Source organism: Equus przewalskii, chromosome 23, assembly GCF_037783145.1.
Source record: "Equus przewalskii isolate Varuska chromosome 23, EquPr2, whole genome shotgun sequence".
NCBI lineage: Eukaryota > Metazoa > Chordata > Mammalia > Perissodactyla > Equidae > Equus > Equus przewalskii.
In genome coordinates, this window is record NC_091853.1 from 828118 (window position 1) to 940858 (window position 112741).

Below are 112741 nucleotides of genomic sequence, written 5' to 3' on the forward strand. Positions count from 1 at the left end.
CTCTCCTGCTGCGGGCCCTGGGTGAGTAGGGCCGGGGACCTCGGCCAGACCCCAGAGCTCTGCAGGCCCAGAGGTTACGGCTCTTGAGAACAAAAGACTCAACGAAAGGCTCTCCTGCTGTCTCCTGCTGGTCCCTCTCCCCAGGTAACTGTCTTATCTGTGCACTGGGGTCTCATCTCTACCCAGGAGAGGAAGTGGCCATGTCCTGGAGATCCCCCATCTCCAGGTGGATGTTGCTCACCCGACAAATTACATTCCTGCGGGCTTCTGTTTGATCGTTACTGCTGACTTTAGGAGAACGATTTCTCATGGCCCGAATCTCCTTCACCTGCCTTCCTGCTGGCGCCAGCTTTTGTCTGAACCTGATGTCCAGTGGGAGTCAAGCCTCTGGGCCCTTCTAGGGGGCTACGAAGGGGATGATGGGGGCTCATAGTTGGACTGGTGTGAGAAGACCACCAGCCCGGGGCCGCCAGAGACCCAGAAGTGAGAGCGGTCGCTCTCAGAGGTCCCCACCCTCTTCGGCCTCTCCCTTCTCACCAGGCCTTGGGGGGCTTCTAACAAAGTATCCTCGTTCTCCACCAGGGACCTCTGCTGCCCTCCAAGTCCCCACTATCCCCCTTGGGGGCCTGAGAGGCAGGTCCAGCTCACCCTCCGGCTGGAAAGAGGGGCCTGTCCACCGCGTTGGGACCTCGATGGAGGAACAGAGTGGCTTTCCCTCTGGTACTCTCTCTTTTCCTCCTGCCCTGTCCTCTGGCACTTCACGTCGCACACACACAGTCCCAGGCACACAGGCATGCACACGTACACACCTTTGTGCTCACACACACACACACGTGTGCACACATGCCCTCCTCTCTGGAGGTCCTGGAGAAGGGGCCAGGAGGAGGCACGTTAAAGAGCAGGGTGGGACTGCTGAGCAGGCATCCTCCAGGGCCCCGCTCTAACCCTCTCCTCCCCAGGAGGCAGTGATCTGGCGCAGCAGCAAGCTTGCCATCTGGTGTGGTGACCTGTGTTCTCTGTGCTGGAGACAGAGCAGGGGAGGAGGCGTGCTGGGCTGGCTGCAAGTGCAGTGTGTGTGCAAGAATAGCTGTAAGAGAGCCCAGGGAAGTGGAGAGAGAGGCCAAGGCGTGGGTGGATGAGAGCATCTGCCCGTCCTCATCAGCAGACACTCCCAGGGACGGCAGGTGTGCTCCGGGGAGGTCTGGGAGCCCAGGGAAGCTGCACTGCTTCCCTGTCGAGGAGAGAGCCCTTGAGCAGCCTTCCCAAGCCTGTCACCAGGAGATGTGGCTGCCTGCTCAGCACCCACGAGCCGTCAGTCCTTCCCTGGACATCACTAGGCAAGAAGTGGGATGACACCTCTATTCATGCCCTGACCTAACGGCAGGCGCCCCAGCGGGGACCACCGCCAGGGATCTGGTGTGTCCTTTTGTCCTTGGCTGGCCTGGCCCATAGGCTGACATCCCTCCCCTGCGGTCCAAGACTCAGGAGTGATATTCTGAGTGGATCCTTACTACAGACCCCCCAAATCACAGGTGAAGTCCTCTCGGAATGCCTTAGGGCAGGGTCGCGGTCCAGATCCGGCCCACTGCCTGTTTTTGTGTGACCCGTGGTCTAAGGATTGTTTTTACATTTTTAAATGATCGGGGGAAAAAAGCAAAAGAGAAATATTTTGTGACACATGAAAATTATATGAAATTCACATTTCAGTGTCTATAAATAAAGTTATATGGGAACACAGCCACACTCATTCGTTTACGTGTTGTCTGTGGCTGCTTTCCCGATACCACGGCGGAGTGGAGCAGTTGCAACAGAGAGCGTATGGCCCGCAAAGCGTAAAATATTTACTATCTGGCCCTTTAAAGCAAATGTTTGTGCCTGCCCCGGCCCCCAGCTTAGGCTATTTTAAAGGATAGAGGGTTACCACCTTTTTCTTGGCAACCTGCTTCTTACTTACCTTGACATGTTAAGTTGGCACAACAATATCTTGTGACAAGGGAAGGAAACTAATGTTGTTGGGCACCTACTGTATGCCAGGCACGCTTTCTCTGTTTATCACCAATCTTTACCGCAGTCCTGAGAGGAACGAGCACTAAGGGCTTCTTGTGGCGTGAAGGCACGGAGGCACAGAGAGCCTGGGGGGCTTGCCCAGAGCTCTGCCAGCGAGTCAGAAGAGCACCCTGGATTCAGTCTGTCAACGCCACAGCCCAGATCCTGCCAGGCCGTGTGATGCTAAGATGACCACCAGCAGCCGGTGAGGACCAACCACAGGGCTGCTGACTTGGGCAGCCCCAGGAGCAGACAGGGGAGTGGATACTCAAGCTCCCTCAGCCGCAGAGCCCGGCCTTCAGGTGGGGGAGTGTGGGCCACAGGCAGCAAGTCAGCAACAGGACAACAGTGACAGCTCCACACCAGCGCTGCCTCCCTCTTCCTGCCGCTGCCTCATCTCTCGATATCTGTTTTCATCACTTATTAGCTTTCCTTCGGGAAGATTCAATTTGCATTTAAATAGAAAACCTCCGGAATGGAAATGGCTCTGATATAACGTTAAGGTGCTAATTACAAATTCATTCCTCTCTAAATATTAAGGCACTCCAGTCCATCTCAGGGGCGATGGAAGGCGGCCGGAAGCCTTGCTATTTATGACTAGTGAATTTTGAGCAGTTTACTGCAAAGCCCTTACAAGTCCCCACCAGCAGAGGGCAGAGAGGAGGTGTTCTCAAGACCCACGTGGGAGGGTAGGGGTTATGTCTTGGGAGCCCAAAATCAATTAAAATAAATGTCCAACAGCAATAATCCTTGAAAGAGGCCGGAAGACGGCCAGTAGGATGGAAGCTGCTGGCAAGGAGCACAGGGGCACTCATGTTGCCAGTTCCCCGAGATCCTGTCTCAGGGCTGGGTCCTAGCCCGTCTCATTCGCTTCTCTCTCCTATCACCAAGACTGATGCCTGCAGGCAGTGAGGACTCCAGGAGTATTTGTTGAATGAATGAATAAATGAATAAGTCAACCAATCAATCAGTTATGGGAGAGAGCATTCATTCAACTCCTCTGTGACTCAGGCGTTGTACTAAAGATTTTCCTAAGTCTCCTTGTTAAATGATTTATTCCTCTGCATTTCCCCTACAGTTGTGCAGATAATACACTAATTCTCTTTTATCTTGAAGACTAGTACTTTGCATTTTACATACTGATTTGTAACTTCACATTCCTATGCTGTGGTAATGATTATGGTGAAATTGGGAGGTAAGTCAGGTTTTACTATTCCCATTTCACAGGCGAGGGAGCCAACTCAGAGCACCAAGAGGAGATCAGCCTCAGAGCACCAAGCTCAGATGGGAGCCAGGACCCGAACCCTGGTCTCGGGCCCCAGGCTGGTCTCCTTCAGGTGTCACACTCCCCCTCCTCTCGGTGCTGGGCTGTTACTCCAGGATTCACAGCGTCACACCCCAACTTGGCCCTTGTCCTCAAGACGCTGGGAGCCCAAAGTCCAGCCCAGCCTCTGGCCAGGCTCAGTGCCTGGGCTCCAGCCAATCTGCTCTGGAGCCGATCGATGCCCAGCGGGCCCCTCGTCCTGCCTCCATCCCATGGCATGGCACTGTCTGCTGCACATACTCCTCCCTGCTTGCTGAAATCCTGTTCATTCTTCAGCACTCAGCCTCAATGCCACCTCTCCAGGAGCTTCGCAGACCCCTGCAGGGAGAGCAAGCAGCCCCAGGCTTCCATGGAACTTTATCTGTAGCTGTGTTAGCACTTATGACCGCCTTGCATGAGAATAAGCACCGCTGATATTCAGAGCACAATGCCCAATTCTTTACATATTTTACATAACTTGAACCTCACGTGAACTTAACGGTAATAGCTAACAAGTGTATGGTGATCATCACGTGTCCTGAACTGATATATGGGGGGCGTGTCTTTTAGCCTATAACGTAGGCACTATTATTATCCCCATTTTGCAGATGAGGAGACCAAGACTTAGAGAGGCTAAGTGATTTACCCGAGGTCACACAGCCAGAACAGGGTGTGAAGGCCAGCTTGCCTGACTCCAGAGTCCGCATACCTGCCTGTGTGGACGCTCTATCTTTCTAAGCAGATGGGAGGCATTTTGAAGGCAGGAACCGTGTTGTGTGTCATTCTTGCAACCCCTTCGGAGCCAAGCACTGCAATTTGTACATAGTTGATATTCAGTAAGTTGAGCTGACTTCAGACCAAAAGCTAGAAGTTCTGGGGATTGGCTGTATGGTGGTCTGTCTGTGCCCCAGACAATGACCTTTGAAGTTAATTATCCGGCTTAGAACCAGCTGGGAAGGAACCTTTGCCTTCACACCCAAGAGGCCCAGCTGAGGATGAAAGGCACTTGGAGGCCCTCAGCCCTCCCATCCCACGCAGCCTGCCCGGGCTGTGCGGCTCCCCTCTCCACCACCACTGCCCGCCTCCCCAGCAGCCAGCACTGGGAATGCCGGACCATACTCTACGTAGATGGATTGAAACAGAACTCACCTGACCTGGAGAAGCCGCCATCAGGTGATTGTCTGCCGAAGACAAAGGAGGGAGGGGGCTGTGGGTGGGGGGCAAGGATTGGCTCAGAGGCTCCTCCTAGGAGCAGGCTGGGGCCAGTGTTCCCAGGGTCCCTGGGGTCCGGGGGGCTTCCTCCACGATGGATGAGTCCACTGCTGCTGCCTCGGCGGATGAACTGGGAGACAGCCGGGCCCTGTGCAGAGGGCCGCACCGGGAATGTGTCAAGCTCAGGGGTCCCTGAGCTCAGGGAGGCGTGACCCCCCCCAAGGGGACCTCCGCCGGCTTGCCAGAGCCCTGAGTCTCTGCCTGCCTCTCCCTCCACGCCCTCAGCTGTGAAGAGAGGGTGAGGGGGCGGACATGCTCGCACACAGACAATCACTACCATGGAAACTAACCAACAAAAAGAAGATTTAGAAAGCCGGGCTCCTCTGCCAGATGGGGAGGATGGGGGAGGAGACAACGGGGCCGTCCTCTGCCACACTGCCAGGGCGTTCATGCGAAGGGCAGATGTCCACTTAGGCCCTGACCCAAAAACTCCTGGTTTCCCCCCTCTGGGGTGGTGGGGCTGTGGGTGAAAGGCAGAGGGGTGGGTTGGCCTTCTTGTATTAGAGTCCCAAATAGCCACCCCGTACCTCTGCCTTTCCAGGCACAGATAGGGCACCAGTGTTCAGAGAGGGTGAGCAGCTCCCTTGGAAATGCTGAGCACTGCTGGCTGCCCCACCAGGTCAAGCTGGGCCTCTCAGGCAATTCAGATCACTCACGGAGCCATGGCGCACGTGGCTTTGCCTTTCCATGACTTTGAGTTCTGTGTGGGGATTGTCTCTCTGGAGTGAAAGGAAATCTAACTAGGGGAATTTTTATATTATCTGAAGAGATGTTGCTGCTGGGGGAGAGCACGAACCAAGCCGTGGAAATCCCGCTCCAAAGGTTCCACTGCCCGACGTTGGGCGAGTTTCTCCATCTGTGAAGTGGGACGAATGGGGTTGTGGTGAGGACTAGACGAGGGGATGTGTGTGCGGTGCTCACGCAGCGCCCGGCCCGGCCTGCTTGCTGTTGTTGTTGCTATTGTTATCAATCTTTCTGGTCCTCCGCTTCCTCACCTGTGAAACTGAGCCAATAGCACTAATCTTGCTCAGGGGGATGGAACGTGGGGATTAATTATGAGATTAGACTCGGTGGGGTGGTGGTTATAAGGGTATACGCCTTTGTCAAAACCCATCAAACTGTGGATTTTCCTGTACGTAAATTACACCCTGATTTTTGCATGAGTTTATATAACCAGTACGTCAGTCATGAGTGTCTAGAGCACAGGAAATACTCCCACCCTTCTTATGCCCTGGCCCTCTCCCCAGGAAGAGAGGAAGGAGAGAGTGAACGCTGGAAGTAAAAGAGGGGCCTGCGCAGGAAGGAGGCCTCTGTACATGGGCCGCGTCGATTTTGTAGGTAATGGGCCACCCGTGAAGGCTCAGATATTCTGGATGTTTCCTGAGGCTTGAACGTCAGTCTCTCGGCTGCAGAGGCAACACTTTGGTAACTAACTTGCCTTTATTAACCCAGCTCCTAATTTCATAACGTGGGACAAGAGAATGAACTGCACTCCTGTGTGCTTCACACATCTGTCCCAGGAGCGGCTCATAGCCATGGCGATCCCTTTGTCTCTCAGACTCCCCCGGGCTGCACTTTGGTCCCTGAGCAGGGTGGCATGGTGACCGTGGGCTGCAGGCTGTCACACTTAATGAAGCATTGGCCCAGGGAGACAGCTGTCCAACAGAACAGCCCACGACTGAACTATGTGCCACATTAGAAACGTCTGAGAGAGACCACTACAGCCCAGTTAAAGAGGAAGCGCGTGTGTGTGCAAAGGGACTGGAGGGGTGGGAAGTAGAGTATAATTAAGAATCACGTAAAACCGATCCCTGGAGACAGATTACAGACCACAGGCAAACGGCTTGCCAAAACGATGGCTGCCTAGGTGACACGGGGGATTGGAGCCATGTTGCCAAATGGCCCCAAACCAAAGGGAAGCTTGCTTGTCCCTGTTTGTCCTACAGGGTGATGCCTAGAAATAAATAAATTCCATAATCCATAATCTGAGGATAATTTTAAACTCAATTTGTGGCTATCCATTTTAAGCAGATATTTGGGGGCATGGCTCCTCTTCCTTTTCTGTTTTGTTCAGGGTTACAAGACCGCGTAAGGGACAAACGCAAAGAATATGGTAGGATGAAGAAGTTCCAAATGTGAAATCCTTTCAAGATTATTTCCCTTATCTTCCCAAAGATGTTCACATCCAGGGATGGGAAGAGAAGGGGATGAGTTGCGATCGTGACGACTAAGATAGCTATTCAGATGACAGTAGCCCTAAATTACAGTTCCAAGTGCGAAATCGCGGTGGTGAGAAGGTTGAATGTTCAGCCCAGAAGCTTTCCGATGATGGGAATGAGCACGGACTTTTGGCAGGGTCTGGTATTAGGTGATGAAATACAGGAAGCATGTTCCAGTTGAAATCAGCAGGCTGGGGTCCAGGTTAAAAAGTAAACGAAGAAGTCAGTCCGGAGTTGGCTGGGTTCTGGGCTGCAGAGAAGCCACAAGGCTGGGTTTGTCGGCAGGTGTCAGGATTGACCAGCCCAGAGTCAGTTTCCAAGGCTCGTCTCCACTCAGTCAGTCCACACACTCACCCCAAAAAACGAGGCCCAAGCTGAAGTATAAAAAGGTGCTGGATCTGAAATCCTGCCTAATTTAAGCTCTGCTCACAAAGGAGGCCAGAGAGCACAGGGAGAGATGGAAATCAAGTAAGTAAATGTCAGCCCTGCAGTTGGGTAGGAGCCATTAGCCAGGCAGAGCGTCCAATTAGAAGCCATTGAATTAGAGCAGTAAAGAGGGCTGACATCAGAGGCGCTGCGGGGAGGGACGGCCTAAGTGGGCAGGAAGGAGCACAGGGCGGCGGTCCCTGGAGGATTGCTGTAAGATGTGCAAATGGCAGGAGCAGATGCCTTCCAACTGACAGGCCCTGATCCAGACACCCTTCATAAAATGCCCACACGATTCCTTTGTCCTCCCCCAAATCCTGTCTCAGGGAGCCCAGCCATCTCACGGGCTATTTTGGAAAAGATTTCTCCCTTCTGCCTGAACCCAGAGACAAAACGGGCTGCTCTCAGCCGCTCTGGGATTAGCAGAACAGACAAAGGAGGGGAGCAAATCCCTTGGCAAACAGTGCCCGGGAGATTCCATTTTTCTGCTTTTCAGTACAAACCTACTCGAACAGATGCTGAAATACATCTGTCTGCCTGTGCACGCGAGAAGAGAGACCTCTGTTCACCTGGACGTTTTTATTTAACACTATAGTAATTATTGTATTTTGTAATCAGTGGTTGCCAATGCTGTCTTTTTTTCTTTTTAATAAACTCTCATTTCCTTGTCCAGAGAATGAAAAGATTAACATTTCAGCCCTTTCTCTTATATTGGAAGATTTCAGATTAAGTCTCTCAAAAGCCACATATGCCAGTGGTGCCATGTTCCACTGATTCCAGGGTTTGCGGAAGAAAATCCACTCTGAAAATGAAAGTGGAAGGCAGCTCTGATTCAGGACAATCGAGTTTCGTTTTTTCACTTCATAATCTCTAAGCAGCGCCTCCTGAGTGCCAAGCATGAGACGGTGCACTGGATGCGGTCTGTGTGTGCAAGAAGCTTCCAGGCTGCGGGGAACGGGGCACAGGACACGCAGCTCCAGAGTGCAAGGAAGCATGTGCTAAGTGACGCGCGATCGGTCTGCTCTTCACACTTTGGGAGTGGAGACGAGGAAGAAACCGTGACTGTCTGAGGATGCCAGAGAGGGCTTTGTGAGAGAGGGGGTCTTTGAGGCGGGGCTTCAGAGGGGTGTCAGATTTTGGCAAAGTAGAGTGGAGGGCATTTGAAGAGAGACAAGAGGGACCCATGTTTGCCTACTGGGGTGTCACTGAGACTGCCTGTAGGGTTGCCAGATAACATACAAGCTGTTCAGTTAAATTTGGATATTTAGGACATACTTATACTAAAAGATTGTCATTTATGTGAAATTCAGATTTAACTGAGCGTCCTGTCTTTTTATTTACTGAATCTGGTGACCCTATGAGAAGAGTGAATGGCCACTCCCCTATATCGAGTCCCTGGAGTATTCCAGGTGCCTAAGTGTGTTATTTGTAACCCACTGCAACTACCTCTGCAAAGCGAGTGTCGGCTGCCCATTTTACAGGTAAGGAAACTGAGGCTTATCAGGATTTAAGCAACTCGTGACTCTAGTCAAGCAGTTAACAAGTTGCAGTGATGGGATTTCACCCTAGGCCTGGTCAGCCCCGAAGATGCCTCCTGAGTGCTGGAAGGTCAGGTGCAGGGAAGCCCGGCAGAGCTAGAGACAGCCGCTGCTTGAAGGCCAGCCTAAGGAGCCAGACTCCTCAGAGGCAATGGGGAGTCCTTGAAGGTCTCTGAGCAAGGGAGTGAAATGACAGAGTCATGTCTGCAGTATGAATGTGGCAGCAGACTGTGGAATGGGTCTGGTCCAGGCAAGGAGCTCAAAGAAGACCATGCAGCCTTCCTTTCCCAAGGATTATGCAGCATCTGCTAGGTGCCACGGTGCTGGGCCCTGAGGGCACCATGGTGACAAGGCAGGCATCGTCTCTGTCTTAGTGAGGCGTATAGCTGAATAACTCACCAAGCAACTGATTTCAATAAAGGGTGATGAGTTTATTTGAGAGGAGCTTGGCCTACTTAGAAAATGACCGAAATAGCCCAGGGTGAGGAGATGAAGACCTAAATTAGGATCATGGAAAAGGGAATGTACGGTGCTTTTGTAAACCAAGATTTTAAAACCAGGACGTGACCGAGTGATTAAACTGTTGATTGTAAGGATAGCTGGAGCAGGAGAAACACTGACCATTAAAATCCAGCAGTAACTCCAAATTCCACTTCCTCAGGTGTCTCACGCCCGCCTGCCCCGTGGGGTAGGTGCGTTTGTGTCTGTTCGCACACAAAACAGTAAACACAGCAGCTGGGAGTGAAAGCTTCTAAGACCTAAATGTTGCAGCTGAAACTATGAAACTCTTAGAAGAAAACAGGCATAAGCCTTCGTGACATTGGGTTAAGCAAAGGTTTCTTTCTTTTTTTCAGCTTTTTTGAGATAAAATTGGCATATAACACGTGTAAGTTAAGGTGTACAAGTGACGATTTTGTACATGTATATATTGCAAAAAGATTATCACATAAGTTGAGATCTCCTTCACTTCACATAGTTACCTTTTTTTTGTGTGTGGTGATAACATTTAAGATCTATCTCTTAGCAACTTTCAAGAATGTAATACAGTATTGTTAACTACAGTCAGGCAATGGTTTCTTAGATATGACACCAAAAGCAGAAGGAACAAAAGAAAAAATCTTTGGTATCAGTACTTCATTTCTTTTTTTTTTTTGCCTAATAATATTCCATTATATGGGTATGGCATTTTTTTAGCCCTTCATCAGTCATAGACAGGGTTTCTTTTAAGGGTGATGAAAAGGATTTATAAGGTTGACCGTGATGCAAGATTACACAATTCTGTTCGGTAAAGTCATTGAACTATGCACTTTAAATGGTTGAATTGTATGGGATGTTAATTATATCTCAATAAAGCTGGTATTTTTAAAGAGCAAAGTCTTCAGCATCCTATATATCTGGGTTCCTATCCCACTTCTCCACTTGTTCTTGAATATATCAAGTTCCTGGGTTTCGATTCCTTCATCTGTAAAATCAGGATTATTCTAGTAATTATTTCACAGGGTGACTGAGAGGATTAAATGAAATAATGCATGTAAAATACTTAGCCCAGTTCCAGGCATATAATAAGCTTTTAATTGATGTTACCCCACTACGTTTGGATGAGTATCAACTCCTGTGTGTGACCACAGACCACGCTTAATTCTCGCACCTTAACTCCTGCAGAGAATCCTCTGAAGGCATGCTGGCACTGTGAGTACATTTAAGGAAGCCACAACTGTGCGCTTCCATACAGCACTGCGGAATCAGGAAACATCCCTCTCAGCTGTTGAAACACAATCCTCAGAATTAAAAAACAAAACCAGAAGACAACCACGGTTAAACTAATTTGGCTTGAAGTTTCCACAGCAAACTTAGCAGGGGGTATTCATATTAACCTCACATCCTCGGAGTGGAAGATATTTTTGGTAGGTATGTGATTGACTAAAAGAAAGTATAACCAGGACAGCAAGGAAAAGTACTACCACAATTTCTGTAGCCTCCACCTATGTTTATTTTTCCATCATTTAAATGTTAACTGTGAAAATTAAACACTTGTATTTACACGTACATTGTATGCCATGAAAGCATAATTGCCTACGAACATATGAAAAGACTTGTTAACTAGTTCGATTGGACAATAATGTAAAAAAGTATATAGCAAGAAAAAAGAAGTCTAGAAATCTACAGTAGCAACTTTAATGGTTTCAATTTCTTCTAATTCTCCTGTCCAGCTTAACCGGGCAAAGCCGCACAAGTACAGAGAAGGCCAACCCCGCACCTCGGCCTCGGGGAGGAAGCCCTGCTGTGTTACTCACTGCCACTCTTTTGAATACCTGCTACTCGCAAAGTGTTTTCCGTGTGTCATCTACCACACAGAACCCGCGCGGGGGAGGTATTTTAACTCCCATTTTATAGATGAGAAAACGGGAGCCCGGAGTCCGTCTCCCAAGGTCACGGAGGCAGCAGGTGGCAGCAGCAGACCCTGAGCCCCATGAGCCTGCTACCATGTAGAAGCTTCTGCTTCTGCCTCATCACTGGGGCCTTGCCAGCTCTTGGCCTGGCTCTCCAGTGAAGACAAATCAAAGCCACACGCTCTCCTCTTCTCTGAGCTCCATCATTTGAAATCTTTTAACCTTCTCTACCGTGGGCTTCACATAAGGCACTTCATTTCCAACCTTGGCTGCACTGATGCCCGAGTCCCTCCCTCAGAGATTCTGAGGTAACTGGTCTGGGGTGCAGCCTGGGGCCAGAGAGCATTTAAAAGGCCCGCAGGTGATCTAATGGGCGGCCAGGTTGAGGACCTGGGTTAGGGAAATCTGTATGGTAATGACTCTGAGCCTTCCGTCCAAACCTGCATCCTGAAGGACTCAGAGAAGGTGCCCATCTCCACTTAGCTTTGGCCAAATCAGACTTGCCCAGAAGCTGCTGGGCTGTTAAGATAAAGAAGAAAAACTCTCCCTTACTAGACTCTTGCCTCGTAGGCTCCTGTTAGATAGATGATAAGACCAAACCTGGGGTCCCAGCCAGCTGTCCAGGGCCCGGCAGTTGCTTAACCAGTCATTGTTGAGTGAACACAATGTCCACGGCTGCAGTTTGTGGAATTCGATCTCAGAGGGACCGGCTCTCCTGCCACCCCTGCCTGGTGGTCTGCACGGTGGAGACAGCTGACGAAGCATCCTGGCTTGCTCTCGTCTGCTTCTGTCCAAACCTCCGAGAGCAGGGACCAGTTGGTCCAAAACCAGGCTGGGAGATTCTGAGTCATTTTGGGGAACAGATGAGAAAGAATGGAGAACGGTGGGAGGTGACTAGGAGCCACAGGAGACACACGCTACGTGGCTTTGCCCTCGGGCTCTCTATTGTTTGCAAAATCCGTAGTGGTAAGACACTCTGCCCATCGCAGGGACTGTGCAGAAAAAAGCAGAATTTGAACATTCCGAATTTTAGTCCCCGTATTAACGTTAGTTGAAAGATAACATTGACCCTTGCCTTCCCCCGTTCAGTGTCCACGTACGTATTAGCACCATTTTAATCTCAAATCATTTACCCAGATCCTCAACCACCCAGAACAAAAACTTTGGGACTTGACTTACGTAGCAGAGGTTTAGGCCCTCATTTTGAGCCTCTTTGCCTAGATTTTGTTTTCAATCTTTTGAAAATTGTATTCTGACTAGCATTTATTGGATCCCTACCATCTGTGAGCACCGGACCAGGTATGAGAGACGGACCGAGATCAAGACACCACCCTTGTGGCTCCAGGGCTCACGGTCTAGTTGAAAGCTCCGTGTCTACGACCCGCCGTGTGACGAGTCAGACGGGCCGGGAAATTTACCACTACTACTAATAATAACAAGGATGATAATCAACAGCCCAGTCAATTCCATTGGGTCTGGTTAGAAGGTTTCTCCAACCCACAGCAGATTAGTCAGAAATTCCAACGCAGGGAAGAATTGCTTGAGATAGCTGACAGTCTGAAAGCAGAGGAAAAAACAAACAAAACCGACGACTCCGAAAGCACAGCAGTCTGGGAGCATGTAGTGACGGGCCAGCTGTCTCCCAGGCTCCACAGGCCCCTGGTGTTAACACGGTGCTGAGATATGGGCAATGGTACCAGCCAGGGCTTCCTGCAGGCGCGGCACGTGAGCTTCAGTAGAGATGATCCCATCTAGTCCTCACCACAGGCCCGAGACAGAGAGCACCTCCCGCCTGCAGGGGAAGGGGCTGCTGCAGGTAGGGCCCAGTGGCTGAAGGACCTTCAGCTGTTGGGTGCCCGTCAGAATTTGAACCCAGGTCTGCGTCTCTTTCCACTCCAACCCCAGTGTGATGCTTATCATTCCAAAGTCAAGACACATGGAGTTGGCAGGGAGGTGGTCACATTCAATGTCCTCATTTTCCTGAAGAGGAAACGGAAGGGGAAGTCATTCCGAAATATGGAAACTTGTATTTAAGAGTCTTTGCTTAAAAAGGCAAAGAAGGGTATAACATTTCAGGAAGATTTCTACCAAATACTGTGCCCACAACACTGTCACAGATCGGGTTCCCTAGAAGCAGAGCTGAGATAGGCCCGTGGGGCAGGTGGCCTGTTGCAGAAGTGCTCTTGAGAAAGCCCCGTCAGATTCTGAAGCAGGATGAGGAGGAGCTGTGCGGAGCAGGGGTCCCCTGGGAAGTCTAGCCCTGGCCTGATTCGCGGTGGATGGGCAGGTGAGCGGAGTCCTCCAGAACACAAGTGACAGTGCAGAGTTGTCCTCTCCCCACCTTGATGCTGAGGGACTGCCATTTTGTTTTTCCGTAAGAGTTAGTCTTTGGCTGTCTGCTGTCCAGGGTGGGCATTACTGACCCGGAGAAGTGGCCCCAAACAGCTGAGGGCACCTCTCAGGAAGAGAGGCACCTGTGAGCCTTTAGCAGCCAACCCACAGCAGGGGTGGCTACGCTGGCCCAGGGGAGGGGATCTGGCAGAGCACCACAGCGGCATCCACCCACACACTCTGGACAATTATAATCCTCTGTTTATGTCTCTGCGGCCCCCGCTAGGTGGTGAGCTTCCCTCTCATCATATCCCAGCTCCCAGCACAGGCCCTGGCACACAGTAGGCCCTCTATAAATGTCAGCAGAATGATACACAGTTAGAGGGAAATTGCCACCACTCTCAAACTGTGCTTATCTGGAAAGAAATGCCAGCTGAATGAGGTATCCCTGGGCAGAAGGCCACGCCGGACCACAGGAGCGGACAAGCAGAAAGACCCATTGAATGCAGGGCCACACCCTTCCCGTCACCAGCAGGGTTTGCTGAGAATGCAGATGTGTTCACCTAAGCAATGCTTCTGCTACCCTACTTTGAGAGAGCACGTCACATCAAAAAGAACCTTTCGATGGCTTCTCACAAGTAAGAGACATCTGTGCTGTCACTGAGAATTAATTGTAGAAAGCCTAGCCTAAGGAAATGCCCAAATTTCTCCTTTTTGCTATCAGATTTGGTCTAAGCAAGAAGCAGCCTGGCAGATGACTAGTGATGTGTTCTCTACACCTCTCCAAACGGCCTACTTTTTCAGGCAGCGTCCCACCATCAAATGAAGCTGCCAGCAAATGCAGAAAGCTGCTGATGCTGCCGTGCCAAGTTGCAGTACGGGGCTTATAGGGAAATACAGGACAGGCAGCCTCTAGAATCTGCAGGGCTGTTAACGCTCCCAGAAAATAAAGTCCCTTCGCCCTGGGATTTGTTTTCCATGCTTGTCAAAAATCAAGAGAGACGCACGGTACTGACTTCTGAATATGGTAATAAGCATGGACATCAGATACTGTGAGGAAGTCGATTGGTTTTAAAAGAGAAATGAAGAGATGAAAGGCATCATGTGTGATGAGTGAGTTAAGGACTGTTTCACTAGGTCTCCATTAAGAAAACCAAAAAAATAATACGAATTATTTCCACAAGTGGAATTCTTGGGGTGCAAGTGAGTTTGGGGCTAGAAAATCCACGTGGGTACCCAGCTGTCTGATGGGCTCTGCTAGAACCACCACAGTGCTGATGCCAGCGCACCTGCCTTTGCAGCTGGAGCGCAGCCTGCCTGTTCTGGCGCGTTCTGGTTCCCATGGGCGCTCAACGTGGGAAGTCCAGGGGCTTATCCAGGTACAGTTTGTCTTGCCCACATCCTGTTACTGAGGGGGAAGTGCGAGGAGGCAGGTGAGGAAGCACAAAGAAAAGGAAACCAGACGAGCCACACGAGCCCTCTACGCCAAGAAGAAAACCAGGGGCCTGCAAGTGGGATCTAAACTGTAGATGGATTTTGTTTGGCCCACAGTTTGCTTTGTTTTGTTTTTAATTAGTTGCCAATTTGAAGAATTCAGAGATTTCACCTAAATATCTAGAATTTTCACTTCCCTTGAAAAATCTACCCACATTCCTGCACTGCATGTCTCGGCTGGGCAGGGGAGCCACCCCGCTGGCACGAGGTGCGCTCTACGAGCCCCTGGGCTCGCTCTCCATTTACACAGTATGTCTGGCCCTGGGGCGTGTGAGTTTGAGACCCCTGATACTGTGAGCAAACGCTGTGGATAATTGCTTTGTTTCTTTTTGGTTTTTTAAAATTGTGGTAAAATATTCATAACATAAAATTGACCATTTCAACCATTTTTAAGTTCACGGTTCAGTGATACTAACCACACCCACACTGCTGTGCAACCATCGCCACCAACCATCTCTAGAACTTCTTTCCTCCTCCAAAACTGACGCCCTAAAACCGTTAAACAACAGCTCCCCTCCCCCTTCCCCAGCCCCTGGCGCTCACCATTCTGCTTTCTGCCTCTGTGGGGTTGACTGCTCTAGGGACCTCACATAAGTGGAATCCTACAGTGTCTGCCCTTTTGTGACTGGCTTGTTTCACTGAGCACAACGTCCTCAATGTCATCATCGCTTAGCCTCTGACTCAGATTTCTGGGGCTCATCTTACAGAGGGAGAAACTGGTGGCCCCGGGGAGCCCTGCGCTCCCACAAGTAGCTGGGGGCGGGGCTGGGATTGGAACGCGGACCCCCTGAGGCCCTGCTCAGGACTCCTTCCTCCACGTCGCTCTTCCTAGACGGGGTTTCAACTCCCCAGCGGTGTAAGGAAGACATGTTGCAGCAGCAGAGCAGCCCTTGTTCATCCGTGTTGTGAACTTGCCCCTCTTCTTTGCCCGTTGGAGGGACTGCCCAACGTTAGCTCTGTGAACCAGAAATAAGAGAGCTGCCCTCTAATCAGGCTGGTAAAGGACATTAATAACCCATTCTCCTCCTAAGGGCCAAAAGCACTAGTGGCAACCAAAAAAAAGGCAAACTCATCCTGTCCCCTCAGCATAGTTTTAGTTAATCCTTGAACCCCAAAGAGGATTTTAACAATGACTCATGACTCTCTAGGAACGGTAGTTGTCATTCAGCCTTTCATTGCCGGGAAGTGAGGAGGGACGTCCTCGTCCTCGTTCCGCCTGCAGTGTACCCAGAATAGCCACCTTCTGGCTCTCCAGGGACTGAGACGTAAGGCAGGGAGAGTGTAGGCTGCACCTACACACACAACACTCGCGGGAGCCAGCCCTTCCAGGGAATGTGGTCCTGTGACGAGGGAGAGCTCCTTTTGACAACGCTGACTAGCGAGTGGTGGCAACGCCTCCGCGTGCTTTTTCTGCTCTTTGCACACCTGCTTTGCCAGAAGGAACCGGAAGGAAGCGTGACCAGGCTGTGTACTGAGGTGGCAGGGAAGCCTCATAACAGGGCCCTTCCTTCTCCAGCAAGCATGTTGAGCGTGAACGTGGCTGAACACAAGCTAACTGGCTTCCCTTCCATTTTCTGCCGTCCAAGTTTCTACAGGAATCTTCCTCAAGATCAAATGCTAAGTTGGTTAGGCACTTTCTTATTTTTTTTTAAGATTGGCCCTGAGCTAACATCTGTTGCCAATCTTCTTTTTTTTTCCTTCTTCTCCCCAAAGCCCCCCAGTGCATAGTTGTGTATTCTAGTTGTAGGTCCTTCTGGTTGTGCTCTGTGGGACGCCACCTCAGCACGGCCTGACAAGCGGTGCCAGGTCCCCATCCAGGATCCGAACCGGTGAAACCCTCGGCTGCCGGAAGCGGAGCCCGCGAACTTAACCACTGGGCCACGGGCTGACCCTGGCACTTTCTTATTTACTCTTGAGATAATTTCTTGCTTCAGGAAAGAGTAAAGTTTTACTTTACTTCAAAGATCAGCTCCTTCATGTTACTCTAATCCACAAGACTTCTTGCCTGGGGAGTATGGGGGGGGTTTGGGGAGAGAAGGAAGGGGGAAAAACCAAAAAAAGACAACCTCCCAAACATCAGTAATCCTTTTTCTTGCGTGTAAGAATTATTAGCAACTACTATGGATATGAATAATGTGGTCTGGCACATCTTTATTTATGACTGTGGCAATGAAAATAACTTGGTACTTAACCAATTATTTTTAAGAGGTGGTAGCACAATGTTTCTTTGAATGTCGAGAAACAGAAATAGAACCTTTAAGAATTTCTTCCATCTGCCAGCCTGAATGTTGGCTGGGGAGAGATTTAAACAGCACACACGTGATAGAATAGGCCTCATTGCCCATATGTGGAACACAAGCCTGTGAAATCCAGCTCCCTGTGTGGCACACAGCTAGCTGAATTCTGTTCACCAGCCAGGGCTCCCCTGTTTGGCAACTGGAGGGGGAGCCCTTTTTGGAGTGGCAGGTCTCGCCCCCAGGTGAACAGCGATGCTTACAGGAAGGAGCACCACTCGTGCCCTGGGAATGACGGCCTGCAAAGAGGATAAACTGCGCAAGGAGGTAGCCTGGGAACGCCTTTCAACAGTGCTTTGCTCATTTTAGGAACTTCTCACAGTGATAAACAGGAGGCAAATCTGGGAGATTGGTTTTGTGGTTTCAAATGTCTACTTGGGTTAGAAATGGCTTGAAAAGTAAGTGGGCTTGTTCTGGATGGAGTGCAGGCTTCACTTGGAGAAGAGATGCAGTGATGATTAAGATCCAGCCCCCACCCCAAGGAGCTCCAAGATTTTCTGGGGAGGCAAACGAGTAGTTAGAATGGAATAATAAAACACCCTGGTGGCTGGGCGCCTGCTCTTGACGGGAGGAGGATAAATGTCTGTGCCGATTCCCTTCCTGTTACTGAGACCAGTGGGGAGGGAGCCCCACCTGGGAATTTGATTTGGCCCGAGGTCAAGAAAATCTCAGTGTCATGACTTCTGCGGGACGGCGTGTAGCTGACCGGCGGATGGGCGGGCTGATGACTGCTGCTGGGAAAGGCCCCCAAGTCGGCCCGTTGCTTATGTCCCGGGACCCCAGATCTGCTCTAGGAGCAGAAGAAACAGAAAAGAGTTAAGAAGAGTAGGCACATTGGGCTAGTCACCCACGCTGGGAGCAGGGAGACCACGGCACTGGACGCTGCCCTGGGGCGAGGAGATGCTTCTGTCCCTTGTGGGCTCAGGCAGCATTGTTCTGAGACCGGCTCTGTGTCCGAATCGCTGTGTCCCTGGGAGCCGAGGGTGGCGAGTCATTCTGAAGGATTACGTGCGGTGTCCTTGGGATGGGACGACGACCCAGGAGACAGGGAAGCCCTTGGTGAGGGAAGGAGTCCTTGGGTGGGGTTAGGTTCCCCTCGTTCCCACGACTCCGGGAGTGATTTGTTTAGCATCCCGTGTTAAGATTCTTTCCTCCTACATTTTAGTTTCCTTGTTATGTCTAAAATTTCAGAGACGCCTGGCACACACACAGCTTGTGTTATGGCGCTGTGCAGAGTTGAGGGACAAGAAGCAATGGCAGAAGTGGCCTGCCCACATCGGCCCTCTCCTGAGGTCAGCTTGGTGGCAGCAGTTTCAGACGGACAGAGGACAGCGATCCTGGGACGACAGTCAGCCCCGCTCTCTGTACGCACTTCCACAAAAGTACCAGGGGAAGGCGAGCCTTAAAGAGAGGGTCCCGAGGTACTTGGGTCACGTAGCTTGTAGAGCTCTCTCGCCAGGGGTTTAACGGTTCCCCTTCACCCGCAGCCCTGTTTGAACTGAGCAATTGCAGCAACTCCTCCTCCTGGCTCTGGGAGTCCACGAAGGTGCCCCACGTCTGCTCGCCGCCCAGTTCTCTCAGCCACCAGGGGGCATCTCCCAGCTCTCCTCTGCTCCCTTGCTGCCGCAGCATTGCTACTCCTGCTGTGCTTGTCCGGGTATGCCGCCTCCCACGAACGCTGCTGGGCTCACCTCTCCTGTGGCTGCCAGAGCCCCACACATGGAGAACTGACCCGCCTTCCCAGCGTCCGTCGAGGGGCTTGGCAAAAGGCTCCTTTGGTCTGACGCCTGTTTGGAAGCCCTCTCTGCCTGGCTCTCAGGGGACGCCATGGAAGCCGTGGAAACCGACGTGGAAGACGATCAGGGAGGCGGGATGGTGGGTTCTCCGCAGAGTTCCTCTTCTCAGATGTTAGCCCCAGGATTGAAGTTCACACTCCTTCATCTGTCCCCAAGACCCTCTGTGACGTGAATCGTGCCTTCCTCTCTCACCACCCCTTCACTCTCTCTGTGGCTCCCCAATCTTGCCGTGCTCTCTCTCACGTGCTAGCCTCTGTAAAGACTGAGCCCTCGGTCTGGAAGACATTTCCTTTAGCCTCCTCCTCCTTCTCTCTCTTCTTGCAACTGAGTCCTACTCGTCTTGCTGGATTCAGCTATGATACCACTTTCTCTGGGAAGCTAACAAGTCCACTCCCACCGACTGAGAAAGACGTCGTCCTCTGTGCTCCCAGGGCTCCCTGTCCTACCAGGAAAAAGATGTCACTGAACACTCGTGTCTGTTGACTTCTCGGCTCCCCTGCCAGACTGTATGTTCTCTGAGAGCAGGAACTGTGTCTTGTATTGATTTTATTTGTCAATCTATTGAGAGTACACAGGAGGTGCTAAATAAATTGCTGAATGAATGAATAGTGAAACATTTCCTGGGATCAAACTTGTATGCCTTGAGTCCCCAGAGGGGGAGGTAGTCCCCACTGCACACAGACTCCTGATGGATGGACCCCACCGGTCCTCTGGCCTGCCTCTCAGGGTCAGCCTGGCTTAGGCTTGACTTAAGTCTCCTCGTACAGAAACATCAGACGGGGACGGACCCACAGCAGTGTGCCTCAAACTTTAACACCCACAGGAATCCTGGGATCTGGTTAAAATGCAGTTTCCAGCTTGGTAGGTTAGGATAGGGCCTGACATGCTAACGCTGCTGGTCGGGGACTCACATCGTGAGTGGTAAGGCAGAACGGGATGTCTTGTGCTGTCTCAAAACTGATTCCGGGATTCTGATTTATAAGAACTAATTAGCAAAAATTGAAGGGACTGAGAAAGTCTTTCTAGGAGAGATTTATTTTTTTTTTTTTTATATAATGCTTGATCTATTAAGAACAGAAGAGTTCTTTTTTAAAATTATTTTTATTTTACTTTTTAAAGATTGGCACCTGAGCTAACAACTGTTGCCAATGTTTTTTTTTACTCTTTGTCCCCAAAGGCCCCTAGTACATAGTTGTATATTCTGGTTGTTAAGTCCCTCTGGCTGTGCTATGTGGGACGCCACCTCAGCATGGCCTGATGAGCAGTGCCGTGTCTGCGCCCAAGATCTGAACTGGCAAAAACCTGGACCACTGAAGTGGAGCACGCAAACTTAACCACTCAGCCACGGGGCCGGCCGCAGAAGTGTTCTTTTTGAAGAACATGTGACCATCATTGTAGGTAGTGTGGAGGATCAGAATTGGCCGCCCCAAAATGTGTCTGTTTGGCATGAGGATTATTTTGGACTGGTTACTTTTAAAAACTGCAGGCATGAGAGAAACTCTGAAAAGTAGAAGTTACCCTTTGTAAGAGACATTTACATTTGTAAAGGAAATCTCTATCTGTAAAGGTATCTCCCTCTCTGTACCAGGAAGAAACTCTTATCAATGCAGAAGGCAAGGGCTCAAGTCTGCATAATAGCCTTACTCTTGTCTACTGTGCTTTTCTGGTAATCTCCCATAACTGACTCCCCCCACCCCTAACATCCTTCTCTGTCTTTAGCTGAGGATGGTATTTAAGGTGAGAGCTTCCACCATTCTGGCGAGTTGCTCAGCTTTTCTGGGTCTCACCCGTGCGTACATGTTTGTTTGACTTTCTCCTGTTATTCTGGCTCATGTGAATTTAATGTGCAGCCCAGCCAGAAGGATCCAGAGTGTAGAGGATTTATCTTCCTCCCCTACAGCTGCTTCCTCCTGTTCTTGTACCCAATCCTCTTCTCTCTCATCTGTCTGATACAGAGGCTGCTAAAGCTCAAATGCTCACTCTCCCAGCCTCCCTTACTGTTCCGGATGAAATATGTAACACAGAGCTGGTGATGGGATGTGGTTAGCCCTTAAGTTCTGCCTTAAATGCTAAAGCAATAGCCTGAGCTGCAAAACTAATTTCAGCAGTTCAAAGATAGCAGGCCAATATCTCTGTGATTCTCGAAGCCTTTCTCTTATGCTTTTTACCTCGTGGTCACAGAATAGCTGCTGCTGCCCAATAAATTCAAGCAACTCAATACCACCGATTATCTAGTCAGTTTCAAATTTTCTTGATCATAACTCTTTTCCACAGTTGGTTTATTTAACTCAGAATCATATTACTTTTGGTTATTTTTAACAATATTATATGCCTTAAACTCCAAATTTCTTTTTATGAGACAAAAATAAATCCTTATTTGTTTAAACTGACCTCACTGGAGTTTTATATTCCTTGCAGCCAAATTGTAACACAGTATACAATTTTTAAAAATTAAAATTTACTTTCTCTCATTAGCAAATTAACACATCCTGCTTATAGAAATCTTTAAAAACATGGAAAAGTAGAAATAAGGAAAAGAAAATCAGAGTCCCATCACTCAAGTAACATTTTGACTTATTTTTGATATTAAAATTTTGACATATGTTCTTTCAGTGTTGTTTGTACAGTTGTGATAATACACTAGTAACGAATTTGTGTCCTTTTTTGTTTACCATTTAAAAAAATATTTTACCAACAATGAACTAGCAGAAAGTGAAATCAAGACTACAATCCCATTTACAATTGCAACAAAAAGAATAAAATACCTAGGAATAAATTTAACCAAGGAGGTGAAAGACCTATACACTGAAAACTATAAGACACGTTGGAAGAAACTGAAGAAGACACAAAGAAATGGAAAGATATTCCATGCTCATGGATTGGAAGGATAAACACAGTTAAAATGTCCATAGTACCTAAAACAATCTACAGATTCAATGCAATCCGAATCAGAAACCCAACATACTTCATGGGATGTTCAGACATTCTTTATGGAAATAAAACAAAGAATCCTAAAATTTATATGGAAAAACAAAAGACCCCAAACAGCCAAAGCAATTTTGAGGAAAAAGAACAAAGCTGGAGGTATCATACTCCCTGAATTCAAAATATACTACAAAGCTATGGTAATCAAAGCAGCATGGTACTGACAGAAAAACAGACCCACAGATCAATGGAACAGAATCAAGAGCACAGAAATAAACCCGCACGTCTATGGACAGCTAATTTTTGACAGAGGAACCAAGAACATACAATGGAGAAAGGAAAGTCTCTTCAATAAATGGTGTTGGGACAACCAGCCAGCCACATGCAAATGATTGAAAGTAGGCCATTATTTTACACTATACACAAAGATTAACTCAAATGGATTAAAGACTTGAATGTAAGACCTGAAACCATAAAACTCTTAGAAGAAAACATAGGCGGTATGCTCTTTTTTTTTTTCCTTTTTCTCCCCAAATCCCCCCAGTACATAGTTGTATATTTTAATTGTGGGTCCTCCTAGTTGTGGCATGTGGGACGCCGCCTCAGCATGGCTTGATGAGCAGCGCCACATCCGCACCCAGGATTCAAACGGGAGAAACCCTGGGCAGCCAAAGTGGAGCACGCGAACTTAATCACTCGGCCACGGGGCCAGCCTTGGCAGACGCTCCTTGACACTGGTCTTACAGCACCTTTTTGAATATCATGTCTCCTCAGGCAAGGCAAACAAAAGAAAAAATAAACAAATGGGACTACATCAGACTAAAAAGCTTCTGCAAGGCAAAGGAAACCAGGAACAAATGAAAGACAACCTAACAATTGGGAGCAGATATTTGCAAACCATATGTCTGATAAGGGGTTAATATCTAAAATATATAAAGAACTCATACAACTCAATGACAAAAAAATGAACGACCCAGTCAAAAAATGGACAGAGGATATGAACAGACATATTTTCAAAGAAGACATACAGATGGTCAATAGGCACATGAAAAGATGTTCAACATCACTAATTATTAGGGAAATGCAAATCAAAACTGATGTGGGCTTGGGGAGAAGATCCAAGATGGCGCCATGAGTAGTCCTCTTTGTCTCTCCCCCTTCGAGTCTACAATTATTTGGACACTCATCGCTTAACAAAGGATATCCAGATAGCATCTCAGGACATCTGAGAGACCCACACGACTATACATCGGAAGGTGGATGGACTTCCCTCCTGGAGGATGTGGAGATAGGTGAAAACTCTCTGACCCCGACCGAACAGCCCAGTACCTGCAAGCGGCTTTCTTCCAACGGACTCCCCCAGAAGATCAACACACACCTAGGGAAGGAGCGAGCACACAACAGAGGAGCAACGGTGGAAACAGGTGACCAGAACCCTACCTAAACCCCCCGCAATTACTCCTAAATGCAGAGGGAAACTCTAAAGTTACACACCTGAGCCCGCGGGGAGATCCCGCCTGGTGTCCACAGCGCCCGGAGGGTCCCAGAGAGAATCACAGAGGGTGTGGCGGCCCCCCGGCTGCCACTGCCTGCATGGTGGGGCAAGGGATTGCCGGAGATCTTGGAGAGGACTGGGGCTGGGTGAAGCTCCAGAGGCCGGCTCCGCGGCCCAGAGGGGAAGCTCCAGAGTTCCGCCCGGGCAGCAGACAAAACTCTCTGTCTGCCATTAGCGGAGGGGCAACGCCCAGCATTCACAACTCCGGGAAAGTCTCGGAGAGAATCCCAGAGGGCGAGGCGACCCCCAGCTGCCGTTGCCCGCCCTGTGGGGCAAGGGATTGCCGGAGATCTTGGAGAGGACTGGGGCTGGGTGGAGCTCCAGAGGCCGGCTCCGTGGCCCGGGGGGGAAGCTCCAGAGTTCTGCCCGGGCAGCAGACAAAACTCTCTGTCTGCCATTAGCGGAGGGGCAACGCCCAGCATCCACAACACTGGGAGGGTCCCGGAGAGGAGAATATCAGGCAGGGCAGCAGCTGACCAGCTACCACTGAAATCAGGATCTCCAGCTATCCCCCAGACAGGGCAAAGGGCTCCCCGAGTTCCTGGGGAACAGGACTGGGGCTGGGTGGAGTTCCAGTGACCCGGCTCCATAGCCTAGGGGGAAACCCTACAGGCTCACAGCAGCCTCAGTGAAAGCCTCTGCACAGCACTGGTAGAGAGCACCCATCCGGCAGCCACAAGGCTGGAAGACCCCGGGACAAAAGTAGCATAGCTAGGTGAGCTAACCACAGACTGTAGAAGATGCCAATAGCTCTGCTGCAACCCATAGTGGACAAGTGAGATTTTGTGGGTGCCGACAGTGACGGAGCAGCAAATATAAGTGATCCTACCCCTGGCCACTGGAAAAGCCCATAACACAGCTGCAGACCCCAAGGAGGGAGCGCGTCTAGGTGGGCTGCAACAGTAGGCACCAGCAGCCTGAAGCTCCCCCGTGACGGCCCCCACGGCAGAAGAGGGAATCCAAAGGACCACTGTGACTACGAGGAGGGGCCCAGGCCCAGTTAGCAACTGCAAATAGGGTTCCTAGTTGGTGCAGTATAAACAGCTGCTCCCCCACCACACCAGCAGAAACAAGTGGAAGGAGCAACTAAACTCTATCTCTATGCGGAGGCACAAATCAACAACATCAAGCAACATGAAAAAATACATTAAATCTCCAGAACAGAAGGAAAATAACAAATACACAGAAAACAATCCCAAAGAAAATGAAATATATAACCTAAATGACGATGACTTCAAAACAGCCATCATTAAAATACTCAATGAGTTAAGAGAGAATTCAGATAGACAAGTCAACGAGTTCAGGAGCTATGTCACAAAAGAGTTTGATACGATAAAGAAGAACCAAACAGAAATACTGGAAATGAAGAACACAATAGAGGAGATTAAGAAAAATCTAGATGCACTGAACAGTAGGGCCGATAATATGGAGGAAAGAATTAGCAGTTTGGAAGATGGGAATATAGAAATCCTGCAGGCAGAGGAGGAGAGAGAAGTAAGACTAAAAAGGAATGAAGAAACTCTCTGAGAATTATCAGACACAATTAGGAGATACAACGTAAGGATTATAGGTATACCAGAGGGAGAAGAGAAGGAGAAAGGGGCAGAAAGCCTATTCAAAGAAATAATGGCCGAGAACTTCCCAAATCTGGTGAGGGAGATGGATCTTCAGGTGACAGAAGCCAATAGATCTCCAAACTTTATCAATGCAAGAAGACCAACTCCACGGCATATAGTAGTGAAGCTAGCAAAAGTCAACGACAAGGAGAAAATATTAAGGACAGCCAGGCAAAAGAAACTAACCTACAAAGGAACACCCATCAGGCTATCAGCAGATTTCTCAGCAGAAACTTTACAGGCTAGAAGAGAGTGGAATGATATATTCAAAAATCTGAAGGACAAAAATCTACAGCCAAGAATTCTCTACCCAGCGAAAATATCCTTCAAATACGATGGAGAAATAAAAACTTTCCCAGATAAACAAAAATTAAGGGAGTTCATGGCCACAAAACCTCCTCTTCAGGAAATCCTCAGGAAAGCCCTCATTCCTGAAAAATCCAAAAAAGGAAAGGGGCTACAAAACCAAGAGCAGAGGAGATAAGTAGAAGGACAACAACAGAGAGTAGCAGCTCTACATCAGAACAGATTAAACCATGGGACGAGAAACAAAGGAAATTGAAGAAAACTGGAAAACAAGACATAAAATGGTAGTGGTAGGCCCCCACATCTCAATAATCACTCTAAATGTAAATGGATTGAACTCCCCAATCAAAAGACACAGAGTGGCAGGATGGATCAAAGAATAAGACCCAACAATATGCTGCCTCCAGGAAACACACCTCAGCCCCAAAGACAAACACAGACTCAGAATGAAGGGATGGAGAACAATACTCCAAGCTAATAATGAACAAAAGAAAGCAGGTGTCGCTATACTAATATCAGACAAGGTAGACTTCAAAGCAAAACAGATAAAGAAAGACAAAGAGGGACAGTATATAATGATAAAAGGGACTCTCCACCAAGAAGACATAACACTTATAAATAGATACGCACCCAACACAGGAGCACCAAAATTTGTAAAGCAACTCTTAATAGAACTAAAAGAAGACATCAACAACAATACAATAATAGTAGGGGACCTCAACACACCATTAACAACAATGGACAGAACATCCAGACAGAAAATCAACAAGGCAATTATAGAATTAAATGAAAAATTAGACCAGATGGACTTAATAGATATATATAGAACACTTCATCCAAAAACAGCAGGTTACACATTCTTCTCAAGTGCACATGGAACATTCTCAAGGATTGACCATATTTTGGGAAACAAAGCAAACATCAATAAATATAAGAGAGTTGAAATAATATCAAGCATCTTTTCTGATCATAATGCTAAGAAACTAGAAATCAACTACAAGAAAAAAGCAGAGAAAGGTGCAAAAATGTGGAGACTAAACAACACGCTTCTGGACAAACAATGGATTATTGAAGAAATTAAAGAAGAAATAAAATATTATCTGGAGACAAATGAAAATGAGAACACGACATACCAAATCATTTGGGATGCAGCAAAAGCAGTCCTAAGAGGGAAATTCATTGCAATACAGGCTCACCTCACTAAACAAGAAAAAGCTCACATAAGCAACCTCAAACGACACCTAACAGAATTAGAAAAAGAAGAACAAACAAAGCCCAGAGTCAGTAGAAGGAGGGAAATAATAAAAATAAGAGCAGAAATAAACGATATTGAAACAAAAAAGACAGTAGAAAGGATCAATGAAACAAAGAGTTGGTTCTTCGAAAAAATTAACAAAATCGACAAACCTTTAGCCAGACTCACCAAGAAAAGAAGAGAGAAATCTCAAATAAATAAAATTAGGAATGAGAGAGGAGAAATCACAACAGATACAGAAGAAATACAAAGGATCATAAGAGAATACTATGAAAAACTATATGCCAACAAATTGAACAACCTGGAAGAAATGGATAAATTCTTAGACTTTTACAACCTCCCCAAACTGAATCAGGAAGAAATGGAGAATCTGAATAGGCCAATCACAAGTAAGGAAATAGAAACGGTAATCAAAAACCTCCTCAAAAATAAGAGTCCAGGACCAGACGGCTTCTCTGGAGAATTCTACCAAAGATTCAAAGAAGACTTAATACCTATCCTTCTCAAACTATTCCAGAAAATTGAGGAAGATGGAGTACTCCCTAACACATTCTATGAAGCCAACATCACTCTGATCCCCAAACCTGACAAGGACAACACAAAGAAGGAGAACTACAGGCCGATATCACTGATGAACATAGATGCAAAAATCCTCAACAAAATTCTGGCAAACCGAATACAGCAATACATCAAAAAGATTATACACCATGATCAAGTGGGATTTATACCAGGGACACAGGGATGGTTCAACATCCGCAAGTCAATCAACGTGATACACTCCATCAACAAAATGAGAAACAAAAACCACATGATCATCTCAATAGATGCAGAGAAAGCATTCGACAAGATCCAACACCCATTTATGATAACAACCCTCAATAAAATGGGTATAGAAGGAAAGTACCTCAACATAATAAAGGCCATATATGACAAACCCACAGCCAACATCATACTCGATGGACAAAAACTGAAAGCCATCCCTCTGAGGACAGGAACAAGACAAGGGTGCCCACTTTCACCACTCTTATTCAACATAGTACTGGAGGTGTTGGCCAGAGCAATTTGGCAGGAAAAAGAAATAAAAGGAATCCAAATACGTAATGAAGAAGTAAAACTCTCGCTGTTTGCAGACGACAGGATCTTATATATAGAAAACCCCAAAGAATCCATAGGAAAACTATTAGAAATAATCAACAACTACAGCAAAGTAGCAGGGTATAAAATCAACATACATAAATCAGCAGCATTTCTATACACTAACAACGAACTAACAGAAAAAGAACTCAAGAACTCAATCCCATTCACAATCGCAACAAAAAAAATAAAATACCTTGGGATAAACTTAACCAAGGAAGTGAAGGATCTATACAATGAAAACTACAAGACTTTCTTGAAAGAAATTGAGGACGACATAAAGAGATGGAAAGACATTCCATGCACATGGATTGGAAGAATAAACATAGTTAAAATGTCCATACTACCTAAAGCAATCTACAGATTCAACGCTATCCCAATCAGAATTCCAAGAACATTCTTCACAGAAATTGAACAAAGAATCCTAAAATTCATATGGGGCAGCAAAAGACTGCGAATTGCTAAAGCAATCCTGAGCAAGAAGAACAAAGCCGGCGGAATCACAATCCCCGATTTCAAAACATACTACAAAGCTACAGTGATCAAAACAGCATGGTACTGGTACAAAAATAGGTCCACAGATCAATGGAACAGAATTGAAAGCCCAGAGATAAAACCACACATCTATGGACAGCTAATCTTCGACAAAGGAGCAGAGGGCATACAATGGAGAAAAGAAAGTCTTTTCAACAAATGGTGCTGGGAAAACTGGACAGCCACATGCAAGAGATTGAAAATTGACCATTCTTTTTCACCACACACCAAAATAAACTCAAAATGGATCAAAGACCTAAAGATTAGGCCTGAAACAATAAGTCTTCTAGAAGAGAATATAGGCAGTACACTCTTTGACATCAGTTTCAAAAGAATCTTTTCGGACACTATAACTCCTCAGTTGAGGGAAACAATAGAAAGAATAAACAAATGGGACTTCATCAGACTACAGAGCTTCTTCAAGGCAAGGGAAAACAGGATTGAAACAAAAAAACAGCTCACTAATTGGGAAAAAATATTCACAAGCCACTTATCCGACAAAGGGTTAATCTCCATAATATACAAAGAACTCACACGGCTTAACAACAAAAAACAAACAACCCGATCAAAAAATGGGCAGAGGACATGAATAGATATTTCTCAAAAGAAGATATAAATATGGCCAATAGACACATGAAAAGATGTTCATCATCGCTAATCATCAGGGAAATGCAAATCAAAACTACACTAAGATATCACCTTACACCCGTTAGATTGGCAAAAACATCCAAAACCAAGAGCGACAGATGTTGGAGAGGTTGTGGAGAAAAAGGAACCCTCATACACTGTTGGTGGGAATGCAAACTGGTACAGCCTCTATGGAAAACAGTATGGAGATTTCTCAAAAAGTTAAAAATAGAAATACCTTATGACCCAGCCATCCCACTACTGGGTATCTATCCTAAGAACCTGAAATCAGAAATCCCAAGAGTCCCTTGCACCCCTATGTTCATCGCAGCATTATTTACAATAGCCAAGACGTGGAACCAACCTACGTGCCCAGAAACTGATGATTGGATAAAAGAAGATATGGTATATATACACAATGGAATACTACTCAGCCATAAAAAAAGACAAAATTGGCCCATTCGCAGCAATGTGGATGGACTTCGAGGGTATTATGTTAAGCAAAATAAGCCAGTCAGAGAAAGACGAACTCTATATGACTCCACTCATAGGTGGAAGTTAACATATTGACAAGGAGATCTGATCGGTGGTTACCAGGGAAAAGGGGGGGTGGGGGGAGGGCACAAAGGGGGAAGTAGTGTACCCACAACATGACTAACAATAATGTACAACTGAAATCTCACAAGGTTGTGATCTATCATAACATTAATTAAAAAAAAAAAAACTGACGTGGGCTTGGTGAGCCAAGGAGTTGAAAGAAAGATTTCTTGGACTCTCAAGGTCTGGTAGGAGCGCTCTTTTATTCAGAGAATAACATGGGGACAGGGCCTGCGGGCAGTAAGAGCTGCAGATGGGGACAGGATGCATGGGCAGTGAAGAGCTGCAGCAGGGGGACAGGACCCGTGGGCAGTAAGAGCTGCAGGCATGGGGACAGGACCCATGGGCAGTGAGAGCTGCAGGCATGGGGACAGGACCCGTGGGCAGTAAGAGCTGCAATGGGTTGAGAGTAGCGCTTGTTTATAAGGCATAGGCATGTGAGTTATTTCTTTACAAGACAAAGGAAAGGTCAAGTGAGAAAAGTCGTTGAAATGGTATCAGCACAGGTGGGGTCGGTCATTGGGTCGTCCTATAACTTTGGATACGAATCAGGTTGAGTCAGGTCAGGACATCCTAGACTTCCTGGAGGATGATATAGATGGCGTGCAGGCAGGACGCCTTGGGCTTCTCTCCCTGGGGAGCCTTGATCCTCATCGAAAACTATAATGAGATATCACCTCACACTTGTCAGAATGGCTATTATTAAAAAGACAAGAAATAATCAGCGTTAGAGAGGATGTGGAGAAAACGGAACTCTCATATATTGCTGGTGGGAATGCAAACTGGTGCAGCTGCTGTGGAAAACAGTATAGAGATTCCTCAAAAGATTAAAAATAGAAATATCTAATGATCTGGCTATTCCACTTCTGGGTATTTATCCAAAGAACATGAAAACACTAATTTGAAAAGATATATGCACCCCTATGTTCACTGCAGCATTATTCACAATAACCAAGACTTGGAAGCAACCTCAGGGCCCATTAACAGATGAATGGATAAAGAAGATGTGGTACACACACACACACACACACAGGAATACTACTCAGCCATAAAAAAGATGAAATCTTGCCATTTGCAACAACATGGATGGACCTTGAGGATATTATGCTAAGCAAAATAAGTCAGATGGAGAAAGACAATTACCATATGATTTCACTCATATGTGGAAGATAAACAAACAAACGAACGAACAAACACAAAGATACAGGGAACAGATTGGTGGTTACCAGAGAGGAAGGGTGTAGGAGGAGCGTGAAAGGGGTGAATGCGCACATATGTGTGGTGATGGATGGAAACTGGGCTTTTGGTGGTGAACACGATGCAGTCTACGCAGAAGCCAAAATAAAATGATGTACATCTGAAATTTACATAATGCTGTAAACCAATGTGACCTCAATAAAATAAAAAGTAAAATAAAAATTAAAAAAATAAAAATAAAAAAGGCATTTTAGGGGTGATGAAAATATTCTAACATTGATTGTGGTGATGGCTGTACGACTCTGTGAATATAGTAAAAATCATTGAATTACGCACTTTAGGTGAATTGTATTGCATGTAAATTATACTCAATAAAGCTGTTGTAAAACGTTTCTAAATAAGCATTTTCTATTATGATAAACTCATTAATTTTTTAATTATAGCCCAATCATCTATTAAAAGGCGATACTTTAATTTACTGAACTATTCCCCTATTATTGGATATCTGGGTTGGTTCTCCATTTTGGCCAGCATAAGAATTGCTACAGTCAACTTCCGGGTACCGACGACTTCTCTGTGTCCCGAATTAGCTCCTCTCAGAAGCTGAAATATTGTGCCAACGTGTCACACTGCTTAAGCGTTTATTATTTATTGAGGGCTTACTACCAGTCTGGTGCGGATCACACTAAGTACTTTATTTGCGTTATTTCTTCAAATCCTTCATCACCCTAAGAGGTCTGTTCTATCCTTGTTTTCAGAAGTTGAAACTGAAGCTCGGGGAAGACCGCTGACTCACCAAGTTCACAGAGCCAGTGAAGACGAGGCCAGGTGCCTGCCCAGCTCTGCCCGGTCCCAGCGGCCATGGTCATCACACTCTCTCATCAGGACTTAATTTTTTTCAAACCTTGCTAACTTTCAATGGCAAAAATGCTATCTTGTCCTAAATTGTTTTCCTTTCTTACTGATGATGTTGGATATTTCTTTGTGTTTGCCAAACCAAACACATTTCTTTTTTTGTTAATTACCTGTTGTGGCCTTCCCCGTAGTTGACTACATAACTTGAAGGGTGAATAAAGTGTGATCTATGGCTTATCGACATAGTTAAAAAGAAAACTTTTACAAGTCTTAGAAGTCTCCTCAGACATGGAGGCACCTTTAATCATGGCTGACATGACACAGGGAGCTCCTTGCTGTCAGGGTCTTTGACTCAAGGGCCTGGTCTCGCCTCCTTCCTTCCACCTGGCCGAGCCTGGGTGCAGACCTGGGAGCAGCCCAGTGCAAGGGAAGGCGACCGGGCTGTGGGCTGCGCCTCTCCCTTCACAGCAATCTTTCCATCCTCTGCCGAAGCAATCAATGCTCAGGCTCCCGCTCACTGCTCTGCTCCCAGAGCATTCAACCAAAGAGCGGCTTCCTTTCCACAGTTATGTAGACAAACATCACGATGATGAAGATGCCAAACACTGCAAGCTTCAAGCCCACCGGAAAACTTTCCAGGTTCCTGCTCCCGGCACTCCTGGTCCCTGGGCAGCAGGCCTTCTCCTTGGCGATATTCCATTCACTGGCTGTGGCGTTCGATGCTCTTGCGGGACACCTGTGAAAACATTAGTGGCTCCTGGTTGTGTACAGCTACCACGTGAGCACCCCTTAAATTGTGTGACCTTGGGGCCCACGGGAGCCAGCATGGTGGGGCTTCAGGGCGCAGCTCTCTATCGTTTAAAACCTGTGCTCATTTCAGCAGGTGATATTAACAAGGTGCCCAGGGGATGTGAGAGCTCTAAATCCACCCACCTCTGTGACATCCTTCAGTGCTGCCAGGCCTGACTCAGGACTTACAGATCCCCTGGCCCCACTGGGGCCCCGTGTGAGCGGATGGGGCATCCGTACAAAGGCCCCCTGGTTTCTGTCTTCATGGCTGCGAACACTGCCTGACAGGGTGGAGATGGGACATGCTTTTGAATTCTGCTTGTTTTGTGTTTAAAAGGGCAAGAGGATGCTTTCTGAAATCTTTTAGAGAGAGCCGTATGTCTCCACCAGTCTAATCTAGGAAATCTGCCAAAGTTTACTCAGAAGTTAGGGAAATTTCCAGAAGGCTTTACTTTCTGACCAATGAAATGGCCTGTCTTGCGCTTTTATTTCAACTACCTGCTCTTTTGTTTTTTCTCCTCTCTCCCCATTTTCCAAGACACAAATAGGAGTGGATGTCTCCAAATGACTCCACATCAAGAAACCCGGGTTCCCGTCTCAGTTCATCCCCCTCAACTCTCTGGCCTCTTTCCTCACCTCTAAATGTAAGTGGTGAACTAGAGAGCACGTGAGGCCCCTTTGGGTTTGAACTCAAGAGATGTTACAAATCTTTCTTCTTTCGCAACAGAGTCTTTTCAGACTCAAACCCTTTACAAAAATCTAAATAATGAATTTTTTCCCCAGGAGTTACATAAGACAATAACATCGCCTCACATGCTAAGCAAAGCTTACCTTATTCTCTCGGAATGCTTGCCGTCCAGGCAGGAGATCTCTGGGACTTTCGATTTAGTGGTGGAAGCCTTAGGTCTCTAAGAACAAAAAGGAAATATCAAGAAGAATTATCGTTTCTACTGTCTTGCACAAAGGACCTTATTCTTTATTCTAGAAAAAGTCATGCCATCAGAAGTGTGATAGAAGTTCTCGGTGCAGCAGGTAGCTTAGGTTTTCATGACACAGACTTTAAGTTCGCCTTTATTCTATCATTAGCCAAAACCTCCAAGTTCCATGGGGTAAATACTTCACTTCAGTGACTCACAGGTGACAGCAGACACACCAGCGACGGGGGTCACATGACACCAGCGCATTCTGTTCTTAAATATCGCCTCTCTATTTTGCTCTTATTTGTACTTTTTTATTGCTTGGAGCTTTTCTTATGAGCGTGTGTCATTTTTTTTTTTTTTTAAGAAGTGGAAATTTTTTTTTTTTAAAGATTTTATTTTTTCCTTTTTCTCCCCAAAGCCCCCCAGTACATAGTTGTATACTCTTCGTTGTGGGTCCTTCTAGTTGTGGCATGTGGGACGCTGCCTCAGCGTGGTTTGATGAGCAGTGTCATGTCCGCGCCCAGGATTCGAACCAACGAAACACTGGGCCGCCTGCAGCGGAGCGCGCGAACTTAACCGCTCGGCCACGGGGCCAGCCCCGAGCGTGTGTCATTTTTATACGACGAATAAAGTTATTTTAAAAAAACAAGTTGGCCATAAACAAGGACTAGAAAATAATTTAGGAAAATGAAAATATTCCGTAAGAGGGATAGAAATAGGGGCAATCGTGTTTTCTTTTTCCAAAAATTCCCTTTAGGTTGTTATTTTTCAGCAATGTGAAAAGGCGTCGCTCTCTGTACTTTTGTTTCCTCCCGTGGAACAGAGCTGTAAAGATCAGTTGACTTACTGCATGCAGAGTGATTCAAGCATCTCTTGGCACACGAGAAAGCATTCGATAGTTGTTAGTAATAACGATTATGATAGTGACAATTCTCATTAATTCCGTGTGCTGTCTTTCCTCATATGTTGCTTTTCCTCGCTGGTCCATCCCTATTGAAGATCCAGGCCTCACCATCCTCAAACGTCTGCAGTGTCTGGGCTGGGAAGTGCCAGGAACGTGAAGACATTGTGTCAGATGATGATGACGCACCATTTACTGAGTTTATTAACTCACTGAGGCCTCCCAGACCACCTGCCCTCATCCGGTAGGCGCTATCATTGCTCCATTTGGGAGACGATAAGTCTGAGGCACAGGAAGGGGTTAAATAACTTGCCTAAGGTCACACAGTACTCTGACTGGAGCTTTGTGTTAGAACCATTACACTAGACTCCTCTCCACCCTTCGGTTTCCAAAAATAATTTCCCTCCTGCAAGAGGTCTTCTTTGTTATTCTTATCCACTCAGACCACTCATCTATTCTATATTTCTTCAGCTCTAATGTACACGTTCTGTACTTTACTTTATTGACCTGAAGCTTTATTTATTCATTCAACAAACATTTGCAGTGTGCTGCTGAGTGCCAGGCCCCATGCCAGCTGTGAGGATTTCTGGAAGGACCACTATACCATCCTGTCCTAAGCAACTCGCCACTGACCGTGGTTGTTTCGTGCGTGTTCTGCATCGACGTCCTTCTCCCTATCAGACCACCAGATGGATCTCACAGAGCTGCCGTCTACTCTCTTTAATCAAGCTGCAATATCTACCACTTGGGGTCATTGGTCACTCAATTTCTGCCCCCCTTCTAGGGGCCCAGGACCCCAGAACCTCAGAGGAGTCTCTGACACCTGCTGTGCTGCCAGAGGCCTCCTGGTACAGCGGGCTGCAGACAAGGGAATCGGGAACTGGAGGGTTCCCAAACACATGAGAGGATGATGGGACTCGCCTCAGTCAGGGAAAGGAGGACCAGCATCAAGACAGAACAAGAACCAGAAGGAAAGCCAAAAGGACACATTCTGACAGCAATACCAAGATAGATGGACTAGGGCGTGGTGGAGGGTGGGCCAGGAGAGGGGGCACATGGCATTCCTGTGAGTCACTGAGTCACCGAGAGAAGGAGAGCCTGGTCTTAGCACCGTTTTCAGGACGCCCCACAGAGCCTACAACTCTGGTGAGTCTGGACCACCCCCTACACGACATGTTGTGACACGTGGATGGTCTCCGCCCAGGTTGGGTGGGGAGGGCAGGGCCTGCTGTGCCATCATTACTGCCCGTCACCCCCTTCCCAGGACAGGCCACCGACGATGAAACAGCTGCAGCCTCCACTCCTTCCCCTCTACTCCTCGCCCCACCTTCTTACAGAAGATGTTCTCAAGAGCGGTTTACTGACACCCAAGCAGGGCCTCTGCAGACTGTGGGAAGCTGTGCCTGGCACAAGAGCACCACCTCTGAGGGAGCACAGTCCCCGTGTGGACGCTGTGGATGCACAGACCACAACTCCCCTGGGGAGAACAGCAAGGGCTTTTGAGGAAGAGGGACTTTAAAAATCCTCACCAAGATGCCACGTGAGCTAGTGGCGGCCTGCTCACCAGGAGACACTTCAAACTATGTCCAAGAGTGCTGGGAAAACCTTCACAAGCATGTTCTTTTTTAAAAACATTTTAATTACAGAAAGTTTACATATACAAAAGCAGACATTAGGATAATGAACCTCCGTGTACCCATCACATGCAACTTCTTTTTAATTCTCTTCAATTTAAAAATAGATATGTTAAATAAAGCATTTGGGGTAGAAGTCTGTTGCAAAATCAAATTATAGGATTTCACAGCTCTTAGGCAATCAAATCCTCCCGCCCCCACCCCTGCCACAAAGAGGTTGAGGTCTTTGCTTTCTTTTCCTTTTATAATTTATTTCCTTTGCTATCGTTCATATGTAGAGTTCTCCTACAGTGTGTAAAGGTAGACATTTTGATTTTCCAAAAAGGAGTAATGATGGCCTATCAAGTTGACTGGGCAGCGATCAATAAACATATAAACGTAATAATTATAAAGACTATATAATGAAAAAAAGGGCTATCAACGTTAAACACAGTAAACAGAGTTTAAAATCGCATATCCATAGTGATGGCCACTGTGTGAACACAGGCTGGATACACACAAACGAGAACCAGAGGAAAATCAGAAAAACAAAACCAGTTTTTGCTTCAAGTGGCATGTTTGTAGTTGATTGATTTTCATCTTTAACAAATTCCTTTAACGCTATTATAATATGGTTTTCACTATAAACACCGTTTACAATGGAACTAATAAATACCGGTGTTCATTTAAGCGACGGCTTAGCGAGGGGAAATGGTGCCGGGGGAAATGTGACGTCTTCGCTCCTTTCCCCCTACACCCAAAGCTGGAGTCTGCAAGGACGGCTGTTTTTGCAAAGCATTCACAGCTGAGAGCGGGGAATTCGTGACCTCGTCTGCTTCTCCACCCACTTCGCTCACTCTGGGCATTCAAGTCAGAAAATTACACCCATCCGCATGCTACCGCTCACAGCTGTAGTCATAAATGTAACAATCCTGAGATATGTCAATACAACACACCACAGCTGTCTCACGACAATACAGCTAACAGTTACATGGTATTTCCTAGGTGCCAGGCACACCTCTAAGCATTTTACATAAATAAACTCATTTAATTCTAAATACCACACTATGAGGGAGGCACTTTTATTACGCCCATTTTACAGATGAGGAAACCGAGCCGTGGAGTTGAAGCAGCGTGCCCACGGACGCACGGCTGGCGAGGTGGTGGAGCTAGGAGTCAACCCAGGCGGTGTAGCTTGGAACCATGTGTTGTCCTGCAGAATGACAGTGCTGCTTTACCAGAAGGCAATTACAAGTACCGTGCTCTGAACGTCTGTTATCTTGGGCACTCAACACGCCTCCATTCACTTAATCTTTCTAACAACTCCAGGAGGTAACCTTTGTTGTCACCATTTTATAGGCGAGGAATCAGAAGCTTATAGAGCTGAACCATTTGCCCCAGGTTTCACAATTAGTAAAAGGCTATAATGTAAACCCAGATATTCTGGCTCCAATGCCTATGTTTTTTGTTTTGTAATATTTCTGTTGGGGAAACTCATCATTAAAAATATATCAAAACATATTTCTAAAACCTGTTTTCATTAATTAATAAATTATCAAATCATTAATTAAGTCTGTGGAAGTAACACTTGGAGCCATCAGATCTCCTCTTAAACATTTTGGATGAATTGGCTTTTCAATAAGATTTTTCCAGGGACTGGCTCAGTGGTGTAGTGGTTAAATTTGCGTGCTCCACTTCAGCGGCCCGGGGTTCATCGGTTCGGATCCTGGGCACCGACCTACACACCACTCATCAAGCCATGCTCATCCCACATACAAAAAACAGAGGAAAATTGGCACAGATGTTAACTCAGCGACAATCTTCCTCACCAGAAAAAACATATTTTCAGGTAGACTACTTTGTGCTAATTCTGGCCTCTTGACCTATATCATGTTAAATCTGAAAGTGGATTGTATCTGAGCTATTGTGTCATACTGTACTATATTAACTATCCAGAGCCAGAAAGAATAATCATTTTCCATTATCGTTAAATCATTACTCATCAAAAAATGTATTTGGGTTTTTGAAAAATGATCTCCCTTGACTGAAGCCGTTCATATTTGTCCACAAAGAAAGACAAGTTTGTGCGCATTTCCACAAGCTGTGTTCCTTACAGTGTAGACCAAACCTAGCCAGAAATGTCACAGGCCGACACCTGCAGTTACAGGCAATCAAAGCAGGGGTGCTGTGTGTGCAGCTCCCCGCGCTCCCCTCTCACTCTCCCGGGCTCCTAACCGGCGGACTCCGGGGGTGAGCGAGCAGAGCTGCTCCTGGGGCCGGGGGCGGGGGCGGGGGCGGGGCCGGGGCGGGGGCGGGGGCGGGGGGAGTTCTCTCCTAACTGAAATGGGCTATGTTTTCCAATCGTTCTCCTTCACTAATGCAATTTTTTTGAAAGGCCTATATGTAGAACCAGACATTTTTACAAATGATTTGGCAAACTGACAGTTGTGACCTGCTCACAGGCAGATAAAAACCTTTAGTTAGAGCTCTTTAAAATTGAGTTAGTCCCAAACCGCTTTATTGACTAAAATGATTAAGTTAGTGAAAGATCTTACAATAATTTTAGACTCTTGCTTCATTGCCTTTACCTCAACCTTGATTTAATAAAGTGCTCATTTGAAACATTGTGTTCTTTTAACCTAAGTAATGACTTTGAGTTAATGAAAAGCCTTTAAAAATAATCTGTATCACATTAACAAAAGAAAGGTTGAAAAACTTATGATCATCTCCAGATCTGATTTAAAAAAAAAATCTTATAGCAAACCAGGAATAGAATGGGAACCTCCTTAACGTGATAAAAGGTGTCTTCCAACACCTACACCACAAATCATACTCAAAGGGTAAATGTTAAAAGCATTTCCTCTATTGTTTTGGTGAGGAAGATTGGCCCTGAGCTAACATCTGTCACCAATCTTCCTCTTTTTGCTTGAGGAAGATCATCCCCGAGCCAATACCTGTGCCAGTCTTCCTCTATTTTGCATGTGGGATGCTGCCACAGCAGGGTTTGACGAACAGTATATAGGTCTGTGCCTGGGATCTGAACCCTCGAACCCTGGGCCACCGAAGTAGAGTGCGCAAACCCAACCACTACGCCACCAGGCTGGCCCCAAAAGCATTTCCTTTAAAATCAGAACCAAAGAACGCATTCCCGCTATTATCACTCTTATTTACTATTGTAATAAGGAAGTTTGAGCCAGCACATTGAAACAAAAAGAAACTAAAGGCATAGAAGCTTGACTAAAAAGAATATGCAGAAAAATTATTAGGATTACAAAAAGTTCATTGTTACAAGATCCATAAACAAAAGTCAACGGTATTTCTATACATTAGCAACAATTTATAATATAATGTGAAAAAGACACTCTTCCCCAAAGCAACAAAAATGGAAGTCTTACCTAGTAATGAAGCTAACAAAAGATTGAGAAAATCATAAAACTTTACTGAAGGACATTAAAGAAAATTTCAGTACATGTAAAGATGTAACATGTTCACGAACAGCAAGACCCAACGAAGATTCAGCTCTTTACAAATTAATTTATAAAGTCAATGAAGTTCCAACCAAAATTCCAACCTGAATATTTCATGCAACTTGATAAGCTTATTACAAAATTTATATGGAAGAACAAAGGGACTAGCAAACAATAGAGACACCATTTTAAAGCAACAGCGAGGCGGAGGGGGCTTGTTATGGTAATTAAGACCTTCTGCCATCAGCACGGGCCAGACATATTGATCAGAATACAGATCCCACTGTATTAATCATGGCTTTTATTTTCTGTGTTTTATGATGCTTTCCCATTTGGGGACCTTGCTGATCCTGGAGAGACTGCCTCTCCCGGGGCTAGCTAATTCCTAGAGACAGTACAAACTTGCCTGTAAGCACGCCTTTCTTATGCAAACCAACCCATCCAAAGCCAGACGTACCCCAACCACCTCCTTGGTCTAACTCTCACATGCCCGACCAATACTTCTGCCCTAAGTCAGCCCAGGGCCAGACACTGGGCCATAAATTATTCAAACTAGCCAATCCTAAAACGCTTACCTTGCCTGACCCACTCCTTCCTGCGAAAACCACAACGAAGGCGTGCCTGGTGCTTTCCTCTCACTCCTGCCTCCTGCCTGACCCTGGAGCTTCCCCATACAGCCCTGCCCGGCCTGACGTGCCCATTCCTCTTGTAAACTCTTCTTTCAAAGGCAACCGTCTCCATGCCTGTCACCTTACCATACCTGATTAAAACAAATCCTGAGTACATTTGAAAACACCCATGTATGTATGGAAACTTGATACACGACGAGAGCTAAGCTTGCAAATCAGAAGAGAAATACAGACTGTTCAAAGCTGGTATCGGGAGCAGGAGGGGACAGCTGCACTTCTCCCGGTTTCTTCTGCTGAGTATAGCCAAGACCCTGGACGTTATACGTAAGGCAAACATAAGAAGACTGAAAGCGGAGGGATGCCGATGGGCTAGAGGTCTCAGGACCCGAGGAACAACATGTGGTGAGTGCCCTGGGTTTTCTTTTCACCTCACATATCCCAGACTGAGAGCTGGAAAAGCTGGCAACTGGAGACACCAATGTGTGCCGACAAAAAAGCTCCTGGAAAAGCCGAAGAACAAGGAAGGGGAAGGAGCAGCCTGGCGGGACAGAGACTTTTGACAGTAACCGCCCTACTCCAGCCACACAGCCACCCAACTCCCGCCAGCCAACGTGCATGGGAAGCCTGGACTCCCACTCCCCTGTGTCAGACCCCACACTGGGGCAGTGTCAGTAGAGGCTACTGTGGGAGCCCCCCAGCAGCCCCGCAATAATCAGGCACCCAAACAGGATAAATCCAGCAAAATCCACGCCAACACACATCATAGTCAAATTTCTGAGAGCTTCTGCACATCAAAGGACTCATCAAGAGAGCGAAAATGCAGCCCACAGAATGGGGGAAAAAATTGCAAATCATATATTTGATAACAGTCTAGTATTCAGAATATATAAAGAACTCTTACAACTCAACAATGAAAAGACAAATGACCCAGTTAAAAAACGGGCAAAGGACTTGAACAGACATTTCTCCAAAGAAGATGTACAAATGACCAACAGGCACATGAAAAGATGCTCAACATCATTAGCCATTTGTTGTTAGTGCTGGCGAGTCGATTCCAACTCTCAGCGACCCTGTGTACCGCAAAGTGGAACCGTGGCTGGTCTTTTTGCACCATCCTCTCTCCTTCCAGCACTCTACTGGACAACGCTCCACTGCTATTCACAGGGTCTCCGCGGCCAATTGTTTGGGAAGTGGGTGACCAGTTCTTTCTTCCTAGTTTGTCCTAGTCTGGAAGCTCTGCTGAAGCTGAAACTTGTCCACCATGGGGGACTCTGCTGGGATCTGAAATCCTGGCGGCAGAGCTTTCGGCATCACAGCAACACTCAGCCACCACAGTATGACAACCTACAGACAGGTGGTGTGGTTCCCTCACCAGGAAATGGACCTGGGCCACAGGCCATGAACCTCGGAATCTTAACCACTAGACCACCAGGGCTGGCTCATTAGGGAGATGCAAATCAAAATTACTATGAGAGACCACTTCACACCCACCAGGATTGCTATTAAAAAAAAGGTGAGGTGGAATAAAAGTGCTGACAAGGATATGGAGGAAATGGAACCCTCATACATTGGTAGTGGGAATGTAAAATGCTACATCCAGTGGAAAACAGTTTAGCCATTACTAAAAAAGTTAAACATAGAATTACCGTATGGCCCATCCATTCCACTCCTAGGTATAAGTCCAAAAGAGCTGAAAACAGGTGCTCACCTACTCGTACGTGAATGTTCATAGTAGCACTGTTCCCAGTATCCAAGAGGTGGAAACGATTCAAACATCCATCAACAGATGAGTGAATAAACAAATTATGGTATATCCATACAATGGAATATTATTCAGTCGTAAAAAGAAATGGCATGCTGATACAGACATATGCTACAACATGGATGAATCTTGGAAACCTCATGCTAAGTGAAAGAAGCCAGTCACAAAACATCAGGCACTGAATGATTCCATGCATGTGAAATATCCAGAAGGAAATCCACTGAAGCAGAAAGCAAATTGGCAGTTGCCAGGAGGGGGCTGAGCAGTAACTGCTTAATGGGTACTGAGTTTTATTTTGGAGAGATGAAAATCTTTTGAAACTGGATAGAGGTGGTGGTTTCACAGCATTCTGAATGTCCTAAGTGCCATTGAATTGTGCACTTTAAAATAGTAAATTTTGGGGCCAGCCCTGTGGGTGAGTGGCTGGGGTTGCAAGCTCTGCTTCGGTGGCTCTGGGCTTCCCCAGTTCAGATCCTGGGCACAGACACAGCACTGCTCCTCAGGCCATGCTGAGGTGGCGTCCCACATAGCACAACCAGAGGCACTCACAACTAGAATATGCAACTGCGTACTGGGGGGGCTTTGGGGGAGAAGAAGAAAAAAAAAGTAAATTTATGTTATGTGAATTTAACCTCAATAAAAAAATTTCTAACTCTTCTCATTGCAGTGTGAATATCCTTATGTCTTTAGTCTAAGGAAATACATACTGAAGTTTTGGGGAAGAAGGAAATGATCATAATATCTACAGTTTAGTTCAAGAAAAAATAATAGATAAAATTATAAAATGAATGTGGTAAATTTTAAAAATTGGTAAATCTGGGTGAAGGCCTTACAGGAATTCTTTGTTGGAAACTTTCTGTAAGTTTGAAATTAAGAAAAGAACAAAAACCCGAAGGAAAAGACAAGCCCCCTGGTGGGGGCTATTAATGACGGGAGAGGCTATGCAAGTGTGGGGGCAGGGGTAGATGGGGAATCTCTGTACCTTCCTCCCAGTTTTGCTGTGAACCTAAAACTGCTGCAAAAAATAAAGTAATTAAAAAAAAGACAAGCCCAAACTACTAAAAGATAGATTCTACACTTACCACTGACCAAGGATTAGTATCCAAAATATATAAAGAGCTCCTACAAATTAACAAGAATGAGACAAACAACCTAATAGAAAAATGGGCAAAAGACCTGAACAAGCATTTCACGGATGAGAGCACAAACAAGCAGCGAGCACGGGAGAAGATGCTCAACCTTATTAGTAATGAGAGAAACACAAATTACAATTACAGTAAAATACCATCCTACACCTACTGCATTGAATCTGACAGCACCACATTTTGAAGATTTAGAACAATGGAGCTCTTAATATACTGCTGGTGGGAACGTAAAATGGTGTGGTCACTTTGTAGAGTGATTTAGCATGATCTCTTAAGTTGAAGAGGGAAATATCCTGCCACGTAGCATTTCCAAATATCCTAGGTGTATTTATTCAATCAGAAAAACTTCTCATACTGTACACAGTGGGCCATGTGCCACAAGGTTTGTAGCAGCATTGCTCGTATTAGAAAAACTTGGAAGCAATCCAAATGTCCAATAAATAAGGAATGGATAAATATAGTTTCACAAAAACTCTATATAGCAGTGAAAATGAATGAACTTCACCCAGTACAAATATTGGGTGAAGCCCACAATATAATGCTGAATGACAGAGGGAAGTTACAGAAGAATACTTACACTACAATATCATTAAAATAAAATAAAAATCATGAGAAACTAAAATTTGTGGATACTATAAAGAAAAGGAAAAGGATGAAAAGCAGAAACTTCAGGCTAGCAGTTACCTTGGGGGAACGGAAGGAAGGGGCGTATGATCAAGGAGGAACATGTTGGGGTCTTCAACTGAATTAGCAATGATTCATTTTTTAAATCTCTAGGGTGGGAATCTAACTGCTCATTATATAACTTTTTATACCTTTTAAAAAAAAAAAAAAAAAAAAAGATTGGCCCCTGTTGCCAATCTTCTTCTTTTTTTTTCTTTCTTCTTCTTCTCCCCAAAGCCCCCCAGTACATAGTTGTAGGTCCCTCTGGTTGTGCTATGTGGGACGCCACCTCAGCATGGCTTGATGAGCAGTGCAATATCCATGCCCAGGATCCCAACTGAGGAAACCCTGGGCTGCTGAAGTGGAGGGCGGGAACTTAACCACTGGGCCATGGGGCCAGCCCTTTTTTATACCTTTTTAGATGCATAAGATGTGTTCTAATAAAACGTCAAAAAAAGTTTTCAAGTTTGAATTTTTTTCTGCCCTCTTGGACAAACTCCAGGTCCCCATGTGTGTGCATGTCAGCCCATTTTAACTGTGCTGATTTCTGTACCGTGGCTTTAATATGTGAACGGAAAGGTCACCAAAAAGTGCCTCCTATGGACTCTCATTGCAAAGCAGTTTTTGGAAAGAAAGCCTTTGCCTTGAGGGTGAACGGATGTCCCGCGTCCCTCTGAGGTACCTGGAGAGAGCCCCTGGGGGAGCCGTTTCACTGCGCAGGCGCCTGCTTGTTGTCCCCCTTGGGCAGCCGATAGAACGGAAAGGGCAATAGAATGGAAATAGGAGACTGGAATTCCACGTCCAAGTTTCCTTCTAACTCTCTGCGTGGTCTTGGGCAAGCCACACCCGCTCTCTGCCTCTTCAGCATCTGTAAGATGACCCAAATAGCCTCCTGCAAGAAGCCTTTCAGATGGGAAAGTCTGTAATCCACAATTATAATAAATCGTGTCTGGACTCAGGAATTGTGATGAGTGGGGCCTGGTGCTCACAAAACCAAGTTCGAAGAGATTAAAATAACTCAAGGGTGCTCATATAGCGGGTACAATAGGAAACTCCTCTCCCCAGAATGGATATTAATCCATACTCATAGTGCAAATTATAAATTAGCTAAAGTCAGTATGGTTATATTCGAGATGAAAGGGAAAGGGAAGCTGAGTTTTCTAAACAAATTAATATTTTTCCTATAAAAAAAGAACACTACTGATCATAATTCAGTTTTATGAAAATAAATGTTTACCTTTATTATCATCTTAGAATCATTGTAATCAGAGTTTTTATCTCTTCCTGCTGCTCTTGTATTTCAAAAACTGGGTGCTATTACACAGAAAGAATCAACATGTAGTCAATAAGATGGAGACACATTGATCATTAAGCATGTTTAAGCATATCTACCAGGAGGTCAGTATTTTTACAGGAAGAATGTTAAATTACATTCCTTGTGAAGATGGCATTTAGCTCCCATTAGCGCGTGTCAAAGGTAGGAAGAAAGGGCTTATTAAGTAGTTATAGAATATGTAATTTACTCTTCACTTTGACCCAAGCGGAATATACAACTGCTATTGAGAATAAGGATGTTTTTCAATTAAGTAAGAAACTATTATAGAGATGTTGAACATCAGATCTCCTAAAACCTTTATACACAACTCAAAGAACACTTAATGGTTGTCCTTTAATATATATGCCCCCTGGTACGTCGGGTCCTCTGACTGCAGCATTTGGGGTAGGCCCTGCACATGCTAATTATAGGCCTACAAGGCGTCTTATCAGCAACAATAGCAATTGAGACACAGAGAGTAAAAACCCTATTAAAGTTCTGGCACAAAGACATTGAAGCAGACCCAAGACTTGGAAGCAAAAGAGAGACACAGAGCTTTTTCCTTCCCTTCCTTTTCCTTCCCCAGGGTGTCAGTGGGCCCTGCACTGGAAGCAGGGCAGTGTCGATGTGCCTAGAGGCCAAAAAATGGAGTGGGGGGCTGTGTATATGGAGAGGGGTGATGGGGTGCCTGGCGTTTGGAGAAGGGGAGTGGCAGGGGAAGGGGCGGCACGGAGGCTTCAGTGTGGCCTGTGTCCAGGGAAGAGAGACGGTCAGGAGAGGGTTGCGTGGAGCTGTTGGCATGCCCAGCGGCCGAGGAGGTGGTGATGGCGGTTATGCAGGGGAGGAGGCAGCTGTTAGGACATTGGTGACACTGAGAAAATTAGAAAATTGAACAAAAATGTAAATATATGGAGGATAATGGAAGCCAGGTTACTCAGAGAAGTGAGTTACAAACTTAGAAAGGGGAGAGGTTAGAGAGAACACTGAAACCTTGGATTGTAACTGGAGATCAATATGAACTCATGGTTTCTAAATTTATACAGAGATCTAAAAAGTTATAGATGTACATGTGCATGAGTATACATATGCATACATTTATTTTCTGTCTGTCCACTGAGGGGCCAAGAAGCAAGGACTCCCCACTAGCAACGAGCTCACTGAAGATCTGGATCTTGGTTTCTAAACACCATCCTGCAACACAAGGAGCCAGGGCTCCAGCGGCAGAAGACAAGGCGGGTCTGAAACATCTTCTTGTGCCGGAAATTAAGAAAGAGCTCAAGGAATGATGAGGACATGTCAAAATGACACAGTATCCATCCCACTGGCCAAATCTGGGAAAATTTGACAAATAATATCGATGGATACAACCCAATGAATTAGAAAGTCAATGAGTCCACACTGATATGAATGAATGAATGAAGAAACAAACCAATGAACAAATAAATGGGGGAGAAGGGAGGGTCTTCCTTACAGGAGACTAGCGACTAATAAATGTAGAAGGAACGACAGAAACAGAAAGTCTCTGTGGGCCGTCATCACAATGGAAGCGATTCGGGCGTCATCCACTAGGCTGGGCTAACGGAGGAGGTTTGATGAGGAACACTCTGTTGGTGTCCTTTCAGAATATTCCCCACAACATACTGTTCAGTTACAAAGGGGAAAATGACGGTTTCATGAAGAGACCTGACAGACACCAGGTTTTCCAGGTGATTAAGGTTAACACTACCAGCAGGGAACAAGATGACACTTTCCCGGGTGTGATGCCCTGAGAAGAGCACGGCTTCATCTCTGAGAAGTTCCCGCCCAGAGCACATGGCCTCTACAAATAGTCAAAAGGAAAGAGCAGACAGAAACTCACCCTACAGAATGCGAGACTTCTGTAGACTGTGAAGAGACCCTTGTGTGTACTCTTCACAAGGGTCGGGGCGTGAGTGACAGAGAAAGACTGAGACGCTGCTGTCAAGCTTGAAGGAGACTGAAGAGACCCGACAACTGACGGCACCGTGTGTTCCTGGACTGGGCGTGGACTAGGAAGCAGAAAGTCGTTGTTGGGACAGTGGGGAATTTGAATGGGGTCTGAACACTGGATGGCAGCATTGAATGCATGTGAATTTCCTCATTTGGAGCGTTCTGTGGTGACTCTGTAGGAAGGCGTCCTTCGGGGTGGGCAGAGCACGTGCTGGAGAGCTGAGGGGCTTCATGTCCACAGTTTGCTCTCAGATGGCTCAGAAAGACACGATGGCAGAGCGCGCACACAAAAACACACACACACAGCAAATGTGGTAAAAGGTAGTAACTGGATAAGCTGGGCAAAGGGGACATGGGAATTCTTTGTACTACTCTTGCAACTTTCCCTAATTTGAAATTGTTTCAAAATAAATTATTTTTTTAATGTTTAAAGAGGCAGGGGAAGGATTTAAGCACAAGATTGACAAGAAAGAGTCCTCCATACTGGGAGGGCGCATATGACTTTTTAAAGCTTGGTCTGCCTCATTCAACACACAGCACTTACAGAGCACAATCTTTAATTATATATTTTAATTAATTATATACATTTAATTATATCTTTTAATTACTTGTATACATTTAATTATATAAATATTTCTGTAGGCTCTCTGATAAATCAGATTCTGTAGCACTTAGGGGTTCAGTGCGAAAGACTCAGTTTCCATTATATTACTTTGCACTAAGTATATTGGTTTGTATTGCAGATAATTAAATATCACGCTTTTTATATAATAATGTTGATACTAATAGTTTTTATTTGTACTTATATAGCTCTTATTCTGTGCCATCACTACTCTCTGCTCTGTTTTACATATTTTAACTTAATCATCACAAAACTAGACTAATCATCCTTATTTAAAGATGAAGAAACCAAGACCGAGAGAGGTCAGTGTATTGTCCACGTCAGTGGCAGAGCTGGGACCTGGACCCAGGGAGTCTGGCTCTAGAGTCCATATTTTCAAGTCACATTTTCTTCATTTCCAGAGCTCATTTTTAAGTTTCTTCAGGACAGGAACTATGCCTCCGTCTGCACCTGTTTTCCTTCCTCAAGAAGGTCCAGCACAATGCCTTGTATTCGATAAATACTTGTTAACTTATGAGCTGAGACCCAGGGCAGAAGCTCTGTTGTAACCATTCTCTGCGTGGCCATCAATTCATTATGACATAAGCACTGTCTCTCAAGAGAATTCATTAAGATATGTCTAAGAGACAAAAGAGACGGTTCAGAATAAGAAGTCAGAGAAAGAGAGGTGATCAGCATCAATACAGGATAAAGGCTCCATTCGGTTCAGCCCACAGACACTGAGTAACCCCCCTCTTCTCTCCCCATAGGCCTGGCATTGAACTGAATGCAGAGGATTTGAAGATATATGTTTTGCCATCAAAATTTTACAAGCTGGAGCAAAAGCTCTTGGGCAGAAGGTGGGAGTAGGGCCTAATTGAAAACGCAGCTTCCTATGCGCAGACCCACAGGACGCATTTTGAGAAACTCCTAGTAGAATGTGTAGGATAGGTGACAAGATGAGAAGAGAGCATTCCAGGCTGGGAGAACAGAATGAACTGAGATTCTGGCAGGAAAGAGCATACTGTATTTGGGAGAGAATAAGGAAACGCCCAGATGGAGCCAGGAGCGCTCAGAAGCACACCCTTCCCAGCGCCAGCTGCCCTCGGGGTGTTGGATGCAGTGCCCTCTGCAGATGGGTGTGCATGTGCAAACGCTTCAGCCTTTGGACCACTCCCACACCCAGGGTGACCACATGCCTTGATTTGCCAGGACAGTCCTATTTCACTCCTGTTATTCCAGTATCCCTCTGGTTAGTGTTGCCTTTCATTCTCAAAAGCATCCTGTCTGAAGTCGAAGCTAGGTACCTGAGGGCTAAATATTCAATAAGAACACGATTACCCTTCAACCTTGTTCCCAAGACACACATAGAAAGAAGTTAATCTTGTTAATTTGCTGCTTTCTTGTTTAATTTGAGGGGTGACTCAAGGGTCACAAGGATTTATGAGCTTGTTTTGTAGAAGAAAAAGAAGGCCTTCAAGGAAGTTATGATCACCAGATAACCAGCCCCCAGTTGCTGTTAACCAGAAGTCTGATTGCTCAAGAATTTTATCTGGAGTGAAAGAAACATAGATTTCCCTTTTGTTTCTCCAAAACTCCTCCTCCCAAGCCCCTTAGTGCTATAAAACCCCCTGCTTTCTTCTTTTGTTAAGGCAGATTTGAGAGAACCTATCCTCCTGCCTTCTTGTTTTGGCCAATTGGAATAAACCTTTCTTCATTTCCAAGCACAGATGTCTCAGTGATTGGTTTGTGCATGGTTTATTGCACATCGGGCACGTGAACTTGAGATGGAGAGGTTCAGTATCAGAGTGATAAATTATATGGTCGCCCTACTCAAACCTCACTTCATGACAGACATTTTTCCAGAGAAGATATACAGATAGCCAACAGGCACATGAAAAGATGTTCAGTAAAACTAATCATCAGGGAAATGCAAATCCAAACTACAATGAGATCTCACCTTATACTTGTCAGAATGGCTATAACTACCAAGACAAAAAGTAACAAATGTTGGAGAGGATGTGGAGAAAAGGGAACCCTCATATACTGCTGGTGGGAATGCAAACTGGTGCAGCCACTATGGGAAACAGAATGGGGATTTCTCAAAAAAGAAAAATAGAAATACCATATGATCCAGCTATCCCACTACTGGATATTTATCCAAAGAACTTGAAATCAGCAATTCAAAGTAACATACGTACCCCTATGTTCACTGCAGCACTATTCACAGTGGCCAAGACACGGAAGCAACCCAAGAGCCCATCCACTGATGAATGGATAAAGAAGATGTGGTGTATATATACAATGGAATACTACTCAGCCATAGAGAAAAAGACAAAATCATTCCATTTGCAACAATGTGGATGGACTGTGAGGGTGTGATAGTAAGCAAAATAAGCTAGACAGAGAAAGACAAACACAACACGATCTCACGCATATGTGGAAGATAAACAAACACATGGACAAAGAGACCAGATTAGTGGTTACCAGAGGGGGAGGGGGTTGAGGTGTGGGTGAAAGGGGTAAAGGGGCACATATGTACGGTGATGGGTAAAAATTAGACTATTGGTGGTGAGCATGATGCAGTCTGTACAGAAACTGATATATAATAATGTACACCTGAAATCACACAATGTTATAAACCATTATGACCTCAATAAAACAATTAAAAACAACAACAATAACAACCCAAAAAAACCCACCTGAGTCCATGCAGCCTGACGTTGTGGAATGTTTTGCCTCCCGACAGCCCCCAAATCCCCTTGTCCCTCTTTGGTAGAAGGGGCTTAGAGGCTGAGTTAGGCACACTGGCTCAACTCCCTGCTCCATCAGCGGAAGCGGAAGCCGTGTGGAGAGTCTACCTGAGAAAAAATTCCCCAAGTGAAAAAATATTAACCTGGCTTTCTGAGGGGTCATAATCACCAAATCAAACACACAGACAGCATTAAAAAGTGTCCAGAAATTGGCATAATCCAAATCTCAAAGTGGTTTGTGTTCCCCCAGAAACCTGCCACCATGAGAGGAGAGGAGAATACGTGCTCATTGGTGTTTCCAAGAAACGCATACCCCTTCTAGGTGCTCAGAGGGCCATCAGCTGCAGACCACCGCTCTTACATCATGACAACTGACTCAGTAAACGGGCTTTCTATCACCTTTTACCTGGAAATTTAAAGGGGTGTTTACATTTACTTTCGGATTTAAGGTTGAACAGATGTCTCGAGGCCCTTCTGAGAATCAAAATGGCTTACATAAATCCCTCAGATCAAAACATTTTATGCCATCACAAACTTTCTACTTAATTCTATTGCCAGTTCAAAATATTTATGTGGTTTTATTTCAGGTTTACGTAAAGCGAAGACTGAAGGGCATTGGTCCCACCTGATGCATTTTAAATACTCGGGTTGCTTTTTCCCCTTTAAAGGTCTTTTGCAGGAACTATACAAAAAGGTTTTCTACAGAAACGAGATCTCCTGAACAGAAAGGATTCCTTTGATGAGCCATTTGGAAGATTTAAAAAATCCTTTCAGAAAATTTGATAAGATATCACAATTACTTCATCAAATTTGAATTATGTTTAAACGGGAAGCTAAAGCTACAGCACACTGCAGTGTTGTTTACTTGGGGTTTTCTTTTCATTTATTTAAACTCAGCAAGTGGTTTAAATATGACACCGTATTCGCAAACTAACCTGTTTGTGACTAGAGTTATTTAGAAGATTCGATGAGCTGAGCTTTGGGCTCCTACCATGTGCAAGACCCTGTGACGGCTACTAAAGGGGATAAGGGGCAATTTTAAAGGGGCGCGGAGGAGTGGCCTTTGAGACATTCCTTATGCATCACAGGATTTTAACTAGAAGGAAAATGGGATGGGAATGAGAAGGATTCCTGGGGTGAAGAACAGTTAAGGCGGAGGCATGTGAGAAGAAAGGTGAGAGTTGAAGAAACAAGGTAAGCATGGTCTGGGCTGCATGACGAGAGAGAGAAAGTCACAGAGATATTGGAGTCTCCTCGTGGCGTAGAGTAAGTTTGAAAGTTTCCAGGCAAATGAATGGCACGATTGAATCTCTGCTTGTGTGTCTGAGCTGGAAAGGAGGAAGGGTGGAGGCAGAGACCAGCTAGGAGGACACTGCAACCGTGCAAACTAAAACCAAAACTAATAATAATAAAGGGGTGCAAGCGAGGACAGCAGCAGTGGGAAGAGAAAAGAGGCATAGATTTTTAAGAATCAAAATTCAAATCCATACGACTTGGCAACTGTTCACAGGTGAGCAGCTATGGGGAGTGGGTGTTCCAAGATAGCTGAGAGTTTGAGCCTGGACAACGCGAAGGTGGTGGAACCACCAAGATAAACAGAGGCCACCAAAACAGGTTTGGGGTGAGCGGCAGTGAGCTTAGTCCTGGATATCCTGAGTGTGAGGTGCTGGAGGTAGCCGCAGGGAGAAGCGTAGATACCTATATGTATAATCTATGAAGTGTTCGTTATTACAGATGACATTTGCTGGATGCATACAGGAAGGAGGGAAGGAGGAGGAAAACAGGAGCTCTCAGGAGGCAGGTGGAAATGCAGGCCTGTGCGGCAGGAGAGAGGGTGTCGTGGAGTCACGACACAGAGGAGGTAAGTGCTTGAGGCGCCGCAGGAGAGAGAGGCTGAAGACAGGGATCTCAGGCACGAGGAACATTTAGGGCCCAAAAGACAGAGTCGAGTGGAAACAGTCAAAGGTGCAGAACCAAGAACCTAGGGAGCGCAAAGCTGCTGAAATCTAAGGAGGCAGGTGTCTCTAAATAAAGAGGACAGACGTCAGAAGGCAGAACAAGTGGCTAGAGTCAACGTCTCGGAGTTCATCATTATGTGAAAGAATCATGTGCCATGTTCTGTGCCAAGAGCTTTACCCACCCCTCACTTCACACTCACCCTACGAAGTAGTACCACCATTACACAGCCCCAGGAGGGTAGGATCTAAGTGACTTCCCTGTCACACAACTGGCAAGTGGAAGGGCAGGGACTGTCAACCAGCGAGGCCTCACCCTCAAACCTGCTGCATCACACACTTGGCCGAGTGCCTCAACGTGGTGGTGCAGGTGGAAGCCAGATCTCAGCGTGTGGGGACGAGAAGGGAACAGGGAGCCACACTTACTCTGTGCTCCAGGGGTCCAGAACTCTGCTCAAGGCCCACTGCGAATGCAGACGACGATGGTGAAAGGACAGAGGGGATGGCAGCTGGGAGGGAATGCAGGGTGGGGTAGGGGGACCCTGTTACTCTGGGTCCTGTCCTAGAACATGGAAATAGTTTCACAAAACAGAAACCTGCACTAAAAGGAGCGTCTTTAAATTAAGACTTTACCTCTATAACAGAATGTAGTGACTTGCTCTTTCCTTTCTTAACACACACGAACAGTGCTATTTCCTATATTATACATGTGTAAAAGTATTCATGCATTAGAACTGTACATACTTTTTTGGGTCCCTTGTCTTTTTCTGATGAGAGTATGATATTTCCTTTCAAAATGACAGTGGCATTAAGCTCTGGATCGTGGGAAACAAAAGGAAAACAGGCCATGAGAACCTGCGAGCTAGCAAAGGGAAGAAACACCAATCACGGGCTGAGCTCTCTCAGTCATCGGGCTGGAGGATTTGTGAGAGGAGAACATTCGCTTTGCCCTCCTGAGGGAAATGAGTGCTTCTGCAGGGGCTTTCGTGGAACGCACTCCGGCCCTTCCCCTGGGAACAGGGGGCGGGCTCCTGACCGGCATATTTCTATGCCTCTGGGAGAAACACATTGCAGAGCCCAAGCTGGCTGCACATGTGGGCAGCTGTCTTTAGTCTCGTCATTGCCCGTCTGAACCAGCTTGAAGCCTTGTGCATCCCTGACTGTCAAGCTAGGGTGGGAGGATTCTCTCCTTCTGTGTCCGAAGAAGCACCCAGGGGAGGGAAGCCAGACCCGTGCTGAAAGGCCAGACCATCAGCCACCGCTGAAGGCACTGCTGCTCAGCCCTGGCCTTCAGCCTGTGGAGAAGCATTCTGATGGGCTCGGAGCAATTGTGTGCTGCGGCCCATTCAGCAGAGCTTTTAACGGAGGAGCTTTTAAATGAGCTCTCCAAGTCAGAATACTGGGAAACTTGAAAAGAGGTTAGGTCATTAAAGCTATGTCTACCCAGTGCCAAAACCAAGAGGAAAATGAGGAAAACCAAATCCACTCATTTCTTGGATGACCTAGCACTCAGCTCAGGTCTGGAACTGGCCCCCCTGCCCCGCCCCCACTCCCCACACCAGGATGAGGGGTTTCTGTGAAATGCCCACGGCTGAATCCCCACAGGACCCATCAGCTCCACATCAACCCCTCCATTCTAATGGCACCTGGGTCTCTGAGGCTCCTTTAACGAGCGAGTTCAAAAGTCTGATTCAGACCCGACCTGGAGAGGCTGTCTATTGTAGCGACACCAGCTGTCGACACTGCAGAACCGCATTACAAGGGTAGGACTGAACAGAGCTCCCACCTCTGACCTGACTGCCCACAGCTGGCTGGTGTCAGGTTGACAGTGTAAAGCAAGGGCACAGCGTGCCCACCGAGGGACTGATTTTCTCCTGGCCCTGGCACAAATGTCCCTCTGTGGAGGTTGCAAGCTGAGGACCAGGACAGCTCGGCCTGAGACCACGGCAGCTTGGCTTTGTGGCATTGACCCGCAGTCCTGGGCGGCCATGAGTGGTGAGTGCACAGGCCTTCCTCTCCAGAACCTTCAAGCCTGGCACCACATTGCATTGGAGGGCTTGGCTGGTCGCTTCGGCTCCTTTCCAGGGCAGGAAACAGAGGCAGCCCCAGCTCTGGGCCAGGACTCTGACACATCCCACATCCAGAAAGGGTCTGGGGCAGCCACTTGCCCTGAGGCACCCCCATGCTGACTGTCCTGCCCAGGTGCCAGTGAGGTCCATTGCCAAACCCTGCTGCCCTCTCCAAACGAGGCCAGCCATGCCAGACTCCTGGGGAAAGCTCTCAGCACCTGTGCCACCTCCAATACCAGGCATTGCAGGGGATTTTTCAGAGGGCCCCGGGCACTTCTCTTGTTTGTTGAACTATTGATTTGAACTATATGAAACTGCCATTTTTTGTAGATCAAACATGGTCAAAAATGTAATGTTTATCCTCATAGTAGAAATTGTGAGAAAAGTGTAGGGTATGCGGTCAGAAAGAGCACAATTATCAGAGCCAGACCTGGGCGCAAATGTCACTTCTGTCACTTTCATTCAACAACCACATACTGAATTCCTGCTCTGTGCCTGATGCTGTCCTAAGATCTGCACATGTTGTGTGATGAAGATAGATGGGTCCTGCTCTTCATGCCACCTTCTAATGGATGCTTATCGTCTGAGGCCGCTTCCTAGCTAGATGATGTCACTTGGCCTCTCTGAACTTAAGCTAAGTGTTATGACGGTTAAGTGAGATGACGCTCATTAGGCCAGAAATGCTTTGGTGGCCTTCAATAAATGATAGTTCTGTTATTTTCCTGTGACTCATAGAGGACTCCTAATAAATAGTGAATGAAAGAGCTTTGGAATGTATTGTGGGAATCTTGAAGCCCGCCCTCTCAGAGCCCAAGCCAGATGCCCCTACTGGGGAGTGGTGCACCTGGGGCGGGAGCCACTGTAAGGGAAGCCCATGGATCCGGAGAGCCCTGCCCCCACACCCTGGGACCTGGAGGACCAGCTGTGGCCAGCTCCCATTGAGTCAGGAGAGCAGCAGGCATAGCAGGAGGCCAAGGAGGTACAATCTGCTTCATCCTTCTTAATGGACGTGAAGTCATTTAATCCAGAGAAAATAATTGTCACATTTATTGATTGAGGCAAAGCAGAGGTTGAGACCTCAAAGGAGACCCAGAAATTACCCACAGGAATGTCTGGTATTGGAAATCAAACACAGATTTGGCTCTGGCTAGTAAGAAGACTTGCAGATTGACTAGTCCTTCCCTCCACTTTCTGCCCAATTGAGGCACTGGCATGAATATAGATATGGAGTTACAGATTCCTTTTGCAGCCAGGGGCCTATTTTCCAGGCTCTGTGTGCAAACAGGCCATGTGCATATTGCACAGATCACCTGCATACTATCTATAGCTGCCTACCATCTAAACCTGTCGTGCTGGACAGGTCTTAATAAGTGCAAAGTTGCTATCTAGCTGTACAGCTCCTGATGGTACCTTCACTGCCATCGCGATCCCAGGCTCTGTCCAGCTCTCTGGGTCCATTCATCACAGGTGACACACAGGGAGTTGAGACCAACAGTTGCACTAACTTTTTCTCATACGCTTTTCTGGTGGAAGCTGAAGAAGAACGTGGAGAAAAGATTAAATGGTTCTGGTTGTGTGTGTGATCTCACTGGGTTCAAGGTACTTCACAACTCAGACCCTCATTCTTGTACCTGACATCATTGCTTAATTATGGCTTTTGCAATAAGGTGGACCCCACAGCCACTCAACACACTCCTTTCCTTCCACACACACTTCAGGAGAGGCCTCTGGATTAGCCGGTGAGTCAGGCACTGGAGACACCTGAGAACAAGGCTGATCAAGCTGTACATCCTATCGAGGGGAATATGCACCATAAGTACGTAAATAGCTAACAGAGTGCACGTACTAGAAATGAGAAAAACCAAACAAACAGGTTTTTTCACTGTTGGGACAAACCACTCCCTTCTCTCCGGCACCGTACTGACTAATCTGTAAGCAGGATCTGGGTGTTCCACTGCTTCTTCTCTTTCTACGGTTTTCTGTTTTCTTGGTTTCCTATCTCTGTTTAATGGTTTTTATCGCATGTGTTCCTTCCACCGTAAATAACTTTAAATTGGCCAGTCGCCAGCGTCAGATGTATACATACGTAGTATTGGGCCAGGTGAAAACCCAAGCTTATCGAGTTCAGCCCGCAATTCACAGTCGCTCAGACATTTCACATCCACCATGGTGACAGACGTTTGGTCTCTTTTCTGACAGATTTCCAGTAGGGATCTTTGAAACAGGAAAACATTAAACGTTAAATTCATTAAGACAGCCTTACAACTAAGAACGAAAACTTTACCAGTCCCCAAAAGTGTTCACAACCCCATCTCCGCAGTGTTGCAGGTACACAGGCAAGGAAGTAAAAATCACCATTTTCTGCTGTTTTCTGCTATAAATCTCTTCCGAATTTAGTTGCCTCAATGCAAAGCTTCGTATGGGTGTCACTATCCCCAGTGTCCTTGGGGTTCAATTATTTCTAACTTTTCTACGCAACTAATGTGAGAAAAATCCTCTGTGCAAAACGAACGAATATTTCCATTACTGCTTAGGAACTCTGAGTAAGACTCAAGCTCTGGGAAGATAAGAAATTAATTAAATATGAAAGAGCTGAGAGAGATCTTTCAGTGAGTTAAATAAAAGTTATTTATCCGGCCCTCCTTCTGATGAGAGTACGGGGAGCGCAGAGCGCTCGGTGACTGCAGACAGCGGTAGTTTCTACACTCATAATTTCACTCTGAACATAACGAGATGGTAGTTTTTAATTAACCGCCAGCAGACTTTGTAATTGCTGAATTGGCATTTGAAAAAAGTCAGCTATTCATTCTCTGGCACACAAATTGATTTCTATAGATTTCCGCGAGTCCCGAGGATACGGCTCTCCAACCCCGCGCAGCGTCACGCCCACTCAGTCTCATTGAGTTGACCCCCTCATACCCCAGCACTGACCCCTCCCCCTGCTTCACCAAATCCTGAAAAAGACAGACCCGTCTGTCAAACCTTTTAACAGAGATTTTTAATTTAGGAGTTTATTTATTGTCCCTCATTTCTATCACGTTGCCAGGTTTTTTTAATATTGCAGGGAAAACGACTCCAAGACAGTTACCCAGCATAGGAGGGTCTGGACCAATTTTAAGTAATGACTTTCCCTTTATTGGTGATCAGTCAACGTCCAATTAGGAAGAACACTGTATACAAGCTGCAAGAAGCTGTGAATTGTCACGTATAACACCGTTGTTGGAGAAAACTAGCTTAACAGGCTCTCCACTTTAAAGCTATACTTCGACCAGAGCACCTTCTGGCACACAGTAGGTGCTTGGTGAATGTAAGTTTCCTTCTTTCTGCGTGTTTGGAAAGATGAACACTTTTAGGCCACCGGTAAACAACCTGATGTTAGAGAGGAAAAGGACAAAGCACCTCAGAATCCTTCCCCCGTTGGAAGCGAGCTTAGGCAGATCCGTGACATTTCTTCCTGAGAACAGCTGTCTGTTCTTCCACCGCTTTCCCAAAAATAACCTCCAAAAGAGCCCTCATCAATTTCAAGTGACACTAGACAATTGCCTAGAGGGAGCACACATGTGGAAGGAAAACATTCAAATGGAATCCAAATGGATAATTAATCCACTCACCCCTTTACATGATTGTCTCAAGTCATGCAGTTGGGATGGTTACTAAAGCTGGGTGAGTTTCACCCAGGAGTTTCCACCAGCAACCGACACCTTTTGCCTGTTAGATAATCATAATACCTACAGTGTGACATCAGTAACCCCCACGGCAACAGACTGATGTGAAAGTCAGACGATTAATTTAACCTAAGTTCAAACAGAAGGAGGCACTGGTTGACTTGACAGGCAGACTGCCATCATAAAATGTCAAGAGATGCAGAGAAGTTATCATTATGCATAGGGAGTGAGGAGAAGGAGCTGCTACCAAACCAAACGGTGCCAAGAAACCGGGAAGATAAAGGAGAAATGAAACAAACTCAAGGGTCCAGGCCATGAGCAAAAGAGCCACAGGAGCGGAAGGGTAATTTGGTCATATACTCTGAGGAAATGAGAAAATGGAAGAAACCCAGATGAACTTGTTAAGGAATTGCTCATTTAAGAATAAGAATCAGAATGGAGTACAGATAAATAATAATACAGCAGTCCCCTCTTATCCACAGGGCATACATTCCAAGACCCCCAGTGGATGCCTGAAACTGCAGACAGTACCAAACTCTATATATACTGTGTTTTTTCCTATATGTACGTATCTATGACAAAGTTTAATTTATAAATTAGGCACAGGAAGAGATTAACAACAATAACTAATAATAGAACAATTATAACAATATACTGTAGTAAAAGTTACTATAGGTCTTAGTAACCTCAGCCTACCATTTTTTTTCTTTCCTTATTAAGCTGACAACTTTCACCTTTTTACTTAAAGGAAGCACTTTAGGGCTTCTCTTTGGAATATCTGAACTGCCAGCATCACTACTCTTGAGCTTTGGGGCCATTATTAAATAAAATAAGGGTTATTTGAATACAAGCACTGCGAGATCTCAACAGTCAATCTGATAACCCGAGATGGCTACTAAGTGACTATCAGGCAGGTGGCATGTACGGCGTGGATCCACTGGACAAACGAATGATTCATGTCCCAGGTGGGATGGAGCAGGATGGCGCAAGATTTCATCATGCTGCTCAGAACGGCACACAATTTAAAACTTATAAATTGTTTATTTCTGGAATTTTCCACTTAATATTTTCAGACTGTGGTTGACCAGTTAATTGAAACCATGGAAAGCAAAACTACAGGTAAGTGAGGACTATTGTATGTTGCAGAATTTCGATGGTTTCAGCCTTTTCAAAGCACCTTAATCTGTTAATAAACAAAAACTCAACCCAGTAAATTTAAAGATCTAATTGGCTTTATTCAACGATTCATGAATCGGGCAGCATCTCATCTAGTAAATAAAGGCGCTTGAAGGAGTTGCACAAAATGGAAGCTATTTATAGGCAGAAATTGGAGGGGACAAGAAAGTTATTAGTAAGAGAAAACAAAGGACGATTTTGGGCAAAGTCACCTTTCTTTGGGGGAAGAGCAGCAGATATCTTATCAGGCAGACGACCTCACTGGTGTTGGTCAGGAATTTTCTGATTTCTAGGTTTACGATCATATTCCTGGGAGAGGCTGAAACTGCAGTTGTCTTGATTTGCTGTCCTGAGGGCAAGCGACTCCACCGTGGGCCTGTTTCTTTTTAACACATACCGTCTCATTTCATCCTCTGCACACTCCAGTAAGACCTCCGGGACAAACAGAATCATTTTTACTGCAGAACCCTAGTTTTTGTTATTGCTGCTTTGTTTTGTTTAAGGAAAGATCCCTCAGACTATTAGCTTGAGTCTTTCAAAAAAGACTGCTGAGACTTTAAAAACAATTATGCAAGACAAAATGTCACTTTGGGAAAACACAATGCCTTAATTAAATACCAGGAGTAGGAGGGAGTCGTCTGAATGGGGTGAAGGGGACAGTGGAGCCAGCCTGCCTGGAGTCAAATCCCAGCTCTGTCTCTGGCCAGCTGGGTGACATCCGGTGGGGTAAGTTACTAACCTACTGTGTCTACTTTTCCTCATCTGTAACGGGGATGACAACGGTACCTACCTCACAGGTCTGTCATGAGGATTCAATGAGTTATACTACACGTGAAGTGCTTGGCACATAGTAAGCACCCTATAAACGTTTTCCATTTTCCTAATTATTCTTGAGCCCTATCCTCAGAAAGTGTCCACATCCACTCTCTTCCTCAGGAGGCTCCACCCCATTCACACCTGCCCATGGCCCCTCTCCTCTCAACACTGTCTGGATTCTGGGAAAGGACTGAGCAGTTTGGGGTGGATGATCATTGGGTAATCTCAGGCTATTTCAAGGACTATTGCTCCAGAGTTTCTGAATAGAGCATCAATTTCCAAACAAACACGTAATGCAAACATTTGCCAACATCCAAACACTGGATTCACCAAACAAAGACTTTGAAAATTGACACATTTGTTTCAATCAAAGCAAAGAAATGATAGGCTTGGGTTATTAGGATGCACAAGCATTTTGTTTACATTTCCCAGAATTGCTTTCAACAAAAAAGCAGCCAGCAGGTGGAACCGCTTCCACTGAAACAGACTGCTGAGAAGAAACAGGCATTTCTCAAATATTTTCTTGGTCAGACCTCTGGGGTTTAAAACAAAGAAGTCAAGCAGATGATCTGATTGGTTTGAGCCCCCTGTTATGTACAAACTATTCTTTCTGAAGTTATTCTCTTGAAGATCCCATCAGCGTATCCAGGTTTCTATTCTCAGCTTTCTTCTGTTTAAGAATTTCTGTATTCTGTGGTATCCAGAAATATTTGGTTTTGATGTTTACAGCACCCATTTCCCTTGGTTTTATCTGTGAAATCTCGGGCATTGGGTTGTTTGTTTTTTATTCCCTCCATAGCTGCAAAGATATTTTATTCCATTTCTTGAGGGAAGCGTTTTAACTGCCAATTGGCTAGGTATTCAACATGATAAGGTAGCTAAACCGTGAGAGCGTCCTCCTTTCATTAAAATGTAGATCCAACTTCTTTTCCCTTAGTGCCACATGCCGTTATTAAACTGAAATAACGGAAATAGCAAAAGCCAGATGTCATTTCAGTCTCAGGTTTGACGCGGGGCACAATTTCCTCTCCTCAAGTTTAATCTGCTGTTATTTACTAGCCCCATCCTTTGGAAGAATGCACAATTTAAATGTAAATGCAATTTACGTAGGGGAGCAGACAGCAGATTTGCAGTTTCAATTGCCAATAACCGTTTGCAAAGGGGGAAATCAACTAAGCAAAGATCAGCAGCTGCCAGGCTGAAGTCTGCATCACTCACCATTCTACTTTCCTCCTGAATCCACCTGCCTCTGAGCCTCAGCTAGGCAGGCACAAGGAAACAGAGAACGAAGGCATTTCCCTGGGTACTTCAAGCTGCATTTACTATTGACTGGGGGAGAAAGGAGGAAGTTTGGGTTTCAATGACCTAATTCACTTGGTATCATTGTTGAAATCATTAACTGACCAACTTCTCTCAACAAATATTTATTGATCATCTCCTAGGGGACAGACAATATACCTGGGCTAAATTAGGGAGAGGTAGAAGAGAATACCAGGATGCAAAAGCTACAGTCCTTTTAAGGAGCTCAGTGTCTCCTTAAACAGAAAACAAATAATTACAAGAAAACAAGATAAGCTGTTAACAGAGCACTACGGGAGCCCAGAATTGGGAGCTCCTAAAGGTTGAAAGTTTCATTTAGGCTGAGACTTCCAGAATGGGCAATAGTTTGCCCTATGACAAGGAGTCTGGGGACAGCCACTCTAGGGGTGTGGTGAGAGAGAAGGGAAATGAGCCAGGTGGATAGATGGGAGCCAATTTGTGAAGGATCTTGTGGGCCATGCTACAGAGTTAACCTTCACCTCTAGGCACATTTGGAAGTTTGTAAATGGGACACTGCATGATCTGACACTGGGTGGAGGATAACGTGTTTATGCACTTGATACAATTTAGGTTAGACCCTGAGTAGAGAGTGAGTTGCCGCTTGGGGGAGTTATTACAATAGTCCAGAAAAGAATTGATTCAGACTTGGAGCAGGCCAGCTTGGCGGAGGGCTGGAGAGGGAGACACGTGATTCATGAATGATTCAGGAGCTGGAACAGCCAGGACAGGATGTCTGACTGGATGGTTCCTCTTTCCTTCACTTGCATAGGCACCACCTCAGTCTAAATCTTTAGTCTCAGCCATGAGCCTGCTTATGTAAGGAACCATATGGAGTTTGGTCTACACAGCACTGACACTTAAAAAATTATTCTATGCTCTAGTCCACCCTTGATTATCTACACGACTCGAAGGCAGCGGTGCAGATAATCCATAACTCTCTCTATTTGGCTTTGGAATTAATTACACCTTTTAGAGCAAATTTGCCTTCCTAATTAATCTTCCTCAGGCTAATATTAAACTTAACTAATATTCTCTGAGCCCACAACAGCTGGGCAGGGGAAGGGGGAGCAGGTGAGGGGAGGGCTGGGTCGCTGCTCAGACTCAGGCTGAGCAGCAGGAGGAAGCGACCCCACATTAAAATTCAGCACAGATCATCCGCGGAGGCGGAGGCCGTGAGCTGGGCCCAGCTCCTTGAGAGGTGGCTGTTTAATGAGAGACTCAGGTCTGCTGGGAGCACAGCCACTGGGCACCTACCAGGCACCGGGCACCCTGCTGAGACCGGATAAAGAGGGGTCTCTGCTCGCAAGGAGAACACGGATCATCTGGTCAAAGGCAGTGTCGGCTCTGGCAGAAGCATCCTCTCCTCAAGAGAACAAGGCATGAACAAGGTTAATGGAGAAAAAACAAAAAAAAAATTTGTGTGAAACAAAGGGGGAAAAGTTGCTGAATTGTCATTTTATAAACAACAGCAAATCTGCTTTTAATAAAATGAGTGCAGATAATTTCTCCTTTTAGTAATCCAAATTAGCAAATTCTTCTTAGGCAAAGTAAGACGTGATCTTCCCCAGAGATTTTGGAGCTACGACACCCCAACCCCTAGATTTCCTCAGAGCGGCCCTCGTCGGGTGGTGGGCACAGAACAACTCGGCCCCCGCCTGCGTTACACGTTGTGCTCCTAGGAATCTGCCTGTAAGGGAAGAATCCCACTGCTACACAAAGTTAGGAAGCTACCCATTGACCCTGTTCTCTGTGCTGCTTCTTAAAGCGAACATGCGTCTAGCCTCCATCCTGTTATGAAGACAAACGCAAACTTCGATGGTGACAAATTAGGATCTCGAGGGCTCCCTTCCTGGTATTCTGTAGGTCCTGCACACAGAGATCTATCGTGCATACATCACGTGCAAGAAATTTTGGAGCATTTGTGGATGATAGACATCTGAGACGTGGTTTTTGTCTTCAAAGGGATTGTGTTCTAGATGGAGAAACAAAGCAAAAACACATAAGAGAAAGGGTAAGAAGTCAAAATTCATGATCAAATACCAGGGCAGTGGTACACAAGGGCCGCAGAGGGTCCAGAGCAGAGAAAAAAGTCATCACCGGTTGAGGGTGGACAGCATTCAGGAAAGCTTCCTGGAGGAGGTGGAACTCCAAGTGAGACCCAAAGAACAGGTAAGGTCTGGAGAGGCAGGAGGCGGGGCGACGGGCATTCTGGGCGAGGACATCATCAACAAAGGCTCAGAGCAGGAATGGGGACAAGACCAGGCTGGCTTCAGCACAGGACTTGCTGTAGAGAAGGGGATGGATACGGGTGAACCAGAGGGCCCTAGGATTTCCTGTTAAGTGCAGATCCCCAGGCCCTTCGGCCTCCCAGAGCCCCTCATGATGCCCTCTGATGCCAATGCTGGGGTGCCCCTGGAGCTCTCTGATAAAGGGTGCTCAGTGATGACAGCAGTTTCCTCAGGAAGACCAATCTGGCGAGCAGAGCAAGAGATGCATTGCAAGGAAGAGACGCAGCAAGGAGGGAGATGCAGGGAGTCCTCGGCCCTCGTCTCCCCGTGAAAGGATAATGAACAGCAGCTGGGGGAACACGGGGGCGCTTGGGACTCCAGAGTCTCACCTGGGAGCTCAGGACCCACCAGGGGACCTTGAGAGGTAGAAGCAGAGTCGTTAGGATCACAGACTCGCGGCCAGGCTGCCTCGGTTTGTGTCCTGGACCTGCCACTCACTGCGAGCCCTGTTACCCTGCGCCTTGGCTTTCACATCTGTAAAACAAAAAATAGTAACAGTACACTCTTCGCAGAATTACTGAGGACTGAGTTAACACTTCTCAAGCACCTAAAACACTATTTTCAGTAAGTGTCCAAGGTTAGTGCTCAAAAGCGTGAGCTGTAAGTAAAGCCCATTACTATGCTGTGGCGCCAGCGTTCTCCCCAGGGTTCTCAGCAGGGAGGGGACACAGGTGTGACAGGGGCATCTCCAACCTCATGTAGTATAATAGCCTACCTTTCTCTGGAAACTGAGAGAAACTGAAAGTAGCTTGTCCTCATATAAGGACAGTCGGGATCTGCTTTTCCTCTAAGGAACGTGTGAAGAGAGAGAATGCCCTGGAGGGAACGGGCTGACGTCACAGTAAGAGGACAGTGCTGTTCAGCATAAGGAACAACGCAGTAAGGAGGGACCAAATTCAATAAGAGACTTGATAAACCAAGATGGAGAGAGCATGGCGGGACATCCATTCCTGTCCTTAAAACCCAAGAGAGGTGAGTTCCCATGGCTTAAAGGAGACTCTCTACCAGCAAGGGTTTGAAGACAGCCACATAAGATAATCCAGGTGGAAGGCAAGGAGAAAGAACAAGTAGGATGACAAAACGGAGCCAAGAAAGAGACTAAGAGAGACAGAAACCCTAATGGCCTATACACACATTCACCATACTCCAGGAGGATCTCCAATTTGACCAAACTTTCCAGCAACCACACACAAAAAACTTCTAATTCCATACCTGTAAAATTAAAACAAAACCACTGTTCCGGAGAACTCTGATCCTGGTACTAAGAAGTGTGGACGTTTCATGGCGCTGCTCTGAGTGTGCAAAGCAGTGGAGTGCCTGGCGAGGGCTGAGGGTGAGAGAGCGGCAAGCGCCGGTCAGCGAAGGGCCTCAGAACATGAGAAGGAGCTCTCAGGCTTTATCCTAGGACAGTGGGAGCCACTGAAGGTTTTATGGTATTTTTCGTTTCCTTAGTTTTTATACTCAATTTATTTTAAATAGTTCCAAGTAGAAGTAAATTGCAAACAAGTAAAGTGAAAGGATAATGAAATACACGCATACCTTTCACTTCAACAGTTGTCAACATTTTGCCTGTCACCAAGCAGGGGAGTGACATGATGACATTTGTATTTGAGAAAGATGCCTCTAGGTGCATTGGAGAGAATGACAGGAGTGGTGCACAACTGGGTACAAGGGTATAATTAGGTTGCAGCAAACCATTCATTCATTCATTCACTCAACAAATATTTCCTGAATCCTACCATGTGCCCTGCATTGTTCTTGGTGTTGTGATAAATAAAGCAGATGGAGTTCCTGTGCTCGTAGACCTCATGTCATTGGAGGGAAAGCAGACAAACAAATGCAGTGAACAAGAACATTTCAGAGTATAGTATCGAGACACACTGATGTGACAGAGGACTTGGGAGGCAGGGTCTAATTTAGAGTGGGTGGTCAGGGAGAGTCATGCTTGTGTTGCTGGAACAGCAAGAAAGTCAGGGTGGCTGGAGCAGCACGAGGGAGAGCATGGTAGGAGGTGAGACTGGACAGGAAAGGTGAGAAGAGATGACAGCTTGGACTAAGGTGGTGGCAGTGGAGATGGAGAGAAGCAGATCTGAGTGAGACGTAGGAGGGAGAGCCGAGAGGATTTGGTGATGGATCAAATGTGGGCTGGAGAGTGGCGGGTGTCAAGGATGACTCTCTGGCTTGAATTGAAGGATGATTTCTGGCTCGAATATCTAGGTGGACAAATGTGCCCTTCACTGAGACAGAGAAGAGGGGTAATAGGAAAAGCCCAGATCCCCAGGTGGCTCCTTCAGAGCCTTTTAACGTGAGGGCCTGGCAAAGTAAAGCCACTTTCAACACCAGCCCCAGTCAAGAAACCAACTGTCCATGCAGCTTCTGCATCAGACAGTTGCCCTGGGCAATTCCAAGTGACCCTCACCACCACTCCTAACCCTCCTAAGCTGGCACCAACCCACCTCCACCTCCAGTCACATAGAGAGCATGGAAGGACACTTCTGAGTCCAGCTTAACTCGCTTGGGCAGTGGAGGAGATAAAGGAGATGCCACAAGTACTTAACACAGCCTTGGGGGGAGGGTGGGAACACTGAGCTGACCCAGAGGAATACGGTACCCACAGTGATGTTTTTATCATGACAGCAGGAGGCCTCTGAAGCCATGCCAGTGTCTCACGCCATTCTGGGGCTGGCTCATCTCAATGCCCACTATTCTCATGTGGATGTGAGGGCTGAGATTTGACGAGAGCAGGATTTTGCTAGGAGGCAATACGGAGCCCTGGCTAGAGGAAAGTCTGGAATTAGAATGGTTATATCCTCATCTTGTGACTTTTGCATGGTGCACAGATTTATCAGAAAGGACATAAAAGGTCGCCTGTGAAGATAGCTGTGCTGGGGAGGAGGAAGACGCCCTAAAATGCAATCAGGACAGAAGAACAGGGTGGCTAGAGAAGCTTTTCGTTTCTGGAAATGACTCCTCCACTCTCCTTTGCCCGGTTTTTATCTATTTTCTGTCCTCGCTGCACCTTGTCCTGGAAGGGCATTTTTTCCCCCCACCGTCTACTTGGGGGCGGGGAAGGGACGGGCATGCAGGGTCATTGTCTGGGAATGAATCCTGGACAGCAGGAGGCCGCTGCTCTCGCTCCTCAGCCAGTCATCTGTCACCCAGCGACGGCAGCCGGCAGCCAGGCTGCAGACTGCCTAATGAAGACAGAGAGGTGGCTCCGGCCGTGCACAGGTGCCGCTTCCCCATTAACAGAGGTGACATTCCGAAACACTCCTCATTACAGAGCAGACATTGGACAGGTCTGGGACACATATTGATGGCAGCGGGGCCAGCCAGCCTCTGTCTCCAATCCCACCGCCCCTGAGTGAACCAGCAAGAGAGCCAAAAAGAAGAGCCATGAGTGTCAAACCCGCAGTCCCCTCACTTTGCAGAGAAAAATGAATTCTTGTCACTCGGCATTTAGAGCTTAGTCATTCTCTCCACTGCTTGCAGACCCAAGGGTCCCTAGCTTCAGACCCACCCAAACGTTGACCAGCTCCTGAACAGTCCCCAGCTCCTTCCTTCCTGGGAAGGGCCGATGGTGTGGATGGTTGTGAGAGGCTGGGGCGGGGGTCCTCACAGTCAGACCTGGATCTGGAACGTATGAAGTTTCGCTTCAGAAATGGAATGGGTCCAAGGTGTAGCCAGGAGGGGTGGAGGTAAGGTACGGAGAAGAACCTCTGGGCTGAGGGGGATCAGGGGCAGGGGCAGACGGACAGCTAGAAGTCGTGGAATCTCTTTTCCAGTGGACAGTAAGGACGGGACAGATCTCCATCTTGGCCGGGACGGGATGCGCGTTTCCCTTGAGAGAGGAGAGGCCTCCCCGTCACCTCTGGAGAGCCAGGAGTAGGAGATCAGGGCGGCGCCAAGGGTTTCCGCAGCTCGCGAAGCCACGCGCAAAGCGGCTGCCCCCTGGGGCACCGGCCTGCGCGCGCACCGCTCCGAGCCCGCCGGCTCCGCCGCACCCGCACCCCGCGAGCCCCTCTGCGCACGCGCACTCGGCCCGCCGCGCCCGCCCCGGATCCACAGCGGGGCGCCCCCGCCCCCGCTCGCTCGATTTTTAAACCCGCGGCAGACGGAAGTCGACTTAAAAATAACTATTTTGACAGTTCAGATGTAAATATGTGAGCGACGCGTGGGGCTGTTTTTCCTGCACACTTCCCCTCACCCCTGGCTCCCTACCCCAGCCCCAACCCTGCTGGGGCTGAGACGACGGGAGAGCGCCGCCTGCAGGATGCTCCCCAAAACGTAGCAGAGGGAAATGACTCGTCCTAGAGCGCTCAGATCGCTGGAGGGGGGGACAATCGGAAGGTAGAGGCGCCCCAGCTCACTTTCACCGCGCCACACTGCACTTGGGGGCAGGCCTATCCACCCGCTATTCTTGTGTTACCTGAGAAAGAAGAAGTTGTCTAGGACAGGTGAGCGAATTTAACACTTCCTGACATCCCCATGTCTATCTTCAGTTCCCTTAGGACTGTGTTTACTCAGTCTTCGTCCTGTACCCAACACTGCGCTAGAAGCAGCGCACTATGGGAGATGTGCAGAATCTCTTGCCGTTTGTAATTCTTTCAACTAAAGCTGTCAGTTAACTCCTTCGAACCCCTGCTTTGTGCCGGGCACCGAGCTAAGCAGGCGTCTCAGCATATGCTGTCTTATTTGAGCCTGGAAAAGACCTGCGGAATGGGCATCATTATCTGCATTTACGTATGGAACCCGGGGTCTAGGGAGACCTAGTCCGTTCTCCAGGCTGCCGCAGCGGAGAGAATTGAGATCAGAACCCAGGGCTCATGCTCCTCCCTCATGGCCAACTGAGAGGACCGCGGGGGGAGGCAGAGATACACCCACTCTACAGGAAGGGAAACCGAGGTCCAAAGATACACAAGGCGGCCTGTCTGGCCATCAACAAGCATGTTAGCTGGGGCAGAGGCAGGACAAAAACACAGCAGCTTTAAGACTGCCAGTCCATGCCTCTGTCCCCAACCTTCTGGACTCAGGCAGTGATGGGTCACGATGGGACATCAAATGATGTCTTTGAGATTTCCTGTGTCTTTGGAAGGAGGGTAGGGGAAAAGGTAGCTGGAGAGAGAAAGGAAGAGGAAGGGAAAAGGAGGGAGGAGGTCTGGAGAGTGAAGGAGCTTAAGCATGGTAGACTGCAGAGCCTGCGGGACAGAGCGGGAAGCTGTCAGAGCTCCCAGCTGCCCGCTTCTTTGTTGCCTTTCCCCACCAGGTGGTGCCCCCCACGCCCGCCAGATGTCCACTGATGCTCTCACGCTTTTCCTTCCATGCTAATGAAACCCGCCGGGGAGGGAATCTGCTGTAGTCATTGATGCTGTGGGGCGAGTGCCTGGTCACTGCCCAGTGCTCCCCTCTCTCCTGGATTACAGCCCCCCAGGGGATCGAAGCCTAAAGTAAAAGAGACGAGGCTCGAATGAAATTTCAGGCATCAAACTCCTGGAGAGGAGAGGAATTTGGAGCAAGAGCCCACCTGTGACAGAAGAGGCTACATAAAGCGCCTGCTTGCAAGGTCACTGCTGGCTCTGTCTGCGTGTTCCTGGGCAGATGTCTGTAGATGATGCAAAGAGAAGCGAGGGGTCCCGGGGTCTGTGCTTGGAACACTTTCCTTTCCATCCTTTGAGGCTGGACTCAAATTCCTCCTCCTCTGTTAAACATTCCCTGACCGTGCCCCTCTCCAGTTATGCTCTCTCAGGCCCCTGGAGCCTCAAAGCACTTTGCTTGTACTCTCCCTAAGGCATCTTGCATCCTTCGAGCCTTGGCACGTTGCCTTTCATTAGCTTGTGAGTTCTTCGGAGGGCAGGGCAGTGTCTGATTTCCCCGCGCTTCTCCCGCAGCTCCTCCCCAGGGCTTTGCAGTCAGGGCTCACTGTTGATTGAATGGATTGAGTAGACGGCAGCACACAGCACACATTTCCCCACACGAGGGTAAGGCCTGGGATGCTGACAGCACAAGGGCTAGGGGCAGGCATCCCAGCGGACGCCAGAGCACTCAACAAGCACTTCTGGAGTGCTTCTGTGCTAGGCATCATGGTGGCTTACCCAGCAGAAGGGGCGGCTGCGTGTGACCCGTTAGCCTTGTCCTGCCCCAAACCACTCCCTGCCTTACAGGAGGCTGGCTTTGGGATTAGACCTGGTGGCTCCAGCTCTCTGGCCCGTCTCAGGGCCCCTCACTTCAGTGATAATTTGGAATCTCTGTCCCTCCAATCAAAGTGGGGTTGTGATATAACAATTCTTTTTAAAACTAGTTTTATTGAGGGGCTGGCCCGGTGGCACAGTGGTTAAATTCGCACATTCTGCTTTAGTGGCCAGGGATTTGCTGGTTCAGATCCTGGGTGCGGACTTAGACACTGCTTGTCAAGCCATGCTGAGACAGGCGTCCCACATATAAAGTAGAGGAAGTTGGGCACAGACGTTAGCTCAGGGCCAGTCTTCCTCAGCAAAAAGAGGAGGATTGGCAGCAGATGTTAGCTCAGGGCTAATCTTCCTCAAAAAAAAATAAAATAGTTTTATTGATATATAATTCACATATCATATGATATAATAATTCTTGTTCTTAATACTATGCAATCTTATAGCATCTTTCTCTCCTTGTAAGTCTCAAAATTCCCATTTGTTCTTCCTGAGAAGCCCAGCTGAAGGTCTTTACTCTTTCTGTAAAAGATAAAAGCACCTTCAGGTCTATGTGAGCCTATCGTAGCCCCAGACCGCCTTCCCTAGCCCCACCCCATCTCCTCCAGCCGGCTGTTACCCCCCTTTCTCTGAAACGCTAGGAGGCAGGAGGCTGGCCTTCCCTCGGTCTGCATGGAGCACAAGGGAGGCTCGCAGCTCCGGTGCTCACTGTGTCTCCTGATGCCTCCTTCTAGGCCCCGTCCCCTCACCTTATGTGCCTGCTCCTGACTCTTCCTCCCAGTCTCCATTCTCTCTCCTCTCCCCAGCAGAGTTGGTGGAAGTAAATGTTTAGCTTCTGCGGCTGCAGTGTATCACAGTGTGAAATAAACACGATGCCCCATCTACCCTGACAACATAATTCATTTACTGCAAAGGGATATAGTAAAGTCTGTTTATTGCAGCAATTAACAGAGCAGCATTTGCAGGCATGCTTTTCAGAGGCATCCAGAGAAGTGCTTACTCCAGGTGCACAGATTCAGGAAACCATGCAACTTGAGCCAAACTGAAACCAATTAGAGGCTTAGTAAATGCATCCCAGCCACCCTAGAAAAATTACCCATCCAGGAGTCAGATCGGCTGAAGTGGAACCTCAATGCAGGAGGTCAGCACAATATGATTGCTACTTCACTAGGTTAAGACCGAAACCCATCCAGGATTATGGTCTCGAGGACGTGCATGAAATGCTCTCCCCCAATCCAACCACCCCAGCTGCTGGATTCAAATCTCCCTGACCATCAGAACATACAGTTGGGGAACGTTAGCACCGTAGACGCTCAGGGGTACCTTGCCACTGGGGTGGAGGTGGGGATATAGGGAGAGGACCAGAGGCTGGGCTAGGGAGAAGGGACAGAGAATGAACAGCTCTAAGAAATCCTTTCATTGAACCCTGCCTTCAAGAGCGTCATTAACACAACCAGAGGCACTCACAACTAAAATATACAACTGTGTACTGGGGGGCTTTGGAAAAAAAAGAGAGCGTCATTAAAATCTAAGACCTCAAGGCCCTGGAGAGAAACATGGCTGTTTGGCAGGGGGGAGGGAAGGAGAGGAACCCAGGAGTCTGCTTTCCAGCCTGGAGAATATATGCTAACTTGCTTTGGGCATGAAGGCTAGACAAAGACAGGAAGCCAGTTGCCCCAGTTCTTTGGTGGAGGGTGGAGGAAAGGGAAGCAGTAGTTCAGATTCTCCAGCGATGGTAAGTGTACCTGTTGCTAATTAACCAAACTTAGCTCTCCATTCCCTTTCAAGGGGCCAGTGGTTGGCTTGTACCACTAGGACGTTCTTCAGAACCGGGTCTGGTTTTCTCAAGGACAGCAGCCCCTCAGGTCCTAGCTGTGTGGGAAAAACTCGTCTCACGTGGCAGCTCTTTCTTTTTCTCTGGAGCAGCCTCTCGGGGAGACCTTGGGGAGTTCTGATCTCCCTGAAGATGTGAAACTGGGCACCTAAGCCAGCTGGAAAACCCAAGGCTCAAGAGTGCAGGGCAAACCACTGTCAAACAGCTTCCTTGGTTGAGGGGGACCCAGTGGATTCCCCTTTCTCCATCACTTTTCCCTTCTCAGGCCTCTAGGAGAAGGCGCTGCATTGAAGGATGAGGGCAGAAGCCAGCCTGGCCTCTCTGGAACAGAGAAAGTCAGAGCTTTGAGCATCATGAACGGGATAAAAATAGCAGCATTGCCATGGCAACGACGGCTGGGAGAGTCCTGAGGATCTCGTCTGGGTCCTGCCATCTCCCCCTCCAGCCTTCCCCCTGCCTCTCGGATGGAACACAGGGATGAGCTGAGGAGGAGGGCAGGCTGCCCAAAGGAAGGGAGATAGACCAGCAGCCCACTAGGAAACCCTTGAACTCCAGAGCCTGGGGTTCCTGCCAGAGCCCGAGCTGCCCAATTTTGTGGGCTCCTTGCTTTTGGAACCTCTTCCTCAGTATAACCAGGTCCTCCAGGGAGGCCCTGCATCACCCCCACATCTCACCCTCCTGGTGGAGGGTCCTGACCTCCTGGGCTCCCCTGTGAACAGCCAAGGTTTCTGTTTCCTCTTCATGGTCTGTGGTGCTGATCCCACAGGAATTTAGAGAAGGGAGCCCAGGCAGGACTGGCCACAACCGCCTGATACAGTAGGCACTGACCTGCGGGTATGGCCTGGGAGGTAGGGGATTCCTCTGAGAAGCCAAACGCCCTGCTCCTAGATTCTTTAGCAACATAACATGGCCTTAAGAAGCCGTTGGTATTGGGAACAGGGAGATGGTGGTGATGGCTATCTCCTGCTGTTGCTTATTGTGTCAGCGGGATAAAGCGTTCATTCTTTGGGAACAGATTCTGGTTCTTGGTTCTGGCGCTGATGTCAGCCCCATCACATGTTGAATACAGCAGCCACCTTCAGGGTGAACGCCAGGCTTTCCGGACCAGCCTGCAGGGAGCCCACCAAACACAGCAGCCAGAGGTTTCCTTCTCTGGTCAAAGTCCATCTCCATGGTTGCGAATTGAGTGTCTGTCTCCAAAAGCTCAAGCTGCACCTGGGCACATCTGATACAACATGCCCTTGCATTGCACGCCTTCTTGTGAGGTAGGGAAGAAATGGGTCTTACCCTCTTTTATAGAGGCTGGGAGGGAGGAAGCAAGTTGCCGAGGTCAGGAGTCAGCCATGGCGGAGCGCTGGGAAACTGGTGGCTGCCGCTGTCCATCCAAAGATAGTCGTCGGCCCATCCTACCAGCAGCACACCCCAGAGCACTGGGCAAAATGCACATTCAGTCTGTAGGCAGAGCAGAGTGCAGCCTGAGGCACTTCCCTTGCAGAAGGCAAGGCGATGAGGTGGGGTGTGTCCGTCAGCTTGGAGATGGACTCACCAGCAGCTGTGCAGAGGGAAGCCTGTGGGTTACATAACTGGGGCAGGAGCCGGTCCTTGAAATCCCATCTGCAAGGAGGGGTGTCTGTGTGTGTAAGAGCGTGTGCACAAAAGTGGCACCTGTGCGAGCCTGGAGACACTCACTCCTCTTGGGCCTGGCTGCAGGAGGCAGAGCTGCAAGTAGTCCTGGCTCCCTGGGCAGGAGTGCTCGGGGAGGATTCTAGCAGGAGAAACTCTCAGTGCCTGGCTTTCCCTCTCACTCCCACCATTTCTTAGATCTACCATATCTACCCACCCACCCTCCCCACACATTTGCTGCATGCAAGGAGCACAGCACTGGGGCACAGGAAACCTGCAAGCCCCCTGGTTCTGTGGCTTGAGCTCCACTTCCCAGACCACAGAGCCCTGGACTCTGAGGGGGACTTAGAGGACGTTAGTGCAATCCCCTCTTTATAGCTGAGGAAACAAGTCCCAGAGAGAGGACGTGATTAGCCTAAGGTCACTCCGTCATCAGTGTCCAAGCAGGGTAGAACCAAGGAGACCTGGTTCCCAGCTCAATGCTCTTTGCAGCCCACGTGCTACCTCATGCATATTTCAGTTAGTTAAATTATTGCTTTTTTTCCAAAAATAATCTATTTTTTCTTTTTTTCTCCTCAAAGCCCCAGTGTATAGCTGTGTATGCTACTTGTAAGTCATTCTAGTTCTTTTATGCGGGATGCTGTCACAGCATGGCCTGATGAGCAGTGTGTAGGTCCGTGCCCAGGATCTGAACCTGTGAACCCTGGGCTGGCGAAGTGGAGCACATGAGTGTAATCACTCGGCCACGGGACTGGCCTCCTCTCTATATATTTCTATTGACCCACATGCTACATTCAAAAACTGCTTCCCTGGGAATGGAGAAGGAAATTACATTCTAATAAAAAAAGACTTCAACCTGAGACAAGACATCCCTCGGGGTCCCCTGGGCCAGGGTCCCAGACAGTACTCCAGTCACAAGAGGAGTAATGGGCCATTTTATAGATGGGGAAACTGAGGCCCAGAGAAGCTAAGGCCTCCCGCCCTTCCACAAGGAGGACTCAGTGCCACGCACCAAGAACAAGAGGCCCAACCCCCCCTCAGAATTATCTACTTGTGGCCCCTGCCCCACCCCAGGAGCTCCCAGCCCCCACTTCAACGTAGAGAGAACTGTGGAGTGAAGGGGATTAGAAACAGGGGGGCAAAATTATACAACCTGATCTCTGGGAAGGGGTGAGACTCAGGGCAGGGCAAGAAACAAGGTGGCCTGACCCCCACGCCCCAAAGGAGCAGGAGGAAGAGAAACCTGCCTGGAACTCTGAGGCCTGGGGTGCAAGGGCGTGGGCACTGGGGCTGCTTCTGTCTTTTTGGTTTAGACCTCTCCCTGGGCTCACCCGGGGGCGGAGGGGGAACAGGTCTGCAGACTGCCTTCCGCGGTGCTGAGAGCAGCTGAGTCCCCACGTCCCTGAGAAGGAAACAGGGACAACAGATGTGGGATGTGTCTGGCTCAAAGCTGCTGCTGCCTCCTACTCTGGCCAGTTCAGCCTCAGTGTTGGCCCCAACCTTTGTCCTGGATGAACGGACCGCTGGCTTCGAGGCCAAGGACAGCTGTCTGCAGGCACCAGCTGGGCCTACACTCAGAAATACCTTGACCTTGGGACCTCTCCGATGTTCCCACAGCAAGGGCTCAAGATATCCAGTGTCCCTGTGGAGCCAAGGGAGCCCTCCGGGGGCAGGAGCTCTCTGAGCAGGCTTGCTGCCAACCCTGCGCTGATGGCTCTGCCAAGGCCTGGGAGGCGTGCAGGGGCAGCTCCTGTTTGCCACCCGCTCCCGCATGTGTTCTCCGTTCTCCTGACCTTTCCTCCGGGTGAGCCCATGTGGTCAGGACAGAACACCCAACACCGCTGACTCTCGGGGATACAGTTTCCTCCTCCGCCTCCGCAGTGCTGTCTCCAGGGCTGCAGCCCCGCAGGCCAGGCCAGGGACACGCATGCCCACAGGCGGGCTCTCCGGCCTCTGTATCGAGGTGCCCCCGAAAGATTTCCTGCCCATCTCCACCTCACCCGAGGCCTCTACAGTCCAAAGGCCAAAGAACCAGGGAGTTTTTCTTCTGTCCCTTGTGACTCCACTGGCCTTTCTTGCTGCTTCCTTGAGGGAAGGACTTCTGTTTATAATTCTTTGGATATAAAAGGAAGTAACAGATTGAAGAAGGCTGGGGCTGGGCAGTAGGGGCAAAGGAGGGGGTGGGAGGAGAGAAATCTTTGGCTAGGCTCTGGCCTCACCAAGATGACCCGGATCCCACCAAATCTGCCAGAAGCCCAGGCAATGCCCCTGAGCACAGGGTGTGAGCTGGACAGGCAAAGGCTGCCAAGGTAGGATGTGCCCTTGCTTCTCCCAGGCTGCGGAGGAACCAGTGGAGGAGGCCTCCTGCCCTCCCTAACTGCCCAGAGAGGCCCACCTTGCAAGGAGAGGAGTGCACAGCCCCTCCTTCTGTCCTGGGGCCTGGCCTCCTCTGCCCAGATTGCTTGCTATCTGTCAAAGGCTATCCTGTTCCTGGCTGCCAGAGGGGGTCTGACTCAGTTCCTGGGCTGAACGTTCCTGTGGTGAAGGAGGGCAGATTTGCTAAAGCCACAGAATCTGCCTAAAGTGTCTCTGCTTCTGTTATTGCTGTCGCAGGACCCTCTAGCACCTGAGAGGTCCCGGCACAGTGATGGAGGCTAAGTTATATTGGGGGGACGGGGCGGGAAGCGAGGAAAGAAGGAATGAAATGGTTTTCATTTGCTTCTTACCTCCTGGAAATAGGGTGGGAGTGGGAGCAGAGACTGACTGCTAAGGTTGGTGGGGTGGGGAGATTAGAGGGAAAGTCCTAGAGGACCCCTCCCCCCAGAGTTTCCCCTAAAGGCACCACATGCAAGCATTTCCCCCTCTATGGCTTCTGAGAAGAGAAAGGAAGAGGCAGAGAGACAGGGGAGGGAAGAGAGGGCACGGCTCAGTCCAGGAGAGGGCTCCCTCGGTCTGGCGCAGGAAGTCGTCCCTGAGGGGAGCCAGGGCCTGGGGAAAGGCCCCCCACATCTGTGCTGCTGCCAAGGAGGCATGGTGGAGGCGAGCGGCTCAGAGAGGCCGGGTGCAAGGGAAGGGTGCTTTCTGGCGTGTGGGGAGAGTGGGGGAGAGGGAGACAGAGCCAGCTGCCTGCCCGACTGAGGCAGAGGACGTCTGCCCAGCCTCCCAGTGGCCCCACTCTGCCATCCCCTCACAACCAGGCTGCCCCCTCAGGCCTGGCTCCACCTGGCCCAGGAGGACACTGGCGGGAAAGGACTCATCTCTCCGGCCACATTCCTGTGGATGCTGCTGCTGCTCCGCAGAGGCTCCTGCCTCAGGCCGGCCCGGGAGAGGCTACATCCAGATCCTGGGCCTGGAGGGGGCTCCTCTCCACCTCCACCCGCCCTCCTTCCTGAGGGCCCCCCAGGGGCAGGGCTGCGGGGAGGGCCTCCGGCAGAGCAGCCAGGGTCCTGGTCCAGGGCTGCAGGCCCTCAGGGGAGGAGACCCTGAGCAGAGTCCCTGGAGGCCTGACCTCGGGCGGGAAAGAAGCGTCACTCCTGGGGCCTCCGCAGACCTCTTGGTCTCTGGGAGGCCAACGCAGGTCCTGGCTGGCCCCACTGTGGGTGTGGCCGGGGCCTCTCCCCAGGGACGTCTCGGGGATGGGAAGCTCCCAGGCAGGCAGCAGGAGGCCGAAGCCCTCAGGGTAGATGGAGTCAGGCCAAGCTGAGAAGAGCAGTGCAATGGAGACTTCCTGCTCCAGGCCTCGGCCAGCAGTGCGCCCTCAGGCCTGAACCTGCTAGGGGCTGAGCAACGGCCCGGTTCTGCTCACACCGCCGTTTCCCGCTCTCTGTGAGCTTCCTCCTTCTTCCTCTTCATCTTGCAGAAGCCGTGGAGGCCGCAGAAGCAGGCGAAGGTGAACTGGGGCATGCCCTGGGCCAGGCTGGGGCTGCTCACCAGAGATCTGCAGGGGAGGGCGAGGGAGGAGAGGCGGGAGAGACAAGTAGGCTGGAGTTAACACTCCCAGAGCCTCCGGGTCTGGCCATCACCGCCGCTCCCCAGGCTGCCCGCCCTGCAAGACCTCTCACACCGGCTGGGGAGGGGTCACGGCAACAAACAGCAGCCTCTTTGAAACCTCGGTGTTTCCTGGTCTGCGTGGGGCTGATGTCATTCCTGGAACTGGAACCTGGGTGAGTCCCAGGTGGGAAGAGGAAGCCCGGCAGCCGCCTTTGCTCTCCCCGCCCCCTGGCTCACCGCATCCCCACACACCTGTGGTCGGCGAACAGGAAGCAAGTGGCTGGAGATAAGCTCTGGCTTCTGCCACCTTACACAGGCTAGAGGTGAGGGTTTCCACTCCTCCTTTAGGTCACACAGTCCGAGGACCCAAGGGAGGGGCTCGGTGGACCTTGAATAAAGTCCCTCATCCCGCACAGCCTCCCCCTTGACACCTGGAACTGAGTCACAGATTCCTCCTTCCCTGGCAGTCCCAGTTGTCTGCCTCCCTTAGGGAAATCTCTGGGGAACATATGGACTCCCTCTGACTGCCCAGGGCAACACAGACCCCCTCATCCTGCTGCAGAGAACAGACAGCGGAGCTCTTTCAGCCATGAGGCCATTTGATTGAGCGCCTGTGCTGGGCAAAGGGCTGGGGAGGTAAGTTCATCAGGGTAAACAGAGTTTCCTCCCTGGCACAAAAGCAAGTCTGAGGGGGAGGCTGAGGCTGGATTTGCCCCAGCTGGGCCCGTTGTCGCCACCTCTGGCTGACACAGCCCAGCCCTCGGCACAGGAGGCAAGGGCCCCTCTGGCTTCCGTGGCAATCTGGCTGGGGCAGGATGGGGCTTCGGGTCAGCGCTCAGTCTGTGACAGCACCCCTCTCTCCAGCCTCCAGACACTCCTGGAGGTCTCCCCTGCCCCAGCAGTCCTCCAGCTCACTTCTCCGCCCTTCCTCGCCGGGTGGCTGCCCTGAAGGGAGCAGAAGTGCATTCGCGTCAGCTCCAGCAGACCAGCCCGACACAAAGGAGAGCACCCTGGGCCTGGGTCGAATCACTTCTCTCTCTGGAGGGGGGCGGGGGGGGGGGGTGGTTTGGAATAAGGAAGCTGGAGGCGTGGCCCTGCCCCAGCCCTCTTGCAAAGGAGAGTCATCAGATGTCCCAGGCCCCAAATGCTAGCACATCTGCAGAGGTTCCACTGTTTTTGAGGGACCTGGCAAGACCCAGGTGTTGGCTCTCTGGACAGTTCAAAAGGTCTGGCCAACCTTGTTCCTTTGGACAAACTTCCTTTGAGTTTCTCTAGGCAAAGCAGAGGCCCAGCTGGCAGGCCCTCAGCAAGCACTGCGGCCACCGCGGAGCCAGGCCTGTCAGACTCCCCTGCCTCACCCTCCGCATCCTGGCATGCAGCTGATGACTAGAACGAATAGGGGCGGTGCATTTCCAGTGGCCAGCTGGGTGGGCAGGAGGCCCTGCTCAAGTCAGCGTGGGGAGGTAGACTAGTTATTTAATCACCCGCTTCCAGCGCCATCCACACCCACTCTTCTGGAGTCTATATAGAGAGCAGAGAGCAGTCTCCAGGATATACATAGACAGAGCCGAGACACAACTACTATATTTCTAGATGTCTCTACTGCAGCTCTCTCTAGATCCCTCTCCTGTGACAAACCTAGAGAGAGACAGGGCTTTAAACGGGGGCTTAGGGGCCTGGGTTCTATTCTTGGCTCTGACGCAGGCATGCTGTATCACTCTGGGCAAGTGGCTGTACCTCTCTGGGCCTTCATTTCCTTATTTGAGTGTATAAGAGGTTAATAAAACTTTAATACTTAGACCCCAGACCTGAGGGGCCACAAGGGCAGTCAGAATCCTAGCCTGATCACAAAGGAGGGAGGGAGACCTTGTAATCAGTAATTGTAATGCATACACTTTCTTTGTTAGGGGGATGTATGTCAAGGGTACTATCAACAAAACATTCCCGTGATTTCAGGAAAAATGTCCAGGGAGAGATCAGCAGGCATCACAGAGCTAATCTGGGGAAGGAACTCAAAACTAAAACAAGCCAGGCAGTAGTTTTGACCATCACTCCCCATTCCTTCCCCAGCCCTGGGTGTAAAGGCAGCTCAGGGTCTCTGGTCCCAGGGTGCACAGGTCCTCTTCCCTGTCCCCCCAACTTCCCCTCCAATGCCTGCTCTTTTTTTTTTTTTTGAGGAAGATTAGCCTTAGCTAACATCTGCCGCCAATCCTCCTCTTTTTGCTGAGGAAGACTGGCCCTGAGCTAACATCCATGCCCATCTTCCTCTACTTTATATGTGGGTCACCTACCACAGCATGGCTTGCCAAGCGGTGCCATGTCCGCACCCAGGATACGAACTGGCGAACCCCAGGCCGCCAAAGCAGAACATGCACACTTAACTGCTGTACCACCGGGCCGGCCCCCTGCTCTTTCTTAAAAACACCAGAATGTACCCCCTGAAGTGACCAGTCCTCCCTGAGATCCTTTGGGAAAGATGAGAAAATCCTGACTTTTTTGCTCACTGTAGGGAAATTTGGGGGTGGGGGTAGGAGGAACCAGGACCAACACATCAGAGGAAAGGAGAGTTGAATTAAGCCACTCAAGAGCTGGGCGAGGGGCCCGCTCTGAGAAGCGTCCGAGAGCTGGCTGCCTCCCTGGGATCCCCGGGTCTCTGTTTCCAGGACAGAGAGTACAAGGACATCCTCGTTATTCTGCTCGGGTCTTTGATCCACAATGCTCTGGTTGTCCCCCCCGCTTCCCTACCAGGACCTGACAGGGTCTTCACTGCCCAGTGCGCAACTCCAAGCCCTGGAGGCAGTGTGGGCTCCATGCCTCTCAGGTCTCCCAGCCAGCCCCTGAGTTGGGGAGGCATGGAGCAGTGGCCCCTTCCCGTTTCAGTGTCCCTCCTGCTGTGGGCCCCACTCCTCCTCCCCCAGAATCCTTCTGCCCCACCAGCAGGTACCTGGGGGGCCCCTCTGCAGGGCTGTGGTCTCTGCTCCTCTCTGTGCCCCTGCCTCTCTCCCTTCACATTTGGCGGAGGGCTCCAGCACCAGCTGGAGGGCGCCTTGGAAAAGCCAGGTCCTGGCGAACCTCCTCTTGCTATGTCTACTCGAGGGAAAGGGGTCCAAATGTTTGAAATGGACAGAGTCCGAGAGTCTCAATGAAGCAAGCGGACCAACGCCTGGTGCACTCCCACTCATCTGTGCTCGCGATGGAAACCTCCCCTCCTACCTTGCAGCTTTCCCCTCCAACCTCGGTTTTCACGCCCATAGCCCAGGAGGGGCTGAGGAACAGGAAAATAGCCCCCAGAAACCCAGAATAGGAAGGAAGGGGAGGTGGACACTGGATGAAGCCTTGCTACCCCACAGTTGGCAGCATCTGACTGCAAGGTGTTGGTCCTGGTGTCTTCCCCACCCTCCTCTGGCCTTTTCACAGCTCAGGTCCAAGATGGCCTGGGGTCTTGGGGCATAGATCATCCTCCGTGCAGCCAGCTTTGAGGGCCAGAAAAGAGGTGCCAACACACGGAGCATCATCCTAAATCACCAAGAGGGTCCCCAGCCTCCCTGCAGACCCCCTCCCAGGGTCCTCCAACCCTAGCACCTCCAGCAGAAATGGGGCAGTGAGTCAGAGACCGCTGGAACACGTGGAAGAACAAGAGGAAGAAGGGGCTCACGGCTGGCTAGTAACTAAGATGAGGAGAAGGCCAGGGCTCCAGGCTTGCAGACCACAAACTCCTGGGTGTCTCAGATTTTGGCAATGTCCTCCATCAAAGTGGGCGGCAGTGAGGGTTGGGAGGGGAGGAAGATATTTACAGGTGTTGGGACATGCCAGGAATTCTGAGACAAGGGCTATTGTCCCGTCCACCCCCCATTCCCTCACCTCCCAAGGCAGAAGCAGAGTAGCTTCCAGCAAGGCACCCCCCGCCCCAGGTAAAGGGCAAATGAGAAGAGATGCAGCGAGGAGGAGCGCCCTCGCACCTCTGGAACAATACTGAGCCCCCCGCCCTCCCAGGCTTCCCTTAGCAGCGCGCCTCCGTAATTAAAATATGAATTCACCTTCCCTGCCTGCGCCATTCAGCACTGCGAAGGCAAGCAGCTGCGGCTGAGGAGGCCGGATTTGGGGGATTAGCTTGGGCGGTGGAGCAGACACACCGGCAGAAAGACTCAGAGAGAAAGGGGGTGAACTGGGTTTTCTCTCCCCTCCTCCTCTCTCTCCCTCTCTCTCCTGCTGCCACCGAGCCTCACACCCCATCCCTTCCCCCAAAGCCTGGCCTCTGTAGGTTTCTGGGAACTGTAGTCTGCAAGGCTGTGCTGATAAACAGGCAGGCCAGGGGTGGGGGGCGGCACGGACTACAGATCCCAGGGCTGCTGCCCAGAGCTGGCAGCGGCGGCCCGAGCTGGGCACAGGGCTCCAGTCTGGGAGAAGCCGGTGTTCTCCTTGGAGATTAACTCCTTCTTGACCTGCTTGAGACTGAGTTCCAGCCTCCCGCTTACTGAGTGCCCTGGAATCTGGAACCAAGGCCCTCTCTAGCTTCGATGGCTTGCGCAGGCCAGCCCCCTTTGTTTCCTTGCTTGCCCACCTGTAGAGAAAGAGGGGAAGCTCCCCCCACCTTTCAAGAACGCACAGGCAGCCATGCATTTACCACTGGTTGTGAGGAACTTGCGGGCCCTGAGAGCTGGTGGGGTCAAAACACTAATAGTCTTGAAATGTCTTTATGCCCTGGTTCCAGGGTCTTCCAGGCCTGCTTGGCAGAGGCTGGCCCACCCTCAGAGTCGTCAGGAGCGTGATGAGGGTCATTAACTTGACATACAGCAGCAGCTAGGAAACCAGCAGTCCAGACTGTCAGTGCCACAAGGGCCCCCAGAGGTCAAACTTTAGTGCCATCCCCTTTTAAAGAAGGGGCAGAGATTTTTTTTTATATCTGTGCATTCAGAAAGCAGTAGAGTTTTAGCATTCAAACTCCATTTCCACTAAAAATGGGACAAATACAACCAGAGAGAGAGTCACCTGAATCTCAGCGCTATTAAACACGGGCCCACTCTGCCAAGGGGGGCCTTATGCTTGGCCTCTCTGAGCACTGGGAAAAAGACACAGACTGCGCAACACATTTTAGGTTTCAGCTGTCTGCAGGCAGGGGACAGGACAGACACAGCCCTCTGATCTGTGAATCCTCCAGGGAGAGAGGGCATGAGGCCAGCTTGCCTATTCAATTCAGTTCAACCATTATGTGAAATATAGAATTGCCCGTCGTCTCCAGGCCTGCCCCGCTGGCAGGGGCCAAGAGACAAAGGATAGGTAGGAACTGCAACTCTGTAACCCTAGCAGCGCCCCAGGCCCAGGCCCGGCCAGGTGGGACTGTCTCTGGCGTCCCCACCCATGGCAGCTTACACCATCCTGCCTTTCTCCCAGTTCACAATTCAACTAACACTCAGCAACCCCGATGGAGAGCCTTGCCTTGCTGGAGCTTTACGGAGGCATAACCTCTGCATGGGGAGCTGTCCCCTTCCGCCCAGGCCCAGCCCAGTGCTGGGACCTTCCCAGCAAAGTGTGCAACAGTATTCCTGGGAGAGACCAGCTGCAGGGGCAGGAAGGGGGCGCTGCTCCAACCTGGCTCTCCAATTAGGAGATGAGCAGCCAAGGCAAGCAATTAGGTGCTGGATGTCCTCAGAGCGGAGTGAGGGGGAGGATGGGCTCCTTCTGAGCTGGGGACAGCTGGACAAGGAGGGAGGTGGGGGAAGGTGCTAGTCGTCTCTGATCTCTGGGCAAGAGAACCCGGAGGGCAGGGCAGGTGAAAAACCCTGACAAACCCTCACCCTGTTCCTTGCACCAGCCAAGCTGGGCGGGGGCGGGGGCCGGGGCAGGAGGGTTGAGGCGGGGAAGTGGCTTGGATCGGCCCCAGCAAAAACCCAGCTGGCTTGGGCTTTCTCTTTGCTTCTCCTATTGTTTTGATTTTTTCCCCCTCCGCTCCTGCTGGAAAAGGAAAACCAGTGATGGACAAAGGGTGATTAGAGTTGGGCCACCGGGCCAATTGTGGACATGCATCCAACAGAGACCTTCCCCTCCTGTGAGAACAGCACTCTCCAGTTTTCAGAGTACTTTCCCATGCACTGGCTTGCTGGCTCTCTATGCCAGCATGATGTGGTAAGGGCACAGGTTCAAATCCCAGCTCTGCCCCTGACTAGCCATAGGAACTCGGGCCATTTCTTAGCGCCCTTGTGCCTCAGATTCCCCAGAAGTAAAATGGGATAATAACAGCACCTTTTTCACAGGGTCGCTTCCAGGATGCAATGAGTTAGTGCGGGGAGATGGACAGACCATGCCTGGGGCACAGCAGGCACTAAGTAAATGTTGGCCAGAGAAATTAAGGGCTCTGAGACATTATAAGTAACTTGCCTTCTGATTCTCAACACCAAATATAGTACTCTGTGCTTCTCCAGTGGTCTGTCTTAGACAGACTGAGGGCTGGAAGGGGAAGGGGGGCGAGGTGCTTCCTCTGCCGCTCCAGCCAGACTGCCTGCCTTATTTCCATCTGTTGGGAGTCTTCTAGGATGGCTGGGAGGGCGTTAGGCAGATTTAGATGGGGGGCTGGGGGTGAGAGCAGATAGATGCCTGGGGAGCCAGGCAAGATGAGTGACAGGCAGGAGAGAATAGGGAGAGCAGGTCATTCACAGACCCAGGAGAAGGGGGGCAAATCCTGGACAGGGTAGCAGACCAGGAGCTAGGGACCTTGGGCTCCAAATGCAGCCCGTGGGGGGCAGCTGCCTTCCTAGCCCACCTGCAGAACCTCCTCTCCCCAAGTGGCAGGCTTGAGCTCTCCCATTTCAGCCACTGAGAAGTCCCAAGGTCTCTCCTCCACAGAAAAAGGCGGAGGATTCCAAGCTGACCGCAGAGAAAAACTGAGCGAGGCTGAGAAGCAGAGGCTGTCCTGGAGGCAACGAGCAAAGGCCTGAGCACTGCGCGGCCAGCACCCCCAACTCCAGCCCCCAGATGTCTGCGCATGAGCCTGGCTCAGTAACTTGGCAAGGGGAAGGAACCGACCCAGAGACCTCAGCACCCCCTGAATCTCTCCTTCCATCCTCAGAGGGAATCTGCCTCTGGAATCACCAGACCAGCCTCTTCATTTCAGAGTGAGGGACTAGGTCCAGAGACGTGAAGTGAGTTGGCCAAGGTCACACAGCCTTGCCCCCAGACCCTGGGTTACCAGATCCCCTGCATGACGCAGCCCTAAGTAGAGCCCCTTTCTGGTGCCCGCTTCGTGGCTGGCTCCCAGTCTGGTCCTGTGGGGAGGTGCAGGTGCTGCAGGAGAAGGAGCACGCCCCTCACTGTAGCCCATGGCTTTTAGCCCTACATGAGTTTAGAACAGCAATCACATAGGAATGAAAAGCCATAGGCCACAGCAGAGCTGAGGGGGTCCAGCGGCGGGAATCTCAAAAGGACACAGGGAGCTGGGGGTATCTGGGGAGCCCTCACTCCCCTTCCCACCCACCCACACTGCCTCCCTCGAGATACTGGGCCCCCCAGGTTTCATTCTTACTGCCCCGCCACCTGCCCTGGCCCCAGAAGCATTAAAACCATCCCTGTAATGAGTTTCCAGTTCTCACCCTACAAAGGCCCTGCACAATGGGCCTCACTCCAGGGTATGAGAAGGGGTGGCTTCCTGGCCATAAAGGACGTCCTCAAATTCCCTTAATTAGCCTCCAGCCCCCTGCTCAGGGTCCTGAACTACCCCTCCCCTAGGGAATAAGGCCGGATCTTTGCAATGCTCCCACTGCCGATGCCCAGGGCTGGCCCCACATTAGATTTTCTCCTTACAAAGCTTAACCCTTTCTAGTCCAGCCACAGGAAGCAGAGGGCAAAGGAGGGTCTGGGTAAAGAAGAGCAGAGACAAGAGCCTGCCTTTCCTTTAGCAGGGTGAACAAGTTTCCTGAGCACAGGTAGGGGGCTGGCCCGCACTTCCTAGACTAGTCCACGTGGCTACCAACGGTACCCACTGCCTGGTTAAAAGCGGAGTGGGATCTCTGTCTTGCCATCTAGGTGGAAGCAGGAAAGGGCCTGAGCCTGACCCCCACCAGCTGAGGGCAGCCAGCTTCGGCGCCATCCCTGGGCGATGCCGTGGGCAGGGTGCTTGGTACTCCGCCCCTCCCGTTGGCAGGGTACGGTGGTGGGCACAGGCAGCTCCAGGACTAGGGCGAAGAGCTGAGCTGAGGGGAGCCCAGGCCTCAGGACCCTGGAAGAGATGTGTTCTAAACACAAGGACTGTCCCCGCGTGCCCTCTCCTGTGCTGGTCAGATGTGGGCATGCATCGGCCTTGGAGGAGAGGAGTTCAGGGAAGACCCAGGAGATTCAGACTGCCAAGCCTGGCCTTGACCTCTCAGGGACCCCCAACAGGATGGTAAAAAGCCTTAGGCCCAGATCAGCCTGTGTCTCTGTTAGGGAGCAGCTGCAAAGGCACCTCGGTGCTGTGTCCAGCCGCAGAGGCAGGATCACTGGCTCCCTGCAGGACCCTGGCTGGAAGGAACTCCTTTAACTGGGCTTCCCACACCCCCCAGTGACAGCACACATGCGCACATGCACACACACACACACACACACGCACACACCAGTCTTGCCTAACCTAAGGGCCAAACTACACATCCTCCAACTCCCTACCTGATCCACCTGATCATGGGCCCCAACCCCAGAAGCCTCTGCTTCTCCTTCCCTTCCTCTCCCATAGGCCCCCAAAGCACAGACTTAGGACCTGCAAAACCGTGGGCTCAAAGCAGAATGCCCTCAGTCCCCTCGCAGAGACACTGGGCCAGGGGCTGGGGGCTAAGAGCCTGCTCACCTGGGGGGCCCAGCCAGGCCCCTCTCCCTCGAAGGCTCCCTCACAGTTCTCGCAGAGCCATTTCCTGCTTTCCAGGCAGCCGCTCACTCCTCCACTTACCCCAGAAGCTCCACGCCCAGCCCAGCGAGGGCAGGCCCTCCTGCCTCTTCCCACCCACCAGCCTGGTCTGAGCTGTGCCCAACTCTACTCACTGGGGCAGGCCCGACGCCCCTCCCCCTGCCCAGGGGTGGTGGGTGTGGGGGCTGCTGGGCGCGGGGGTCAGGTACTCCTTCAGCCCTGACTCGGGCCTGGGCAACAAAGGTCTCATTGAGCCTCTGCTGTCTGGTCGGTGAAGCACAAACCTCTTGTATCTACTCGCTTTTGATCTCACTCCCTCTGAACCAGCCATGTATTACTCACATCTCCTGCCGGGCTATTGGTGTGGAGGGGCTGTTTTGTCCCCTCCCTCCCTCCCTCCTCAGCTCCTTTCTCTCCTTCCTTCCCCTGCTGCTCCCCTCCTGCTTTTTTATAGTTTAATTTTTGGCAGGAGACCTGAGGCGGCTCCCTGGAGGCCCCCTCTCCCGCCTGACTGCCCCTCCCTGTCTCTGCAGTCCCAGCCCCTCTCCGTGCCCAGACCCCCACTCTGTGCCCCCCCATTTCTTCTGCTCCCGCACTTGTCTGTCCTTCTATTTCAAAGACCTTCAGACCCGCTCAGGTCTGGCCCCTCCACCCCCCGCCACCTGGTCCTTCCCTCTGACTCTGGGCCACAGCCAGTTTGATCCATCCTAGAGTGCCCGCCTGCCAGCCCCAGGCCACCTGACAAGCCCCGAGTAAACTCCAGAGGGGGCAGTCTCTCTCCAAGGGGTTTCTGGCCCGAGGAGCCCTGGGGGATGCAGAGGAGGAACAGCTCTCAGGTCTCAGGCAGCGGCCTGCCCAGACCCCTGTGGAACGCGGAGGGAGCGGAGGCAGACCAGCTGGGCCTCACTGCTCTTTCTGCTCCTCCAGTCCTGAGAATCTGCTTCCCAGTGAAGGGCCACCACTTGATGAGAACCCCAAGGACTCACCCTCTTCAAGCTGGGGCCATCCCACTATCCCTGTCTTCTCTGTGGCCACCCCCAAACCTTCTGCCGCTCTGCTGGGGGTGAGAGCTGGGGCCCAGGCAGCTCAAGGAGCTGTACATAAAGGCCACCCCACAGGGCCACTGGGATGTTCTCTCTCTGGCTTCCCTGGCCCTGTCCCCTTGGAGAGGCTGCTCTGGGACAGACAGTCACCATTGAGGTCTGAGCTCTCCCCAGAAATGCCAGCAGATGCCAAGAATTCCCATGTAGCCACTCCAGAGGGCCCAGCGGGTCCCCCGGTGCCTACCACTTGTGACCTTCTCTCCACCTCCGGAACTCCCCCTCCCCGGCCCCGCAGGTACTCCCATTCAGCGGAGCCGGATTTGGGCAACTTCTGCCCCGACAGAGGCCCCATTCTTCCTGCTGCTGCTCTCATTGTCCCTCATGACTCCACACATTCCTGGGCCTCTAATGAGAAGTGGAGCCAGCCACCCGCCCTTGCCGCCTGCTCTTGTCGTCAGCACAGCCTGGGCCCTGCCGCTGCCTGTGGCAGGAGCTGGGGGAGTGGGGACAGCCAGGAGGGAGTAAAAGGAGGTGGGAGACAAAGCAGAGGAGGGGAGGGGACAGGACTAGGAGGGGCAGAACGAGACGCTGAGAGAAGCTGTGGAAGAAGAGGACAGGAGGTAACCGCAGATGGAAACGTAGGAGAAATTATATAGGAGAAAAGGGAAGGGGAAAAGGGAAAGGAACTAGTTTTTTATTAAGTGAAATCTATGTGTCACGCCAGCGCCAGGCCCCTGTTAATTATAATCGTTCGGTGCCACAAACACTGTTATTGGTTCTCCCATTTGGAGGATGAGGAAACTGAGGCTGACAGAGGTTGGGGGGCATTTTTGCTCTTAGAAAAGAGGGCAGGAAAACCTGAGAGAGAGACAGGAGAGCGCCTGGAGAGGAAGAACGCTGACAGCGAGGACAGTGGGGGGAGAAGAGCGAAAACAGCAGAACAGGAGGAAGCAGATGAGGAAGAGGAGAAGGGAGGGTGAGCGGCCGACTGGGGGCCTCCCCGCCTCCTGCCACCCCCTCAGGGCTGGCTGCCTCACCAGGGAGCAGACACTGCAGGGCCCCGCGGTGTGCCCTCCCCTCTCCAGCAGTAAGTCCCTTAACCTGGTCCAGCCCAGAAACTGAAGCCTGTTTCACTGAGGAACAGGCTGCAGCAACTCCCTTTTTCGAGAGCCCCCAGTCCCACCATTCCCTTTGAGGGCACACAGCAACCCTGAGCCTCAGCCTACACCTGGCACTAGGGGTTGGAGAGGGTTCCAGTGGAGGAGAAGCCAGATGGGGGGCACTCCTTGGCAAGGAGAGGAGTGGGGATGGGGCTAGGGAGCCGTCTGCCCTCCAGGAGAGATGAAGCCACAGAGGAAGGGACAAGGGGCGCAGACTGGGCTCAGCCAGAGACAGGACAGAAGAAGAGCTAGAATTGCTCCAAAAGGAGCCAGAGGAAGTCACCAGAGGAAGTCAAACACAGGGTGCACACCCACTTCTCAGACCCACTGCCAGGCACACAATAGGTGCTCGATAATGGCACCCTACTGTAGAAGGGATTCTTGGACCTGGAAGGAGGCTAGGTAGATCAAACCTAAGGTCCCATCAACTCCCAGCTTTCATGCGTCTACACTGGAGCTGTCTTCGCCTGTCAGAGATTTTTTGTACCTGTTTTTGGGGGTTGAAGCCCAGCAGCCCTGTGTCTTTGCCCATGGCGGCAGGAAACCAGGAGATTAAGAAGATACCGAATAGGAGGCACTCGCTCTCACCCCCCCTCACCAACTCTAACCTAGAGGAGACTACACTTGAAGCATACCGCATTATTCTAAGGATGTGGGCTGAATGAGACAGGTTCATATTTGTTGAATGAATGAACAAATGAATGAATGGCTGATGAAGCTTGGAAACAAGGACGAGAGATCTAGATCCTCCCATATTTCAGGCTTGCCGCACGCCTGGAGCTCCGTCATCCTGGACTCTCTAGGAGAAGGGTGCCTGTGCTGGAGCTGGTTGGGGGTGAGGGTAGGGAACACACCCTGGCATCTGACTCCACTTACCATGGGGTCGGGGGAGGCACCACCAAAACGTCAGAGGAGCCACAGGGATTTGATTTTGCTGCGTCTGCCCTAAATAAGCCTCCACATTTGGAGTTGTAATTGGAATGGGTCTGTGGATGCAATCCCTGGCCCAGAGCTGACCCAGGAGAAGACTAGTTCCAGATGGACCTGGCAGTCTCCCATACATTGTCCTCCAGACCTGAACCAGACCAGTAGTGCGCTTGCTACCAACAACAGGATGACCTCCCTGTTTCTGGACCCTCGGTAGCCTTCCCCATGCCTCAGACCTCGGCTGCTTCGCGGCTCCATCTCTCCTCCAAAGCAAGCTCAGCTCAGATTCCCTCCTCACTGGCTCTGGAGCCCCAGCGGGGAGGGTGCTGCTCCACTGAGCGAGAAAGAACAGAGAGGTCAGGCATGGGTTCTTTTTCCCAAGAGCTTTCTCTAGTTGTCTCAGGAGCCTCAGTTCTGAGCCTTCCCAGGCAAACAGAGGGAGCTCCCAGTCTGGCAGGGTCCCTTGGCTCTTAGAGAAGGGGAGAGAAGGGAGACGTGGGACAGCCGCAGACAATCAAGGCCAAGAGAGACCAGGGGAAGGAAGGAGAGAGCAAAGGCAGAAGTGGGGGGGTCTCCACAGCCTTGCACCTCCAGCCCCCCACCCCCACCCCGCATCTGATCGCTACCAAGCCCCAGGGCTGGGCTGTGGGAGGGAGAAGAACACAGGGAAGTGACGAGTCACCAGAATCCAGCCTCCCCAAGCACAGGCCCTGGGCCACAGTTTTGCCTCTCAGAGCAGCCAAGCTGTTAAAGGAAAATATAATAACGGGTCATTGGCAAACTCACATGCATTTCAACCCGAACAAGTCCTGATTTTCAAAACATTCTAACTTCTGCCCAGGCCCTATTCCTCCCCAACTCCTTTCCTCCCATGCCCCCGTCAACCTACATAGGGGACGGTGGCCCCGCCTAAAGAATGACACAGCTGGGCGCCCCAGGCCCTGGGGAGGACCTCTCAGAGGAGGAGGCAGGCAGAGACAAAGAGTGGGGAGAGGTCAGCAGGGGCAGACATGCACTGAGCACAGCCAATGGGACAGGCCCTGTGCTAGGCACCAGGGACAGCCCTCCAGAAGGCACAGCCACCAAGCAGGCAGTCCAGTGGGAAGACAGGCCAGAGGCCTGTGATGGCAGTCAGAGCAGTCCTACCACCCTGACCCCTGGCCTCCCCCACCACCCGGAGCCTTCATGCTGCCTCTTAGGGGGTTAAACTGAACTTAGTCCTTCTTATTTGAGGGTCCCTCCTTCCTCTTCATCGCCTTTAGGAGAGTGGGCCCAACTGGATATTCTCTCCTCTGTGTGTGTGTGTGTGTGTAGGGGAGAGCTTCCTCTCTCTCCTGACTGTCACAGGCCTGACGGGGCAATGGGGAGCTGGAATTGAGCAAGAGAGAGGAAAGCTGTTCCCAGCCCCAGCTCTGCTGTGTCCTGCCGGAGGACGTAAGCAAGGTTTTCAGGCCACCAGCGCTGCCCCTCCAGGGGGCTTCTTAGAGGACAATCAATTCAGAACTCTGATCCTGGGGCTCCCAACCCAGCCTCAAAAGAGCTGAATTTCCCTCCCAAGTTAGCCTTCTTAAGGCTTAAGTTGGGCCAGGCTCTTCCCTGGCAGATGAAGGTACACTGAAAAGCCATCAGAAAGAGCAAAATCCAAGCCGAATAAGAATTCCCCAACGGGGGTCGAGGCAGGAAGGCAGGACAGCAGCGCTCCCAAAGGCAGGCTGCGAAGGGTAGTCGAGCAGGGAGGGCTCTCCCTCGGGCTCCCAGGCGCCCTCTACTGAGAGGTTTGGTAGAGGCAGGGGCCGGGGGCCAGCCAGGTTCCCTGGGGGCATCCTGACAGAGACCCTTTCTCGGGAAAGTGAGCAGCTTTGGTCTCCAGAGCGGCCTCATCTGCCCGACTAGGGCCAGGCTCCCGCTCCCGGGCGGGTCTCCGGCTCCAGCCCCTCTTAGGTGCGCGTGGGCCCTAGAATTCAGGAGGGAGGTGGGAGGAGAACCCAGGGCCAAGAGTTGGTGGTTTTGTCCAAGGAAATGGCTTCTCCCGGCCTCCCAGGATGGGGTCTCCTGAGGGATCTCTGCCCCAGGGGTTCGGGACACCTCTGCTTTTCCCTTCTTAGTGCCAAACAAGTGCACAGGTGTCACAACGTCCTGATCCCTGCCTCATCTATAGCCCCTTGCCCGTCCCGCCCCAGATCCTGGGGTAAAGGAAAGCGAGGAGCCACCCACGGCGGGTCTCTCCGCCGGAGAGGGAGACCCGGCTACCTGCCGAGCAAGGGCTCCAGCTCCCTCTCACACTCCCCACGGAATCCCACCAGCTGCAAAAACCTTTAAAAGGAACAAAGGCAATGGGGGCGGGGTGGGGGCTTCCCCGCGGCCGACCTGGGGCGGCGGTTGACGCAGCCCGCGGCCGGTCAGCGCCGGCTCGCAGGTGAGTGCCTGCGCTCGCGTCCTGGAGTCCGCCCATGCCTCAAGGCCCCCCCATCGCGCAGCCAAACCCCTTGGCGAAGAGGCGAGTCCTCCTCAGCCGCTCCCGGCCCCTCAACCCGGCCGAGGGGTCCCCGACTCGCAGCACTTTCTGCCTGGTGTTTTCGCTCTGTACTCACAGTTCGGATGCTAAGCCGTCTCCGCTCTCGCACTCACTTCCTTTGTCTCTCTCTCTCTCTCTCTCTCTCTCTCCCTCTCCAATCTCTCTCTCTCTCTTCCCTCCTTGTCTGATTCTCTGCTGAAGCTTCCAGTGGAGAAAAATAATTATTCTTCTCAATGGGTTCGCACGGGGCGCACGCACACGCGCGCGCGCGCGCACACACACACACACACACAGCACCGTGGTACCCAATCAATGCACAAATCTTCGGGGTCCCTTTAACCTCTGCGGATGACTCCGGGAGTTAATTATGAAGCCTATTTCGGCGCAGCATAAATATGCATTAAGGTATGAAATGACGGCCGATGCGCTGAACTTCAGGGAATTGGCATTTAGACAGACTTCGCCTCGCCGCCCCCCATTCCTTCCGTGGCCCCACCAGCCACCTCCACAGCCTCGCGCCTTTCCCGAGGTCGCAGTGGCCATCGCGAGCTCCTACCCTAGTGTCAGGGGGCCGAGCAGCGGCGTCAGCGCCGGGCCCGGAGACCCCCTCGTGCGCCCTCTGCGGTCGGGGCAGACCCTCTGCGGGCGCTGCCACGTTCCCTCGCCTGCAGGCCGGGCGCAGCCGACTCGGCCCCCGCACGGTGCCTGTCTGTGCACAAACTCCGAGCTCAGTCCTTGGAGGAGCAGGCGGGGGCGGGACGGCTACCTGCCCGCACGCCCGAGTTCCGGGCAGAGCTAGAAAGACCCAGGATTCGGGCAAAGGCGCCTGGCGCCTTCGCGTCCCGCCTCCCCCAGCCGGTCCCGACCCGCACACACGCACGCATTTGCACACGCGTGCGCACACATGCACGCACACATATGCACACACTCGCGCACACAGACACTCCCGCGCGCGCTCACGCCAGCACACACTCAGGGTTATAACAAAGGAAGAGGGGGCAGCGCTGCCTTACTTTTCTCTCTCTTCTCCTCTCTTTCGCAGACCCCAAACCCCGGAGCCGGCGTCCCGGCCCACCCCGCCCTCCGCGCCCCCCGACGGCAGCGGCGGCCGGCATTCCGGAGCAGCGCGTCGGAGCGGCAACTTCGCGCCCGGGCGCCCGCACCTCGCGGCCCGGCGGGCGGGAGACAAAAGCTGCGGCGCCGCCGGAGGCCGCGCGGCCAAGGTGTGCTCGCTAATTGTCAGGAAATGTGTGTGTGCGCGCCGGGAGCCCGCAGAGGCGGGGAGGGGGCGGCCGGCGGGAGGGGGAGAGAAGAAGAGGAGACCCACTCCCCAGCCCCCGCCACTCGCCAGCGCCCGGCGCCCGAACCGGGATTAGAGAATAAATTATCTGCTCTCCTCTCATTGGGCTGTGGCTGAGGACGCCGTCGGCGGCGCCCGGCTGGGAGCTCGCCCGGTTCTTTGCATTCACCTCACAGCTCCGGCTCGCCTTGCTTTGCAGGGGCCGAGAGCCTGGGGCCTTGGCTCCAAACACCGGAGGACACTAGCCGGCTGGCTGCGCCTCCCTCCCCTGCCGCCCGCCCCGGCCTGACCCCCGTCTCCTCCCAGTTCTGGCTGGTGTCTTGGGGACGAAGAATCTGGAAAAGGAAGCCCAGAGGCTGGAGATCTCAGAGTGTCTCCTCCCTCTCTCGTTTCACCCACCCCCTCCCCAAGAAAAAGGAAGATGAGGGCAGCTGGGGTCAGTCACCTGAGCCAAGCCCACCTCAGTCAGAGAGGATCCCTTTCGTGACCAAGGCCGCTCCCTTGGGGCCATCTCCTGCCCTCCACACAGCAGCAATGACAAAGACGCGATGACACTAAAGCTCTTTGCTTTCTCTCTCCAGCCTCATCAGCCCCAGCCTAACCTTGCTCCTCATTTCCTGGGCCTTCCCTAGGCCCACTTCGGAAGACAGCTCATTAAGTGTCTGCAAAGGAAATGCCCACTCATTCATTCCTTCATGCAGGAAGTGATATGCAGGACCACTCCTGTGCCATGACGTGGGCTAGGCACCAGGAATACAAAGGGAAAAGATTCAGATGAGACAGTCATGTAAAAAAAATAGAATTACAGCTGTATGAGAGGTGTGATATAGGCAAGTTTTGAACCCAGAGGCAGGAGTGACGGACTTCAGCAATTAATTCAACAAATGATTTAGCATGTCTTAATGCCAGGCTCGGTGCTGGGCGCTGGGGATACACAGGTGACCCGGTGGACTTGGTGCCCACTGCCCTGGAGCAGACAGTCTGGTGGACAAGACAGGCACTGATTGGTGTGATATAAGGTAATCAGGAGACACTGGGTGCAAGGGGTTTGTGTATGTGTGTGTGTGTGTGTGCGCGTGCATAACAGGGGCTCTTAGTCTACTCTGGGGAGCCCAGAAAGGCTTCTCTGAGGAAATGAGATCTAAGTGGAAGCCTAAAGGATGAAATGACGAGGCTCAGTGAAGATGGGATGGGGAGGGGCAGGGAAGAGTTCTGGGCACAAGGAACTTGTAGACAGGCCCTTGAGCTGCTGGGAACTGGCTTTAGAAGCCCAGGAAACACCGCTGGGCAGCGAGGGAGGTGGGCCTGGGAAGGCCCAGGACCTACAGGCTAATGTTTTTTTTCTTTCTTTTTTTCAAGATTGGCACCTGAGCTAACAACTGTGGCCAATTTTCTTTTTTTTTTCTTTCTGCTTTTCCTCCCAAAATTCCCCCAGTACATAGTTGCATTTTTTTTTTTTTTAGTTGTGGGTCCTTGTAGTTATGGCACGTGGGACACCGCCTCAGGGTGGCCTGATGAGTGGTCTGTGTCTGCACCCAGGGTCCAAACCAGCGAAACCATGGACTGCCGCAGCGGAGCACACGTGCTTAACCGCTCGGCCACGGGGCCGTCCCCTACAGGCTAATGTTTTGAAAGAGGTTCACTTGTATGTTGCTCTCTCTCATCCTAGGCCAACCCCACACCCTACCCCCATTTTGCTTCTAGTCACTGTTGCACCAGACCAACTCTGCCTGCCAAAAACAACCCTAAAATAAAGAGCATAGATGATGACGTCCTTGCTTCAATGTACCACTTCCCAGCGGTTTGTACAACTCTGTTTACTTGGTCTTTTAGTGACCCCTGGTCCTCACATGGGGAAACTGTCCATATGACTGGCCTAGACTCCTTTCCATGTGCTGGGATTGTATGGTTTCCAAGCACTTCTGCATTTGTGATCCCTAGATTCTCACAACAGCCCTTTGAGTTAAGTTTATCTCCATCAGACAGATGGGGAAACTGAGAGTCAGAAAGAGAAGTGACCTGCCTAGTACCACATACAAATTCCGTGGCCGAGCAGAGTTTGTGGCTCCCTGCCATCTCTCTACTAGACTTCAGGTATTTGTGGCCTCCCCAGATCATGGGTGAGCCCCATGAGGGTAGGGGTGAAGCCATCACCTGCCTCTACGACAGCCTTCAGCACCTAGGACAGGGCCCCTCACAGCCGGGCAACCCTGCTGAGTGAGCGCCGTGGTGGCAGTTCCGGGAAGGAAATGATTGAGTAGCAGATTGGGAACGTGGTGCAGCAGAAACTGTGTGGGCTTTGCACTCACACATACCTCAATGGGAATTGCCACTGTTACTAGCACACACACTCTGTGCACGTCACTTTGCCTTTCTGAGCCACAGTTCCCTCATCTTCCAAATGGCATTCACAGTACCCAGTAGAGAAGGCTGTCATGAAGATTCAGTGAAGTTACATATGTGTGGAGTATCTATGGGAAAATCCACAAGACATTGTAACAGCAGTTTCCCTTGGGAAGGGGATCTGAGTGGGTGGGGCACAGCAGTCGATAGAGAAACTCACTTCTCATGGCTTACCCTCCAATAGTTGTGATGTTGTACCATATGCGTGTGTTTCCTGTCCAAAACGAATAATGAAATATTTTAATGAGATAATCTGTGAAGCAACATAACAATAGCAATAAAACAGGCACTCCGTACACATTTGTTGAACTGAATTGAATTTTGCAGCTTGAAACACAAAGATGTGTTACAAAGGAAAATCATAGAGTCCCCTTCAGAAAGTGACGCTGTGTACAGGCAGAGGCGAAGATGTCTAACCAGGTGAGATATTTCCCACCCCGGGAGTTCTGAGTTTCACAGCCTCAGTCGCAGAGCATCCCAGCAGAGCAGGCTCACTGTTCTGTTGAGAGGCCGAATCCCTGGAAGTAACATGAGATGGACAGGGATGGGGCAGGGGTGATGGGGAGGACAGGCCGTGGGGTGTGGGCAGCCCCTCAGCAGGCCCCATTCTGTCCAGAGAGGACAGGGCAGGAAGGACTCCTGGACCTGCTCCCTGGTGCTGCTCCTCCAGGCACAGCGGGCGAGCCCCCTGCTGGCGCCCTGTGGCCCCTGAGGAAAGCTGAGAGCGGCAGGTGCAGAGCTGAGGAGGGGAGGGGGCTTCTCCTGTTACCCTCCAGGCATTGAGGTCCTGGACGGACAGGGCGGCTATTCATCAACCAGCACAAAGAGACACTCTCAGCCACACGGAGACCAGGCCGGGTCACCTCGCACACTGGGGCATAACATCAGTGGGAACTTTAGAGGCTTCTTAAAAAAGCTTTGGACTCTCACATCTACTGGTATTGGGGGAGGGGTTGGGACAGGGAGAAAGAGTTTTGTGGGAGATTCCGGGGAGGAAAAGACAGAGATGGTGGCCCCAGCCTCAATGAAACAAAGGGAGGGCAAATGGGATCAGAAAGGCTAGAAAAATAGGAGTCAAAAGAAATGGAAACCGTTTATTCTGGAGGAGTAGCAGCTAAGGGAGAGAAGGAAGGACAGTGAAAGCCTGGGGCTGGAATGGCTGTCTTTCAGTCTGCGGGCAGGATGCAGCTGCTCCTCTTTCTGCTCTGAGCTTCCAGAGAAGGGCCTGGAATGAGGGTGCAGGGTTTTAGTCTGGGGCAGGGGCTGGGGGGCAGGGATGTCCTACAGCTCCAACCTTGAACAGGTCACCTTCCTGATCCCCACCTTTGCTTCCTGTCCACCTCTTTCCAATTAAGGTAGGACACAAGTACAGTCCAGTACAGGAATGACCTCCATCAGAAGGGACACAGTGCAAACTATCTCCATATTAAGCAATCAAAGGTACTTAGAGATTATCATCACTCACAGGGTTCTGAGCACCTGTGGTATGCTGTGCACTGGGTCATGGCCTCCTCCTACAACAGTCACCAGAGCATCAAATATATGCAGTTTTAATCAGTGAATATGCCATGTGCCTGGCACAGCACGAGACATCTCAGGCGTATAAGGGTTCATTTCACTCATCCTTTTCTTCAGTAGAGTCCTCATACTTGCCCGCCAGATACTCTGGACTGTATGTAGCTTTAACCGACACCCACCTTCCTTGATAGCAATGTCAGGACACGCCCCATCACCCCTCACATCACAAGTCCTAACCTCCCATATCACCCGTAATCCCATAGACTGGAGTCCCCAAGCCACTCTGTACGGCTAATATTGGACCTCCCCTCCCACCGCTCCCCACGCGCCGAAGCCTTTCCGCTGTAGCCCTTGAAACTCAGTCTGCCACCAGCCAGTGCCGCTCCATCCTTACACCCTCCCGGGAGCATTCCCTTCACGCCCTTTCTCTACTGACACCTGGCTGTCCCCTGACGACACTGCCTTCCCGACAGCCCTGCCTACAGAAAACTGTGCAGGCTGTTTTTCTCTCCTGCACCCGTGTATCTCAGGGTCTACATAGGTGCTTCCACACTCCCGCTCCTCCTTCCTCCTTCAAGACTCCAGCATCTTTGATACGAGTGGGCTAGACTCTCCCGCATGCCGCCTTTTTTCTGTCTTCTCCACCACTCACATGATCACCCCTCAATCTTGTCCTCACCAATATCTGCCCCTCCAATAATCTCATTTTCAGGCATGTCCGTCACTGATGCCTCTTATCCAGCCAATTAACTTTCTTCAGGACCCCGTTCTGACTATTCTTTGCTCTCATAGGGACCTAATCTTCTGAACAAGTTTTGTTGTCCACCACAATTATGAACACTTCTCCGCTTACCCCTGTGGTTCATTACTGTGATCTCTCTCCTACAAACACTCTCATCTTCCTTGCCTCTCTTTTCCTCCCTAGTACTTATCTGGCAAAACCCCAACCCTAGTTAAACCCAGCGAGCCACCTACCCTTCACCTGCACCCAAGCAGCTGAGCACCGCTGGAGAAGTCACACGCCCTGCTTATTGACTGGGCTCGCTGTAAGTGACGGCTGAGCGCTCAACTCTGCTCAGCAAACCTTCTCCTCTCCCATGAGGTGCCCCTCTTCCCTTCCTCTCAAAGGACTCTCTCTTCGAAACTTCGCACGGTCCCTCCCTGTGATTCCGCCCCATACTTTATTGATATAATAAATACCAAGCAATGCAAACGTAAGATCTACTTCATCTTCCCACCAAACCTGCCAACCCATCTGCGTGACCTCATATCGTCTGCCGTCCCACAGTTAGAACAGAGGAAGAGGCTCTGTTCTTATCGGGGGCCAGTTCCCCAATTTGTGTACTGGGCCCCACCCACTGTTACCTCTTCCATGACTTCCGTCCCCTCTCCCTACTGAATCACGGGTCTCTCCTTAGATCATACCCACTAACAGAAAAATACGCCTTACTATTTCCCACCTTAAAAAGCACCTTCCCTTGACCCCGCTTTCCAGGTGAGGCCCCATTTTTTGGTCATTTTATAGCAAGTCTCAAAGCAGTTCTCTGTAATTACTCTACATTTCCTTACCTATATTCTATCCTCCACTCACTCCAGTTTGACTTCTGTCTTCACCACCTGCTAACATCTCTCTTGCCAAGGTCATCAACAACCTCCCCCCCTCTTTTTTTTGCAGCCTCCCTCTTATCAAATCCAAAGGCCAAAGCCAGTCTGACTGGACCCACCATCAGTGTTTGGCACAATTGACTACTCTCCTCTCCTTGAAACACATGAGCGCTCCCCTCTGGCGCTCTCTCACTCTCTCTCTGGGCAATCTCATCTAGTCCTATGGCTTTAAAACCAGCCTCCCCGTGCTCCAGGCCTCCATATCCAAATGCCCACGTGGACACTACGTTCAGGTTCCTAGGGCTGCTGTAACAATGTCCCACAGCCTACGTGGCTTAAAATAACGGAAATGTATCGTCTCACAGCTCTGGAGGCCAGAGGTCCGAGATCAAGGTGTCGCAGGGCCACACCCCCTCTGAACCCCCAGAGGGGAGATCCTGCCTGGCCGCTTCCAGCTTCTCGTAGCCCCAGACGTTCCTTGGCTTGTAGCAGCGTCACTCCCATCTCCACCTCTGTCTTCACGTGGCCGTCTTCCTTCTGTATCTGTGTCTTCACACGATGTTCTCCTCTCTGTGTCCCAGATCTTCCTCTTCTTATAAGGCCACTAATCATATTGGATTAGGGGTACCCAAATGATTTGATCTTAACTTATTACATCTGCTAAGACCCTCTCTACAAATAAGGTCACATTCACAGGTATTGGGGATTAGGATTTCAACATCTCTTTTTGGGGAGACACAAGTCAACCCGTAACAGATGTCTACTAGGCATCTCAAACTTAACATGTCCATAATGGAATTCTTGGTTTCTGTAGCTTACCCCAACCTGTTCCGCCTCCACTTTTCCCCATCTCAGTCAACAGCATCATCAGCTCTGTCCAAAAACCGAGAGAACATCCTTGGTTCCTCCCTTCCTCACCTTCTACATCTAATCTGTCAGCAAGGCCCAGGGCCCAATCCAACCCATCACCCGTCTCACCTGATGCCCTGGGGCTAGAAGTCTCACCTCTCTCCTGGCCTGCTGCACCAGCCTCCTTACTGGCCTCCCCGTCACTCGCCCTTCCCGCCTCAGGCTCCCTTCCATCTAGAAGCCAGAGTGATTGTTTTAAAGCACAAATCAGATCACATCCCTCCCGCTGCTTAAAACCTTCCAAAGACTTCTTACTGGGAATTAGAGTAAAACCCAAGCTTCTTAACTTGGCTTAGAGGTTTTATATGATCTGACCCTCTTCTCTCGTTCCCTACAACCGTCCCGCTCTCACCTCCTCTCCACCACACCAGCCTTCCTTCTGTCACCTCTGAACATTCCGAGCTCCTTCCTGCCTCAGGGCTTTGCACTTGCTGTTCCTTTTGCCTGGAATGCCCTTTCCCCATTTTGGCATGAATAACTTTTTCTCTCATTCCAGTCATATCTCAAATGTCCCCTCCTGAGAAAAATCCCCCACTGCACCAGTCTTTATCCCTTCACTCTGTTTTTGATTCATAACTTTATTATTGTCTGAGATTGTTTTATTTGCTGGTTTCTGTGTCTACTGTCTGACTCTCCGCTAGACTGCCAGCGCCATAAGGGCAGGGGTTTCGTCCGCCTTTGTCACTGCAGGATCCCCAGCACCTACCACAGAGCCGGGACACGGCAGGTACTCTATTACCTTTATTCAGCAAATACGTTCACTACTGTATGCCAGGCACTGTACTAGGGGCTGGGGACCCCGTGATGAGTGAACAACCAAATCTGGTCCTTCTCCATGAATCGGACAGCAGCCGTGCCCCTGAGGAGCACATGCCAGAGGCAGCCAGCTCCTGCACAACTTCTTAGCAGCACTGTCTCTGAGGATGGGTGAGCAGCCTCTCTGTAGCCAAAGAAAGTTCTGCAAACCTGCGCTGCTGCTGCTGCTGCTTGCCTGCCTCCTCATCCCAGTAGGTGATTTTGTTTTCTATTCTGTAGAGAAAATTGGGGGCTAGACCAGGAACTCCTGCCCCCACCTCCTCTCTTCTCCGTTCTGCCGGCCCTTCTGGAAAGCGTGTGGGCTTCGCATTCAGGTGCCAGCCCTGGGTCTGTGAGTGACCTCGGACACGTTACTTGACCTATGAGTCTCAGTTTTCTCATCTGTAAAATGGTCATGATAGCCCCCACCTCGTTAGGTTGTCCTGAGAATTGAACAAGACATCCTGCACCCATGCCCGTCTTTTCAGGTGCTCAGTAACGCCTGGCTCCCCTCACTGTCCCCTGTCCCCCACCACCCTGTGAGATCAGGGCTATCATTCCTGTTTCACAGACGGAGAAACTCAAGGTAAGGCTAGCAATGCTCCCGTCTGTGGATTACTTTACTGGAAGTCACGCCCTGCTGAGTGGCAGACCCCACATGAAACCCCAGACCTTGGAACCCAGGGCTTCTTGCACTGCTGCAAAAGCAAACATGAAGACCATCTAGTGACTTTTTGAAAAGCCAAATTAATTCAGTTTAAAGGGTTGTCCTTCAGTCTGATACTTTGTCTTCTCTCTCTCTCCTCTAGTGTTAGAAAGTCCTTTATCTTCAGAAATGATTGCTGCATTTTTTCCTCACTTGAGAAGAAAGCTGGCTACACAACATCCGCTCCCGCTATTACACAGCTGCCTCAGGTAACCTGGAGGCTGTGGCTGCCCGCTCTGGCAGGGGGCCGGCCCCAGGAGTTCTGCATTAGAGGGGTTCAGGGCGGTGGTCTGGTGGGAGGAGGAGAGGAGGAGAGTCGACTTGCAGCTGGTTGTAGAACTATTCCCCTTGGTCTGGAAGGATTGATGGAGATTTCAGAGCCCCGTGCTGCAGTGTCCCGGCACGCGGGCGCAGCGGAGAAGCAGCAGCCACTGCTCGAGGCGCCACCCTGCCTGTGGCCTCCTCCCTTGGCCGCTTCCAGAATAGTCACTGCTTTTTTCCTCTGAATAGTTCCCAGCAGGCCCCATGGGGAAAATTTTAGCTTTGAATGAGGAGTATAAAACTGTGGTCAGCATATTGGCCCTGGTATTTTATTTTCTTTTCTGCACGCCATCGGCCCCAGGAGGGGACTGACAAGCTGGGCAGAGTGACTGGAAGCCCGGCCTGTGCCGCACGGACTCCCGAGGACCCCACCAGGTGTCAGAGAGCCATCAATCCGGCAGGCTGGAGGCTGGGCGCTCACTGACTGTGGGGAAAAGTGGCCTGATCTGATTGCTACATGAGCTGGAGAGAGAAAAGGTGGTAACTGGAGAGCTGGAAATACAACCGCTTTGGAACAAAATGAAGCAACAGAGGGATGGCGGGAGGGACTGTGGATTTTTCATCTGTACAAAAAGGGGCTGCGTTAGTCTGTACCTAAGGCCATTTCGCCGCAGAAATTCTAGGTTCCACTTTGTAACTAAGGTCCAGCATGATCAAGCAGATGCGGGAGACGTCAGGGCAGGAAAGCAGGATTGGGGGACCCAGAGAGGCCAGAAGGAGGCGAGGGGGACAGGGAAACATTTACTGAGCAATTACTATCACATTTAATCTGTAAAATAACAGGTTGATATTGTCATCCCCATTTTACAGGGAGGAACACTGGGGCTCAGAAGCTAAATTAATTTTCCAAGGTCACATTGCCAAGCCCTCAGGCTGGGATTCTAGCCCAGCCAGTCTGACCCGGATCCTGCTCTCTTGGGCATGGAGGCACCTTGCCCGAGTATGAGATGTGACCAGGAGACCCCTGGAAGAAGCACGTCACAATTCCTGCTTCTCCACTTTGAAGGGGAGGAACGGAAAGCGGATGGTGCCCAAGGAGCGGACTGTCCAAGCTGTACACTTGTCTTCCAGAGGAGAGAGGTGTGTGCGTGTGTGTGTGTGTGTGTCTATCTGTAGGGGATGTGGCAAACAGAACTGTGAAGCACAGAGGGGAAAAGCGCTCAGTAGGAATGAATGTAAACTCGTGTACTGGGGCACAGAATCCCCATTATATAAGAATAAGATGGGGGCATTAGGACCAAAAAGCATCAGGTTAGGGGTTTCGCCTGACAGCAAGCTCGAGTTGAGTCCCCAGTGTGTTGAGGCTTCCAGAAAAGCCCACCACAGGGCTGCGTGCACAGAGGGGCAGTGTCTTGAACCAGAGAAGCAAGGACTCCAGAGCCCCTGTGCTGGGTTGAGTTCCAGGCCCCTTGCTGTAGAAAGGGTGGGAACGGGCTGCAGAGGATGCAGAGGAGAGCAGCTGGGAGCGAGATGGATGTCTGGGGAAGAGGTGAAACAGCCCCCAGTTGAAAGAACTAGGTGACCTTGTGCACGTTGTGCCCCCTATGTAACAGCCTCCATTTCCTCATCTGTAAAAGGGGCACGATAGTAGAGTTGGCATGAAGGTAATGAGATAAAGCATGTAAAGTGCTTAGCTCAGGGCGTGACACAGCACATGTCAGCAGCAGGTGCTGGTATTAGACACTACGCATGCTCACCTCAGACAAGGAGCCCCATTGGAGACTGGAGGGTCAAGGACAGAGGTCTCAATATCATGGGTCTGTCCAGAGCCACTAGCTTCGTGGAGTAGATGAGCACATCCAAAGGCCCTGGGGCTTGTTCCTCATCCTCTGACATCAGTCCTGTTAAACCTCAACAGCCCAATCCTCTTGCTGGCCTGGGGAACCCTCTGGGTGAGCAAAGCAGAGAGGTGTCTAGGTGGCACGTTCCCTCCTTCACCAGCAGGCTGGTTGGGTGGGCATGGCAGTGGGAGAGCATAGGACAAGCAGGGACCCAGTGACAGCCAGGGTCTCAGTGCACCTCCTGCTTGTCCACTCAACGCCTTCCTGCCCCAGTCTCACCCCCTCCCGAGTCCACTGTCCCCCCACCTTTCTTCCTGTGAGCAGGGACAATGATGCTAGTCTCTTCTTTGCTTATTTCCCTGAGCTCTGGCTGAGCTTCAGTCTCCTACAGCGGCGAGAGAGAGGCACATAGTAGGCGTTTGATGACTGGGAGGATGAGACCGAGTGTGTGGAAGACACGAAGCTACGTCACAGGCTGTCAGGATCAGAAGGTACCTACGGGACCACCTAGTTTAACCCTTAGTCTCGGAGGTTTTCTAACATACCTGGACATAGAATTACGGGTGAGCTTGTTACAATACAGTTTCCTGGCCCCCCACCCGACGCCGACTGAAACACAATCCCTCGGGCGGACAGCTGGGAAGGTCATTTATAACCAGCTCCAGCAGGTGATAGGCCATGTGTGTGGACTGGGTGGACATTTCGAGGAACACTGCCGTGACTCGCGATGCCTCTCTGTGTTCTTACTGTGCGCCTGGACCTGTGGGGAAACCATAAGAAGCTTACAAAATGCCCCACCCTCAAATGTTCACAGTCCAGCTGGAGAAAGAAGACATCCACAGGAGCAATTAGTGCTAAGGCCCTGGCAGCCGTCACGTGCTGCGAGCGTGTAGAGGAGGGCCAGCCCGTCAGACAATGCTGCAGGGAGGAGGCAAGGCTTGAGCAGGTGAGAACGGCCAGGTATGGTTTTCCTCCCCAAGCAGCTAAAGTGTGCTCCGTGGTGGAGGTGCTCAATTAGCCACACTCATGAATTCTGCCTGAGGGATCTTCATCCACGTCTCCCGCCTCCCTTCACAGGGAGCCCTCTGCTCCCTGGGACATAATTACAACATCTCCTGTTCTAATGAAGGCAAACGTATTCAGTACTTGCATGTGGCTTCTCCCGTGTTGCAGAGGGTTGGAGGGGCAGGGCGGGGAGTCAATTCTTTGGGAGAATGAGAATAATAACCTTGCCTCACACTTCATCAAGCACCTCAGCTCACAAGGCCTGTTCACACAGATTTTCTCCTCCACTCCGCCACCCCGTCACTGTGGCCATGCATTTTAGAACCATTGGTGCCAGCAAAGTGTGCCCGTGTGGCTTGTACAATGATGTGGACCTTATGTCAGTCCAAGTAAATCAGTATTTCCATCTCAACCAACTCATTTAGCCGGGAATTCACATATCAGGATGTGGGTTAATTCGCATAATCCCACCATCAAAGATGTTTCCTTAGGGAGTCAGTTTTTATTTCTCTTATTGTTCATAGTGATATTCACTAACCTTTGCCTAGCCTACTACACAAACCTTGGACGACTGACTGTAGTAAGCACAATTATTTTACAAACCACTAAGAAAATAAAGAGCTTTGCCAATTACTACACAATCATGGGTTATATGAATGTGTGCCAAATTCAAAGATATTAAAATTTGAAAATAATGCATGTTAAAATCAGTGAAATGGTATAAACCACAGAGGACATAACAGCATACATCACTCCACCTGGCTTTGGCATATGAATCTTTTTATTGAATGTTTATCCCAAATTCAATAGCAAATGGGAAGAGGGTACAGAGAGAGGTGAGAGGCAGTTTCAAATTTATCAAGCTGGAAGATCCTAGCTCATTTTTCTTATGCTCTAAAGGGGCACTAGAGATTTTAAATTTTACAGAGATTTTAAATTTTACAGTTCCGTTTTACATGTGAAATTGTCAAGGCTCAAAGACATTACATAGTTGCTCAAGGCCACATAGGTGGGAGTGGTATGGGACTTAGTGCTCGGGTTTCTGTTTCAAAATTCATTGTCTAAACAACCCAAATATCCATCAGCTGAGGAATGGATAGGCAAAATGTGGTATAGCCATACAGTGGAATATTACTCAGCCAGAAAAAGGCATGAAGCACTGATACATGCTACAATATGGATGAACCTTGAAAACATTTTGTTAAGTGAAAGAAGCCAGACACAAAAAAGCACATAGTTTTTTATTCCCTTTATATGAAATGTCCAGAATAGCAAATCTACAGAGACAGAAGGCAGATTAATGGTTGCCAGGGGCTTGGGGAGGGGAAGTGACTATTAATGAGTCTGAGGTTTCCATCTGGGGTGATGAAATGTTCAGGAACTAAAGAGTGGTGATGGTGCACAATCTTGTGAAGGTACTAGATGCCACTAATAGCAAATTTTATGTTCTGTGTATTTTACCACAATTCGAAAGAAAGAAAGATACATCAGGCAAAAAAAAAAATCTGTTCCCTTCCCTCCCTGGAACTGCAGTAGCCACAGCCTACAGGCTGGCACGCCAGCGCCTACCGTACAGTGGGCCCTCAGCAAACTGTTGATGGAATGGGGAGAGGGGGTGGCTGCTGTTTAGGGAGTTGCCAGGGGGCAGGAAATCCTCTGGAAGTCACAGTCAGGATGGCTGGGGCGGAGGGGGCAGAGCGAGAAAAGAGAAGGGAGAGCTGTGGAGAGGCTGTAAAGGGGGAACCAGGAAAAGAGAAGAAAAGCAGAGAAAGGGGCAGGGCCTGTCCCGAGAGAGCAGGGAAGGAGGGAAGAGGGAGGGTCAAGGTGAGAGGAGGACTGAGAGCACCAGAGCAGAGGGCGCCTAGGCTCTTGGCGAGCCCTCCCCCACCTGCCCCCCACCCTGTCGTGACTCTCCCTCCTGCAGCAGGAAGATGTGCAGAGCTGGCCTGGGATCATCTGTCTTCATTACGCCATCCCCACCAGCTCCGTCACTTCTTGCCAGAAAACTCATCAATATTCCCCGGTGGCTTGGCAGACCCAGCCTCCTCCCTCCCCTGACCCCACCCTGCTCGGCTCCTCCTGCTCCCGCCAGGCTCTGTGCCTGGACCAGCAGAGGAGGACAGCCCGGCCCTCTCTGGGGTCCCTGCTCTCTTCTCCCTCCTGGGAAGATCAAGCCGTGCCCTCCCTCCCTGGCTGCAGGGTCCCTGGATACATTCCCTAGAGGTGGAGAAGGGGCTTCTGGGAGCCAGTCCAGCTGAGGGGTGCTGTCTCAGTGCTGTCAGCCCCTTCGAGAAGCATCCCAACCCACTATTTGAAATTTCTGAGCACCTGCTAGTACTCTGTACTCCTCGTGTGTATTTCATTTTCCTCTCGTCTAAAGCATTGATCATTTTCTAATATGAGTTATATACTTAGCCGTTACCCGTCTCCTGTTAGAAGGTTTGCTCCATGAGGGCAGGGCTGTGTCAGATGTGTTCACTGCTGCACACCCAGTGCCTAGACCAGTGCCTGGCACTAACATGGGGAATGAATGAATATGTGGGGCCCAGGTTTGGATGCCCAGCAGCAAGGTGTTAGCACCTGTGGGGGCCTAACAGGCTTGCTAAATGTTAGGTTGGGGCATTCCAATTCTTCTGGACCCCAGTGGCTTCCACAGCAAGAAATGAAAGTGTCAATCAGATGGGAAATTCCCCTGCTCTCACCCGTCCAGTGGCCTCCATCACCCTTAGAACAAAATCCTGGTGTCTTTGCCAGCCAGGTGCTGGCTGACCTCTGGTCCTTCCTGCTCCGCTCTGCGGAAGCCGCTCCTCTGCGGAAGCCGCTCTGCGGAAGCCACTCTGGACCTCCTGTAGTTCCTCCAGCCAGATCCCAGCGCTGTTTCCCGTCGGACACTCCACTGGCTTCAGATAGCCCGTCCCTCACTTCATTTGGGTCCAGCCGAAATCTCCTCTCGGAGATGCCTGCTCTGCCCACCGGAGCTAACACAGCACCTCTGTCTCCCTCTATCCGCCCCCCACCCCAGTATACCTCCCTTACAGTGCTACCTGACTATAAGCTGCGTACATGTGTTCCCATCTCTCTCATTAATGCGTCCGCTCCACGAGGGCAGGAACTTGGGCTCACCCGAGGTCGCAGGTGCTGTGGGTGCCCGGTTTGCCTCCTCTGCCCTGCCAGAGTCGGGGCCCAGCAGGCTGGACTCCAGTGCCCACGCCTGCATTTCTTTGCATGAGGGCTTTCTCCTGCTGTGCCTGCTCTGCTTGCCTCTGCGTGGAGAAAAGGGAACTAACACACACATGAGAGCACTGCACCAACAGCTTTGGGGATTGGTGTGCACATGCCCCCGCCCCCTTCTCGGGTGGGATGGCTCTGAAGAGCAAGTTCTGTACTGGCTATCCGAGTTGGGCCGGGGCCCTACCCTAAGCTTCAGTTACGCTCCGTGGTAATTTGCTTGATAATGATCCTCTATTGGCTGCCTTCCCTCCTCTTTCTCCCTCCCCTGTTCTCCTACTGGTGTTTCCTGGGATCACTTCCCAAGTCAAATCCTACCGTTAAAACCTTTGCTCAAATTGGAATGCTCCTGCCTTGCTGGTGGGGATGTAAAAGGGCCCAGCTGCGTTAGAAAACAGTTTGGCAGTTTCTCAAAATGCTAAGCATGGAGTTACCATATGACACAGCAATTCCACTCGTAGGTATAGACCCCAAAAGAACTGAAAACATATGTCCACAAAAACTTGTACACAAATGCTCATAGCAGCATAATTTGTAATAGTCAAAAAGTGGAACAACCTACATGCCCATTAATTGATGGATAGATAAGCAAAATGTGGTATAGCCATACAAAGGAATAGTATTCAGCCATAAAAAGGAGTGAAACACTGACAGATGCTACCACATGGGTAACCCTTGAAAACATTATGCTAAGCGAAAGAAGCCAGACACAAAAGGCCACATGTTGTATGATTCCATTTATATGAAATAGAATAGGTATTTCTACAGACAAAAGGTGGATTCATGGCTGCCAGAGGTTAGACGGAGAGTAAGAAGGAAAATGACTGCTGGTGGGTTTGAGGTTTCTTTACGGGTGATGAAAATGTTCTAAAACTGATTGTGGTGACGGTTGTACACTCTGTGATTATGCTAAACACCACTGAATTAGACACTTTGAATGGGTGAATTGTATGGTGGATGAATGATACCTCAGTAAAGCCTTTCTATTTGTTTAAAGTCCTTATCTGAAAGCCCACCCAGACTAAGGTGGAGAACCCAGACTAAGATCCTCAGAACCTAGAAGTGTGCCCAGCGCATGGCAGGTGTTTGGTCAATCTAGAGACACGTTGAAGGACCAAATGAACAGAAAGGGACAGCCAACGAGGCTTGATGACAGTCACACAGACAACCTCGAACAGAAGTACAGCCAGCATGCCCCAGCTCATCCTCAGCCATCACCCACTGGAAACAAATTGAAAATCTCACAGGCGTGTCTGTTTGGTATTGTCTTAGCTTGTGAAGGGAGAGAGTGGTGTGTGTATGTGCGTTAACGAGACGGTCCGGGTGGGAAAGTTGTGTGTGTATGCACGTGTGTGTGAGTATGTGTGCGCGTGTGTACGTGTTTGTGTGTGTGCGCGTGTGTGTGGTGATGCAGGAGTCACAGTGTAGCAGTCGTCAGAAATCTAACAACAGAATCATCAGTGGCTGCTCAGCTCCAGGGGCTGAGATCCAAGCGGCCCCCCGTGCATTCTGCAAGGCTGTGCCATGGGTGGGAGCACCCCGCTGGCCAGAGCGTGCGCCCAGGCCCTGCACTGCCCGGGAGGCGCTGAGCAAGCCCCAGTTCCCTCACAGCGTGGGGAGGGCACGTGGCCCGGTGTCTGCTGACACTGACATGCGGCGTCCTGTCCAACGTGGGACAGTCCTCTTCTCCTCTCCATCTTGGTGGCCACCAGGACACACCCCCAGCGGTTCCAGGGGTGCCTGACCAGCTGCCCCATCCGTCTCAGGGCCACATGGACTCTCCCTCCAGCTCTCCCTGGTCCAGGAGCTCAGCAGCAGAAGAGTAAATCCTCTAGGCTGGCTCTGCTCTCCACCACCCTGGGCACCTGCCTTCCTGCCCCGGCAGATGGCCACAGTTCCCGGAGCTGCGAGCAGGATAAGAAGTGGGCACTCAGACCAGGCGTCCCCTGATGTTGCCTCCTGGAGCCCTGGCATCTGCCCTTGGCCCCTCCCCAGACAGAGATCCCTGCCCACGTCCGGGCAGCATTGGGCCTCGGCCCCAGCCCATCCCAGGGCTCCTACTGACTGCTTAGTCAGTCATCACTCAACGAATATTTCTGACCTGTCTGCTCTGAGCCAGGCACTGTGCCAAGTCCTGGGGAAACCAAGATGAATGAGGAAGTGGGAGGCTCCCTGCCCTCAAGGACCGGAGGAGAGGCCGGCAAGCATTACAGAACACATCGTGATAAAAGCAAGGATAGTGCTCATAAAGCACAGAGAGCTTACCGTGAGCAATCACCGTTTGTTTGTTTTTGTGCAATTACTGTTTTAAGCATTTTACATGTATTAAGTTGTGTAATCTCACAACAACCCCATAGCATAGATATTAAAAATACAGGAGCTGAGGCTCAGAGAGGTTAGGTAACTTGTCCAGGGTCACTCAGCTAGTAAAGGAGGTAAGGAGAGTTTCAAACCCAGGCTGCGCAGTTCCAGGGCAGAGCTTTTGAACGTGCTCGATTGCTCCCGGATGAGCACAGGAGAGAGGAGCACAGGGGCCAGGGGCAGATCCCGGACCCCCACCCTCCTTCCCAGACACCTTCAACTACCTAAACTTGGCTGTAAACACAAGAGACTGGCTGGGGCCTCACAACATTAATTCCTTAACAGTCAAAGCCCTCTCCTGCACTGAAGGGCAGCCATGTGGTCCCTGGCACGGGAGGGACCGATCTGTGGCCATGAGAGACCAGGAGGCACTCTGTCTTTGGCACCTGTACCACCACATGAGCAGAGGGCAGTCCTGGGGCCCCAGCGAGGCCTGTCCCCATTTATTTCACTCACTCCCATTATGCTCTATGCTTTCTGGTTGTAACGCACCATGCTTGAACCTCATTGATGCGTCATCTGTCTGTCTCCTAACCCTCCCAGCTCCCTGGGAGCAGGGGCTGCGTGTCCTAACCAAGGTCAAGCCCCTGCACCCAGCGCCTTGTCTGGCATGGAAGACCCTCCGGTTATTGAGTGAATGGATGGATGGGTGGGTCAGTGCATGACCGTGAGCCCACAGTCACCCTGGGAAGGGAGAGGGGAATTATCATCGCCGCCTTACAGGGCTCTGAGCCCTGGTGTGCCAGGGCTCCGGGACCAGATCCTCGGTCTGACTCCAGCCCAGGGAACTTTGTTGGGTCACACTAAGGGCAGATCCCCAAGGCCACAAGAACCACTGAAGACCCAGGGGAAGTTGGGGACAGCAGACCCCTCACCAGCCCAGGTCCCATTTCCTTCCCCTTTGCCCCTCCCTCTGCTGGGGCCTCCACAGACCTCAGGAGGCCCGACCCTTCCCCTGGCATGACTCCTCAGTGTTCTTGACGCCCAAAGTGGTGGAGTGCACATGTGCCCAGGGCGGGTCACGAAGGCTAGCGTGTCCGCTGGGGCCACTGGGACATGCACACAGTCCTCCTGCACGAGCACCCCGCTGCAGTGATGACCCAAACCCACACTGCGGGACATATCGTCTGCTCAGCATGGTTTCTCTCAAGGGCCTGCAGGCACCATGCGGGTTTCTGGCCCACGGGGACCCAGCTCTGCCCTCGAGGGGTTCTCGTCTAGCTGGGGAGACAGGAAGTCAGGCCAGCGGGCGAGCAGTGCGGCGGGTGCTGAGGAGGGAGGAGGAAGCTCCCCTCTGAAGGGCCCAGACACTGGGTGAGAAAGAGCACAGTTCGTGCCCGTGGGGGTTGGTGGGGGGGGGGGGTGGGTGGTCCAAGCGAGGTGAAGCGGCTGCAGCACCGGCATGAGGCAAGGAGGGGCAGAGGAGTTGGAGGAGGAGGCGGTAAGAACCCCCGTTCCAACTGCTCTCCACTGAAAAACTCATTTAATCTTTACAGGTCTATGAGGCAGGTACTCTTAAAATTCTGATTGCATAGGTGAGGAAATGGTGGCACAGAGAAGTTCAGTAACTTGCCCTTGGTCACACAGCTAGAAAGTAGCAGGCAGGACTCGAACCCAGGAAGTCAGGCTCCAGCATCTGTGCTTCTGATCACACACTGCACAGCCTTGGCAAGCTGGAGTCAAAGCACAGACGCCCTTCTAGTCGTGCTAAGGAGGCCACAGCACACGGGGAGACCCTGGAGACTTAAACAGGACAGAGAGTCGCTCAGACTGGCCTTTAGGAGGACGAGCCTGGAGGCCACGTGGAGGACGGATTTTAGGGGCAAGGCAGATGAGCTTCCAGGAGGCCATTACTGCAGCCCAGGTGAGAAGAGGGCACAGGGAGCTGGGAGGAAGGGAGGGGCCGGGTTTGAGAAAAACTGAGAAGGTAAACTTGCAAACTGCGGCGAGTGGCAGAGGCAAAGAGCTGGACAGCGGGAGGGTAAAGGGGCCCCTCTCCATTTCCCACTGGGCGCTTGGATACCCAACCCCGGAAAAAGGTTGCCGGGAGCCACAGTGAGTTCAGGTTGGGACACGTTACCTGTGAGGGGCCTGTGGGACACCCAGGTGGAGGAGGGCCCCACTTACATAAGAGCCCACGGGCTCCCCCCCCACTCCCAGGCGGACAACCATCCAGCCCTTTTTCCACAACCACCCCAGAGCCACCGGCTTCTTGGAAAGTCCCAGGGCTTACTCTGGATTCCCAAGGCCCTGCGGTTCCCGGGCCCCCTCCCTGGGCAGCGGTTTGCCTCCTGTGGCTGGGAGCATCACAGACCCGCCCCCATTTCCGGCCTGCCCCCTGACGGCGGGATGGGACTTTTCCACTCTGGTTTCCCCTGGCAGCTGTGGGAATGTCATCTCGTCTGTGTGATATGACTGTGACCTGTGACTCCACCCCAAAAAGTGAACCAGTGCCAAACTGAAGAAGGCCCCATGCACACGGGAGTTGCAAGTCACCCATTGGGGTTCCCAGAGGGCAGACCCCAAGGCTGTGGTGGGAGGGGGCGAAGAGCTGAGTGTGGAGGGGGCGGGGGAGGAGGACATGTGGCCAGCAGTGCCTGGGACAGGAGAGGACCACGGTGCACGGGAGCAACCTCTGTCTGGGAGTCAGGAGCCCCGGGTGCTGGTCCCGGCCCTGCTCCTGACTTACTGTGTGACCCCGGGCCCCGACGCCCCTGCTCGGGTCTCCTGGGCCCTATTCAGGCTGACGGGAGCAAGCCCCCAGCTGTGCCCTCTGCTCTCCCAGGGATGGAGGAAGCCCACAGGGCAGCAGGGCCCAGCTCCTGGGGAGGGCGCTGGGCGAGGTGTTGTGTCAACAGGCAGGACAATGGGGTGGCCTAGCAGGGAGCTTTTCTGCTTATTTCCCCGTGGGGTGCCGGGACATGCCAGGGCTGGGTGTGCAGTGTCGGTAAGCTGCTTGCTACAGTACATTCCCGGCAGCTTCTGTCACCCAGTCCACGGCGGTAATCGGCTCGGGGAAAAGCCTGCCCTGCCGCTGGCTCGGGGCGCCGCCTGTGCAGCCCTCCCACCCGCCGGCCTCTCTCACCCCTCGCCCAAGTGTCACCTTCGGAGGCCTCCAGGTCCAGCACCAAGCTCCTGTCACAG

General features: G+C 50.1%; 2 protein-coding genes across 5 annotated transcripts; both read right to left on the minus strand.

The window, feature by feature from the left end:
• Positions 1-31874: 31874 nt before the first annotated feature.
• On the minus strand, positions 31875-91849 carry LEMD1 (LEM domain containing 1). 2 transcript variants are annotated; one of them, XM_070591772.1, is made up of 6 exons: positions 91742-91849; positions 56347-56474; positions 55671-55793; positions 52936-53006; positions 33331-33407; positions 31875-32446 (listed from the first exon to the last, which is right to left on the minus strand). In XM_070591772.1, exons 2-6 carry the CDS (start codon positions 56426-56428, stop codon positions 32248-32250), a joined length of 552 nt encoding a protein of 183 aa, XP_070447873.1. In that variant the 5' UTR covers positions 56429-56474; positions 91742-91849; the 3' UTR covers positions 31875-32247. The 2 variants fall into 2 exon arrangements, with proteins under 2 accessions (XP_070447873.1, XP_008541547.1); XM_008543325.2 differs by lacking the exon at positions 91742-91849 and adding an exon at positions 57872-57952.
• BLACAT1 (BLACAT1 overlapping LEMD1 locus) lies at positions 70625-91863 on the minus strand. Of its 3 annotated transcripts, none has more exons than XM_070591774.1 (2): positions 81192-81340; positions 70625-77101 (listed from the first exon to the last, which is right to left on the minus strand). In XM_070591774.1, exon 2 carries the CDS (start codon positions 77065-77067, stop codon positions 76966-76968), a length of 102 nt encoding a protein of 33 aa, XP_070447875.1. In that variant the 5' UTR covers positions 77068-77101; positions 81192-81340; the 3' UTR covers positions 70625-76965. The 3 variants fall into 3 exon arrangements, with proteins under 3 accessions (XP_070447875.1, XP_070447877.1, XP_070447876.1); XM_070591776.1 differs by lacking the exon at positions 81192-81340 and adding an exon at positions 91742-91863 and having other exon boundaries at positions 76387-77101; XM_070591775.1 differs by lacking the exon at positions 81192-81340 and adding an exon at positions 85964-86086 and having other exon boundaries at positions 76834-77101.
• Positions 91864-112741: the final 20878 nt, after the last annotated feature.

What these genes read in the sequence shown, in the direction of transcription:
- LEMD1 (XM_070591772.1), bottom strand. Translation starts at nt 56,428, where the DNA reads ATGGTGGATGTGAAATGTCTGAGCGACTGTGAATTGCGGGCTGAACTC. An exon ending in TTCACCTGGCCCAATACTAC is followed by an intron (nt 55,794 to 56,346) that starts GTATGTATACAT and finishes GTTCTTCTTCAG; the next exon opens with CTTCCACCAGAAAAGCGTAT. An exon ending in GGATCGCGATGGCAGTGAAG is followed by an intron (nt 53,007 to 55,670) that starts GTACCATCAGGA and finishes CCCACGATCCAG; the next exon opens with AGCTTAATGCCACTGTCATT.
- BLACAT1 (XM_070591774.1), bottom strand. Translation starts at nt 77,067, where the DNA reads ATGCCCCAGTTCACCTTCGCCTGCTTCTGCGGCCTCCACGGCTTCTGC.